Consider the following 141,920-nt stretch of genomic DNA (forward strand, 5'->3'; position numbering starts at 1 on the left):
TGGGAAAAGAGAGTTATACGAAGAGAGAAGTAACAGAGCATTTGTACGTGAAGAGCAACCTATAAATGATATGGAAATCGCAGAAATTCTTGGTGAACCTTGTGACTGGTAGTGAATGTACTGATATGATCCTGAGAGAGAACAGAGCATTGGCAGCTACACCGAAGTAGTTAATTTTTCTGATGATAATAGACTTCAATCGGATGAAAAGCTCATGGAAGATTCTGAGCAAACAGAATTACCTAATTCTTCAGGATCTCACTCTGTTTGAGAAGGCGGAGATTGAGAAAGCTTGTGAGCAGAAGACTGCTGCCTGATGAAGATATGATACATTCCTTGGATTTGGAACATGATTCGGTCCTTGATATGGAGGCATTATGATGTTGCATAAGTAGAGATCCAAGCAATTACTATAACTGTCCAGAGGCTAGGGGCAATGAAGTCTTTGAAACATACATGAGAATAAAAAAGGTAACATTAAGTCAAGATAACCATACATGATGCATAGATTTGTCTCTTGATAAGGAGAAGCTCCGGCTGATAGTATCTGGTGGCAAGTGTGCTCCACTGCTTAAACCTTTCCTTAAGGTACGACCCAGATGGGTGCAGGCATATTCATCTGGTTATCAGTTCTGAAATATGGTTCAATAGTCTGATCAACCATTTTAAATGCACAAAGCTCATAAACCCCTTCTCTATGTTCTGTAGTGTAAGTATCACAGCTATCGTCAATGAAATAGATGTGATCACCTCTGTTCCTGTTAAAATGGCGAGCAGGAAGAGAGAATAAATTACTCTCACACAGGAAAACCATGGTATTTCCTAAGCTTCTCACTCTGATCCACCTACGGGAATTAAAGTCGAGCTTGTAAACCCTGAATCCTATTGTCTTACAAAGTAAGATGTCATTATCAGTAGAATCTTTGTTATTGGTGTTGGCATTGTTGTAGTGATCATCAGAGTCACCATCAGCAATGTCCATGGCATCATAACCCGAAAGCGCACAAGAGCATCTCCTACCAGCACCAGGGTCATCAGAATCAGAAAGCCATTTCACATCTCTTAAAATCATAATCAATTCACCAGCACAACTCATCAAATATTCCCATTGAGAACCACAGGAAATACTTGAGGGCGGCATAATTTCATACACTTTTGAAGCATAACCAATGTCGCAAGCTACAAGTCTCCTTTGTAAGTCCAAAGCACAGAGCCGTCCCTTGTGGAAGACAATATCTTCATAAGAGTCCCATGGTGTTTTTAAGGCTGTCCATCGATTGTCCCCGGGTCTGCAGAAGGCCAACTTTCTTCTCTCCCCATAGGTAGCCACAACTATACAATCTAAGGAGGAAGAAGAAGGGCTAGAGGACAGAGCGAACTTACCTATATAGGCATCACGCATCCACTTGAATCCATAGGCGGCTCTACAGCCCTTTGATGAGCGTAACACATAAATGAGATCTCCTTCATTTGAGTAGAAAGTATCCAGAACGGCTGGAAATGTACTCAGACTTGGAAGCTGTAATCTTACCCTACTGAAGGGATGTAACAGATGAATACCAGATTCTGGGTGCACTGTCACAAGCCAACCATGGGAAGATCCAAAGATTCTTGCTCCAGCTGCTTCTGGTAGTTGAAGTTTGTAAAATTGGCGATTGTAGAGGCTGAAGAAACCATAAGCACCGTTACCTTCTCGAGTGTCATAGGGAAGCATTAACCAGGGAAGCTTTCCATGACGAGCTGGAGCTGAAACCGATCTCCAAGATGAACAAACACAGCCAAACCGAATCATATCTGGTAGGGTCAACCGTTGCATGATCATAACTAACAACTCCTCTGGAATTTGGGACAGCCCAGATATTGCTGCTTTCTTAGGTGGGACCCTAGTCATCACTTAGCTGTTGCTGTTATGTAAGCGGAGGGGGCTGAGAATGAAACGGTGGGTGGATCCTTGAAAGAGACTAAGACTGAAGCCAGATTTGGAGAATGGAAGGCGTGAGGAGTTCAGAGGAAGGATTATTGGAAGCTCTGTTTGATCTGAATTCGTCTACAATTTGGTAAAAGGTGGGACAGTAGGGCGATCTTAAATAAAGGAGAATTGAGTGTAATGTTGCTGGTGACAGCTCTTACATATTTGAGAATATTCCATGATATATCCCATTGTAGATGGCTATAATTTAAGAAACTTAACTTTTTTTTTTTTTTTTTTTTTGTGTTTTACCAACTATAAAAGAAGACATCTATAAGTCTAAGGGAAAATTAAATTGTTATTTTTAAAATTTTTTTTTAGTATAACACATTTTTTTTTTTTACGAAGATAAACTATTGTCATTTTATATATGACCATATGTTAGGTTCAGCATTTTGACCCACACCTCATGGATGGTATGAGATCCACTCTTACGTTAAATGTCATTGGAGAGGATCTAGACTCAAAATTGGTGGGTGGGTCATTTGTGCTCATGTGGAAGTGATGTGTCAATTTTAGATAACTAAGAAATAGTTTAAATTGGCTCCATATCAATTTCCGGAATCAAATATAATCATTTATAAATAACATAAGCCCATCCTGCCTTCATAGAATCATAGTTAAAACTACTATAAGAGATTATGATGTTAAGATCAGAATTCTACCTGAAAACATTGTACATGATTTTATTTGGATTTGGATCCAGGGATTTGAAAATAAATTATTGTTGGCTATCCACAAAAAGTAAGTTGTAATAACAAAGATTGATATTATCCTTTCAAAAGCAAATTTATCAATGGAAGGATTAGATAGATTTAGTTTTTGAAACGAAGAAAACATGAAAAATAATAGACAACAGATAGAATGGTGGGGGAAATGAAATTTGCAACTTTCCTTCTGACTAATTCAGGATTTTTGGTAAACGATTTACACAAGAATCTTTTTATTATATTGGACTTATTGGGAGAAGTCCAGCCGAGAACAACTTTTTTTTGATGAAACAGCCGAGCACAACTTGCCTTCCAAGTTAGAGATTGATTCAATCTCTCCTTCCTTACCTTATCAAAATATAGTATTACACCCAGGCTATCCTTATCTCTTCTTATCTCTTCCTATTATTGTAATCATTTGTATCTCAGTCTCCTTAACCAAAGGAATTGACTCATCTCTCCACTTGAATTTAGCTCTCACATATGATAATGAAATTATTCATAATTTGACATTTCTATTTAAGCAAATGCTACAAATTGGTATTCTCTACTAATTAATTCACATTTCTTTTAAAACAAAGAGGATTCAAATTTGTGAGGTTCTATAGGTTATATTTAAACTGTTTTGTGCATGGATTACGATGGACATATATATTAGAGTATGAAATTTGACATACGACCAATTCAAACTATTTTCCACATATATATTGCCTTGAACTCCCTAAACTTTGTGTTTTGATTTTAGGATCTGTCAGAAAAGTAAATTGCATATCCTTTTGTCCATAGGAGCCCTCAGCATATATAATACACTTTTTCCAGTCAAGGAGGGTTATTGGATTCAAGGCTTTTGCATCATACATACTAAATAATTCTATTTAAGAAAATAACAACAGTCCACATCAAAATTATCTAACTTTAGATTTACACAATCAATAGTCATGGACAAATGGTAGTTCACCTTTCTTAAAATCCTAAGTTGTATTGATTCCAATATTGTGACAAATGGTTAGTTGGGTTGAAGTTGTGATCCTAGAAAACAACTTCATGAAGAGTTTTAGTGTAAGCCTATGAAAATACTTAGGCTGGTTATGAACCCATGAAGACATTTAAGGTTTTATTGGCACCATTGGAAGACCAATACAATTAGTGGAAATCCAAGTGTGGGAGTATACTTGATAGTGTATTTAGGTCAAGGTAACCAAACCACTCTAAAATATTATGTCTCCTTTGTGATGAATTGGTTGTGTTGTTTTCATCAACCCTTTTACTTCTTGAGTGTGTAAACAAAAAAGTGGGCAATGTCATCAGAATCCAATTCACCCCCTCTTAGATTACTACATATATGGTTCCAACATCAGCATATAAAGAGGCATTGTACTCTGAGTGGAAATAACCATTCTCATTGTGTTAGGAGATTTGGTGTCTCCACAAGGGAAATATCAAGAAGTGGTTGAAAGGTTGATTGCTACCTTCAGAGCAATTGTAAGGGTTTAATCACTATCAAAAAGTGATCGTGATATAGTGGAAAGTCCAAAGACGAGGTCTTTAGTAGTGGAGTGGTTGGAAGATTGATTGCTACAATATATGCTACGTTGAGAGCAATTGTAATGGTTTATTGATAACTAGGAAAGCAATTGTTTAATCACTATTAAAAAGTGATAGTGAGATGGTGGAAAATCCAAAGACTAGAAGGTCTTTAGTAGTGGGGATATAGCCTATAGGTATCGTGTTGGGCCAAACCACTCTAAATCATTATCATATTATATCTTTCGATCCTCTAGTTCAAGACGATTTCAACCTAACCCCCCCCCCCCCCCCTCCTCTTCTCTCTTGAATTGCCTTCGAACCTAAGATAACCCTTGCAAGAGGAATTGCTTTAAAGAATGACTTCTAACTTCTTTAAAATTAGAGTACACTGGAATCTTTTCATTTCCTTTCTACTTGGATTTTTTTTTAATCACATATAATGACATCTGCTTGTGCTTCTATCGCTTTTCAAATTCAAAAAATTATCCATTAATACCTGAAGACCTTCCACTACAAAGATCCATTAGGAGAATATACAATGGATATCCAACCAACCATTCACCTTTCTTAAAAGTATCAGTTTGTTGAACAAAGATATCAAGGGAAAGGTTTTCCCTTTTCTTGCAAAAATTCACAAACATAAAAATATGCATATAAAACCTAAATATGCAGCTCTCAAAAACATTTATTCCCTCCTTGGGTCCAGAGATATTGAAAAAACTCATTTAATTACACCATATGGTTCTTTGTCATTATTTTCCATAGACAAGTTATTTACCAGCTCATTCTGATAAATTGCATTCTGACTATACAAAAAAAATAAAAATAGGCTGACAATAAAAACACCAAGTAACTAGCCAAAAGGCCCAAAACTATATAGTCTGATCTCTTTTCTTCTGCCATCCTAAACATTTCTTATACCAGAATAGCAACTACAGAAAGTTCAAAGTTCAAACTGGCTCCAACAAATAGAAAGAGATAACAGATAACAGTTCAATTGTTACCCCAACTCAGAAAAGTTTAAGCCACAACCATACCTGATTATTCTCAACTCCTGCATAGATCCATCTGCCAGTAATCATTTGATTGAACACTCAAGGCACTTTTACTCAGTGACAATCTCTTTTAAGACTCTTGAACTAACTCCCAGAGACCCTTGTTTTCTACCACATTCGACCTTGCAACACTCAACAACCTCTCTCATTTCTGAATTTTTACAAGCATCTGCAACACTCGATGAACCTTCAGTTGCTGCATTGCATGTTGTATCCAAGTCACTGAGATTCTACTTACCCTTGATGAGACAATCACTGAAAGTTTCAGAAGTTGTGCTTGACTCCCTCCTTTGTGAGCCATCACAATTTCCATGTTCCATAACTTGACAACAATGTTCCAAAGAATCATAAACAGGTAGTTCCGGAAGTAATGGCAATCAAAGGGCTATCCTAACATCCCCTGTTTGCTTGCATGATTCTGAACAACTTGAAGGGTTGTTCAATCCACATGAAAGTACAGATGAACACATGGAAGAACTCACAGATGCCATATGTCCGTCACTATCCTCACAATTCACAGATGATGGTTCTGCAGTTGAGCAACACTTATCAAGAACAGTAGATGAAGAAAAACAGGGCACAGATAAATTGTTTGATCTCTCCATCCTCTGTGTGTGACCTTCACAACCACCATATGAGCTTTGTTTGGAACCCTCAGATGCAAATGGTGATGAACAGAAAACAGGAGCTGGACGGCAACATGAAGCAGGTAAATTATTTGATCTCTCCCCTCCATGTGTGACCTGCCCACAACTAACACTTGAACTTTGTTTATTAGATGTGCAGAATGAAATTATACTAGTGGTTCCTCTTAAAAGGAGCATGCTATTTAGTACAACGATTAAGCATGTACCAACATCTGCCAATACGGCTGCCCACAGAATTGGATGACCAGCAATTGCTAGTGAAATAACAGCAACCTTACTGATGATTGATAGTGAAACATTCTCAATTATTTTCCGACGAGTTTTTCTTGCTAGCCAAATAGCTTGGGGTATTTTTTGAATATTATTGGACATAAGTGTCACATGCCCTGTCTCTGTTGCAAGTGCTGAGCCAGAGATGCCCATTGAGATACCAATGTCAGCAGTGGCTAATGCTGGGGCATCATTTATGCCATCTCCGATCATTGCAGTTGGTTGTTCCTTCTTCAGGCTTTCAACAATCCTTGCCTTGTCTTCAGGGAGGAGTTCAGCATGAACTACCTGTATAGCATTGCTTAGCTGCACAAGTGAAAAGCATGGGTTGATCTCCCCTAACTTATAGAGCACAAATATCAGTTTTAAATAAATGAGAGAAACAGAGAGAGAGAGAGAATATTCTGTGGAACAACTCTAACAGCTTTTTAGAGAACATGGTGCATGGTGATAGCACAATCATCAAAACCTGGCTGTTGACATTCCAAGACAGTCCATGAAAATCATGATTTCAGAAGTGTGCACATGTTAAGTTACACTTAATCAGTAATAACCTAACAATTGGAACCCAATGACCCAACCTAGATCTAGACCACATCTATGGTACTCAAAATTTATAACAAGATATAACCAGACATGGCTGCATTCAATGCGTCAGCAGGTCAATGCACCCAATTAAAGTCCTACATTTAAGTATGTGAAGGATGCGCACCTGTGCTTGTGCATGAATGGCTGCTGCATGGCTATCTCCTGTAAGCATCACAGTTCTAATCCCCATTGATTTCAACTCTGAGATTGCATCTGCAACCCCTGATCTACAGGCATCAGCCAGGCTGAAGGTTCCTATCAAATTCATTCCTGAATATATGTATCCAATTGTTGCTCCTCCCTTAGCATCACTTTCTTCTGCTGAAACTGAAAAATCTCAAGGACTAAGCTTCTTAGAATTATACATGACAGAAGAGGATCAAAACCTCATGAAATCCATTTTAACCCTTAGCATCTCTTTTTGCTTATTCTAAAATACAAATAGGCCAGAATTCCAATCTTTAAAGTGGACTAAAAAGTAAAAAATAGTTATAAGAGCAATAAAATTATTATGGATAAATTTTGAAAATGTCAGTAAAATTATCAAAAAAAAAAATGTGCTATTTGAATCGCACGAAATGCAACTGGGAATTTTAGTAGTAAGGTTTAAAACTTAAGGAATAAGGATTGAAATTTTTTACCCGTTCTGCAACCTGCTCTCGTTGAAATTCTTCTATTTCCAACAAATATGTTTTCCCCATCAATTTGTCCAAAAATCCCTTCCCCAGGAAAATTTTGGAATTCTGTAACATTCTCCGGTTTTGGTTCAACAAAATTAGCCCGTGCAAAGTCAATAAGAGCAGATGCCATTGGATGACTCGACTTACTCTCAATGCTTGAAACCCTTCAAAAATACAAAAAAAAATATATCAGTAATGCACACTGGAGTTCATTTCCCTTTCTTCTTCTTCCCAATACTTATTCTTTTGAGATTGCAATTAAGGTGAGTTTTCAGCAAGAACTATTTTAACTGGGAGTGCCTAAGGTCTTGAGAAATAAGATACACAAATCTGGAAACCCAGTAAGTTGTCATGTCTCAAAAGGATTAAGACCTGCAGTTCCCCCAGTTCGTGATCAGTGAAATTCAAACATCTGATACAATAGGCTATGATCACTATATTCAGCAATTAATTCCATAGGAAATGCTCCAACAACAACAACAAAAAACACCAATATGTTTTCCTAAAGCCAAGCTAATATCAGAGGAGAAAAAAATGATAAAAATAACAAGGAGTACCACCAGGCACAGCCTTGGAAACTCCACAAATTAATTTTCGGCTGTTAAAATAGATAGAGAGGAAATGTCAACTGTTCAAAGCTGATTGTCTGGTTGATCTCCTTTACTCCCCTCCCGGGGCAGGGGTTGGAGGCCTCTGATAGTGTTGTCATAATTTTATTTTAATGAAATACATGGAACGTAATCACGCTTCACTTCCAAGAAACTGTCATTTAATTTTCCTCAAAGTATTATTTTCTTTATGTGATTAATAATGCTCTTGCAAAGAACTACAGCATTTCTCCTTGCTTAGCTCAAAGTATCATCCTACCCTTTTGACCAAAATGATAATTCCATTGTTTTGAAACCCAAATGCACCAACTAATTATCAGGATTATAAAGACTGGGCTGATCCTGACCTGGGTATACCTCTAAACTGGTTTAACCATTGCATTAGCTGGTCCAACCAATCCAAATAGTGAAAGTATCCTGTCCAAGCACTGAACTGAGTCAAAAATTAAATCTTTGAATTTGAGGATGGTAGTCATTAGTTCATTACTAGATTAGCCAGGTGAGCCTGCAAGTCGGACGGACAAGACTGCGCCACTCCCTGAGAGGATCAGTTTTCAGACATTAGTTTTGGACCAGTGTTCTCAAATCATAGAACTCAACTTGACACAAATGCAAAGAATCAAATAATCAACACTCCCAAAAAAAGACCGCAATGACTCGGCCAGATTGCTCGAGTTTACCCTAGTTTTGCCAAGCCACGTAGTTGGCTTGGCAAACCCCAGGCTACACATTACCTTGTGGAGTGTTTAAACTATGGTTTAGTTAAAACAGTTTTTGGACATTTTGGCGAGGACAATAAACAGGCTAACCAATGGGTGAGAGATATAAATGTAATCCAAGAGAGCACTTGAGATGATACAATATTTAGTAAAAGATGGCCCAGAATACATTATAATGTCGGCTAATAAATGGTTTTTTCAGAGTTTGATATATTTGATCAGAATTGGAATTTATTCATAGGAAAAACTCTCATGTAGGACTAGGAATTTACCAGTAGAGCAACATGTTCAGGCTAACATCATGACAAATAGATTGGAAATCTGTTACCACAAACTCTCCTCTTGTTATCGTTCCTGTCTTGTCAAAAGCCACGATCTTTATTTTAGCAAGACTTTCAAGATAATCACCTCCCTTGAATAGAAGTCCATTTGTTGTCGCCTCCGTCAGTGCGCTGAAAGTTGCGACCGGTGTCGAAAGGATAAGTGCACATGGGCAAGCACATACTAGAACAACCAGCGCTAAATGGAACCAGTGATCTAGGTTATGAAATCTTAATACAGCAGCAACCACTGGAATAATGATCGCTATTAACACAATGGCTGCAACATGAACCAAGGAAACAGACTTAACAAGGGCCTCTGGATCCTAAATTCACGTATATACTCAATAGGATGCAATTACCTGAATAATGATTGAGTAAATTACAGTCAGAACTGACTAACCTGGTGTGTAGTACTTGGCAAAATCATCTACGAGCCTCTCTGTTTTAGATTTGTTGCTTTGGGCCTCTTCTACTAGCTTTGCCATTTTAGATACAACACAATCTTCAGCTAATGCAGTGGTTCTCATAGTTATATAACCTAAGAAGGTTCAGAAATTTTGTAAGTTGATCACTCTCTTCATCTCTTAGTTTAAACTTGCTAAAAAACTTGCGGAACAAAAAACATATGAAATAAACTAAGAAAAGTATATATAAGATGTTACCATTTAGGTTTATGCTACCAGCCAAAACACTAGATTGTTTTTGCTTGGTAACAGGAAAGGATTCTCCTGTCAAAGTCTTTTCGTCCACTTCACACATCCCTTCAGCAACAATTCCATCAATTGGAATTACTTCCCCAGTCTTGACTGCAAGAATTGTATTCACCTTCACATCTTTGGCATCAACAACAAGTCCACTATCAGCTAGGACAGCTTTCTGTGGGGCCATGCTCAACAAAGAGGACATGGCTGCAGTAGCCTGTAAGACAAAATAAAATAAAAAATTTGATATTCAGGAAGGATTAGTTCTTCCTTTATTTTCAGTTACAGTTTTGTCTGCTTTCCTATTTTAATTAAATATGGCATAGAAATGCAGAAAACCAAATGAGAAGCTCTAAAAACTAATGGATATTTGGGAACAGTAAAAAAGGGCCACTACTCAGTGCTGGTCCCGCCTATGCGGGGTCCTAGGAGGGGTAAGTTTGGTTGAATCCTAACCTTTGGCATTTTTTTTTGCGCAAAGTGGCTGCTCTCAAGACTCGAACTCGGGCATATGCCCTGGCAACCTGAAATTTTTACCATTGATCTAGGCAATGGCCCCTTTGCGTAACAACCGATTTGAGTCACAACCAATTGCAAAAGAATCCTCCATGGGTGATGAACGACTTGGGTAATAGAAGTATTTGCATTTGGGTCATTTGCAATAGCTAATGCAAAGGTTTTCCCAGCTTCACAAATTCCAATGCAAGACTAATCTTTGTAAGAGGAATTTTGACCTTTAAAAAGAGTAACCACCCAAAAAAAAAGTAACATCCTTATAGGTTCTGCAAAGAATCCTTTGCTTGTTGAGTCCTAAAAGTTAAATACCCAACTCACTTACAGAAGAAAGGTCAAGTTGATCTCTAGCTTGACCATTAAGAAACATCATTAATATAAAAAAAAGAAGCACAGATAGACAGAGAGAGTAGACCTTATGACTAGCTATTGATTCAAGCCACTCTGCAATGGTGAATAGGAAGACAATGGTAGCTGCCTCCCAATAATCTCCTAAAGCGATTGATCCACCAGCTGCAAAACATCAAATCCAATAACAATTCAAAACCATATAACGAAGAATTGAACTACAAATAATTTATGTGAAATTTTTTTAATGAAACTGTATTAAGAGTAAATTGGTCTAAAAGCTATTTAATAGATGATATCTTCTCAATCCTACCTTGTGAGATACCAAATTACTCAAGTGAGTAGAATCATGGTCCCCATTCAATAACTTGTGTTTAAGGGGGCAAAGGGACAGGCACAAATGTGAATCCTACCTAGGAGATACTTGAACCCTTCATTCTACCAAAAGTTGCATGTCTGACACAACATTAGATGGATATAGGTTCAAGATATATGTTGGACCCTTATCCAATTCCCACTTCTTTCTCTCCTTTTTAATTCCATTTGGATGGTCCATGCCCATTATTTGGAGAAACATCAGACATGAACTATTGACTAGTAAAAACTTTTGCTTAACAGTAGGGACTGAAGACTGGTATTGCTACAAGTCTCTATGTCCTTTTAAGGTTAGACATTGCAGATCGAGTGAAAACTAACAGTTAAGTGATGAAATTTTTCCATTTTGATTTAATGAATCCAAAAGCCCCAAAACATCCTTCGTTGGAGTCAAGATTGAATGGACTATAAAATAAAAGTTTTAGATGAAGTATCTGAATTAAGATAATTAGTTTAGAATCATAAATTTTTTCTTTACAATATCTATAAAATCAGATAATGCTATATAAGCTCTAAATTTTATAGAATTCCCAAAACATTGTTGAAAATGGCAAAAAATGCTGTCCTTTTATAAAAAATTATGCTTTGAAAGAGTTAAATTACCTGCTATCCACATTAGAATGTTGACGTCAATAGTGAAGCTCCGTATTGCAGCAATGGCTTTCGATGCTACTGGAGGGAGACCCACTACAACGGCCACAAGGGCAACCCATTGAAGTGGCTGGAAAAGGAATTTAAAAGATGACACTAGGAGTAAACCACCACAGGCAACTGTATATGGGCTCGGCCATTTCATCTGGTACTTTTGTTGACCATATGCTCGAACATTTGCTTCTAGGCCCACTCGATTCAGCACAGTAACTGACAGATGATAGGAAACAAATAAGTAAATAAAAAATTATACACAAATTGAAGCAGTGGGTCCAATAGCAACTGACAAGGATATTTAATCTGCCACTGGAAAACTTATGTTTTGGTACTGTAGAACATCTCTGAGCGATAGTTATTGCATAAATTTCAAATTAATGAGGCAAGATTATTTTTGTCCATCAAAAAATAAAAAATTTTCAGAACTTCCCAATTCATGCTATAACAATATAGAAAGAAAACTACCACAGTAGGTGCCTTATTCGTGCCCTTCTGTAGGAAGAGTTAGGGTTTTAAACAGAGGAGTATTACAAATGCATATTGCATTCAACAGTTTCTCCCTATTGGTTCTAGAGGGATGCATTTTATGAACTACTAATTCTCTGCTTCCAAATGGGATATAACCTCCAAGCATCGGACTGTCTAATCATGCTTCTGGTTAAATTTTGATTTTTGGATATTATAATCACAGAAGAGTGTCCAATAGAGAACCGAGAAAAAGGATTTACCGATTTCAGTTTGAGAGATGATGAGGTTGTCATGGACAACAATGACTGTTTTTGTAGGAGCGATCACTGAGACCTCCTTGACTCCATAAAGTGGCTTCATAATGTTTTCAATCATAGGAACCTCAGATGAGCAGCAAAGACCCAGCACGTCAAAGTATGTTCTTTTAACATCCTCTTCTGGCTTAGCCTTGGCTAGCAGTGGTAGCAGTGATTCATCATTGCTCGGCATTTTAACCTGAAAATTTTCCCTGCAGTAATGGAAAAGAAAAAGAACTCTCTATTTATCCAATATCCAGATTAAAACAAAATGATCATTCTGCAACTACATCTAAGAATAAGCAATTTGAGCTCTCTCTCTCTCTCTCTCTCTCTCTCTCTCTCAGGAAACCTTCTTCAATAATCTAAATATTCAAAGCTGACTGCTGATCAGGAAACCTTCTTCCATAATCTGAATTTACAAAGCTGACTGCTGATCAGGAAACCTTCTTCCATGATCTGAATTTACAAAGCTGACTGCTGAAACTCTCTCTTATAATCTGAATACTCCCTCTAAAATAGAGCATATAGTGTTCCGAAACTCAGGAAACAGTACCTTGTTAGCCGATCTGATGGGAGAAAAATAAATCTGGTTCAGGTAGTGCTGACTGCTGAACTCCCTGTTGTTCAGAAGATGATCTTCAAGTTTAACTGATATGTCACAATGTTAAGGCTGTGACTCTGTTATCAAAACATACCATTCCAATCAAATAAGATTCCGAAGATTGAATTCAGATATCTTATCCGGTATTAGCTTTTACACTGAATACAAGAAAACCAATCACACGCTCACTTACAGAAACTTACAACCATAGGGATCTCCAAAGGGAACTTAAACAAAACTGAAAGGGAAAAGGACTTAGTATAGCCAGTGGAATCAATCTTGATACAATCTATACCCTGCCACTCTTTTTCCCTCGAGAGTGTGTGTACAGAGAAAGGAAGCAATTCACAGGTCAACGTTAACAACTTCATAGGATTTTTCATTAAAAAGAACCAGAAACGAAGAACCAGTAAAATTAGAGGCAAAAGTAAAGAATCCTCGAAGAAAAGAAGTTTATGAGCCATAAATCAGCAAAACAAGTATCATCTACACTACAGTTGGAAAGAAGTTTATGTCTAAAAGGAGATTTAACAACACAAAAGAAACCATCATCAAAAAAGAAAGCCTGAAAATTAAGTAAGCTAAAAGCCTAAAACCAAGAGTGAATGAGAAAGAGACAGTACCTTTAACAGAGCAGGAAATGGAGAGAGCTAGAGATGAGTATATGTTGGGAAGGTTTTTAATGGGGCGAAGACAATAGAGAGAATGGAAGGGAAAAGGCACAGCAGCATAAGACGAATCAGGATCTCTGTTAACGTCAGTCTCTTATCATTCAGTTCAGACACCCGAAAATACTTATTAAAAGGCGGGAGCGGATTTTTAAGTTGGTTCAACTAGGGACGAATATCTAGACAGGTAGATCTTACACAGTCTCCTTCTTCTTGCATGTCAAGTTTTAGCATGTTTTTCTACCCAAAAAAAACAAAAACAAAAAAAGTTTTAGCAACTTTACCATATGCCTATGGCTATATAGAAACCATATTAAAACTATAGCGTTGGAAATTGAAATTCCCGGCCCGCCCCGGCCCAGTTCCGTATTAGGGGGACGCAATGACCATCATACCCCTTGTCCTAACATTCTCCTCGGATGGGTTTCACCCCCCTTATTAGAGGGATTGCAGAACTAGGCTGGGCAAGAATTGGAGGAGATAATTTTCCAAACCCACAGGGGAAAAAAAAAGAAGGATGGGCATGCATGGAGGTAGGACTGTCAACCGGTCAAGCCTAATTGATTTTCACCAATTTAAGGAGGCATTGTTTCCACCCGTTTGGATAATCGGGCCTCGAACCGCTTGAACATGTTTCTATGCAGTTGGTCAGTTATTGATCCATAATCGATCTCAAGGTCATTGGGCTATTATCAGGTTAATTGACTAATTGGGTTATAAATGGTCCTTAAACAGGTCATAAATGGTCTATAATCGAACTTAATGGGCTTAAACAGGTAAATCAGGCTATAAAATATTGGGTTATAGTCAGTTGGTCCGATCAGGCGACCATTGGCCACTACCTTGCACCAAGAACATCCATTATTTTTCGATCAGTGCTTGAGCTTGACACATTTAATAATTGATTGGACTGATCTTAGACTTCAACCAGCAAAATAGATAGATAAATAGATCTTATTAATCAACATGATAAATTTAATGTTCTATCTCATGTTTATGTCATATGATGTAATATTCCACAATATGTGGGAGTTTACCTTTGTTTTCTCATCCGTTCCTATTCTTAAAATTAAGTGTCATATTGGGGCCTTGATTGTTTAATCAGACAAGAACCAACCAGAAAAATATAAACCAACCAAATTGATTACAAAAACATCTACATTTCATGTCATAACAAAGACAACATTGCCATTTAGAAAAAATTAAACTGCTAACATCACTACTTAATAATTAATAAAAGGTAAAGTTGATATTTGCATACTTTAGTGCAGTTATATTAAAATAATGACGTAACCCAGGGGTGGTGGTGATAATTTTCTATTAATATACAATATAAAAGGAAACGATATAGGACCGAGTTTCATTGCAACCATGGCTGACGTATTTGACAAATTATTATTATTATTTTTTTTTTTGGGTTTTTACAATTTATAATTGGGAATATCAACGCAACATTACCCTCTTAAATCATATTCCTAAAACAGCCCTTCTCTGCATCGTCCACTCTCTCTCTCTGTCCTGTTAGTTTCCTTGGGGTGAGTCTTAACAATGGGGAAAAAGTGGTTAGTTTTTGGTGTTTTGGTGTTGTGTGCTGTTGCAGTGGAATCCGCATATACACCGGCGTCGGCTGCCGACAGTTCTCAGTTTGGGGTTGCACTCAACACGACTAAGCCTCTCACTCTTCCTTCTGCATGTGGGGTTTCATCTCCTTCCGTTAGCCACTGTAGGTATGGTTCTCTCTCTCTCTCCTGCACGGCCTAGGTTGTTTCGGTGCCCCTAACATGTGGCACCAAGCATGTCTGAATGTCTATATCCCATAACAGCGATACTGTTAGGTTTGGATTTGGTTCAGTTGCGCAAGAAATTCTTGCAGTATGACTATTGTCTAGTACTTACTCTTAATAAATTTCATATTCCGTTAGGTTTCAGACTACTTCCTGTTGAAAACTAGATATACAAATAAAAGAAAGCTATCTCTTTTCTTATTTGATTAATTGAATCTGAATTATTTATAACATAGGGAGATGGCGAGCTCAACAGAGGGACTTTTCCTTTCTTCAGGTGCTGCAATGTTGCCACATCCTTCCAAGGTGACTCAACCATTAACCATATTCTTTTTTTTTTGTTTGTCACCTATTTTGATGAAATAGAATTACATGCTTATATTATTTAAAAAAAATTTTGAACCCTTTTGAGCTAAGTTTTTTTATAAGTTTTTCAGTGATTTGACCAAACTATGAAGAAGGTTCTGGATGGTTTTATTTACTGGCCCATGAATATTACTAAACATATGTTTACAACTTTGATCTCCATGGAGTTTATCGTATTCTTCATTATAATTATCACTTCTCTGTTGTTCCTGAGAGTTGTTCGACTTGCTTTTTCTGCATTAGTTGTATCTCCTGATAGTTTCAGATTGAAATCACTCGGAGAATTTTCATGGAATGCATCATACGTCTATTTTCCTATCCATTGAGGAAGATGTGTACTGAACTGAAAATCACTCCTTGCACTGGTTTATCCAGGGGAGAAAAAAAAGAGAGAGCTTCTCCTTGCAATGGTCTTTCTGGACTCTGGACGTCAGATCTAGTGTGATGGCAAATCTAACCATTGGATATCTAGGAAATGTATGGATTGACCATTTTTAAAGTTTCAAATTCAATTATATACCCTCCCCCATATTTGCTTATTTCCCTTGTATTTCCAGCTGTCTGTTCTTTTTTATTGCCCATTGGATTTTCAAAGCTTTATTCTGCCTCAATTAGGTGTGCGGTCAAAAGATTTCCTCTTGACTACGCAGTTAGAGACATTTTTTTTTCTTAGGTTTTTTAATGTTCTGATATCCTAGGTTGCTTCTGTTTGAACTTCACTCACTCAGATATTCTCTTTCCAATAATGCTAGTCTTGTGCTATAGATATATGGAAAAAAAAAAAAAAAGTCTTGTGCTATAGAAATTATGCCTTATTAATCCTAAAAACCTTATTGTTTTCATTCTTTAGCCTGAGGGTTGTTGACTTTAAATTTTGGTGCTTTAATTTTTTCTTAAAAGGTAGTGTAGATTTAGAAGTTTCAGCAAAGTGAGGACATGTTAGTTATTCAAATTCTAATTACATGTTAAGTCTGTTAATCTAGTATCGACGAATCACTTCACTATTATTATCCAATATGTAATTGACTTTTGAAATTTAGGTTTTAGCTAGTTCCTCTGCATAAATAAGACATTGAGATAAGTTTTTCATAGAATAATAATGGCAGGCATTGACAGGTGGAGAGGATGCTTTTTTTGTCACACATAATTGGTTAGGTGTAGCTGATGGAGTTGGTCAGTGGTCACTGAAAGGTACTACTTTTATAATGACATGTTATTTTTGCTGTGTATAGAGTACTAATAATTTGTTTTTTTTTTTTTTGTGATGTCTGTTCTATTTGTCAGCTCCATTGTGGTCAAGGAAAAGTTTAGGTGTTGCTTCGGTAATCAGGTGGTCAAGGGCTGGGCGACAGTTGCCTAACACCTGTTTCATAAAATTGTGCTAAAATATCTTACGTTAGGGTTTGGGAGCTCTTGGGGTCAACTTTGGTCTGTTAAGTAGCCGGGCTGGATACCAACCTACCACCCTGATTGCATAGGGTCCCTTTCACATTTTGACAACACTGATCAGGTTGTACTATATACTACCAATACTAGTTTAGTGCCATTTTTACAATGATACATCTATAAACCTTGAGTTTAGTGCTGATTAGTCATGCATGATACTCCACCATTGAAAGCCAAGGGGGTTCTGTCAATAGCAGCAAGCAGGAACTCCTTGGATGAAGAGCCAATTGCATGATAAAGGTACGAATATCAGAGGAAATTCGTGGTCAATCTTTCTTTTTGTCATCAAATTAATCTTTTTTTCCACAATCCCCAAGAGATAGCAGAAGAAATCAGGGGCCAACCATTCTTTGGGGTTGGGACAAAGCTTTGGCCATGGTGGTGGGTATATAGTTGTTAGTGCTGGGGGCTCTACGGAATAAAATCAGATGAACCCATATCATAGTAGTAGGATAATCAGACTTGAGAATTCAATCTTCATGTCTACAGTTCTTTGCAGAACTGATTTCTATGCCACCTGTGAACACATGTTAGGATTAAATCTTTTGTGGTTTGTCTTGTACTCTTAAGGTATTAATGCTGGACTTTATGCCCGTGAGCTAATGGAGGGTTGCGCAAAGATGGTTTCAGAATTTCAAGGAGCTCAACTAATGAAACCTGAAGAAATTCTTATTCAAAGTGCTGCAGAAGCACGTTCCTTTGGTTCGTCTACAGTTTTGGTTGCTTATTTTGATGGTCAGGTAAGATTTCATCCAAGAAATGGAACCTTTATGCATTGATAAGCAGATGCATATTGGGATAACTGTTAAACATCATGATAACCATCTGCAGAAGTCCGACTGCTTGATAAATTAAATTGCCAGACTTGCCATTGGATGCACAGATGGCTTCATTTTGAATGGCGTCAATCAGAGGACATATTTCAGGCCAAGTGCATCATTCAAAATGAAATCTTCGCTAGAATGATGATACAATTCAACAAATTTTGCTCTTGAAATTAAATAGTGACGTACATGGCAAATTTAATTATCATATTGCTTATGAGTTCTGACATGAAGATGCACTGAAGTTATTCACTCTGCCCATACCTATGATTGTTATGGTAAATTTGTAGAAGCTTTTCAATTAATTAGGTTACTCATCAATATAATTTCTTAGATACTCAATGGAATGCCTGTTTTCTGATACACTAATGAACTACTGAAGTTTTTGACTTGACCATTGGATGGTTGGACTCGGAACCCTATTTATCTTTTGGGCATTGGTGTTATTTTAGGTACTCATAGTCTTTCTTTTTTTTTTTCCCCCTTAAAGGTGATCTAGGTAGTCACGATATCAGTATGAAGACATGGCCATTTAATACTGGCAGCGTCTGATCTGATGGATTGTCAGTAGTTCATCAAACTACTAGGACCTGGATTTAGGAGGATGGCTGATTAAAGGTTCTGGCCATATACTGGCTTTGATCTTAAAGGTGATCTAGGTAGTCACGATATCAGTATGAAGACATGGCCATTTAATACTGGCAGCGTCTGATCTGATTGATTGTCAGTAGTTCATCAAACTACTAGGACCTGGATTTAGGTGGATGGCTGATTAAAGGTTCTGGCCATATACTGGCTTTGCCCCTTGGTAAGATCACTAACTTCGAGGTGTCAATTCTATCAAGTGCGTGCATCTCCTTGGAAATTGATTCTCTCCACTTTGAATGAGTGAGAATCTAAATATGTGGTGCTAAAACAGGAGACAAGGAGGTGGCAGTGTTATGGAATAAAGGATAAGAAAGAAATATATGAAACATGTTTAGCTAGCTGGGGCTTTGGTCTCTCCCTTCAGCTGGTTTAGTGAAACTAAATTTTGATGGGCCATCCTTGGGTAACCCGAGCCGGCGAGCCCATGTGGTGTTGTGTGTGTATTGGGGGCCACCGGGGGGGGGTTGGGCTACTATATTTCAAGCGTTATTCTCAGACAGGGGGGGTCGTTGGAGTTCTGCACATGTTCTTGGGCATGTAAGGTTTCGTTCAAACTTCAAAGGTAACTGCTCGTTCCTATGGAAACCAAAGACAGCCAACAATAACATGGCAGACCTCCTGTCTAGACATGTGCTTAGAGGGAACTCTTTTACGTTGCTGGACTGATTCTTACGTAATGGGAACTCTTTTACAGTGCTGGACTGATTCTTATGTAATTGTTTTTATATATATATTGTTAAGATTTGTACCACAGGGGTATTATTGTCCTGTGGTACGATGTTTAGTTGTGAGTTGGCCATGAATGGGGAGTGTCCTTGTGGTGTATGTTGAGTCATAGAGTTAGAGTTTGTTTTGTCTTTTATCATTTTTTGTAATTAGACATTTACTCTTGGTAGGTTTCCTACTAAGAGTCAATTTGCTGGTGTTACAAGTAAAAGAGGAGGACCACGATAGAGGTATTCTGATTCTATCGTGGTTCAGGTTTTCTCTTCTTCTTCCCTTCCATTAATTATTTTTTTCTTCTTCAAGCTTTGTGTGTGGACTGGTTATTTGTTTCTCTTTTGCTACATGGTAGCAGAGCAATTATAATCGGTCTTCACCTTCAACTCTGGTTTGATAGGTCTCTCAAAGGATTGTTCTTGTGGTTGCAGCAACCTATGTCACATTGTCACCTACATTCTAAGGCCCTAGTTGATGTTGATATGAAGATAAATTAGGGCCTCCTTGCATCTACTACCTTCATCTTGCTTTCTAAGGAGATATCCACATATGAGAATCAAGTTTTATGCATATAAAGACTGGCTGCATTATGTTCTGGATTATTTTTGGGAAGCATAGAGATCTGAAATTACTTTGCATCCAGCCAGCTGATCCCTCTTTTATTTCAGGACCTTACTCACCCTATTGGCAAGCCCATTCGATACCAATTTGAAGCTGATCAGAGCCCCTGATTTTTTGAAATCAGAAATCTCTCCATGGCCATGCGGTACTCTGTTATATGAAGAATTTTCCAGAATCAATTATTGAAATTGCTGTGGATCTGACCATCAGATCCCTATTAGATTTTAGGGCATTGTCGCCCTTTACAAGAAGGTTATTCGTTCCTACTTTGTGTCCATTAGACACCAGTTTTTTGCTGCAATTAAAAATACCCAAATCTGGGTTTTTCAAAGTACTGATTTGTTTGTGCTTGCTGCTGATCTGTTGGTTCTCATTAAATCAATGTTGCGTTGTGGGTTGTGTACCTTCTACTACTATGTCCAGATTTGGAGATTTCTTAGAAGTTACATATACCTCTTTTGTTAAAATAGTATTCTTGTTGCCTAGAAGTATTGATACGTCTCTTTGTTGTGTCTATTGTGCATGATAGCTGATCTCAGATCTATCTCAGACATTGTTAATGTCCAGACCACTACTATCAAACTCAATGGAGTTTCTAATTATCTGTTATGGGTCCAGGCAGTTAAGGTTTACATTCATGCTAAAGGGAAGCTGAAGTATTTCACATGTGAATTGTCTTCTGCTGATTCCAAACAACTTTTTGATGTCAAAGTTTATGAGGAGTGGATGCATGAGACTGATACTCTTCTAATAGGGTTATGGAACAATATGGATCTTGCTGTTGCAGCAAATGTCATGATCCACAACACTGCAAAATGGGTTTGAGATGACTTAAAGGAAAGCTTCTCCTAAGAAAAGAATGTCCTGTATGTATGATTTATATGATAAAAATTTTAAATTCAAACAGAGGGATAAGTTTTTGAATGCGCACTTCATTGCATTTAAGTTCACATCAATAAAGAGAATTGCCAGTATTCGTCGATAGTTACAACAACGAAGATGTTATTAGGTAACCGCTTCACTTAGTTCAGAACTAAGTGGTTCTTGATGCGTCTTGACTCGTTGCATGTTTTACTACGAGATTTAGGCCCTTCATTCAATAAAAGTCAAATATACCCTTATTCAAACTAAAATATCCCTAACAACCGATGCTCTTGCATCAAAAAGTGTGGGCATATGCCCAAAGACGATGTCTTTGAGATTTTTCAACATTTTCATGCTAAAGTTGTTGTCGGCTTGCCAGAATCCTTGCAAACTGCTTGGGCATTAAAGCAAAGGCTGGCAAATGACAGTACCTTGGAAGTATGTGTGAAGAGCTTAATATTCATCAATCTCTCACTACTAATCTGGAATGGAATAGTTAGAAATTCAGCGAGCTGAATTTCAACTTGCTAAGTTTATGATCAGATTAAATTTTGATTATCAATCTTGTTTAGAACAGTTGCTTGCTAGAGAGAAGGTGCCTTCACTAAATGAGACATTTTCCCATTTTCAGCATATTGTTACTAATTCTAGAGCCAACACCTCACCCTCTCCTAGGAAGATTCTACATTTGTTGTTGGCCATGGTTGAGGTTCTACCTTTTCTAAGAGAGGGCATGGCTCATGGGGAGGACGTAGTCATAGTGGTTATAGTACAGGTGGACAATAGATTGAGTGATCCTCCAGACAATGTTCCTTTTGTGGCAAGCCCAACCATACAGTTGAGACATGTTGGGCTAAACATGGTAGATAAGAGTGGGTTCAACAATTAGATAATATCGTGTGTCTAATGGGAATATTGAAAAGTCTTTTGGCGACACCACCATTGCATCTTCATTTGGAGCTTATTTCACCAGGTTCTGTCTCTAGAAGACTATAATTAACTACTTAAAACGTCTCTAAAATATTGAGTCATCAGCCATTACTTTCTGGTCTACACGGGTACATCACCATCCCTTATTACCACAACTTCCACTTCATGGATAATTGATTCTGGTGCTTCTAACCATTTGACTGGTAAGTTAGAATTGTTCTCTTGTCAAAAGTTCATAACCTTTGCTTATATTTCTTGCAAGAGGGATAGAAGGTGACAAAACAATTAGGTGATTTAGAACTTGATGAAGAAGCTCTAGATGAAGATGCAATGTTTAGCCCAACATGTTTCAATTGTATGATTGGATTTGCCACAAAAGGAACACTATCTGGAGGATCGGTCAATCTGTTGCCCACCTGTACTATGACCACCATGGCCACGACCTTTCCCAGAAAAGGTAGAACCTTGGCCATGACTAGCAACAAATGCAGAACCTTCTTTAGGAGAGGGTGAGGTATCAGCTTTGGAAGGAGTAGTAATATGCTAAAGACAGACGAAGACAGGTAAAGGTCTCAATTAGTGTAGGCACCTTTTCCCCAGAAAGCAACTGACTCTTAATAGATTAATAAACAGAATTTAATCCGGCCATAAACTTAGCTACTTGAAATTTGGGTTGAATTTTCAACTATTCCAGATCACTAGTGAGAGGTTAATGAATATTGAGCTTCTTATACATACCCTTAAACACATTAAAGTACTATTCAAAGACTAGTCGTCTCGTTTGAAGTTCAATTTTTTATCATATAGATCACAAATATATTGGGCGAGTCTTAGCGCAATTGTTAAGTTGCACTATTGCAACCAGGGTTCAAAACTTGGAAACAACCTCTCTTGCGAAGCAGGGGGTAAGGCTGCAAATATTTGCCCCTCCCAGACCCTGCAGTAGCGGGAGCCTTGTGCACTGGGTTGCTCTTCTTTTTTTTTCCAGATCATAAATACGAGACATATTCTTCTCTTGGGAGAAGCTTTCGTTCCAGTCATCCCAAATCCCTTTTTGCAGTGTTGTGGAACATGACATTTGTTGCAATAGTTGGATCCATATTGTTCCACAATCATATGAGAAGAGTGGCATTTTCACACATCCACTCCTCATAGGCTTTGACATAGGAAGGTTCTTTGGAATCAACAGAAGGCCGATTAGATATGAGATATTTCATCTTCCCTTTAGCATGAATGTGAACCTTAATTTCGTGGGCCCATAACAGAAGATTAGAAACTCTGTTGAGTTTGATAGTAGTGATCTGGACATTAACATTGTCCGAGGCAGATTTTGGATTAGCCATCATGCACAATTGACACAACACAGAGATGTGTTAATACCATTTCTGGGCAGCAAGGATACTTTTTCAACCAAAGAGGTGTATGCAACTTATGAGAAGTCTCCAAGCTTGAAGATATGTAGTAAAGTACTAGGGGGTACACAACTCACAATTCAACACTGATTTGATGAGAACTATCAGAAACCCAAATTTGGGTGATTTTTAATTGCAACAAAAATTGGTGTCAAATGGACACGAAAGTAGGATCGAAGGACCTACTAGTAGAGGGCAACATTGCCCTAAAATCTTAAAGGGATCGATGGTCAGATCTGTAGGATTGTATAGGCAACGCAAGAGAATGCAGAATATCCCAATTTCAAAATTCTTTTCGAGTTTTCTCAAAACTCCCATCAAATGTTAGTGAGCAAAACACAATTCAAACAGATGGAGGAGATGGAGAAATAGAGAGTGTACACACACAAGCTTTATAGTGGTTCGACATTACCTCAATACCGTCCTACGTCTACCCTTCAAACTATCAATGTGATTGATGGCTAAGGTTGTTGGTGGGTCGTTGATTGCCTCAAGCACTACTAAAAAGACTTTGTTGCAAATATGTTAGGATATACAAGATAAAACTCAATTGATCCCCTTTGCTCCAAGGCTTCTTTTCAATAGCTCATATGATTTTCCAATTTAAGCTCAAAAGGTTGTGGAATATTCAAGTTTTAGGCCAACAGAGTTTTCCCATAGATTTGCTAAAAAATGATGCAGATCTGAAGGTCTATTGCAGGAGATTCGAAAGAGGGCAGCCAAGCGCGGCCTACTGTATTTAGTCTTTTCATTTCCGTCTTAAGTTAGTTCTATTTTGTTTAAGTGTTTAAGTTGGCCTAAATAGGCATATTTAGTGGAAATAAGATTTGGATTGGGATATATATGTGTTGGGCCTTTGGTGCCATGGGTTTTCATTGTAATAGGCCTATAGTATGGGTATAGGTTAGGCATACGGGATTTGTTAGTTAAGTGTCTTTATTTCTTTGTTATTTTAGTTTCCTAGTCAGTTTAGGTTACCTTAGTAGTTAAGGATTGAGTTAATTCTTTCCTTTTTAGTGTAGGAGTTTGTTTTTGAGTCTTCTATATAAGTTTGTAAGGTGGTCCTGCATTGTACTAGAATTTCAATAAATTATAAACTTTTGCTAATCTTCTTCTCAATTGAAGACCTCTTGTGTTTGATCAAGGAACCCCTTGTGTGTAATCAAGGTAGATTGGTGTCTGATCTAATTGTAACACCTTGCGGTGTGAAGCCCGGGTGGATTGTTCTATTGCTCATATTCTGAAACTACAGTTCTAATACTGGATTTGCTGGTTATTTCATCTCTTGTTCTACCATTAACAAGTTCGTTCAAGTTCTGAATTTTCCTATACTTCCTACTCTATCATTGATTCTTATGCAAGGCTTTTTTTGCATGAATTCTGTGTTGAACAATCTGACCGTTAGAATCATACCATCTTTTGACCTAATGTTCTTCAGCCAATAAAAGAACTCAATTCAATTTTTTGAAAGGATTCTGATCTGTCGATCTAGAAATGTTTACTTATTTACATGACCACTATTCGTTATCAGGATAATGATTCATAGGTGCCTGGAAATAAGAAAACTTAGTGTCCTAGACACCCCATTGGGATTCCTTGTTCTTCTGGACCAAATATATTACTCAAACTGAGCAAATTACGTGCTACTTTCCCAAAAACTCTCCCTTTGTTTAATGCTGTGTGTTTTACTCACCTTACTGATATTGGAATTTTCAACAGGCTCTCAATGTGGCAAATATTGGGGACTCTGGTTTCATCATAATAAGAAATGGCTCTGTTTTTAGAAGGTCCTCTCCAATGGTTTATGGATTCAATTTTCCATTGCAGATTGGAAGAGGGGATGATCCATCAGAGCTTATAGAGGTTGGCTGTTTTAAAGACTTCATTTCCCCTAACCTTTTAGAGGGTCATAGTGATTTTGTGGAGCTCTACTTGTTCATCATCTTTATCAGAATTTGGTATAGGATGTATTTGTAGAGGAAACACATGTAATTCATTGTATTGTTTCCTTGTTTCAGGGATACAAAATTGATTTGGATGAGGGCGACATAGTCATCACTGCAACAGATGGGCTTTTTGACAATCTTTATGAACAAGAAATAAAAACGATTGTATCAAAATCATTGGAAGCAAGTCTGAAACCTAAGGTCTGGTGAATGGGTAAAAAGTACATACATTCACAAATGTAGAAGTGTGCTTGGTTGGACACTCGGATAATATGTGGCCCAAATGAGTAGTAGTAGTAGGGGGTTTACCTAATTACCCACCATTTGATGGGTCCTATGAAAATCTTCCCTTGGTTTAAGGATCTATCTGATTAAAAATTGCAAGGGACCAATCTTTTGTCTTTGTCTGGCATGTTTATCATTCAAAAGAGCTTAATATCCATTCAGCTTGATCCTTGAACTGAGGGGATCTCCTTGTCTCTTAGTAGATTCTCTCTCTCTCTCTCTCTCTCTCTCTCCCCCCCCCCCTCCCCCGGAGGGAAGTAAATATCACTCAATTGCCACCTTTTGTTTATCAGGAAATAGCAGCATTCTTAGCTTCAAGAGCACAAGAAGTGGGGAAGTCGGCATCAGTAATGAGTCCTTTTGCAGATGCTGCCCGGGCAGCTGGGTACACAAGAGATACTGGTGGAAAGCTTGATGATGTTACTGTTATTGTTTCTTTTGTACAACAGAATTCCAACTTTTACCCCGAGTGATACAATCTTCATTTTATTCTTTAATTTGATGCTGTCAATACAAATAAGATTTGCAGTTTTCCCTATTGTTGCTGCATCACACCAGGCTAATTATCAAGGTATGAATTCTCTCTCTCTCTCTCTCTCTTACCCTGAAGTAAATATCACTTGATTGCTATCTTTTGTTTATCAGGAAATAGCAAAATTCTTAGCTTCAAGAGCACAAGAAATGGGGAAGTCGGCATCAGTAATGGGTCCTTTTGCAGATCCTGCCCGGTAGCGGGGTATACAGGAGATGTACTGGTGGAAAGCTCAAAACAAATAAGATTTGCAGTTTTTCCCCACTATTGCTGCATTGCACCAGGGTAATTATCGAATGGTTATAGTAATGAAGGTAGACTTGAGAAGTTGTTATGGAACATCTATGCTTCCAGTTGGAAAGGTACCAGTAAGGACTTGTTTTTCGATTGTCCAGTGCATTACTTCCATGTCAAGATAGACATGCATGAATCATAGATACCATTAATCTCTCTTGATAGGGGAAGTTCTGGCTGATTGAATATGGTGGTTCATAATCAAGATTGCTTGACACTCACCAAGAAGAAAGTACAGCAAAGAAAGTGTGCTCCACTTCTTAAACTTTTCCTTACTGTGTAAGGCTTTCAATAGTCTGCTCAACCATTTTAAATGCAAAGAATTCATAAACCCCTTTTCTATGTTCTCTGGTATAAGTATCACAGCCATCATCGATGAAATAGATGATGTGGTCACCTCTGCTTCTGTCAAAATGGCAAGCACGAATTGATTGTATCATCAGTTCACCACACAGGAAAAACATGGTATTTCCCAAGCCTTGGTTATTCCTTACTAATTCACCATTCGTTTAGAAAAAAGAGGACTCACATTTGCAAGATTCCAAAAGTTGTGTATATGCATGGGTCTAAGAAAATTTTTGCCTGACTATCATATAAAAGTGTAAATTTCCTTTTGATTGTTTGGTGGACGTTTTCACTTGATATAACTACTCTTTATAATTAAATGATAAGATTTCCTTGTATCGAATGAAAGAATTACTCTTTATAATCAAATTTCTGGGCAAATGTTCTGTCTGGGAGCAGAGGGTGGGCTAGCACCTCCCACTCCCTCTCTTGCAACGTCTTTTTTCACAAGACCAAGAAGAGTAGAGAAGTTTGAATTTTCATGAAAGAGGAATAAATTGTAAAGGGAAAAAAACTAATATTGAAATTAATGGGGTTGTAACAAAATCATTGTTACAATGAATTATATTATTATTTAGGGAAAATAATTTGGACACTCCCTATACTCTGGTCATTTAGCTTACGATCACCAATGTTTCAAATAATTATTTGATATCTCCTGAAACTTGACCGTATTAGTCCGCTGTTAGTGTTTCAATAGAAATGTCTAATTTACCCTTATAACTATATCTATTGAAACTTGTTAAGTGTAAATTACACACTTGCCCTTTACATTGAAAAACCCTAAAAAACCCAAATAGGGGAGGTTGCAGTCGCCGGAGAAAAAGCTTGGCAGGTGGTGGGTTGACGGAGGCGCACCGGCACCGGCTCCGTCTAGCCACGTCTCCTCAGTTTGTTTCACACGCGGCACTCTTCTTGCGTTCACAATCCATGCCCTTCCCCATGTTAGTCTAATTACTGCCAGCAAGAAACGGTTCTTCCTATTCTGTTCTTATGCATTCGTGTTCTCCGATCCAATCGACGGAACAGTAGTTCTTAATTTCGGCTTTAATTGAGGGGAAGCAGTGAGAAATTGAGGAAGCGATTGATCCACTGACAGAGCGATGCTCGGGTGGAAAGTGAGGTGAAATGGAAGCAGTAACACCGTCACTGGCGAAGAATGGGTTATCTGGGTGTCGATTTTAGGAAATCAGAGGGAAATGGACTTTTGGGAGTGATGAATAGAATGGGTTTTGGGTGAGTAGAATCCAGAGAAGAGGGACGATGGTTTCAGAGGCCTAAATGAAAGAAACAGAAGTAGGAGGTCACGGCTACTGGTTTCAAAATGAAGAGAATCAAAAGAGAAGGAGATTCAGAGAGAAAGAAAGAAGATGGAGATGTAAGATGGGCAATGCGCCTGCTACTTCTTCTTCTCCCGGCTCAGGGAAGCTCCGACATCATCGTCTCAGAACTATTTTCAATTTTTCAAAAAAACATAGAACCTTCCATTCTTTCTTGCTTTCTTTTCTCCCTTTTCCCTTTTTTTTTTCTCTCCTTTTCCCTCTCTTTTCCTAGAAATTCCGGTTGTGTTTCAAGGCGGTGTAGGCTCCATTTCGGGTGACGGTTCCAATGGTTTTCTCAACGAAGCTTTGCATCGGCCTTTCTGGCTCGACAGTGAAGAGGAGACGCAGGTCAACGAAGCGCCAATTTGACCTTTCGGGCTTAATCTTCTTCCTATTCTGCTGGGTTTTTTTTTTTTTCTTTTTTATTTTTATTTTTGGGGTTGCAGGAAGAAGAAGAAAAAGGAGGAAAAGAGGTGTAAATCTGTCATTTCACTACACTTTAAGGGTAGTTTAGGTATTTAAAAAATATTTAACTCATTGTAACGGTGATTGACTAACGGACATGGCTATTTTAAAGAAATGATAAACTGTAAGGAGTGTTTAAGTAATTATTTGAAAAGTGAAGGTGAATAAGTAAAATGGCCAAAGTACAGGAGTGTCTAAATAATTTTTCCTATTATTTATCATTAATTGTAAGGGAAAAACTGCAAATCTTATTACGGATCAATTTCCTTATTCATAATCTCATACTCATCTAAGGGTGTCAATACCCAACCCGAACCAGTGAAACCGGCCCGAACGAACCCGGACCACACCGGATCGAACTCTTAATGGTTTGGTTCAGTTTGTGGATCCATAAAGACAAACGGTTTGGTTTGGTTTGGACTAGCCCGAACCGTTAGGCCCGAACCGACCTAACCTGATAAATGAGTAAATCACTAAATGCCTAATGCCCCATTGCCCCCTAAATGTGTTGTGATAGTTTCTCATTTTATCTCATATCCTTTGTTAGTGATTACCCAACCAATTGTATCCATAGGCCATAGGACATAGGATACAAAGATGCTTTGTATTTGAAATATTTTATGTACTTAAAAGAGAAAGAGAAGAAAAATTAGCACTAACCGGACCTTACTAGTTATATAAAACCGGTACCAAACCGAATCCAAACCGATATCAATCCGTTATCATAAATCGAAATCGACACGAAACCAAACTGCACCGAAACCGCACCGAAACCTAATATTTCTTAATGGTTTGGTTTCGGTTTCTATAAAAGTCACACCGAACTGAAATTGGCCTGAACCGGCCCGTTGACACCCCTATACTCATCGATTTGTAACAATTCCCCTTTATAAGTAGAAAGTTTCTCACTAATATTGAAATTAATGGATAATCAATTCGTCTATTTATAATTTTATACTCAATGATTTTTTATCGGTTTCATTCAGTTTGGTGTGATTCGATTTTCAGTCGATCACGTCATACGTCGATCCACACTTCTGCAGATCTTTATCCTCTCAAGTTCTCTGCCTAGTACAGTTTTCTAGTGTCTCTAATAAAAGGGGAGTGGACCCCACCCGGATAGTGTAACTATACCAGAAAGAGAATCTGAGAGGATAATTTTCCATACTTCACGCATGGAAGATGGAACCGAGCAAATAGATCATACATACTACGCATATCTATTATCTAGTCGGCCGGCAATGACGGTAAAAAGAATTCATAAATTCTAGTCAAATATTCATTTTCGGATCAACTGAAAGTCTTTTAATTGTGGGAAGTTACTAAATCACTCTCTTTAATATGGGTTCAATTCAACAGAAGTCGTTTCAGGTCAAAATCTACATTAAATGGAATAAAGGTTTTTTTTTTTGGTAACAAGACGGTTATGAAATTGACTCCTCCCTCAAAGTTCATTCCCTTTCAAACTCATTCATTGAAAAAAAAAAATGGCATTCAAATTTCAAAGGTTCAAACCCAGCTCTCTACCTCATTGGAATATTGTAAAATATTCAGATTTAATTTTTTCTATTTTTTTTTGATAAAAAAAGGAAGATAAATATTTCATTTAATATGCCAAAAACATTTACTTTTATAAATATCAGAGTCTAATTCAATCAAATACCTTCTCTCATGTACCCAATTTTGAACAGAAACAAAAAAAAAATATAATTTAAAAAAAATTAAGAAAATGAACGGCTCAGATTGATCTAATTCAAAAATATCATATATATAAATGGACCGAGTTTTCCTTCAGCCAAACGAATGAGAATCCATTCACCAAGATATCAGAGTGTATTTGGGAAAACATACTAAAACCTAGGAAGAATTTGTGAACCGTAGGATGGTGGCTTTCCATTTATAGAAACTTAGTCATATATGAAATGAGGAAAGACTTCTCCAATTGGAGTAAGCCAGGCTGGCTTGGTGTGAGCCCAAGATTAAGATCTTTGATTTGTGATCAAGTTGCCTATCAATTAGCTGGTGAATGGTGGTGATTAATGAGCTTTCCTTTTTTTTTTTAATAAAAAAAATGGATGAGTTTTCTTGTATTTTTGGGTAAGAGATGAGCTTTCTTTTTAGGTCTTGTAGTTTGTCTACAATTAAAATGTGATTTTGCTTTACAAACAAACAATAGAATCAGAAGAGTTATAATGTGATATATCAGTGTACATACTCTTCTAAATCTCAATCTCTTCACCATTGGATTGGCATTTCTAGATTCTAAATATGTACATTAAAGAAGACCTGAAAGAAATCAACACGCGTAAGTCATCTGGAGGAAGCTGAAAGCACTGGATGCGCAAAATGACGAACCACTCTAGTGTTCAGTTAAAGTTGGACTCTGTCCATTCCTTAAATCCAGAAAACTCCATAAACTCGATCAAATCGAATAACCAACTTTTCTATTTCTTAAGAATAAGATTCTTTGCTCTAATCCCAATCTTTGTTTTATATATATGTAGCGGAAGTAACGCCAATCCCATTCTCATACTCTCTCTTTCTCTGTTGCAGTTGCGTGTTCATCACCTTTGTGAACTCTCTCTGTTCTGGTACTTTCTTTGGGGTGTCTCTCTAACAATGGGGAAAGTGAGGTTGGTTTTTGCTGTATTGGTGATCTGTGCTATTGCCGGAGTAGAATCCGCAAATACACCAGCGCCGGCCGTCGACTGTACGACCGTTGTACTGAATATGGCAGATTGTCTCTCATATGTGAGTAATGGAAGCACAGAAACGAAGCCGCAGGGAACTTGTTGTTCTGGGTTGAAGACGGTTTTGAAGATTAATGCCGAGTGTCTCTGTGAAGCTTTCAAGAACAGTGCTCAATTTGGAATTGCACTCAACATGACTAAAGCTCTCAATCTTCCTTCTGCTTGTGGGGTTTCTACTCCTCCCATCAGCAAATGTGGAGGTAGGTTGCCTTGATCTCTTTGCCCTCTCTTTTGTAATCCCCTGTTTTTTGTTTTTTTTTTTTCGAGTCTTAAAGAATGCTGTTTCACTGTTTGATGTTGACTGATGATTTGGGCTTTTCTGTTCTTGTAGGATTAACTGGTGCCCCTGGCCCTGCTCCTGGTATGCTTTGACTCTGTTCTCCATTGGGGGGTTGGGTTTACTGTTTAGAAATGTTTTTATGATTCCTTTTCTTTTATACTGGCTCTGTTATCACCATAATTTTTTTTTTACTGCTCTTGGTAGATTATTGTGAATGGTTTGGCATTTGGATATCTAATATTCTAATTTCTCAATCCTGAAACGATTAAAAAGGAAAGAGCAAAAGATGTGATTTTGCATTATTTCAGAACAATTATGAAAATTTTCCAATGGGGTTATTTCTTTTTCTGTCCATTATTTTTCTTTTTATTTATTTTTTTCCATTTATCAAACTTCTTTTGGCTGAATCTCTTAGCCAATTTAGGGGGGGGGGGGGGAAACATTCAATAAAATATAAAATCTTAATATTTTTTTTAATTGATTTGGTTTCGCAGCTCAATCGCCATCTCTGTCTCCCAAGTCTGCAAATTCACCTGCTGCAACTCCATCAGCTGCTGCTCCCTCACCTGCGGCCTCAGGAGGAATCACAGCCCAAGCTCCAGCTCCAGGGTCTTCTAGTGCTTCCTCTGTCTCGATTCCATTTGGGCTTCTTTTTGGTGTAGTTTTTGCTTCATTCTCTTTTTAATGAGCTTAGGGTCTTCTGTTACTTGCCATTGATTAGGGAGGGGGGGGTTATTCGGTGATCTTGGTATATATGGGATTGCTATTTGGTTCTATACACTCTATGCTCTTAGCTTATGAATAACCAACCCAATTAAACATAGTAAGTAATGCTTTGATGGTTCTGTTTATACAGTAGATTATTACTTGCTTGACATGTGTTTTGGGCCACTATTTTGTTCAAGTTAATACGCTGTGCTTTTGATTATGAATTCTCTGGTCATCGATATGCCGGCAAGGTAAAATGAGATGTATTGTTCAACAACAACAATCATAACCTTATCCCAACTAAATGGGATCGACTACATGGTTCCGAAGAGGCCCTTGCACTGTGTATGGTTGTGTGGGTAGTTTTTATGATCAGGTCAAGTGTAATCTTTATTAGGCTTTAGGAGAGTTGTAGAATAAAACATGGTAAACCACTTGGAATATCTGATATAGTGGTGGTTGATCCTACCCAAGGGAGGAGAAGGCCTGGTACAAGTATGGGAACAACAAGTTGACTTGGTTCTTTCATAGAAATGTTTGTGGATGAATTATACTACTTGGTCCCTTACCCAATAGGATTGGATAATCAGAAGAAAAAGATCCTTAAGCAGTTTTAATATGGCTATGGTTTATCTATTTGACGATGACCCATCTGCCATCAATTATTATGAAGAAAGAGATATTACCATTACTTATTTTTTAGGAGTTTCGCTTCAGAGATAATCTCCTTTTCACTGGTGATGTGACCATGTGATTGGATTCATATGATATCATTAATTCTCACCTCTTATTCTACATGATCGAAAATACCCTTCCCCATGTTAATCAAAGGATTCAATTCTCCTCACCATGGGTGAAGAGAAACTCAATCCTAAAACTTAAATAGAAAGAATATTCTGTGGCGCCCTATTTCTACTACCCATATCCCAAATATTTGCCATGTGGCCACAAATTTGGTAGGCTCCAATGTACCCTATCTACATGTTAATCAAAGGATTCAATTCTCCTCACCATGGGTGAAGAGAAACTCAATCCTAAAACTTAAATAGAAAGAATATTCTGTGGCGCCCTATTTCTACTACCCATATCCCAAATATTTGCCATGTGGCCACAAATTTGGTAGGCTCCAATGTACCCTATCTACATGTCAAGTTTTAGCCTAAATGGATACCACCAAGTGTCAAAATAAAGTTTTAAAATCTATGGACCATGTGGGAGGGTGCATGGGTGTGCGTGCACACATGGTCGAAAAGTAGAGTTCGGTTCCTCTGCTCGTACCAACAGGTGAACTACATGTGATGAACTACATGTGAGAACTAATCACCTGTCTTATTTTTTGCGATTACAAGGAAACAAGGGGTTTTTATGGAAACAAAATAATAAATGTGATTAGCTCTGAAATGTATGTTCCAGATGATCCATTCTCTGAAAAGTACAAGTATTTTTGCCAATGCATGGGAGATAATTAGGTTAGGAAAGTAACTTTGGCCACATGATCAGTCCCCAAACTGAAAATGGAAACAAACATGAGGTCCCTCACTCCCCTGTGAACTCACTACTCTCCATGGGCCCTGGACCCCACCCATTCATAGGCGATGACCCATCCACCCACCTCTGCTGCACTGATAATCTGAATATGATCCCAAAACCGCAAACAAACAAAAAAAAAAAGAAGGAAAGAACCCTTTCACTTATGAACCCACTACTCTCCATGGGCCTGGGTCATACGGGTGGTAGTGGTCTTGTTTCCCAAACAATGGCAAAGTTGAAAATTAAGGACAAAGGTATGTCTGTTATTTTTTTTTGGGTAAAAGTACTTTATTTAGATAATGTGAAAGCACATGGTTGTAGGGTACATAAATCCAATAACTATGGATCGAAAATAGACAACACCATGGTGCAAAAAGGTATGTCAAAATTAATGTTTCTTGTATTCCAAATCAGAATTGATGCCCTTCGTGTTGGATTTATGTGCATAAAATCTAAATTGAAGTATTTAAATTAAATTAACTTGCATTAGTTCATTATGTGGTAAGTACCATGTACCCCTAGGCGCTTAGACCCTTTATTAAGCAAAAAAAAATAGTGGGGTGGTCCACCGGTGATGTGCAGGGAGAAAGTAACAGTCCCGCCTAGTATACGGTTTTGCAGCCCTAATGGGAAAATAATCCTCTCTAATTCCCTAAAGCTGTGCAGTGTGGTGGTGCTAGGTGGAGATTATATCGAGCTCGAATCGTTGGATGTCCGAGCTACCAGATTTTGACATCTCCACCTAGCACTGCCGAACTGAATGACTTTAGGAATTGGAGAGGATTAAAATCCGCCCTAATGGGCCTGAGGAGACCTTGTAACACTGCCCACCTTTGACCAGTGTCCCACCAAGCCGACCCCGCAACTTCTAAGAATTGGAAATGGGATTGCCGATTCCGGTCAATTCGGAGTTGGATTCAATCCCGAATTGTGCTTCAACTATTGGATTGGGTAGAGAACCAACTGAATTGGTAATCAGTCGATGCCGAACTCATTTTGCTCATATGCATGTTGGACTGCTGGCATTTCTAATAATTGAGAAAAAATAAACGTGAACGCGAACCTTCCGTGAGAAGCAAGTGTTCATTTTTAGTGTGTAGAAAAAGTTTGGTGGATTATGATCCTAACAAATAAGGATTTTTAATTGGTGAAGATGTAAAAAGTAGGTTCAAACATTTACAATAGGATTTAAACCGAATATAAAATCAAATTAAAATCCACTAAGAGACCGAATACAAAACCGAATCGAAAAGATTCGATTTTGATTTTGAAAATGTGTTCCTATTCTTGATTCGATTCAAATTTGGTTTCTACATTTGTATCTTGAACCGAATCGAATGACATCCTTACTTCCAACCATTGTGATCCAACATTCCAACGTAGTAAACCCATTTCTATCTCTAACATCTCATTTTTCAATGAGTGATTGCAACGATTGGTGTACAAGGTATGAATAAGCATCTAATCATTGCTTTAGTTTTTGTTTTTTTTTTAATCTTTAAGGGTTCAATTTTGGGCCAGAATTGATCCATTCAATAGTTTATTGGTCGGGTTATGGATCTATCAATAAGTTATTGGTCTGATTTCGAATCTACCAATTAAGTTATTGGTCTCCCAACAGTTCTAGAATCGATAGATCAATTAGGAACCGTAGAAAACAGGAACAAATTCACATCCTAACCCTATATATTATATAATTCTTAGGACCTAAGGTCATGAGAATTAAGATCAAACCTTTTACTTTTTAAGTCTTTCATTTTGACTAGTATCACTTGTCTCACATGTTATTTTACCAAAGATTTAACTTTTAATATAACGATCCATTTGGGAATACTAACTTAAAAACATACCTTAAAATAACCATAATTTATGAGGTCGATGGTATTCCTATTTATTAATTGAATACAAAACAAGACATAATATGAACTAGTTTCATGATTTAAGGGGGGAAAGTGATAGTGGATTGCATTTCTCATGGGAATGAAATTAATATATTATTGTATAGCTTGTGTTAGAGAGTGTTTTTTTTGGACTGCTTGGAAACGTTTAGAAATCTAAATCGGTCAACCCATTAGTTAATGGTCCTAAATCTCAAATTTAGAATTGATTAATTTATTAGTCCGATTCTGATCCTAATCTCTTATGATCGAAATTGTTAAAAAATCGAATCAATTGACACCCTTGATTCAAACCTTGTAGAGGTAGAGTTTTCTCTTTATTTCCCCTATCGGGCTATATATGTATGATTGTATGAAGATGAGGATAGAACTTGGGATTATTCATGACCTTTGGTGTATAACCACTTGTGTTGGAACCATTTTAGTTGTTGATATATGATTGAGTAGGTTTCTTTTGGACTTTACCCAAAAAAAATAAAAATAGTAGGTAGCTTTTGCCTTTTGGATGATAGAGTAATGATGTCACCTTTACATGTTTTGGGTGAAGTTCATGCATAACATTTGGTTGTGAATGGTAGCCGAGGAGCACTTAGTTGGGCATGAGAGCCTATGAGGTGTGGCTTATAGTTTTCAGACTAGGTTGTAGGCCCGTTGAGTCCTTTGTACCTATTGGGAATAGGTGTAGGGATTTTATTTCGTACATGGCAATTTGTTTATGAATTTCAGGATAAAATTGTGCTTAAGGATCAGATGGGTTTTGACAATCTAGGCATTGTGGAGCCAACAGTAAGTTCATTAATTCTTATTGAATCGAACACATGGCTTAAATGTTAAAATCCTAATTTTAATGATGGATTTATTGATCGGTCTCAAATCTCATTGGAAGGAGTCCAATCAGTCCATTCTGTCTTCCATATTTGTATTTTTTTTCATCTTTTATCACATGTGATATAGAATCTTTCCTTCTTCATATGAAGACCCTGATAATTTGTTCTACCAGTCGTAAGGTGTTTTTATTGTGTTCATGGCAGATGGCAAAAGTGGTAAAAGGATTCTTGCCTATTTACTTTTTGTGTATCACCTAACCTTTCCATTTGCAATCTCAACCCAATGACGCTCAGGTAACAGGTACTCCAGGCTTATTAGGGTGGGAAATATGGATTCTTGGACTATTCGTTTTAGAGTTTCCCTTCTGTGTATGTTCATTAGATGCACAGTTGAAGCTTAGCTTGAAGGATTAAAGTGTAATGAGAACCAGTTGCCGTGGGAAGAAAAAGAGTGAAGACTGCTGGAGTTAATTAATTAGCAATACCTATTATTATATAGCTTTAGATTTCACTTTTTCATCATTTATGATTCAATATTACGGAATATTACAGTTACCTCTGAACCAAATTGCCCCAAAGCAACACCAACAAATACATTTTCATTCATTGTTAACTAAAAACAGAAAAGCCTGCACAACACCGACGAGTTCTTGTTCTTCTCCCTTCTCCCTTCACGACAATGGAATGGCACTTACTACTGTAGGGGTGAAACAAAATATATAACGAGAAGATGAAGGAAATCAAAGACCAAACAGGAAACACCCATCTTCCTCATACATTGAATTTTCTACTTAACATTTCTTTAAGCTGAAAATGAACAAAAAAAAGAAAAGAAGAGTGAAACAGACAAAACAAGGGGGGGCGGGCTTTTGAGTTCTGATGGTCTTCAATGGTCTTCTCACTTCACTTGTATTCCAAGATCATGTTGTTCTCTGGAGCCAAACCAATACAAGCCTTCAATATGTTCTCAAGCATTGCCCTCTGCTTCGACAGTGCATTCACCACTGGAGTACCAGGGGGCACCTGTTTCAGAGACACCCATCAAACCATTTTTCATTTATAAGGTTAAAATGAAACTTGCCCTCAATAAGCTTGCTTGCTTACCAGTGGAGCCTTTGTGAGGTAGCTCAGAATAGTGGCCACAGGGTGGAAAGAGTGGAACTTGCCCTGCAAATACCATTAGAAACAGATAATGAGCCCAAATTGACCAATTTCCAGTTTCAATTTTGAACCTTGAAGTGATTAGAGTAAGTGGAAATACCTCTCCCTCTGCTTTGAGTAGGATCCGAGAACTGAGCTCGGCCAGGAGGACCAAGTCCAAGATGATAGGAGCAGCCAACAAGGAGTCTTCACACGTGTTATGGAGAACGATGGTGCTCTTCCCTCCCATGAATATCTCCGATGTGTACTCGTCCATCGCCCTCTTGCTGTCTCCAACGTATGGCACATACTGCAATTCCCCAAAAGAAAAATCAAGTAAATGATCCTCTACAGTCGCCTGTGTTTGTTTTTATCAGTTTTGAACTTTTGACTTGTTCAGATTAGATTACCTTGATCACGATAACGTGATCAGGGTGCTCGTTTGGCTCATAGAGAATGCCATTACTGGACACCATATCATCCACTACATTGCTCTTTGAGATCTCCTTCGATCTGAAGGTCTGTGGTGCCGAGAGATTCATGCCGTCGTTGTTGCCCAGATGGTTGTAACTCACTATTGACGTTGGCTGAAATTATAACATTTTTATAATCATCAAATTTTGCAAAATTTAGAAAACACAGGAAAGGAAATTTTATATTCTCTCCCTGTCTTTTATACTAGCCCAAGTTGCAGAGTGAGAGAGTGAGACACAGTTACCTTGATTCCAGCTCCCACAAGAAAATCGACCAGGACAGATTTCATCTTGGTTTGGCCACTCTTGAAGTCGTCTCCACCGATGAAACTGTTTCTCCTTATGGCCAAATCAATCAACCCTGGAACGAAGGTGTTCTGTGGACTTCCATTGATGAAAGGAATGTTCTCAAGGACACATGCCATTGCATACAAGGTGGATGGAGACATCTCCTCCTCGTTCTTCTCTAACGCAGATAGCAAGTTCTCCATGGTATCATTTAACCCCACAACTACATTGCTGTATCTCTCTGTGTTCGCAGTCCAAAGAACCACCACCTTCTCCACCTTATTAGCTTCCTTAAAGTCCCTGATATCAACCCATATCGAACCAAGACAACAATTAAACAAAAGTTACCTGTTTTCAGGACAAAACTTGTGAATCTGATAAGAAAAATGCAAGAAAATATACCTGATATCCTTCATGATTTGTTGAACCTGCTCTTTCTTGGTACCCTTGACAACATTGTTGGCACGGGAGCCTTGATTGGCAGCTATGAAATCAGGGTCATAAATTCCGGGAAGTGGGACCATGGATTCCATGTAAGGCCTCAATTGCCTCTGCAGATCGATGTCAAACACCTTAGCCCTGGCCATCGCATCCCCCAGGTTCATGTCGCTTATGTCCCAACCCCCAAAAACAATATCATCAGGGTTCACCTGTGCATCAAATCAAAATGAGTAATTGATGGCTTAGAACAAAAACTTAAAAAATGTCAGTGAATCACAGTACCATGGGAAGCAAGCTCTTGAAAGGAGCATAAATCTCTTCCCCGTTAAAAGATCCAACTCGAATGGTTGAAGCTTGGGTGAGTGAGCCGAAGTAGTTGGATTGCTGTACTTTGTCTTTGGTAGCCCACGAGATTCCTCTGAGAACAACGAATACCCACGCAGTTATAAATTTTTTTATGAAGAAACAGGAACAACCCACACAAAATCTTACCAACCCACGAACATTAAACAAATAAAAAAAAATCAAAAGACAGAAGAAGCAGGAAGAGGAACATGAATCAAGAAACTCACTCCCGATTAGCAATGGCAGCACCAGTAAGAGTTGAACCATTGTTTCCTCCCCAACCCACAAGCATTACCCTATCAAAATTCACAGAAACAGAACAGAATGAGTTCAGATTTAATTGATTCTTAAGCAGAGAAAGAGAGGTTCGTTTTTGGGGGTGGCTAAAGCTAACCCTAGCTTAGGAACACGAGTATCAGTTTTGAAATCGTATTGAACGGTCTTAGGCTTGACGATCCATTGATAGGTACCGTTCCTGTTCTCGTGAACGAGCTCAGTAGTCTCATAGCTGTACACAGAATGGATCTCATTCTCGGTGTACTTAACGTTAGGGCTGTCAACCTTGAAGCTTTCAATGAACATCTTCGATGGGACTATGAACTCGAACACTGATCAGAAGAAACCCTTTTAGAAGCCCTCTCCTCTCCTCTCACCCGCTCTTAACTCTATTCTAGCTAGTCTTCACAGAGTAAAGAGCTTGATGATCCTTCCTCGAAGTCCAGCGACCAAAGCAGCATTATATAGAGAAAATGCAGAGACGGGGGGGGCACGTGACGTAAGGTGATTGGTTAGTGGCCTTAAGAGGGGAAGAGTATTAAAGCAAAACTACAAGGACGGACTCCAAGGCCAAGAGGGGCCATGCAGAAGGAAAAGCTTTGGGGTGGGATTGTGGGACCCTTTAACTCAAACCTTTTGGAGGGTAATGGAACTACTCGTACGGGGCGACACACGAGAGTCGAGAGCGACATGTGGGACGAGACGTTGGCTTCCGCATTACTCGTGGCAAGCTAATATTTTGCCAGATTTGAACTTTGCTTCGGAAGTGGGGCCCACTTGAAAGGACAATAAGAGGATAATAAGGTCCTGGAAAGGAAAGTAAAATTTTTTTTTTTGGTAATACATGTATCAAGTTGAATTGAGGGATTCATTCTCCCCTCAAAAAAAAAAGAAAAGTTGATTGAGGTATCGGTATTGGCATCAGTCTCCGCAGATATTGATCCCTGATATCGATTTGGATCGGTCTATATTGGGTTTGGAATGATTAAAATTAGAAAAGTACCAAATTAGGGATCGGTCTCATATCGGGTTCGATCGATTAAAAAAAGGGAAAATTTCTTAGATCTACTGGATAAAAAAATTAATTACAATATAAGTAAATTTAAAATTTGTTTTATAATTCGTAGTTTTGATTTTGAAAATATTTACTTAATCCCCATATTTAGTTATTTCTTATGGTTCTAGCAAAAATAAAATTTAAACTTCCTAAAATACCCTAGTATCTCATCTTCTTTTCATTTTTATTTTCATTTTAAATTATATTTTGTGGGACTCACCACCTTCTCCTTCTTCTTTCTCCTCAAAGCCACACCGTCCTCGCGGCTGCAACCCTGCAATTCAACCCCAACTTGTAACTCCCCTCCCTCTCCCTCTCCCTCTCCCTCAGTCCCGGCCTCTCCCTCTCCCTCTCCCACTCTTACTCTCCCATACCTTACAACCCTACCCCACCGTGTTCTCATCATCTCTCTCCATTTTTTAATCATATTTTGTAGTACGGTTTGATGGAATTCAAATTTGGATCTGAGCCAGATATAGAATTGGGTGGTTGAACATCACAATTTGGGTGAATTCTGCCAATGATTTTGGAATTTCTTGGTTTCTCGAGCAGATTCACGAGGGTGATTAGTAAGTCATAGAGTATGTGGTTTTGTGCAGATTCTCAGAGATAAGGAAACGGTATTCTATGATTTCTTCAGAATTCCAAAATCCATCCAAACGTGATAAAAAATATTTGAATTGGAATGATTAAAAGACAAAATCACAAAGAAACTAAATCTTTGACTGTATAAAGAAATGTAAGTGTCTCTGTACATTTTTATATAACGCATGGAATATGATTTAAGATTATCAAATTTCATCTTGTCATGAGAGCACAATGGGGGGGTTGCAGGGGAGGGGAGAGTGAGAGCAGGAGAGGGAGAGGGAGCTAGGGGATGTTGCAGGATTGCAACGGCGGGGATGGTGCGGCCTTCTGAGGAGAAAGAAGGAGGTTGTGGTGGGTCCCATAAAATGTGATTAAAAATAAAAAAAAAATTGAATAAAAGTGTAAAGAAGAAAAAAAAAAAAAAAAACCCGGAGAGAGAACATGAGATATTAGGGTATTTTAAGAAGTTTAATCTTGTTTGTTTTTTGAAATCATAAACAATAACTGACTATGGGGATTAAGTAAATATTTTTTAAATCAAAACTACTAAAGATAAAACAATTTTTAAACCTACTTATCTTGTAATTAATTTTTTTATCTAAGTAGATCTAAGCAATTTTCCCTTAAAAAAAATAACAAAATCTTGAAATTTTTAAGAAATCATAAAAATGGGGAAAATGTGAAAAATAGCTAATTTTGGCAAAATAATGGACAAACTTACAACAAAAATGAAAAAAACCTTTCTGGAAAGTTTTTCCTCCATGGACAATGTAAGAATGGATCTACACACTACAAACAATGATGGGTTAGAAAATGATATCATTCCTATTGCGTCCACAAGGTAAAAAAAAAAGAGAGAAATGTTAATGTGGGCCCACTATTTATTATGTGAAAAGTAGGGGTGTAAGTTTGGCACTGTCAGCCCGAACCGCCCCGAGCCCAAACAGGGCTTGGGCTGGTTTTTGCAACTTTGATGCGAGTTAAGGTTGAAATTTTCAGACCCGAGGTCAGCGTCGGACTGGGCCAGGGTTGAGGCCTCGAGCTAAGCCCATCTCGGCCCCCCCTGTGTTAGATTATGCTTTACAATTTATTAATTACATTTTATAACTATTGTTTAGTATTTAATTATCTATTGGTTTTTCAGAAACATTAAAAAAAAAAAAAAAAAAAGGGTTAATTATCCATGGAACCAAAGTATTTAAAAATTTAAGAATGGGTTAAGTTTTTAAACCTAAAGAAAAGTCAAATAGGCAATTGAGTATAAAACAAATCAATACCCAATCACATGCTACTGGCTAATCAAGCCCTAGCAAAAATCAGGGTCAATCAGGGCCAACCCGGCCCAATCAGGGTCGGGCTGGGCTGAGCCCGCCAGGATTGGGCCTGGACTGAGATATTTTAATCCGAATTAAGGTCGGGATGAGCTAAGAGGACCTAGGGTTGGGCTAGGGTTATAAAAAACCCGGTCTAATCTGACCCTGTTTCAACCCTAGTGAAAAGAATAGAAGAATTTGTATAAGGGCAATGTACCAATCTTTTTCTCAAATCTTAAAAATAGGTTACAAAACAGTTTTTTTGGGTGGATTTTTTTAGTGAAAAGACACACCAAAAACAATAGTACTTGTGATATAGATCAGGTTGGGTCGGTCGTTTCAAATCTGATGCCGATCAATGGCCAATATAAATTTCCGTCCCAAGATCGGCCAAGGATAGGTATTGGCCTTGGTTGATATTGTGTGGATCCGATACAGATACGTCAATCTATTACTATCAACCGGCCTCAAATTCATAAGACTCAGGAGATCATAGTTTACTCTCCATTTTTTATTGGTAATAATAATGAACCGCTTATGGCTCTCACAGGTTTCTTTGGTAATCGATAATGATAAAAGAGATTAGGGTTAAATACGCATACCCCTTAAAATGCACCTAATATTTCTCATGCCCCCTAAGGTTCTGACAAGTCCACGTACCACCCCTGAAAATTCACGTATCACCCCTACTTTATCCCTTTAAAGCCATTTAAGTCCACACCAGTCGTTATATGCTAAAAAATGATCAAACTATCCCTTCTCATATATTTGGGAAAGATGATGGCATTTTGATCTTTTCAAATTTTAGCAAATAGATCAGGGCAATTAGGTCTTTTTAAATTTTAGAAAACATATAAGAAAAGGTAATTTGATAATTTTTTAAGGGGTATGCGGTATTTTTTTTTTTTTGGTTGGTAATCAGGGGTATGCGGTATGCGTATTTAACCCAAGGGACAAAGACTTGGAGGACACTGGAAACAGACTGCGACAAGCAAAATGGACCCCGGTGACAGTGACTCTGTAACGGTGAACGTCTTTAACTCCTCGTTATTCTCGCCTTGTTATAGTTTTTTCACCTAAGCCGGACCACCACAACTAGGGAGACGGGAGGAATTCACTCTCTTCAAACGCCTGTGTTTAAGGATGCGCATTTCATTTCCACACACAGAAGTTCTCTCGTGAGTCACAGATGGGCCTCCGTTGGTTCTGGTTCGTTCGATTTCAATCGATTCTGAGCGAATCAGAACCAAAACCAGAACCAATGGAGCCCATCCGATACCGATTTCGCTTCCTCAACAATGAATCAGGCTATTTTTATAATCAAGAATCAGAAAGCATTGAGAGAATCGTATTCCGAATCTGCAAAATTTACTTGAGAGACTCACTCCAAGGATTATTTCAATTGGTAAGTACTAACACTGCATAATTAATAGATCGTGAGTTTTTTTTTTTGGTAACAGTAGATCATGAGTTTGTCTCTTTTTAGAAATCAGAATTGAAATTAGATCGCTAATTGCAGCCAAATTGAATCAGAATTAGTCGATTCTTATTCTGTTAAATTTGAATAGATCGACTCGTACTTTATTTTTAGGGTTCAAGCTAATTTCAATTGAATCGGATTCAGAACCTGGACATTTCCAAAACCAAAGATTTCTACAACTTTCAAATGATGGTTATTCCTTTTTCCTCGGGAGGAAAGACGTGTAAGCTTCTCAAGATTCTTAGAATATAAACTATAGGACAGAAGAAACTAATAACTGCAAAGAAAGTTTGAAGCTCCTATACAAGTTTGCTTTTAAAAATGGGGGTTTATACCCCCCCCCTCCCAATTGTGTTTCACAAAGAAAAAAACATTTTGTTGTGAACTTGGTTACGGTCATAGGTTATTCAACATCAATATTTAATTTTATCTTTAAGATTTTGTCTATATTTTCATGGATCGATTTTTTCTTCACCTATGTTCTCTTCAGGTTTTTTATTTTATTTTTATTTTTTATGTTGTATGATTGAATGAGATTCTTGAAATAGTGAAAAGGGTATTTCGTATCTTCATCAATATGGATGGAAATAATGATGAGATCATAGTCATGGTTTTTTCACTTAGATTCAGAGGGTGGGTCTTGGCATAATGGTAAGGTTGCTCCATTGCGATTTAATGATCACGGGTTCAAGTTGAAAAATAACCTCTCTGCATAAAGCTGTGTACATTATGACCCTCTTCAGATCCCACTGTGACCAGAGCCTCGTGCATTGGATATGTCTTTTTTAATGAGATTATTGGAGTAGAGAAAATGGTATTTCAGCCATTCATCATAAGAGTGGAAATATTGATGAGATCACAGTGGAAAAGGTATTTCGGACCTTCATCAATAAGGATGGAAACAATGACGATATAATGGGTGAAGAGACTTTGTGGGTGAAGGAAAATTTTTTCTTTCACACTTTGACAACTTTTAAGCTTTGGGATTAATGTTTTTTTTAGGGTAAGTTTTCATCTCACGATGGAGTAAGAATCTCTTCATCCACTCCTCTCTCCATCCATCATGATATGATCCTACGATTGAACTCTTGCGTTGGTGAGTTTCATTATTAACTCTTATTCCTTATTGTTTGACATCCAATACATACTTCCCAAGTTCAATCCAAAGATCAGATATTGTTTAAGATGTTATCTCTTCACCGTAAGTGAAAGAGAGCTCGATCCATATGATAAACTTTTGAACTCAAACGCAATTATTTGATGCGAAAGAAGGAATAGCTTTCCACCAAATTGGAGAGATGTGGACTCACTTTCTGGACCCCGACCATCTTTCCGAAGACCTTGGTGGTGTCAATAATTTCTTATACTTATTGATGAGTCTATGTGGTCCAATTTTCAAATCAATAACATTATTCAATAGGTCTGGGCTCTGGACAGAAGTGTTACAATTATTGTCTCCACATTGCATAGCCATAACTAGCTAGTACTTTTAGCAATTTTGTGTTAGTTTTTTGATAATGTAACATACGAGGTGCCATGTGTCTTGACAAAACACCCAAGTAGTTAGATGTGCCTTTCTAATTGACCCATTGATGTGGACAAATAGGGAAATAATAATAAATAGTAAAAAATAAAAATGAATTATTATTATTATTAAGGTCTATTATTTTTTCAAATAGCATAAAGGTATTTATTCTGTTATATGGATAAATTATATGTCCATTTCAACTAGAGGAGAGAGAGGACATAATTTGGATTAGACACGTGTCAAGTTTCGAAGTCTAAAATTGCTCCTATCTTACTTAATTCCCAAAGTTTGTTAGGACCCATGCCACACAAAAAAAAAATAAAAGTAAACTTTCAAAATTGCCTCAACCTTATTTATCAAAAGTACAAAACAGTTATTGAATAATAATAATAATAATAAGGGCAAGAGATCTCGACTTTGCCGCATGGTCTCTACATAAACGTTTGGGCCAATAGGTGAGTACGCCTGGGTGTCTATCTAGGGGGCAGAGGCGCCATCTCACGGTGCCCTATGAGAGGGCATAAGAAACACCACCAAGTAGAGATCTTTTTCCCTAATAATAATAATAGGGAAAAAGAACACACTAACCAGTGTTGTGTCTCGGCATGTACCTGCGCCCAGGCACAGTCGTGTGCGAAATGACCAGTGCACTCTTGGTTCTTTCCACCTTTCCAAGGGGTACACCAGTCATTTTGCGTGCAACTGTGTGCCTGTTCCTAGGCATAGGTACACACCGAGGCGCATCACCAATTAGCGTTCTTTCTCCCATAATAATAATTATAATAACTCATCTTCTTCTTTTACTTCTTAGAGTCGTGTAATTATTATTATTATTATTATTTTTTTGGTAAAATTATTATTATCTTGGGGTGCGGATAATTTTTATTGAATAATCGTCAACACTAACCTCTAGATCTATTGAAATAAAAGTTATATGTTCATCATGCTAGCTTTTTGTGCGGACAATAATTGTAGGGTTTGAGCTACGGAGCAACTGCATGGGCTGGTCCATGAGAAAATCCGTCTTAAACATGAACGTATCAAGCTGGGCTGGGCACCTCATTAGTTGCCAGAGCCAGTCCATCCAGAGTTGCATGTATTTTCTGGTTTGGAGCGGGCAGAGGTGAGGGCAATCCAACATTATCAAGTCAAGGCCCAGATAGTCTTAGCCCAATGCTCCAACCTCTATATCCCCCATAACCAAATATCATAAGGAGGCCCAAGCCCGATTGTTTCATCATCCGATGGTTTATGAATACTACTAATAATAATCAGACTCGATGAGTTTCACATGATTTGAGCAAAAACATCAAATCAATAAAAATTTGGATTGATTCAGACTTGGTCTAGTCATTTCTTAAACCTAGGCAAGTCTTCATGACTCATGACCAGATTTCATGTTTTTGACACAACTCGCACCCAAGTCAAAACCTGAATTTTCTACTATAACACCAGATCATGTCCTTGTACAAGTACTTTCCAAAACCCTCCAAGTCCATTTACATGGAATCCACTCCTCCTATGGGTCACAATAGATTCCATTTAACTGGCCCTGGAGGACCTTGGACGATAATTATACAAGGACATGATCTGCGGGCTCATTATTTTGCCAGGTTCTATCATTTTTCCTACTTTTTATCAAGTAGGATTTATTAGTTTCCAGCTAGAAACCATATAAATCGGTAAAAAAGAAGAAGAAATCTTCTAACAAAATCTTAATTTTTCTCTCTGTTGGTTTTCCCTGCAATTATTATTTCTTTGAAAATGATTCTCTATCTGAATAGAAGAGGAGAGAGATATACACATTATGACATTAATATAATTTGTCATGAAGGAGAGTTTTAATTCCATTTTTATGGTCGAGACTCGAGAGCACCAAACCACGTTGTCCCATGATCTTTGGTCTTATCGATTATAAAAACTTCTCTCTTATCTATTTTACAAGCTTTTACCTGAAAGTAGGGATGTAAATGGATAACCGAAATCCGAATCCGAATTCGCATCCGTATTCGTTTAGGGACATCCGTATTCGTTTAGAGATATTCGGAAAATAATCCGAATACTCCGATTAAAATCCGTCCGAAAAAAAATCCGAATACTTAATAATAAAAAATTAAGTAAATAATGATTTTTAGGGTTTTTGAAGATTAAACAAGTTCTAGAATATGATGAAAAGAGAATCATGATCTAAGAGATATGGATTGAGAGAGAATTGTATCCGCTAGGGGGAGGAAGGTCCGGGTTACACAAGGCAGATATGTAAACGGATGGTCGAAAATCCGAATCCGATCCGCATCCGAATCCGTTTAGAGGTATCCGTATTCGGCCAGGGAATATCCGGCTCCGATCACATCCGATCCGTATCCGATCCGAATCCGATCCGTTTACATCCCTACCCGAAAGTAAATGCAGTGCATTGTTCAAGGAAGTGGAATCAACAATTGAATCGGCCTCCATTGACCTTGATTTCGACTTTGTTAGAATTTGACCTAAACCCTTGAAAAAACTTTTTTTTTTTTTTTGAAATGGGAATCAGATCTGGCCGATTCCTATCTTGAGAAACCAATGATCTCAAAACAAGTTGCATTTAAGAGTTGGTTACATATAAAAAAAACACGAAAACATAGCCAATATTTTTTGAAGTAGAAGAAAGAATGCCTTTTTTGCCATTTTTTTTTGGGGGGGGGGGGGGGGTGGAAGTGGGAAAATTATTCTCTCCAATTCCCTATAGTTTGGCAGTGCGGTAGTGCTAGTGTGGATGTCCGACACGTGGTAGCTTGGACATCCAACGGTTCGAGCTCATTGACTATGTTGAGCTCAGATCGTTGGATGTTCGAGCTGCCACATGTCGAACATCCACACTAGCACTATCGCACTGCTACGTTATAGGGAATTGGAGAGGATAATAATCCAATGGAAGTGACCGCTCTGCTTCCCATGAATGATGGAAATGACTGTCCATCTAATGCTTCTATGTGTGCTCCCAATCCCATGGGTCCTTGTATGCGCATAGGAGCCACACTCCCCCCACAAGAAACACTTCTCTAATAAATAAATAAAATGGAAAAAAAAAAAGAAAAAGAAGGTGATTGATCATGTGGCCCGTGTGGTTCCTGTGCCTAGACATATAAGTATTCAAAAATACTCGTTATTTCTATGGAAATGTGGAAATCCCGTCCAAGACGATACTTGTGGCACACGCTTCCATTGGTCAGTATGTGCGTGCAGGCTCTATAGAGACTCATGCAGCAATATTTTTTCCATAAATAAATAATAGATGGGCTGTTCTTAAGGCTCTAAGTGAGGATTTTGACCATCACATCCATCCTAACTCCAAAGTCTAAAGCCATAGTCAATGTAAATATCATGATGGATCATGGAGGGAAGGCTTATAGTCATGAGTGGACTTGGTTTTTCTTCGTTGTGGAAGAAAGGAAACTCAAGATAAGACCTCATTATTACTCTTTCTATTGGTTGAAGGTTGAAAATACCCTTCTAACATTTATGATGCATATTCAATCTTCATTAATGCCCAAGGTGAAGATTCCTTCATGACCAAAAATACCCTCCTTAGTCATGGATGTATGTTTTTAAAAAAGGGTAGTACTACATTTGCCCAATCCTGTATTAGTGGAATGGTTCTAAGTAGGATAGATTTGTCTAAAAAATATTTTTTTTAATCAAAATTAAAGGTAAAATCGTCTGATTCGATCTGATACAACCGATCCATAATAGTATTGACCGATTTCAATATTACTTTTTAAAACCATTGTTGAATGAAGGAAAACTGCCCTCTTGTTTTAATGATAAATGCAAGACTCACACAAAGGTTAATCTCTCATTTATGGAGGAGAATGTAGATGTTAGCGTGAGGGATGTGTTGTAGGAGCTGTTTGGTGAAATTTGAACATTTACTTATTTCTATAGACAACGATTAATTTGACTGTGATTTTACTGTGCGTTACGTATGTAAACTAGATCAATCAAGGGCCATATCGATCTTTAAACAATACTTGGACTTAACAAGTATGTTCGATAGCTAAGTATAAAAAATGGTCTAGGGTTTTTGGCACAGTCAGTTAGTGTGGAAGGAATCTCTTGTGCCACACCAATCTAGGTGTGAAAAATTATTTCATCAATAGAAGGCCCAACATAGTCAAGAAGGAAAGAGAGTGTTAGGGAGAGGGAAAAAAAAAAAGAAAAATGCTTTTGTCAATGGAATGCCACATGGTAAAGAAGAAGAAAGAGTATGAAAATGGAAAAATGGTATGGAAAACTATAAGTAAATTAGGGAGATGATTTTCTAAGCATAAAGGAGGGCACTAGTGAAGTGATATGTAACAGTTTCATACATAAGGGGGGCAGTGAGATGATTTCATATGCATGGTTTTAGGTTTTGAGATCAGATGGGCTGTATCGATATCGGTCATAATTGATATATAATTGATACAATATCGGTTGTTCCGAAACAGAGGAGGGTAAAATGTTCCAAAAAAAAACCTTACATTGGTATGTAGAAGGGCAAAAAGCTTTCCAAACCAGTCCGATTCGGTTCAACAGTATCGATATCGGAGGCGACAGATATTAATAGTGAGAAAAGAAAGAGGTATCGGCATGTATCAATTTTTCTAAAATAATAAAACGATTGGAAATGAAAAATCACATGTTTATTCTTGGTATGATTCAAAGCCACTAAATTTGACTTTTCAATTGAATCTTGTTAGTCGCCACTTTGGAGTCTCCGCAGGTCTACCATTTCGTTTCGTCCAATTATAATTCACAAAATAATATTTTTTTTGAAAGCAATTCACAATTTGTTTAATCTCTCTATCTCTCCATCTAATATGTAAATATATTTTATGGGAAAGATAACGCCACTTGGCCGTGTGCAATGCAGTCCCTGCACTTAGACATAGGGGCATGCAAAATGATCATCACGTCCTAAAAAATTTCATTTTTTCATGGGGCACAATGGTTATTCTGCACCTCTATTTTATTTAATACCACATATCACTTTACTATCTTACTATATGAGTCTAAGTGTCTAATGGTTTACCCATCTAGGACCCGATTGTTTAGAAGGGTTTAGTTTTATTTTTTGTTTGGTAGAAGATTTAGAGGGATTTATGGGGGTGGGAGAGTTGTGGGATTAGTGAAGAATGGGTCCCATGTATTTGGAAAAGTAAAGAGTTGATGGATTATTCTAGCATTCCATGGAAAAGTTGCAGAATCTCACGTATTTGGTGAGACTTTGTAAAACTAATGGATGGAAAAATTATGGGATTTATAATGCCATGTTAGCAAACAATGGTAATGTTTCTTCCATTATCTCAACATTCTCACCTCCTTACAAACAAACAGTCTGAGATGGGATTGTTGCAATGCGATATCAGAATGTTACCATAATTTTTCCACCCCTTGCAAACTATTCCGCTAAATAATCAGGGCCTTAGTAATTTTCAAGTACTAAGCCATGTTAATCAGTTAGTAGTAATGTATGCTCCCAATCTGAGTAGTTCACATTTCACATAAAAATTTTGCTGATCCTCGAAATAATAATAATAAGAAGACCTAAGGCGATAAGCTGATGAGATCATGGTTTAAGGAATAAGGAATCGAGAGCCCATCGATTGATGATTTGAATGGGAATTGGTCGAGACCAATCACAATTCAAGATGATTTAGAAATTAGAACCACATATTCTAATTCTGAGGCACTTTCTAGGGTTTAAGCAAACGGATTCCGGTTGATATTAACTGGATCAAAATCAAAATCAAAATGGATAGACAACTATCATATTGCCAATTCTATTTACTTGAATTGTGAATGAGATGAGATGTTATGTTTAACACTCCATTTCTAACAATAGATAACCCAAAACCTTGATAGAAAGAAAGAGGGTGAGGAAGGCATGGATACACACACGGTACACCTAACTCTCAACCATAACCAAACTCCCCAAGTATCATTAAATTACTAATCAACAAAGTTATTCACACACTATAGATGAGAAAAATGAAACCTTATACTCTAAATTTATTTATTTATTTTTGGTAAATGGGGAAATTATTGGAGGGGGGAGGGGGACCTTATACTCTAAATTACTCCTCTATCCATCACACACTGCAATGTACCCCTTGGACCCCATCAATTTAGTGGGTACTTATTCTAAGTACTAGTCTCCCATGTTCATGACATATTCGCCAAGAAAGTATTTCATTCCTATTGACGAAAGTCTGAAATACCCTTTTCTTAATTGGAAGATCAAATTCTGTAGTTGAAGGGATTCTCTCTCTTCACCATGAGGTGAAGAAAAGATCAAAATACAGATATTTTCACATGAACAAGATAATGACTTGGACCCTACGAAGAAGAAAAAAATGAAAAATGAAAGGAAAGAGCCAAAAGGGAAAGGATATGTCTCTATATTTTATAATAAGACAATCAAATTATGAAAAGTCATACTTTATATCTGAACCCAAAAAAATTAATAAAAGAAGAAGAAAGTTTTACGCATTCAATGTTCAAACTCCGTTATCTCTTCCCCTTGGTTGGCACTCCTGGCCTCATTGGTCTCTCTCTCTCTCTCTTCCCATCTTCTTCTTCTTCTTAATTCTAAAAGGGTTGGGTTGGTCGAACAAGACACCCAACTCACAGTCAAAACAAGCCAGCCATACCAAAAATTTTAAAAAAGAAAAAATGGTGTCTGAATAAATTGTGGAGTTTTATGGGCCATGAGATCTGCCTTTCGAGACTTGAGAAGTTTAGATATACAGAGGTAGAGACGGAGCGAATTTTGGGGTGTTTTTAGACTTCTGATTTGGATTTTAGAGTATATAGCGAGAAGATATATATTGAGAGAGTGAGAGAGAAGGAGGGGTAGTTCCCAACTACTTCAAAGGAAAGAGAAAAACAGGTGGGCAGGTGACACGTGAAGCCCTCATTAAAGCCCTTTCACTCTCTGGTTCTCTAATACATTCCTTGGCTAAGCTTTACACGTTTGATTCCTGAAACACATAATTCTTGACTGAATGCTTCTCATGAACTTGAAGGCGGTATTGGAAATCTAATTTCTGGGTCTTTGAGATTTGTTGTTACGCTTGCTCTTGTTAGAGGTTAGCGTTGACCTGATTCTTCATTTGGTTGCTCTTTCTACTACTGAGCTGTAATGGTTGGTTTCCTGTTTTTTCTTTTTTTCCTTTTCATGTTCTTAGTTTCTCGTTGACTTGAGGAAAATTATATTTGTTCTTAACACCACCAAAGTGTATTGACGCCTTGATGGGTTGTTTGCATTCTCTGTACAAGTCATGGTTTTGTATTTGGAGATCTGAGCTGCTATTAAGGATGTATTTGCTCCCTTCCATGACTATTTAGATTCTATCTTTTTTCGATGATTTAACCTTTTTTCATTCTGATCACCCTATAAAAGAGTCCAATTTTCATGTTCGTTCTTTTTCTATGCTTCATATGGCTTCTCTTTATAAGCCCAGATTCCATTCTTCTCCTGGGGAGAATCCTTATCCTGTCTTTTCAATTTTTTGTTTTCTTTAGTTATTATGACCTCTGTTTCGAAGCTCTGCTATTTTTCGCTGATCTTGGTGAGACTATGCTAGCCGAAGTTAAATTAACTTCACCCGTTGCAAAGCCTCACTTTAGCATCAAATTTAGAACTTAATAAACTTTTGACTAAGATGGTCGCACAAAATTGTAATGGGTATAAATTGTTCAAAATTGTAATGGGAATAAAGTAAACTAGTATTAAGTTTAATAATGAATTCCTACCTTGGAATTGGATTTGTTAACTATTTTCTGTTCTTGCAGCAAGTCTGAATCCTAAAAGGGTCCTCCAATGGCTGGAATTTTGCGTGGGAATGGGGTAACAAATGGAACAGTTCCGATCAGGCATCCATCTACATCAACATCAACCGAGGTTGATGAGTTCTGCTATACCCTTGGTGGGAAGAATCCAATCCACAGTATCTTAATCGCTAACAATGGAATGGCAGCAGTGAAGTTTATGCGTAGTGTCAGGACATGGTCCTATGAGACTTTTGGAACGGAGAAAGCAATCCTTTTGGTTGCCATGGCTACCCCAGAGGACATGAGAATCAACGCTGAACATATCAGGATTGCTGATCAGTTTGTGGAAGTTCCTGGTGGGACCAACAATAACAACTATGCTAATGTGCGGCTTATTGTGGAGGTTAGGAGTCATACTGCATTTTATTTATTTATTATTTTTATTGATAATATCATTACTAAATTATATTGAAAAGAAATTGGGAGTCCATCAAAATTGCTCAAGTGATGAATGCCTGATTGACAGATAAAATGTAAGATGCCTTATTTGGCAAATTATGATAATATTTACTTATTGTAATTTTGACTTTCAGCAGTTAGGAATTATAATAATGATTTCCAAACTAAAAAAAGTGCTTGCAGTCCATTTCCATGCAAGCAGAATATTGCAAGATTAACTATTTATGATTTTCCACGAGTTCTGATTATTGTTAACTGTGGTTCTTGCTAGTACTGAGTACCATTTGCTCGTCTGAGAGTATAATTGGTTAAGTAAAATCTGAACTTCTGTGAACCAGCTTTTATATTTTAATATGCTCACTTTGAGCATGTGGTGATCTTCAGATGGCAGAGAGAACACATGTTGATGCCGTTTGGCCTGGTTGGGGTCATGCATCAGAGATTCCTGAGCTGCCAGATGCACTGAATGCTAAGGGCATAATATTCCTTGGTCCACCTGCTGCATCTATGGCAGCATTGGGAGATAAGATTGGCTCGTCCCTAATAGCTCAAGCAGCAGGAGTACCAACACTTTCATGGAGTGGATCACATGTAAGTCTTGTTCTAATTCTTCATCTGTGGGAGGTATTTCAGAGTCCAATGGTCTAATATTTCCTCTTGCAGGTGAAAATTCCTTCAGATAGTTGCTTGGATTCCATCCCAGATGATATCTACCGGGAAGCATGTGTATATACAACAGAGGAGGCTGTGGCTAGTTGTCAGGTGGTGGGTTACCCTGCAATGATCAAGGCATCATGGGGTGGTGGTGGTAAAGGCATAAGAAAGGTTTGCCTCTTACTGTCTTACATATATAGCGACTGTCCATGTTAGATGAATCTACTTCATATCTTGCTCTAGCATCATATATTAGAATATAAGCATGTTAATCTAGTCCGCTTTGAACTCAAACACTTTCCTATTCACTTGTTAACTATTCAGGTTCATAATGATGATGAGGTCAAGGCATTGTTCAAGCAAGTTCAGGGTGAGGTTCCTGGCTCTCCAATATTTACAATGAAGGTCGCTTCCCAGGTGAGACCATCTTCCATTCCCATCTGTTCAATGAAATTATTCTTTTCTCCTATAATTTGAAATTGGTTAAAATTTTAACCTGATGATGCTTTTGGTTTCCTCAGAACCGGCATTTAGAAGTCCAGCTACTTTGTGATCAGTATGGCAATGTTGCAGCTTTGCATAGCCGTGATTGTAGTGTTCAGAGGCGGCACCAAAAGGTTAGTTCTTCCCTAGATGCTTTCCTTGTATCTAACTTTCCTTTTTATTCATTGGTACAAGCATACTCCCATAAGAATTTGGGCTTTCATTTTATTTAATTCCCCCCTCCCCTTTGAGCATGGATCCCAAGCATCATTATGAGTAATACTGTCATTGCAATGTCTTGATACAACCATTTATGAAAAATAGATTATTGAGGAGGGTCCGATTACAGTAGCACCACCAGAAACAGTGAAGGAGCTGGAGCAGGCAGCTAGAAGGCTAGCTAAGTGCGTGAATTATGTTGGTGCTGCTACCGTTGAGTATCTATACAGTATGGACACTGGCGATTACTATTTCTTAGAACTTAACCCAAGATTACAGGTTAGTGGTTCTTTATGTATTGTTTTCAAGAGAAACTAGTTCACCTTCTGTGCTACGTATCCTAGAAATCAATGGGAGCAGATTACATTGTGATATTGGAACTTGGAGGGTAATTACTATCTACTAGTGTTAGGAGGGTTGTCATGTACTGCACACCTGATGGATATGATTCGATTGATTCATATAGGCTTGTTTTTATTGACCAGGTTTTGTTAAGTTCTGATTGAAATTTCTTGTAAAACACTGTGCAATTTCCTCTTAAAATTTGTAAACATATTCAATTTCAGGTAGAGCATCCTGTCACTGAGTGGATTGCTGAAATAAATCTTCCTGCGGCTCAAGTTGCTGTTGGAATGGGCATTCCTCTCTGGCAGATACCTGGTAAGGTCATACTTATCTACAGTGTATTGGTTTAGCTCATCTCCTCAATGGTGGACTTTACATTGATAAAATTTGTGTTTCTATTCTTCTCCTAATCAGAGATAAGGCGATTTTATGGAAAGGAACATGGTGGAGGTTATGATGCTTGGAAGAGAACATCAATCGTGGCCACTTCATTTGATTTTGACAAGGCAGAGTCCGTCAAGCCAAAAGGTCATTGTGTAGCTGTGCGTGTAACAAGTGAAGACCCAGATGATGGTTTCAAGCCTACTAGTGGGAAAGTACAGGTTAGAATTTGATGATAGCAAGAAATTCTCCATCTTTTCTCAATTTGATTTTTATGATTAGTGTAATTGGAATTGTTTTACTTTCTGCAGGAACTGAGTTTTAAAAGCAAGCCAAATGTGTGGGCATACTTTTCTGTTAAGGTATGCCTTCAGATAATATACATGAATGGTTTCACTTTCCTACTTAGTTTGAAATTAGTAGACTGATGTAACATCATTATGATTTGCAGTCTGGTGGTGGCATTCATGAATTCTCAGATTCACAATTTGGTGAGCAATTGTTGCTTTGCACAGTACACAAACTCAAGTGGCCCGTCTTATAGCAAAAGAATCTTATGTGATTGATTTATTGTGCTCAAGACCTTGAGTGAAAGAACCCATGTTGGATGACTTAATAGGATCTGCATGAATTTAAGTGGGAAAAAGGGGAGACAATTAAGCTCAAATATAGATCTGAATTATTGCAGAGCTTTTAATGCCAGTCAAAAGTCTCTAGAGCATGTTCATTCTTTAATATTTTTAATTAGATGCAGTAATTTGTACAAAAATCATGTATGTTTGATGAATTTCATCTAGTTGACTTTAGGCACACCCACCTTCGTGTAAGATTGTGCTATTTTTTGCTTTCTAACAACGTATACTAACAATCTAGCATGTATGAATACGGATATGGATATTAAAGCATGGTTCCAACTTTCATTTCTCAAATTCATGGATATGGACCACATTCCTTCTGACATGCTTCAAATTTTAGTTTTTGTAAGCTATTATCATTTTCATTACATACATCCTACAAGATTCAGTGGAGTGAGTGAGCGACTGATATGATTGAACTTCATTTTATTAAGACTGTCATAATAAACTCCTGTATTTTCATTGACAATGTACTAGGAACTCATTGTGAGTTAGCAATAACGAATTTGAATCAGGGGAAGCACATATCCTAGAAAGGCCATGCACTATAAGTTTGTTTGTGTTAGTATTCTGTAGTCTTGATAACTTGATATCGTTGTACTAAGCATGCTAAAGTATAAGGCTATCGTAGATGATCTGTCTTTAACTGGAAATTTTGATTTCAGGACATGTTTTTGCTTTTGGAGAGTCAAGAGCTCTGGCCATTGCAAATATGGTTCTTGGGCTAAAGGAAATCCAAATTCGAGGCGAAATTCGAACAAATGTTGATTACACTATTGATCTTTTACATGTAAAACTCTTACGCTTTGAGGATACCATTCTTTGACCATTGTAATTTTAACCATCTATGAAAAAGAAACCAGTTCAAATAAAAAGTTTTAATGCAGGCATCCGAGTACAGAGACAACAAAATCCACACAGGCTGGCTGGACAGCAGAATTGCCATGAGGGTTAGAGCGGAGAGGCCTCCCTGGTACCTCTCAGTTGTTGGAGGGGCTCTTCATAAAGCATTAACCAGCAGTACAGCTTTGGTTTCTGATTATGTTGGTTATCTTGAAAAGGGACAAATTCCACCCAAGGTGACGTGATATCCCATACCCTGTTTAGATACACTTTCCTTGGCATTTTGTAGGCTATTATTATTACTAATTCCAGCTTTTCTTAATTGCAGCATATATCACTAGTCAACTCTCAAGTTTCTTTGAACATTGAAGGGAGCAAATACACAGTAAGTGTGTGAATAATACCTGTGGCCATTAAGTGCCATCTCTTTTTTCAAAGCATGTTGAAGTTAGTTCGTCGAAGTATTTAGTATACTTCACTAAGTTTGTGAAATGCTGTTCTCTAGATTGAAATGGTAAGAGGAGGGCCAGGAAATTATAGTTTGAGGATGAACCAGTCAGAGATAGAAACGGAGATACATACTTTGCGTGATGGAGGTTTACTGATGCAGGCAAGCATTTTATTCTATTTGTCATGTTACAATAAGCTCTTTCTGTATAATGGTACTCATTTTGTGTTATTGGATGTCATCCACAGTATTTTGATATTCAATAACTTCCAATGGGGCTGTGACTGCCTGTGTGAAGACACAGGTTCGGGTTTGACAGAAGCCACTTTGTGAGGGACAAAAAAGGCCAAGGGTTATGGTTGAGGCCAGCCTACCCTGCCCGGGACCCTGCAAAAGCAGGATTTGTTCGGGTTAAGCCCTTTTAATAACCTCCATTTTTTTTTTGTAAAATTGTAGGAACCTACTCTCCTCCACAGTGCATAGTTTAATGTCTAATGTGTAGTAGTTTATAAAGATACTTAGAGATTGTATGTGGATAAAAACTATTATAATTTCCTTTAGGATTTTCTTTCTTAAGTAGTCAGCCATATAAATTCAGTGAAATAACAGAAATTGAAAGGATACTAATAGTTTAGATAATATTCTGTAAGATACTTCCAAGATATTCACTAGAAGCTCTATAAAGCTTTATCAAGTAGATGATTCAGATACTACTTATTAGACATTCTCAAAACCAGTAACCTCTTACATTTTACGCAAAAGCATTTTTGCCACCAAAATAAAGTTTTTAGATTGCTACCATAATTATCCTTTTTAAAGTCCGATGTAACATGCTGAATCATCCTTAGAGAGTTAGAGTTGATTTGGTATGTGAATGAACAGCTTTTTAATGATAATACTTGACTAAAGTTCTTAAACTGATACTTAACCTAGATAAAATTTTATAAAAAACTAGTTAATACTTACAGCAAGAAATTATATAAAATAAAAAAGTTTCCATGTAAATGTATGGGGCTGTGGCTGCATTTGTTTTAGACACTTAACATGTTGATATTTTCAAAATATACACACCTCCATTTTTTTTAATATATTTTCATATATATTTCAGTTTTTTTCTTGGAAAAAGGCCTAGTTGAGCTGAGCTGAGCAGAGTACTTCAGATTTTTCAAAAAATGAGAAAAGAAAAATGAATTTTCGTTAAATATTCCTAGGTACCGGAACTGTCTTAACTCATCTCACCAAGTCTTATCCAAATTATTTGGTGTAGGCTACTCAAGTCTTGTGTCATTCTACTTTATTAAGTTAATATCTATTGGTACTCATAAACACTTGTTTCTTTGCTGACCACTCCAACCAGGTCCTTTTGGCCTCCCACTTTATCCTTTTATGCCCTCTAATTTGCACCATGTGGGTTTGTTTTTTATGTTGAATTCAGTGGTCTTGTTGCACATACCTGAAGCATTTCTAATGACTATCTTGCAACTTCTCCTGTGCCTAATACCCTATAGTTTCCTCCTATGTTTTCTAATTCTGTCCTTCCTAGGTTTGCCCTCTATCCATCCCAACATTTCTCATTTCAGCTACCATTGAATTGTTTCCTTATTGCCCAACATTCAGCCCAGACCACATTTCTGGTCTTATAGCGCTCGTGGATTTTGCCTTTTTAGTTTTAATAGTATCCATTACTCATGCAACACTCTTTTGGGATTTGGCTTTTAGATGCAGAGCCATTTGTGAATTGAAAAGCATAGAGCTCCTTTCTTACAGAATTTTTCAGTTTGTAGTACCATGTGAGTAATTGTGTAAGAAATGATGATGTAAATTGAACCAGCACTCTGATGAGTAACTGCATTTGCCACAGTTGGATGGAAACAGTCATGTGATATATGCAGAGGAAGAGGCAGCTGGTACTCGCCTTCTCATTGATGGAAGAACTTGCTTGTTGCAGGTACTGCTAATTGTTCTTTTATCTTACTGTACCTTTTATATTTAGATTGGCTATTCATATGAGATCAATATCTTTGTTTTCTCCAGAATGATCATGATCCATCTAAGTTAGTCGCAGAGACACCATGCAAGCTGCTTCGTTTCTTAGTTCAGGATGGTAGCCATGTTGAAGCTGACACACCATATGCAGAAGTTGAGGTTATGAAGATGTGCATGCCACTTCTACTACCGGCTTCTGGAGTTATCCATTTCAAGATGTCAGAAGGCCAGGCCATGCAGGTAAACTCCTTTTCCATCTGAGCGGGTGGACTATAGTTTTGAATTTTTTTTATTTGTTTTTAATTTTGACTTAGAATTTACTTCCCTGAAGGCTGGTGACCTTATAGCAAGGCTTGATCTGGATGACCCATCAGCTGTGAGGAAGGCTGAACCTTTCACTGGGAGCTTTCCAGTGCTGGGGCCTCCTACTGCAGTCTCTGGAAAGGTTCATCAGAGATGTGCTGCAAGTTTAAATGCTGCTCGTATGATTCTTGCAGGCTATGAGCATAACATTGACGAAGTAAGTACCCGGTTCCCTTGCACAGTAGCATCTGTGGACAAGTATTTTTAATGGTATTTGGGAACCTTTGGATTAATCTTCAGATTTGATTTCTTAGCTACGATTGGAAAGCCATCCATGTTCTTATTGGTTGAAATGTTGAATGCATAGCCCATTTTTGTTTTCCGGTAATCATTGAGTTTCTTGTCTTTCAGGTTGTGCAAGATTTGCTCAACTGCTTGGATAGTCCAGAGCTGCCTTTCCTTCAGTGGCAAGAATGCATGGCTGTTCTGGCAACCCGCCTTCCAAAAGATCTAAAAAATGAGGTCAATACTTCATCTTATGATTTCCTCCCTCCCCCACCACCCCCCCCCAAAAAAAAATAAAAAATAAAAAAATTAATGATCTTAAGCTTGGTTGTTCACATTGGTTGAAAGTTTTGAACTGAATTAATTTGCTTTTGGTTCTATGAGAAACGCAGTTGGATGCTACGTATAAGGAGTATGAAGGGATTTCAGACTCCCAGAAGAATGCTGACTTCCCAGCCAAATTATTGCGGGGTGTTCTTGAGGTCACTATCCTGTTTCACATTTTTCTTTGAAAGGAAATGTAAATTTTGGGTATTGATAGATATGCTTTTTTCCAGGCACATCTCCTGTCCTGCCCTGATAAAGAAAAAGCAACCCAGGAGAGGCTTGTGGAACCTCTGATGAATCTTGTGAAATCTTACGAGGGTGGAAGAGAGAGTCATGCTCGTGTTATTGTTCAATCTCTTTTTGAGGAATATCTCTCTATTGAAGAATTATTTAGTGACAATATTCAGGTAGTTGTTCCGACATATACAATGGCATCCTTCGATCATTTTTTCCCGAGTTGATGTGGCTTTGAAAGTTAAGGGACTCAAAGTTGCATGAAGTCTTTTTTTTTTTTCCTGAAATGAAAATGGAAAGCAAAATCGAAGGGCATAAGAAGTTGCTTGACCATGGTGAAACGAAATAAATGAAACTTTAGGATCTGAAATAGAATGGACATGAGTATTGTATACTTCAGCGCTCCAAATATTTGATTCATCTTTCCACTGTTTGAAAGGCATTTAGCACTAATTGTGCCTGATGGTTCTCCTTGGGGTGAGGGCCGTGAGGCTTCAGGAAAACACCTTGATGTTCGACCTTAGAGGCTTATGTCTTGAAGTGTTAGTTGCACGTTACATGCACACAAAATCCCTTGATACTCACCTCATGTTGGGGCTTCTTCACCATACATAAATAACTCGTACGGAGTCACACACTTGAGCAGTGCAGGAGAGATTGGGGAATGGGTCGAGTAAACTCCCCTGGGGTTGGAAAAATCATGCACTAGCTGCTCTATGACCACCCTGCGGTTGAGCTGCTCTATGACCACCTTTGCTTGCTTGTTCTGGTGATCACCCCAAACGAGTTTTTTGTTTTCTTTGTGCCCTGATTTACAATCAGCTTGATCGTAGACCACCGTGCGGTGGAGCTGATTTACGTCTGTAGATCTCTGATTTCACCCCTACACACAAAATTCCACTCTCCTCTCTGTCTCACTCAAGTGAATTGGTTTTGAGAACATTCCGCCAGTTTTTGCTTATTTAGCCTGTTAACTTGTATTTAAACCCAAAGTTTAAAAAAGATACCTATTGAGAGACTTGGTGGGGGCACTGAGAAAATACAAACTGCATTCTTCTGGTTTTGATGGTCCTAAATTCCGGTGTTTTTATTTCTCCAGGCTGATGTAATTGAACGTCTCCGACTTCAATATAAGAAAGAACATCTGAAGGTGGTGGACATTGTGCTCTCTCATCAGGTATTTTCAATGATTTTGTATTTAGTCATTGATTCTTACTAGGTAGCTACATATCATTTACTTGCTTCCTTTCTCTGACTCATTTATTGATATTTCTGTGGATACTTCTCTTTAATGTTGTACTACATGTTGCTTTGCAGGGTATTCGGAGAAAAAATAAGCTGATATTACGACTCATGGAAGCATTGGTTTACCCTAACCCTGCTGCATACAGGGATAAGCTGATACGTTTTTCTGCTCTGAACCACACCAGTTATTCTGAGGTCTGGAACTCAACTCAGTTATTGAATCTATAACTTTTTATGCTGCTACCTTTTATATAAGGGGAATCCCAATTCAAGCTTAATGATACCATTTCTTAAGTGAGAAAGGATATGTTGTTGGGGATGCAGATGATTTTCCCTTTTTCTTCTTAATTTTTGTTACTCCCTTTCGTAATAAAACATTGTGCATTACCTTACAACGTAACGGAAAACAAAAAAAATTTCTAAAGTCCAATGGCCTATTTTTATCCTTTTGCAGTTGGCATTGAAGGCAAGCCAGCTGCTTGAACAAACCAAGCTGAGTGAACTTCGTTCAAGCATTGCTAGAAGCCTCTCTGAGCTAGAAATGTTTACAGAAGAAGGCGAAAATATGGATACTCCTCGGAGAAAGAGTGCCATTAATGAAAGGATGGAGGATCTGGTGAGTGCTCCTTTGGCAGTGGAAGATGCACTAGTGGGTCTGTTCGATCACAGTGACCACACTCTTCAAAGGCGGGTTGTGGAGACTTATGTCCGTAGGCTGTACCAGGTACTATAGTTTTCTCCCTCTTTTTTTCTTACTCCAGTTTAATCTTCATTTAATTGACTAACTACTTTGTCCATTCTCAGCCCTACCTTGTAAAGGGGAGTGTCAGAATGCAGTGGCATAGATCTGGTCTTATTGCATCATGGGAATTCTCTGAAGAACATATTGAGAAAAAATATGGGTTAGAAGATCAAAATTCTGATAAACCAGCGGTTCAGAAACACAGTGAGAGGAATTGGGGAGCCATGGTTATCATCAAATCTCTTCAGTTTCTACCAATGGCTATTAGTGCTGCACTAAAGGAAACTAATCATAGCCCTCGTGATATGACACCAAATGGAAACTTGGAACTAGATAGCCACGGTAATATGCTGCATGTATCATTGGTGGGCATCAACAACCAGATGAGTTTACTGCAGGATAGGTATGTGCTGCCTTCCCTTGTTCCTTGGTTATATGATGTTTTAACTTCTTTAAAAATGTGAAATCTGAAATGGATTTCAATCCTTTTTTTTTTTGTGTGTGCACACATTTCTGAAGTGGAAAACTCCTCTTGTGGTGAAATCATTCTCCTCTTTCTTGACATTTTAAAAACGTTTAAATTCAGTCAGACAGATTTAATTACTCCTAGATGTTGAGGCTTTTGATTTTTGAGTTGAAATAGGAAGCACAATTCTTTCACTTTGTACACAGTTCAGAGGCTGTAGCTTTTGATTGAAAAGATGTTGGTTTTCTTTCCTTCCCCTGAAACATGTCTCATAGATTTGTGTAGCTATTGTAATTGTTAATTTAGTAAGTAGCATGTAGGGCCTTCAGTAATCATGATTCCTTCTTTACTTTGCAGCGGTGATGAAGATCAGGCTCAGGAAAGAATTAACAAATTGGCCAAAATACTTAAAGAGAAAGAAGTAGGATCAGGTCTCCGTGCTGCAGGTGTTGGGGTTATTAGTTGCATCATACAGAGGGATGAAGGGCGGGCTCCTATGAGACACTCCTTTCACTGGTCACCTGAGAAGCTCTATTATGAAGAAGAGCCTCTACTGCGTCACTTAGAACCTCCGTTGTCCATGTTTCTTGAACTGGTTTGTGTTTCTACTGCTCCTGATTCAACCCTTTTTTTTCTATTCTTCTTTCCTCTTTTGTCCTCCTTTGCCTTTTTTTCCCTTTTGAGAGAGGGGGTGCATGTTTTGTTTATTTTTTCACCTCTTGGCTGGTTTTATCTTCACTTGTCTAACTCAGGACAAGCTCAAAGGATATGAGAACATAAAGTACACACCATCCAGAGATCGGCAGTGGCACTTGTACTCTGTTGTGGACAAGCCACAACCTATCCAAAGGATGTTTCTTCGTACCCTTGTTCGACAACCCAACACAAATGAAGGCTTCTCAATGTATCAAGGGTTAAATGTTAGAACTGGCAATGCACAGGTGGCTACATCTTATACTTCAAGGAGCATTTTGAGGTCCTTAATAGGTGCACTGGAGGAACTGGAACTACTTGTACACAATGATATTATCAAAACTGACCATGTCCATATGTATCTGTGTATTCTACGGGAGCAACAAGTAGATGATCTTGTCTCTTACTCCAGGTACTGATCTCTGTATGCTTATCTTATATGATAGTTTCTTCATGAGATGGTTATGAATTTCATATGACCTTACTTTTATGACATCATTGCCAGGAGAGTCGATATAGATGCTGGCAAAGAAGAAGCAGTAATTGGGATAATCTTGGAAGAGCTGGCACACGAGATCCATCTTTCTGTTGGTGTAAGGATGCATCGGCTTGGTGTTTGTGAATGGGAACTGAAACTCTGGTTGGCATCTGCTAGCCTTGCTAGTGGTGCTTGGAGGGTTGTGGTTACAAATGTGACGGGTCATACTTGCGATGTTCATGTGAGTTTTCATACATTTTATGATGATTTATTACAATCTCTTATGTCATGCATCAGGGAAGTTAGTGAGTTGAGAATTAAAGATTACACAATTAGCCAATATGTGCATCAAAACTGGGCTAATTATAGAGTGGGCACTTCTCGAAGGACTAACCCATTAGTTATGCTGTGGCGATCATAACTGTGGCATGAAAAAAACTTAAATGGAATAAAAAGTTGTGGTTAACCATCAGAGAAAACTTGAATGAATAAAGAGAGTTCGCCCCCAGTCTGAATGGTTCAGATTGACCAATTTGAGGGCTGTTTACTGCAGTGCCATGGACTGCCATAGCTTTCAGATTGACCAATTTCAGGGCTGCTTATTGCAGTGCCATGGACTGCCATAGCAAGCTCTCTCTCTCTCTCTCTCTCACACACACACATGCGCATGCATTCTGAAGAAAAAATAAAACAAGAAGATGCAGGAAATGCGGATGTAATAAAATAAAAAAAATGAGATGAAAAATGTAAACTAGTTCATTTAGTTTATGTACAGGCAAGGCAGAGTTACCTAGTTCCTTTTCTGTTGACGCCAATAGAAAACTTAATTCTAGGTTGTACCTGTATATGTTCCTCACTGCTTACTATGCATGCACATTGCAGATATACCGAGAAGTGGAGGATTCCAGCAAACATGAAGTGGTCTACCATTCAGTTTTATCTGTTTTGGGTCCTTTGCATGGTATGCCAGTGGCTGCATGCTATCAGCCTTTGGGAGTCCTTGACCGGAAACGTCTTCTGGCAAAGAAAAGCAACACCACATACTGCTATGATTTCCCACTGGTGAAACCTTCAATCCTATTGTATTCATTGCATAATAGGGTAAATGCTGTGGAATTCATAATGGTAGAGCTTTAAATCTCATTCTAAGGATCTTCTTTGCAGGCATTTGAGACGGCCTTGAAACAGGCTTGGACATCCCATTTACAGGGGTCTAACAAACCCATGGATAAGAGTATTGTCAAAGTAGCAGAGCTTATGTTTGCTGACAAACAAGGTGCCTGGGACACTCCACTTGTTTCTGTCGTGCGCCCACCTGGGTTTAATGATGTGGGCATGGTAGCCTGGTGTATTGAGATGTCTACTCCTGAGTTCCCTAATGGAAGGACCATTCTGATTGTAGCAAATGATGTGACTTTCAAAGCAGGATCCTTTGGCCCAAGAGAGGATGCTTTCTTCCTTGCTGTAACTAATCTAGCTTGTGATAAGAAGTTACCTTTGATTTATCTGGCAGCAAACTCTGGAGCCCGTATTGGAATGGCTGAGGAAGTAAAAGCTTGCTTTAGAGTTGGATGGTCTGATGAATCTAGTCCTGAACATGGGTTTCAGTATGTGTATTTAACCCCTGAAGACTATGCACGTATTGGATCTTCTGTGATAGCCCATGAGTTGAAGATGGAAACTGGAGAAACCAGATGGGTCATAGACACCATTGTTGGGAAAGAAGATGGGTTGGGGGTTGAGAACTTAACCGGTAGTGGAGCCATTGCGGGTGCTTATTCAAGGGCATACAAGGAAACCTTTACATTAACCTATGTGACAGGCCGAACTGTTGGAATAGGTGCTTACCTTGCTCGGCTTGGTATGCGGTGCATCCAGAGGCTTGATCAGCCTATAATTCTGACAGGATTCCCTACACTGAACAAACTTCTGGGACGGGAGGTATACAGCTCCCACATGCAACTTGGTGGGCCTAAAATCATGGCAACAAATGGTGTTGTTCATCTGACAGTCTCAGATGATCTTGAAGGTGTTTCAGCTATTTTGAAGTGGCTCAGCTATGTGCCTTCTCATATAGGTGGGCCCCTCCCTATTTTGAAGCCCTTGGACCCTCCAGAGAGGCCTGTTGAGTACTTCCCTGAGAACTCTTGTGATCCTCGTGCAGAAATCTGTGGTGTTGTGGATGGTAATGGGAAGTGGCTTGGGGGTATGTTTGACAAGGATAGCTTCGTGGAGACTCTGGAAGGTTGGGCCAGGACAGTGGTAACTGGAAGGGCTAAGCTTGGGGGGATCCCTGTAGGAATTGTTGCTGTTGAAACACAGACAGTGATGCAAATTATCCCTGCAGACCCTGGTCAACTTGATTCCCATGAGAGGGTTGTTCCTCAAGCCGGGCAAGTATGGTTTCCTGATTCTGCAAGCAAGACGTCTCAGGCACTGCTAGATTTCAACAGAGAAGAACTTCCACTTTTCATTCTTGCCAACTGGAGAGGCTTCTCAGGTGGGCAAAGAGACCTCTTTGAAGGGATCCTTCAGGCTGGATCAACCATCGTTGAGAATCTTCGAACATACAATCAGCCTGTCTTTGTGTATATTCCCATGATGGGTGAGCTCCGTGGTGGGGCATGGGTTGTTGTGGACAGTAAGATTAATCCGGATCACATTGAAATGTATGCTGAAAGGACAGCCAAAGGCAATGTTCTTGAACCGGAAGGAATGATTGAGATCAAGTTCCGGGTAAAAGAACTGGTGGATTGCATGGGTAGGCTTGATCAACAGCTAATCAATCTGAAGGCAAGACTTCAGGAAGCCCAAAGCAGTGGGGCCCCTGGGGCAGCAGAAGCTCTACAACAGCAGATAAAATCCCGTGAGAAGCAGCTACTTCCAATATACATTCAGATTGCCACTCGTTTTGCTGAGTTGCATGATACCTCCCTTCGGATGGCTGCAAAGGGGGTAGTCAAACAAGTTGTGGACTCGGGTAATTCCAGGTCATTCTTTTACAAGAGGTTATACCGCAGAGTTGCTGAGGATTCATTGATCAGAACAGTGAGGGATGCAGCTGGTGATCAGTTGTCTCATAAAGTAGCAATGGATTTGATCAAGAGGTGGTTCCTGGCTTCCAAACCCATGGAAGTTGGAAAAGATGCATGGGTAGATGATGAGGCTTTCTTAACATGGAAAGATGATCCAAGGAACTACGAGGAACATCTGCAGGAGTTGCGGGTGCAGAAGGTAGTGCATCAACTATCAAATCTTGGTGAATCTGTATCGGATTTAAGAGCTTTGCCGCAAGGTCTTGCTGCTCTCTTGTCCAAGGTAAGCTTTCAGATGGTTTTTACCTACTTTGTGGCTTAGATTCATCCTCTTTTCCTTTTCTGTTTACATGTGAAATATCTTGAAGGATTTTTGAAGTTACTGTGCAAATCCAATGCAGGTGGAGCCAAATAGCCGGATGCAGTTGATTGATGAGATTCAAAAGATTATCCGTTAATAAAAGATTAGTTCCCCGCCTTCTAGTGCGATCTGTACATTATCACTTATTATGTAGTAGAATGCAGTAGATATGCTTCCCAATCCAATAATGTTCTTGCCAGCAGAATGGTAATGCACTGGCATGAGTGAAGATGTTAGGAGGGGATATATTTCCTGAAACCATGAAATGTAAATTGTGGTAGGTGGCCATGCAATTTAGTAAGTTTTTAGTTGGTCTCCAATATTTAGGAGTGATCATCTAGCATTGGCCGGTTCTTGTTCATGACCTGTCAGTGCAGCCGAGTGATCCATCGCTTATTTTCCAAGATTTTTGAAATGTCTGTAATTGATTATTACTAATTGTTCTTCTCATGACTAAAAATGATGAGGTTTCTTAATTGCTTATCTGCTTTTCAATGCCTTCCAGAGAGCAACAAATCGGTGCTACCACAATTATTAGTACTAAACAAACTGCCTTAATTTTCAGGACAACGATTCCATGCTACAACTCTTAGTCCTTCTGATTAAAATAAATAAATAAATATAAAAAACAAAAGCCTTGGGTTGATTATGATGCACCGTCTGTCCCATACATGGTTTGTAATCTCGGATTGGATCGGTATCAACCAAGACTGATCCCAAGACCGATTCAATACTCTTGTACGACAAGGGTAAAAAGGTTTAAAAAACGGCCTTTTTTTTTTAAAACAAAAAAAGGGGGGCAAATATGTCATAATTGGCCCAATTATGGGCGATACGAATCCAATCTGATCCCAATACCGAGATCACGAACTATAGTCCCATATGTTCCATTTTGATACATTGATTTTGTATTCCTTCATGTAGAGGCCTCACAGTAGGGTTGCAACAAGGTCAGGTTGGACCAGGCTTTTTAAAACCCCAGCCCAACCCAGAGTCCCCTTAGCTGGGCCCAGGCCTGGTCCGACCCTGACGCAAGGCCTAAAAAATCCAACCCTAATCCGCTCTCAAGGTCGGGCCGAACTGACCATGATTGGGCCTTGATCATGGAGTGGGGGAAGGAAGAGATGCATGGACTGGACTGAATTGGACTAGGTCAAGGAAGAAAATTATCAATTTTACATAAAGTAACACTATATAAAATATATAATCACTTATTATATTCATATATAATATATAATATAACAAAAACTGTGACATTTAAAATTTATGATATATATAATATATCAATATATATTTTATAATATAACTTAAAATAGGGCCGGGCTCAGCCCGAGACCTCAACCCTGGCCTGACCCGACACTGACTCAAGGCCAGAAATTTCCAGCCTTGAACCCGCCCTCTCGGCCAGATATCTCAGCCCAGGCCCTATTCTGGCCTAGGGTGGGCCAGGGCAGGTTCGGCCCGACAGTGCCAAACTTGCACCCCTCACAGAGGCCCCACAACATGATATTTTCTTTCTTAATTTCTCTTTTAAGGTTGTCCATATCTAAATTCAACAAGGAGGAAATCAGTTCCACTTGGGTAGTCTGTTCAGAAGAGCATATCTCTCAGAGGGTTGCAGAGAGCATATTAATGAAACAACACCTTCAATTCTTATCATTAAAAAGTCAGCATGTTACAAAGATGAGTAACAAAGAATATCTTCAAATTTACATAATGTACATGCTTGGGTCATTCACAATCTATTTACCAATACAAAACTTGGCAAAGATGTTGGACAGGACTTCTTCAGAAATTCCTTCTCCACTTATCTGCCCGAGGGCCAGTGCAGCTTCTCTCAAATCAATTGTCCAAAAATCCGTGGGCAATTCCTCTGCGATTGATGATTTCAGCCTAAGCAGAGCTTCCTTAGTTCTCATAAGCTGCTCACATTGTCTCTGTGACCAACCAATGCAATACACAGATAAGAAATTAGAACCTCCAACAACAATTTGAATCTTTTAATTGGTGGTAATCATCAGTAGCAGGTCTAATTAATAATACACACCATAAGACTACCAGCATAGGGAATCCACTTTAACAGATCCCTAACCATGCCTATATTTATGCATCAGAGGTGCCACATTAAGAAAAAAAAGGGCATGACCAGTGCACGAGGCTCTCGCCACTGCGGTGTCTGGAAAAGGTCATAATGTACGCAGCTTTACCCCCGCTTTGCCGAGGGGAGGGTAAGCTAATGCTCTCTCTCTTCTCATATGAAATGACCTTCTCTGCTCTCCTATGTGTGAAACCATTTTGTCGCACTTTATTGGTGCGCTCCTCTATGCCACTTGCTCAGAGAACCCTCTCCCTACATGTGGAGCGTGTAACAAGCACCACAAAACATATAGGGACTACCCATCAATCGAGGGAGCTAACTTGGTAGGCATATCTCTTAATTGGTCACATTTTAGATCTAAAATGGACCATCTGTTTCTGAATTTTTTTTTTTTTTCCGGGGGTGGAGGGGGTGTAGAAACTGAAACCAGATTGCCTCAGAAGAAACAACGCCCTAGAGTCAGATCAGATCTCAACAATCTGTACAGTTTTCTAGAGAAGTCATTCAGAGTCAGATCAACGATGCACAAAATCATGGATGGCAGCACAAGAAAACCATCCCCTCCCTAAGCACCACCTGAAGAAAAGGATGGAGGATCTCTATGGGCCACGGTTTTATACCATGTTGAAGCTGATTTAGCTATTTAGGAAAATTACTATTTGGAATTGTCATGTGTCAAGTTTCAAGATCCATCTCAATCATATGACCCACCATGTATTAGATCATTCTCATTTCAACAATAAAATTCTTTTCTAAAAAGGTTTGACTATATGTGGTAAAATTCAGTTGAACTGACATGCAACACATGAGGATCACGTGGACAGAATATCCATGAAGTCTGCATCTGAGGAGAAAGGAATGCAAAATTGTTCATAAGTGGGTTCTCTTCTCTCTTGGCTGTTATCAGGGAGGTCACACAACTAGAGTGGATCATTGGGCAGCAGCTAACAATTGTTCAAGGATATCCCATGTATTTGTAGTTACAATTCTGGGATTGGTCAGTGGTAATTAGCTCAAGGAATATCCTAGACAAGAACATGCAGGGGGATTCCTCCCCCAGTTGGCAGGGTTAAATTGAATTTTTTGATGGCTGCATATTGGGCAATCCTGGTCCTAAAGGAATAGGTGGTGTGATTAGAGACACTTCAGGGGATACTCTCCATGTCTACTCTGGTCCTATTGGTAAAGGTGCTTCTATTAGGGCATAATTACTACAGCTTCACACAGGTTTGAAGATGGCAATTAGAGAAAACCAAAATAATATTGTGGTCGAGGGAATTTGGCTATTGTTATCGGTTGGTTCAGCAATGATGGTAAACATCCGTGGAGATTCTTTAATATTGTTCGCCAGATTCAGCACTTGATGTCTTCCTTTGTTGTTTCATTCCATTGGAGACCCAGATCAGCAAACTCCTTAGCTGATGTCCTTGCTAGATAAGGTGTTGTGGGGCCTCAGATTGCTGTGGGGAGTGATTCCTCTTTGATGCCTGTCACATTAATCTTTGTCTGCTTTTTATGTTCTTTGTATTTGGTCTTGGTCCAAGGGGATTTTGTCCCTTCTTGCAGTTGTACTCCACATTATAATTTTTCAATAAAATTTGTTAATTATAAGAAATGTTACAAAGTTTGACTTCCAACTGAGATGCATGTGACATAAAACCAAGGGCAGTGGGACCATATCAACGGCCTTTGGGGAGAACTTCTCCCAAAAAGAAAGCAAATAACAAGGAGTGGCTCAATATGAATCCATCACCTCTGTATATTCCATGTTTAAAAGCATCATGAGATTTTACCAACCAAAGGTAAAGTCCTATAACTAGATCATTCTGCTGCAGGAGAGCCCATAGTTATTCTGAATTCAGTGTGATGACTCAAGACTTTTGAAACATCAGATTTAAGGAGGAACAAGAAAATGATCAGGAAGAAATGGCTAACCTGGTTTACAGCCCATCGACGCCCCCCTGCAAAGATTTCGTCAAGGCCAACAATCTCTAGTATTGCTGACTCCAACTCTGGTATTCCTTGGCCAGTTACTGCACATGTCAAAATGTGCTTACAGAAAGGATTGCCATCTACCTTGAACACTTCCATAGAAATTAATGGTGCACAATCTATTTTATTAATAACAAGAACCACTGGTGCAGAAGAACCTGTTGATTTCTGCATTTCCAAAAAGAGAGAGGCCAGCATCAGAATTAAAATGATGCACTACAAAAGGGGGGGGGGGGTAAGTAATGCCTGTTACATGCTTCAGTGGAGAAGAAACATTCTCATGTGCTTCTAATATGCTTTGCAGATGGTGAATTGGTCAATCATCTCTTCATCCGTTTCTTCCTGTCTCTTATTTGACAATTGAACATTGATATCTAAGACTCTTAAGGTGAAATTAATGTGGATGATATGTGGAGCATATCTCCAATGGTAGGGTATTATGAAATGCAATGAGGTCCATTCAGGAGTTCATCGACATGATTATTGTCAGAGTAGCAAACAAGCCTGCATACTAGACAAATGAACAGCACTCCAACTAATTCAATCATCAGAGATAGGTTCAGATTATCATCACAGCATTGCTCTTCTCTCCTGAAGTGGTTAATTTGAAGCCAATGATGGAATTTCACCAATCTCTAGGTGGATGCACAATAGGGAATCCAAGGTCTTCTAGTGCAGGGATTGTGTTCAAACATGATGGGAACATGATTAATTCAGGTCCTGTAGACAATGGACGCTCAGTCCCAACAAAATAAAACACCTTTTTTGGGTCTAAGATTGGCTACTTAGCCTACTTCAACTGGGTTGTAAGGGTTGAATATAAAGGCACATACAGTTAAAGTCATACGTAAGTTTCTCCACAGCCAGTAGGGGCACTTGGAGACTCTTCACCTTCCTAAGAAGGAAGGCTCTTAGGCTTGTCTTTGAACATCATGTTCCCATAGAGGTCAACACTGAGCATCTTCATCGAGAGCAATTTAGCAAGGTGACCAAGCGGTGGTCATCAAGCAGTAATGCAGGCCCGGTTTAAGGCTTGGTTTAAATTTAGGCTAAGTTTTAGTATAGGTTTGGGTTGGGCTTTAGTTTTTGGTATTTATTGCTGTAATGGGCTGAAATATAAAGCCCAAAATGGAGTTTTTAGGGAGTGTACGAAAATTCTTATTTTATCAGTGGGTCACATGTTGTAGGGATTTATCTTATCCTAAATTATTAGTCGAGTTAGTTTAGGAAAGTTAAGAGTCCTAATTATCTGTTTAGTTAGGAAAGTCTTAGTAATTGAGTCAATCTAGGATATTTTATTTCAGCTTCCATAAATAAGGAATGTAATCAACAAACCCCCCACCACCACCACCACAATTGAAATGGAATGAATTGATTTGGTTTGTTGTCAGCGATGGCTAAAGCTTTTCTCTCTCCCCTTATTTCTTCTCTCTTCTCTCTCCGTTCGAGTCAGGAACAGCCTCCCCACGATAAGAGATCTCCTTCATTTTCTTCTTATCTTTCTTCTCTCCTTCCCCATGGTTTACCTATTTCTTCTTCTTTAAAAAGGGCATACCCAGTGCATGAGGCTCCCGCCATTGCGGGGTCTTGGGAAGGTCATAATGTATGCAGCCTCACCCCTGCTTTGCAGAGAGTCGTTCCCGACTCGAACCCGCGACCACTAGGTTGCAATGGAGCAACCTTACCATTGTGCCAAGGTCCGCCCTCACCTATTTCTTCTTTTTCTCTCCCTTCATTAATTTGTTCAGGTTTAGATCCTAATTTTAAGGAGGATTTTATCTTCTTCACTCCAATCACAACTATCTTCTTTTCCTCCTTTATATGACAGCACGGCACATTTACTCACCTCATCCCTCTTTCCATCATAAGCTGGTTTCAGATCCGAAATTTTAGGGTCTAACCTCTCTAACTTCTCTCCTCTCAATTGCTCCACATTAATCTCCATTATTTGAGCTAATTAAAGTTGATTTTATTTCTGAAAATTATACTTGAAATCTGGTAGTTATTCGGTGGAAAATTTGCCCGTTAATTTTGAGATCAGATCTGGCCCACATCTAGCAGCCAGATTGAGATCTCTTCTATTCCATCATTGGGCCCATTACTTGCAGGCCAATAAGAGCCATCAGATCTGATCAATCCTGCATCAAGTGGTTGAAGTCCAATGCAGGCGGCTGTCAGAGACATTTGCATCTTATTTAAAGAACCAGGTCCAATAATATGTCCGGTAACTTCTCTTTCTCTTGGAGGATGATGTCCACTCATTCTTTGGCTAATAAGTTAGCCAATGTGGGTTTGACTAGAGAGTAACTGTATTTGGGAATTATCCTATTATGAAATTTGCTCTTCGTGATGGCAGTCTTTGGCCTTACTCTTGTTGTTGTACCTCCCCTTCTTCTCTTCTAATGAATTTGTTATTTATCCGGGGGGAAAAAAAAACTAGGGATTTGGGAGGAAGTCTACGGACCTTTATACTATATTTCTGTTGCTTCCTACTGTTCATATTCTTTGAATGTTCAGGTCTTTGGGTTTGTTCTTTTAACCTAATTCCTTTTTTCTCCCTGATAAAATAATTATCTCATTGAAAAGGAAAAAGTGACTACAGATAAGACATACTTCAGACAGACGACAAAAGACAATGCAAAAAAAAGAGGGGAAGGGGAAGGGGAAGGGGGAGGGAGGGGGGGGGGGGGAAGAAGAAGAAGAAGAAAAGAAAAAATAATAAGGGGAAAGTTTTCATACACGGCTGTGTAAGCCATGTATGTGAGTGGGTGGGAGTTTCAAGGCATTAATTAATGGGTGGGGATTTATGACTTTTCCAACTCTTTGTGAGAGGGGACACGATCGTGCATGCTTACACGGCCGTGTATGAAAACTTCCCCCAAATAAAAATGAGAGAGAAATAGAAACAATCAAAAGAAGAAATCATGTACAAACCTTGTTGATTTGAATCCATTCAAGGAGTTTGGTATCATCAGATGTCATTCCATCAAAAGCACTTACAGTCATAATAATCACATCAGCACCCATTGCAACTGCTTCGGATCTCTCTACACCTAATAAGATAGGTAATAAAGTGGAAGAATAACTGAGATGTGTAAGAATCGCCTACAATGAAACTGATAATGAGAAAAGGATTGAAGCGAACCACAAATAAGCTACATAGGCTGCAACACTTCATGTATCTACAGAGGCTGAAGCTAGATTAATTGGCTGCAATTAGAAGGTTAATTACTTGATGACCAGCTTGTTGCTTGAAAGGCCCAGGTCATTTTATGCCCTACCAAATCAAGTTGTTACCTAAATTAACCATTGTATGAATTGTTAATTTGCAAGATTTTGCCAAGCAACTTCATGATTTACTGTGCTGTCTGTGCACACCTGAGCTGCGCCACTTTTAATGGAAGGGAATACAATTCTGTTTATTATGGAGAATGACAAATCAAGTTGGAGGGCATTCTGTTGGGATTGAATTCTAATAATCACCACCAAGCTGTGGTTGACATTTCACCACAAAAGTGGAGAGGAAGAAGGTCTTCTGGCCGGATTCAAAAATTGCCATAATAATTATGTGTAAACATAGAAAGAGAATGAGAGTTTCAGAGCTCAAAAGGCTTTGCATTAGGTCAAAAAACTAAAATAACCTTTGTGCCTATTAATAATTCAACCGAGTTACTACTGCAGGGGGCATCTTGTCTTTAATTCACTTATGTGCGGTGTTATGCATCTTACTCAAGTAGTTGGGGTATTGTTGCAATTCTATTCTTTTATCTTTAGTTATAAATATATCTCCTTACCGACTGGAGATTAACTCAATCTCTTCAATCGGTAGCACTGTTGCTACTTCCTTTCTTTCTCTCTTCTCCTCATCTTCTTCTCTTCTTCTTATTATTATTATCACTGGTGCTTGTTTTTAGAAATAAACTGCTACATGGTATTGGAGCAATAAACAACAAGCAGTTGAAATCCGTTTTTCCCTTGCTTTGAGAGTCCCATTAGGGCCTTCTTTTATTGTGGTTTGCAGCAATCTATACTGTTCTGGTTTTTGTGAAACCCTAGTTGATAGAATATGAAAATATAGGGTTTCTTATGATGATAAAGACTTGGCTTTACATGGAGTCCATTTGATCTACCTTGAGGCTGGTGTTTACATCAAGTTTCTCACTCACTCCAAGCATGCTTTTGGCTCTCCTAGTTCCCCATCCCCCCACCTTTTTCTTGTTTTTTTTGAAAAAAAAAAATTGGGACATATCTAATATTTATACATCTAACCGTTGGTTGCTTGAGATGTTTTGGGGTTTGTCTCCTTCATTGATCAAAATTTGGTGCTGATCAGATAAATGGTTTGGTGTTTCCTGGTAGTTTTTATTTTCAGGTTTGTTACTGTAGCTACCTATCAAACCGTTGGATAACCCCAAATTTTTGGGCTTTGATCACTCTACATATATTATATACCTTATGTTCGACATAATTGGCCTGATCTGAAGAAATGATTTCCTGGAAATCATTTTCTACTATTGCTGTTTTCTTCCTCTACCTGCAATTTTGCACTTTTGCTCATTGGAGTTGTTTATCACTTGTCATTGAATTTATGACTCATTGGAGTTATTTATCACTTGTGGCTGAATTTATGACTTCAACACTAGTCACCAATTTATTCTATTATCTTATTGTCGTTGTTTATCCACTTGTTGTCAATTGTGCTATTGTCATCTATTCAATGGGTGACTCAAAACAATCTGTAGACTCTGTGAATGTCCAAATCACTGCATTAAGATGAATGGTGCATCCAACTATCTTCTATGGGCACAGTGATGCAGATTTATCACCAAACTGGGCTTCTTTTATTAGGAATAAGTCTAGGATTGGGTTACATATATGTTGGGCCTTTGATCCCATGGGTTTCTAATGTAATAGGCCACTTTTATGGGCCTAAAATATGGGTAAATAGGTTGCATACGGGATTAGCTCCCATACTTGGTTTTATTTTCATACTAGCTTTTTATTTGGTGTTTTAAATTAAACCGGTTCAACCAATGGTTCAATTTAAGTGATTTTATTAGTTTTTGTTTTAGTTGTTTAGTTGGGCTGGATTAGGACTCTATTTTGAGTCTATTTCAGTTTCCTAGTCAGTTTAAGTTAGCTAATAGGTTAAGGATTGGGTTAGGCCATTCCATTTTAGTGTCTAAGTCTATTTTTGAGTCTTCTATATAAGTTTGTAAGGGAGGCCAGTATTGAATACGAATTTGATTAATAAAAATTAGCTTTATGCTTGCTGCCTTTGTTGCTGCCTTTGCTCCATCGTGAGTGTGCCTTGTGAGTAATATCAAGGTTGAAGGGATTGGTGGATCTCCAATCGACTCCTTGCATCGTGAAGATTAGGAGGGCTGCTACTTATCTCCTTGCATCGTAAAGATCGGGAGACCCCATTGTTCATCTTCAAAGCTGCTACCATTGAAGACCTGCAACAAGTAAGAAATTCTGCAACCATTCTTCTTCCTTCTAGAAGGTCACATACAAGGTGATTTTTGAGATCTACCAAACCAGCCATCCGATTGAACTCAGATTTTCACCATACCTCTATTAACCCTAATTTGGGAAGTGATTCAAATTTGACCTAATTCCTGTGGCCTGATTTGAATATATTCTCATATTTCCCATTCTGCCCCTACCTCCATTAAAACACAGTTTCAGACCTTCAACCATACTCGATTCTGATTTCATGCTCAGAATAAGTAGTTGATTTCATGACATGATAATTCTGAAATTAGTAACCAAATCATATCTCTAAACCCTAGAATCCCCTTCTCCTACCTCCATTAGGAATTGTCTCAAATAACCTTATCTTGCTGCCCAACTCACCTAACTTACTTCCATTCACTCAAACATCATAAAACCTATACCATTAGACTTCCCTACACCTGCCCATCATTACTATATAAGACAACTCTAACCTAAACCTAACTTTAACTCTAATTTTGACCTAAAACTCAAGTTTCACCCATTCGGATGACCTGTTCAGATTAGATCCTGGTTGAACTGGCTCCTAGTAGGTCTCCTACCTATCTAGGACTACATTACACAGGCTGTAAAGGTTTATATCAATGCAAAAGGGAAATTAAAATACTTAATGGCATAACCTCTCGTTATTGACCCTAAAGATTATGAGGAGCATAGTTCGAGAACTCGCGAGATCTCGCCGAGTTTCTCGGTTTTTCGAAATCCCGAGACCAGACTGCCTACGAGTCTCAAAATGTCAATATCTCACCGAGATCTCGGTTTGACAAAGGAAAATGCTTATATAGGTCCTTTATATGAGTGCCAGATCTCGAGATCTTACTGGAAATTCTTGGTATACAGACACCTATCTATGCCAAGAACCAAGACAGACACTTATTTATGCCTAATATCATTTACTTAAGATATTATTCATAAATAAGCAAATACCCCCCTATTTGAATCCAATAAAAATAGTTAAAAAATAAAATTCCAAAAGGAAAAAAAGTCAACCCCCCCGACTCGACTCGGTTTTTCAAGGGTCCGAGTTGGCACCGAGACACAAGTTTTCGAACCTTGATGAGGAGTGGATGCGTGAAATGATACACTTCTTGTGTGGCTATGGAGTAGCATGGAACCATCAATGGCTAATAATGTGTCATGTTCCACAGTACTGCTAAAGAAGTCTTGAGGGAGAGTTACTCGCAAGACAAGAATTTGTCATGAGTTTAGACTTGTATGAGAATACATTTTGTTTCAAGCACAATGGTAAATCAATAGGTGAATATTATAATGCCCTTAAGGTTATGTGGGAAAAATTCAATGTCTCTCTCAACCCTTCTTTACTGATCTTAAAATGTTGAAATCTCAGCGTGTAGAGCTCAAAGTTGCCAAATTTCTCTCTGGTTTAAACCCTAAGATTCAACCTGTGAAAAGTCAATTGCTTACAAAAGAAAAGGTACCTTCAATGAATGAAGCTTTCTGTTGCATTCAACAGCTTGTCTCTCCTTCCCTTGCCAAATCTGAATCCTCTTCTTCAGCCAAGGATAGCTCTGCATTTGCTACTGGTAGCAGTAGTAGACTAGTAGTGGGTGTGGCCCAAGTTTTCCTGGTGGAGGTCGAGGTTCAGGGGGAGGGAGAGGACGTGGTGTTGGTGGCCATGAAAGAAGCGAGTTCAACAGAGCCTGTAGGGCAAAATCTAATTAAAATCATCAGCAATGTTTACTTCTCCGTCTTTGTCTTCTCTGTTCTTTTATTTACTGTAATTGCCATCACATACCAACCTTCGGATCCCTGGTTTGAATCCTCCAAAACCCTCACTAAGGTTTTCACCCAAGTAGAGAACAACACTTTCAAAACCGATTCTTCGATAATCCAGACTGGTGAGGATATGGTCACCCACACCCCTGCTGTCTCTCCTGCTGCTGCCGTGGTTCCCATCACCATAAACACCATCGAGAAATCTGAGGAGAAGACTGGCTTCGGGTGGTGTTTCCCTTTTTTATTGGCATTATTGGTTAGGGCATTTGTTGTGTCCAAGCTTCAACAAACACTTCCTATGTGAAGCTTGTGAGCTTGGTAAACATCACCATACTTTGTGGATCATTCACGCTTGACTTGGTTGTATTAATTGAAAGATCATTCAGAGTTTTTTGTTTGTCTTTAAATCTTTTTATAGTAGAATAAAAAACATAACTTGGTGTTTCTCATTAAATTTTTTCGCACGGATAATGTATTAGAATATACTCCACGTGGAAATTCTTTTTTTTTTCTTTACGCATGGTATTTTACATCAAACTAGTTGCTCTTATGCCCCTCAGTAGAATAGTGTAGTTGAACGGAAGAATAGACACTTATTAGAGATTGCTCGTCTTTATATGAATGTTCCTAGGATTCTTTGGTTTGGATGTTGTTTTAACCGCTTGTTATGTGAATAATCATAGGCCTTCCTTTGTTCTTAACAATAAATCTGTTATGCGTATTGTTTTTCCTCATCCTCCCTTATTTTCTTTGCCACCTCGTGTGTTTGGTTGCACCTGTTATGTTAATGTTTAGATCCAGCTATTGATAAATTATCTTCCTGAGCAATCAAATATGTTTTTCTTGGATATTCGCACACTCAAAAGGGTTACCATTGTTATGCCCCTATTACCCATCAACAGTTTGTAAGTGCCGATGTTACCTTCTTCGAGAGTACACCAAATTTTTTTTTTGCTGAGGGTCGTGACTTGACAACTAACATTGTCCCATCTCCTCCTGTTCCTATTTTAGTTCCTTTTTCAGTTTCTCCGACTACTTCAAGGCCAACAGCACTGCAAGTTTATCAATGATGCCCTAAACCATCTCCAACTATGGCTGCATTTCCTTCTCCATTGCTCTCTGCTTAGTCTAATTTTTTGGTTGGAGATCCTTTATCTACACCAACTAACTTGCCGGTTGCTCTACGCAAAAGTACTCGTTCAGATGAAAGATTTGGGTACCCTTAAGATTTTCTGAGAATTGAGGTTATTAGTAGTCTCTCTCAAAAGAAATATGTGCTCGATCTTCAGTCTGAGACTGGGATGTTAGCGTTCAAACCTGTTGGTACACCTATGGATCCACATCAAAAGTTTGGGACTAATGATGGTGAGGAGCTTACATATAAGAATCCGTACAGGAGGCTGGTTGGTAAACTTAGTAGGAGTCAATTTTGGAGAATCCCCAAATGGGCTCATTGGGAGGCAGCTTGTCAAATTTTGCGGTATCTTAAAGGCTCCAGGAAAGGGTCTATACAGACCTAATAGAAATGTTGATCTTGTTGGATACTCTGATGCTGACAGTGCTAGTGATGAAGATGATAGGAGATTTATTACTAGCTATTATACTTTAGTTAATAGAAATCTCGTTACTTGGAAGAAATAGACCACAGTGGTGAGGTCTAGTGCAACATCTAAGTATAGAACTATGGCTCAAACTACAACTGAAGTCTCTTCTTCAGGAGTTTTGTTTTCCTATTCCCAAGCTTATTGATATGTATTGTGATAATCAGGCAACCATCTACATTGCCAGTAAACCTGCTTTCCATGAGAGGACTAAGCACATTGTAGTTGATTGCCCTTTTTGTGCGGGATGCAGTGATGATGAAGAAGATTTCTACCCATTTTGTTAGTTCTATAGAGGTCAGCTCAGTGACATGTTGACCAAAGTCTTGTTTCAGCCCACTTTTCTTGAAGGATTTTCCAAGCTGGGCAAGGATGATATTTATGCACCTGCTTGAGGGGGAGCGATAAAAGGTTACTACTGCAAGGGGTATTCTTGTCTTATTTTCATTTATGTGGGCTGTTATGTGTCTTAAGTAGTGCGAGTATTATTGTAATTCTTTTCTTTTATCATTAGTTATAAACATATCTCTTTACTACCGACTGGAGATTAACTCAACGTCTCCAATCGGTAGCACTGTTGCTACTTCCTTCCTTTCTTCTTCTCCTTATTATCACTGTTGGTTGTATCAGAACTGCTACAGGTATTATCAATAAGAATTTCAGAAAATGCTAGTCCTTCTTTATTGCACGTATCACAACTCTATATGTATTATAACAATATGCCAAAAATGAGCCACTCCCATTTTTCAAGGCTTACAATGCATTTTCATGATAATAATGCCCCTTAGCAATTTAGATATTGTCAATAAATTTTCTTCCATAGTTGTCATGACATCTAGGCGACCAAGGCATTGGAAGGGGCCTGGCTGCAAGGCGACCAAAGTACCTGGACACCTAGGCAATGCCTTGACAACTATGTTTTTGCCTCTTTTGTTTCTTTTGAATTCACAAACCTGTTTAGGGAAATGAGTATACATTAAGAAATATACGCATCTAGTCATACCAGAACATTAACTTACTTAAATAGAAAAAGAGGTCTTGCTATAAAAAAATAAATACTATTTACATTTCTAGGTAAAAAAAAAATAGTAATATAGCGATATTCAAATACTAAATCAATTAGAAAAAAAAAAAAAAAAGCATAGTATAGACTTATTAATTGTTATTATTTAAGAATTTGGGATCTATTGAAGTAAAAAAAATTTGAAGGAAAGAAATACAGGAACATTTACGATTCCTCAACATTGTACAAGAGATGATCAACTTACCAATCTTCTCCACAATATCATCAGTTTCCCTTATTCCTGCAGTATCAAGAAGGGTGACAGGAATGCCATGAACTGTTACACTGGCTTCAACCACATCCCTTGTGGTTCCAGAAATTGCTGTAACAATCGCTCTCTCACTCTGCATGCTAAAACGGAAAGACACCCTTCCATAAGAGTTGTGGTGCAGTTGATTATGCAGCATGGATGCTTAAACTAAATGCACCCTCATTGAAATGTCTACTGCTGTCCAGGTACCTTAGCCCCAGACAAGCTTCTATATAGGTCCCACCCAAGAGATGCACAGGGCTAAAGGCAGCATGTGTGGATGATTTCATCTATGTGATCAGCAGTTTATCTTGCTGCAGCATTTTCTTAATATCTAAACTAATGCAATCATATATTTATATCATTATCATCTAAAGGATATTTTGGGCCTAGACAATCTCTTATATGGGACCTAATCAGTGGTGGGTCCAATCCTTCAAATATACAGTTAATACCATATGAAGAGACTTTGCAATAATGTATCCTTTCATTACATTTATTAATATTCCTCCAGGGTAGTCAGGTTTGCAAAGCTGATGCAAACATGCAGTCTTCTCTGACAATTATATGTAGAGAAAAAAGTAGCTAGCTCAGTAAGCTTAGTTGAAAATAATAATAATGAGGGGAAGTCAGATATTAGAAGTAGAATATATGAAAACAGGCCAAACCATACCATGCAGGTTCATTTCATTAGAATTCTTTATCACCAATCAAAATGAATACAATATTAACAGAATTATGCAGCATCGAGAACAAATAGTGAAACCTACTTTGCTCCAAGCATTAAGGAGGCTTGACTTCCCAACATTAGGCCGACCAACAATTGCAATCTGTAAGATTTTAAATGAATATAAGTTCAGATCAGAATGGGAACATGTAAACCATGCTTTATAACTATCCCTTTGTTCACAGACACATTTAAAAGAAACAGAGAAAGTAGGATTAGCTTACACTTTTAAGATGGGGGAAACTATCCCCCTAGATAACCATGGAGCTCAAAGTGCTCCGACTCTGAGAAACACTAAAGCATATAGTTTTCTGCAAATAATGATACTTTCCTGTATAAGGAAAGGGTGTACCCAGTGCACAAGGCTCCCGCCATTGTGGGGTCTGGGGAGGGTCATAATGATACTTTCCTGTATACTAATACAAATTCCAATTCAATCAATAAAAGAAGGAAGAACTTGACAAAGTCCCAGAAATTGTTAGTGCAGGGTGCACCACAAGCACACTGAGTTTCATGTGAATTGGACAAAAGCAGGAGCAGAGATACTGAGTTGCATGTAGTAGATGGTCATGATATAGTTAAAGGCCCACATTTAGGGGGATTTAGTCCAGGGGACAAAATAGACACAAGGGATATAGGGAGAAAGATTGTAAATAAGGACTGTAAATAGTGTTTCCCTATGATGTACTATATTTTCTTCTATTTTCATTTGAAGAATAACTGAAGGAAGCTTTCCTCTTCAAAAGACCAGTACAGAAAACAAGTATACTGGTTCTACCAAGTACTTACTTTCTTTTTTAATTTTCTCTGTCCTTCTCTTTCCAGGCTTATTCAGGCAAGAAATAAACCATTGTTCTACAAGGTGCTTTCATTCTTTTTATTTTTTTATTTTTTTTAGTTTTTAACTTGGTGTTGAAAATCCGGTTTCTCTTACTGATTCTTTTCCTCGGCCAGCTTCCTAGTCTCAGAGGGAGACAGGGACGACTGATGGCTCTACAAGATAGGACCCAACGAACAGAGCGAATGATGCGAGCGAGAAGGCAGAGCTAACTCCAGTGACGTGACAAAGCCAACCAAGACAAGGGTTCATTCCGTCTAGCGCAAGAAGCACCAGCTGCAGATCAATCTGATAGCATATCTATACCTAGGAGCAGCACTGGCTAAGGATCCGCACCTGTAAGCGGAGCCAAGCAGGGCTGGGCCCCTACTAGTAAAGGGAAAACGGAAGTCATTCAGTTTACTGAAAAGAGAAGTCTCTCATAATCTCTTATTTTATACTAATCACAGTGGCTATTTGCTTCGAAGTATATTCCCCACCAACGCTTACTCTATAAGGGCGAATACACTTTAAAGGTTTTCCTCTTTCCCTTTCAACTTTAGCATGAAAATGTTGAAAAATCTCAAAGACCATCATCTTTGGGCATATGCCCACACTTTTTGATGTAGGAGCATCGGTTGTTAGGGATATTTAAGTTTGAATAGGGGTATATTTGTCTTTTATTGAATGAAGGGCCTAGATCTCGTAGCAAAACATGCACTTTAGATGGGACAATGTGCATCACCAAAATTGTTATACAAGGATATTACACTAAAATGAATTCATAATTGTCATGAAAGCATACCCGAATGATTGATGCCTAGTGCAAACCCTCATAAGGCCACGCTAGTGATGATTAGAATTTATAGTAACCTGATTTACAAGGGCTTTTTTACCTAAGACATCCTAGGTTGGACCTATCAAATGGTTACCTCACTGCATGAGTTTCATGTGTGCAGGAAGCAAGCAAGACAGCTTCTAAAAATTCAATACTAAATCAAAGTCTTCAAATAATGCAGTAATACCTGCAACCCAGATTGTAGAATCTTATCATAATTGGCTGTCCCCAATGCCTGCTCCACATCTTTTTGTATGGTGTGTATCTTGTCTATCAAAATGGCCGTGTCTAGTGGTGGCATCTCATCTTCAAAATCTAAACGAGCTTCAATATCAGTTAGCAACTCAATGCACTGGGCTCTCAGTGATTTGACCAAAGTAGAGAACCCTCCCTGTCATAGAGAATATGCTATTCACGACCGCTCATATACATAGCTAAAATAAGCAACCAATGCCCATTTCTCACCAAGTGCTATGTCCCAAAAGAATAAGTACTTCTAATCAAGAAGATTAAACATACCTGAATTCCTGCCAGTGCTGCATCTGCAGCAGCCACAGACTTGGATGAAATTAGTTTTTCAATATTTTCAGCCTGGGAGAGGTCTAACCGCCCATTTAAGAAAGCACGTAGGGTGAACTCTCCTGAAAAAGAAAAGAAAATAGCAAAATTAATAGAACTTATTATTACATTTCCAAAGGGACTGGCATTATGAAAGCCATGCTGGTGGGCCTTCATGCCATACACTGTGACATGTCTGAACAGGCAGACTCAAAAAACATGGACCACCAAACAGAATTTGTCCAAATTAAAAAAGAAGAACTAAAGTATGAAATAGAGTCTCGACTCAATATTGTCGATGTCAATTTTTACAGGGTCTGGATATTGATACCAGAGTTGCTTTATAAAATAAAATAAAAAAAGAAGTGGAATAAAATATGGTTTGTCGTAGTCCTCTACACAGCAATTGCAGTCATTAATTTGGTAATTGGTTTTTCTGATCATATCCATATCAAAAACTTGGATTCAAGTATATCTCTAGAGTAACTCATATAGAAAAGGACAAATAAAGGGACAACTGGTCAGAAAAGGAAAAATGCAAGGATGGATAAAAGATGGATCTGGACCCCAAGTATTATCAGCCTGTGTGAATTCATATGAGAATCTACAGGGATCTAATTCATTTCATTCCCAAGGCTGGATGAGGCTAAGCAATGAATCTGGCTAGTCATTAAGGTGTACCAAGAGACTTTGGTATTGAAATTTTCAAGAATTTACAAATTTGACTCATTTTACTTTTTTATTACATAGAAATATCATTAACAAAACAAACTGGTGAATTTTAGGCTTTAGCTATTACATATTTTTAGAAACCAAAATCCATTCTACAGTACAACATCAACTAAATATAATAAATTCTTTTTCATTTCCTTTTGTGGGTGGAAATGAGCATCAGTATTTGACTTTCGGGAAGGTTCTTGATTACAGTTCCAGGGTACAGTCCCCCTAAACTTTCCTTAATCAGTGCTTATATATAACCATCTTATCTCACCTAGCAATATGGATTGCTGGTTTGATAAAGGCATACAGCCTACATCGTCTGGTGGTGGCTTGCTCTATGAAGCTATCTAGTCACCTAGGGGTATCAAGTTTGTCCATGCTTTTATCAACACAGACTCACCAATTCGATGGAGAATAACATGAAAATGGAGTTCCTCTAACTTCCCTCTGCATGAATTAGTCCAACCATTACCCTGTATTTCTTCAACAATCCAAGTTTTTCTATAGACTTTTTTTTCCTTCCCTTTTTCGTTAAGGATTAAGGTTTTCAGGATGGGATGCCATCTAAGGATGTTTGATTCAGCAAATGTGTAACAGAGCAATTCAGGAGGGCATGCATATTATAAGCATTAATACACATAAAACATGAAGAATGAAGAGGAATCAATTGACTTTAGTTTGTATGAACCAATCTCAACTGAGAAGACTTGCGGGTTTGCACTTTGTAACCCATAAGAAAATTTTTACTATCATTACTCTATCAAATTATTCAATGAAATATTGTCCAGATGCCTAGGCAACCCTGGGTGATGAGATGGCCTGTAACCTAGGCAGTTACCCTGCTTCTTTAACCAGCAAAATTTTGACGTAATGTTCCCAGTCCCTTTCCTAACATCCTAAAAATAAAAAATAAAAAAAAATAAAAAAAAGGCCTAGGAAGTAACTTTCCTAACATACTATAAAGTTAATTAAAGAAAAAAGTGAAAGAAATCTAAAAATGTCACAATGTAACAAATAATAAGAATTATAGCACAACAATAGAAAACATGAGAGGAAATAATATACATGTTCTCTTGATTTAGTAGATCACTAATCTCGGCACACAAATAAATTCCTAGGAGACCAGGCAAGCACCTCGTTGGACCTTGCATAGGGGTTTGCCATATAGGCCCTTCTAAGCTGCCTTTGTTGTAGAGGCATTCCAAACAGAAGGAAGAACATCTGGGGGTGCTAGGGGTCAAAAGTATGCCAAGGCAGCAACACTGATCCAATCAAATAGACGGGGGATATGACCAAAAAGATAATGCTGATCTTCATTCTATTACATTAACAGAGGACGTCTAGTTTGATTTTATATAATCTAAGCGATAACTTTCCCTCAGAAAGTACTGATGATACTGTCTTCAAAGAAATACAGAAGCTTATTATAGCTTCACATGACCTAACCTATAATTTCTAGATAAAACTCGACAGTCTCTCAAATGTAACTTATGATAACTTGATAGAATCAATCTTATCACAGCTTGATATAGTTGGGACTTCTGAAGGACCCAACTACAGTTGCTCTATCACTCCCGGGTCCAATGTTAATTGAATGTAACTCCTGAAACAGCTGTGAAAGTGAGACATGTAGGTTGATCAACTCATCAAGTTCTCATCAGCATAGGATCTACACAAAGAAAAGAACTTGCCATTCATTAGTCACCAGGGGTATCCAAAAACCTATGGGTCAAAAATTAACTTTGGAGTTATGTTTGTGAATTAGTTGTGCTGCCAAAGTGATGAGCGATGTCATATACAAAAAGGAAGAGAATCATAGAATGACAGAAGCATTGAACAACCCACATCTTTTTTTTAGATCTGAATTCCACATAAACACCCATACATTCTCACCTTGTACAGTATCGATATTCTAAATTCTGGTTATTTTTTTTAATAGAAAAAGAATGGATTTCTGAGGTACTATTGTGTATCAATTCTAAATGAAAAAATATATATATTAAAAGCCAACCTGGTTCTGCAAGCCTCGCCCCAGCTTCTAAACAAGCTCTCAACACTCGATGCAGACATACATCACTCCCATGGCACTGGAGCTCCACCACATCCTCTCGAGTGTAGGATCTCGGTGCCAACATGGGCAATGCTAGAACCTAGAGAAGGAAGCGGAAACACAATTACACAAGTACCTAGTTATGCAAGTAACTCAGGAAAAAACTTAGTTTAGTGCTTAGCTCATTGTGAAAGAGAAACCATTGGTAATGTCCTTGTTCAACAATCAAGAACCTTAAAAGTAAGGAGCTTGTCGGTATATTAGAATGAAATTAGCAACATTCAATTTACTTAACTGCAAATATGGTGTCAAAGTAAATACTTTCATATGCTTGAAGTTGTCTGAAATGAAATAACTACCACTCCAACAAGGCAGCATGACACTGACACTTACTCTCGACTCCATACGCCACTAACACAATGACCCAACACTAAAATCCAGATAGATAGTGTGGAGAATCGCCTAATTTTGACCCAAGAAAGAGCTAGAGTCCTTACTGAATTGCATAGAAGAAGTTACCTCGTCAACAACATTGCCTTGAGAATCTGAAACCACACCGTACTCCACAAAGTGGCTTCTGGGCTTCCATGAATACTCACCAGAACCTTGCTTCTTCCTTTTCTTCTTTGTCACAGGCCTAAAGACACGGGAAGCTACAGAAACAGCCGAAGGGCCCGATAACCGAACAACCCCCACAGCACCGGGCCGACCACCCAAGGAAGTGACAATGGCGGCAATTGTGCTTGAACTCTGAACCGGCTCGGTAGCAACAGAGCTCGAGCCCAACCTCTCATCTTTGGTGAGCACTAGGGTTTTTTCTGCAAGCAAGAACATAAATATCTAAGCACATAATTTGATTGAGCGTCGGAATTTTCAGTCCCACATTGGGTATGCGAGTGCTAACCTCTCGCTGCGAGAAGAGCTTTCAGAGTATGGAATTGGTATTTGGATTTAAATTCTAGTTGCGATGTTGGAGAAGATAATAAAAGAAGAGAGAAGTTGTTGCTGGTGGGGATTGAAATGCTTGGGAGGATTAATGTCTTTGAGGGGTTGCGGATGCAGCCAAGGAGATGGCGGAACGTAGGAAGAAGAGCCATTTCAGTAATACTATGACCGTATTAGGTTAGAGGATAGAATAAGTGTAAAGTAGGACATGGTCGACTAGGGACAGGGTTTCAGAACCCGGAATCCGTAATCGAATCGGCCAGTGTCGAATCCGATTCAAATCAGCTGGAAACTAATTGACCGATTTGATTCCGATTTTTTAAACCATGACTAGGAATGAAAAACGGATTGAATATAACACTATTTGCATTAGCTTTTGAAAGGGTTGGGATAATTCCGAAAAACACTTTTTTAAATATTGATTCCCCAAAGGATACGAACACAATCGATTATGAATTTTTGACCATTTACTTCTTAGTGGAAACCGAAGAGCAGAGTTGAGAGTTTGAAGAGAGCAACACTGCAATCTCCTATATGTATTGATCAGCGAAAATTCAAAAAGGCAAGAAGCTAAAGTGTTGACTATTGACTGAATTCACTACCCCACTAGGAGTGATATTAAATTTCATATATGAAATTACATAGAGGTCCTCATGATTTTTTTATTTATATTTTTTGTTTAATTATTGTAATATATTATGAATTGAAAAGGATGTTTTGGAATTATAAAATATTATTTGGGAGAAAGAATGCTAATCGGTGGCGTGGCTAATACCTTCCCCCAAATACAGTTCAGCGCGAAAAGATCAGCACTCCCCTTGGAAAGGCAGAAGGACCAAGAGTGCGTTGGGCTCTGCTTGGGCACAGGTAAAAATGCCACGCCCAGCGACCGGTTAGTGTTCTTTCTCCTATATTATTTATTCATTTTTTAATCAGATCTCAACAGATGGGATAATATCCGTGTCCGCATCCAAATAGCCAAATAGCTTTAAAATGGATTTAGATAGTTTTTGGAAACCAATCATTTCTGGGTTTGAGCTGGAATTTGGAGCCCGTGGGCAAGATTATTGTTAAGAACTTCTAGCCTAAACTGCCTGAGTTGTGTCTAGATGACGAAAAGTAGAAAGGAACGCAATTTACGGGCAAAAATATCACCTCAATTTGCCTGTCCGTCAATTTCCTCAATTCTCTCTAATAAAGTGAGGTGGGCCCCACCCCGGGCAGGGGATAGGGTGGTCATTTCGGCCCTCCTATTCGATGGAATTGAGAAAATTGAGGGGCAGACAAATTGAGGGGATAAAGATCCAGACAGCCATCATTAGGTTTGGATGGGTGTCCGGGACAGGGAATAGTGAAGGGTATTTCGGACATTTAATATATAGAGGGATTAACGATGACCTTAGATGAGTTGTATTCTAAATCATGGTGAAAGCTAGGAAGTTCAAATTGATTTGCTTGTCAGTTAGTCAAATCACAGGACACAAGGACTCCAAAACTTATATTGGAATTAGATTAGATTCAGAAGTTTCCATTATCAAGCATCGAACAATTCGATCCCTAACAAGCCGTAACTTAGTTGTCCATCCCAAGACTTAACATTGGATAAATTATCCAGCAATATACCTAGGCCCAAATAAAGGAAACTTGTATGGGCTGGATAACTGGACTTGGGCTAAGCCCAATCAAGTATACGCATCCGTTCAGATTGGAAGGATCCTCTATATTTATTAGAGGAGTCCAGTACTACAATAACAGAAGAGGAATTAGAGGAGTGGAAGGGTAATCTCTCTCTCTCTCTCCCACAGGTTGAGGAGTTAGTGAGCTCTTAGGAGTGGATCCTGCAGATGTGGATATCATAATGGAAAATTTTACAAAATCATTTGGGTCATATGGTGGTTATAATATTTCTTGATCTTATATTTGGTTGAACAATGTTTGCTATGAACTTAGGTTGTGCATTCTGTATATAAGCCATTTCTTGTCATTTATGGGAGCTTTATATCCAATATCTGAAATACACTTACACTACCTTTAGTTTCCATGTGTACGTATGGGTTCAGAACCTTGGACGTGTTGGAAATGTATCCATCAAATTCATATTGACATGAAATATATAAATTAATTTATATGATTTAATAACGAACTTTAGTAGTCCTTAATTAGGTTTTAATTTAGCTGTTCACGACTAGGGATGCGACTAGACACCATATTCATATGGTTGACGTACTATGTGCACTTAGGAATAGAGATTTTGAGGCACATGTGTGACTGTTGTGACTGTACATACAGTGTATACATTGAATTAGATCATACTAGAATTTCACATGTGGGTTACTGTCAATTAATTAAATTAAAACGAAATTTTCATCAGTAGTGTACGGTTGGTCCCTTAACCTAAGGGGTCCTTATTGATGTAGTTACGTTTTGTGAATTTTGACGCATTCACTATTGATGTGTATTTGACTAAATATCAAAATACTAAGTTTTTTATTGTATTTCAAAGAGACGCCTAACATGGAATCCACTACCCTAATTAGGAGAATATCAAATAGAGAGAATGCTTGTATATCATTGGATGCAAATCTGGATCCATTAGTATTTTGGTAATTATTTACAAAATTTTCAAAATTAATATTACTTTTAGAAGATAATAAAGAAAATCATGTGCCTTGCTCTCTTTTTCTTTTTTTTTTTTTTTTTTTTTCTCTATTTCTAATCATTTCCTTTTATTTTTCTGTAGTAGTGAAAGGATGGAATGGGGTTTTTGAAATATCAAATAGGTTCTGCACGAAACTGTCAAGGTAGGAAGACTCGAGGTCTGGCCTTAACAACACGTCCTTCCACCTAGCGTGGTTGGCTCTCACTTCACTTCCAATCGTGTTGTTGTCGTCCATCACGAGCTTCACCGCCTTACACACATCCTCCTTGGTGAACCATCCATCCTCTTCCCTTCTCTCCACCTCCACCGCCACCTTCATATCTACGGTCAACAACCTCGCATTAAAAAACTGATCCGCTATTTGAGGTAACACCACCACTTGACAATCATTCATCAACGATTCCCAAGTAGAAGATCCCCCACAATGTGTTACAAAACACCCCACCGATGGGTGCCCTAATATCAGCGTCTGTTGCACCCAACCCCCATGAACCACTCCTCTTCCTCCTACCCTTTCTTTGAACCCTTCAGGCAATGCTTCTTCCACCGTCTCACACCCAAACGGAGGTTTCAGTGCAGCTAAGAAAGGCAATCCAGTGGACTCTAAACCCATCACCAGCTCTTGTAATTCCTCGTTCTTGAGAACCCACTCGCTCCCCAGTGCGCAATACACTACAGATCCCCTCTCGAACCCTCCCAGCCACTTCACCCACTTCTCTTCTAACTTGGAAGTGGGCGGGTCGGGTAACGAAGGTCCGGCAACCAAGACCCGCTTCCCATGCTGGCTCTTCAAATAGTCGCAGTAAGGACCCTCAACCTCTCTACAAGTCCTAAAGGAGATGGCATCACAATCCCTCATGGAGGCCATGATGATGTCGTAGAATGTCAATTCATCGATGTAATACCGAGTCATGATTTCCATAATTGGGCGAGCCTCGTATGTGTGTAGCTGCAAAGATGAAGAAGGGAAACCAGGCAAAAGACGCATCAGCTCGGTATAATGTTGACCCTTTTTTATATTACGTGCAGGGACCAAATGGTGAGCCACAGACGAGGCTCCGACGATGCAGTGGTGGATCGAGGCGATGCCGAAGCGGCGAGCCAAGGGTGGAATCCAGTGAGCCATATCGAAGAAGATTAAATTGGGTTGGATTGAGTTGAGAGTAGCTTCGACCTGGGCTTGCATTCGAGACATGGCAGTGACAAGTAGAGGACCCATGGAAATGGGGATATCGGATGTGGTTGCGGCCCCAGGTGGAAGACCAGGGACGTGAGGGACGACGAGAGGTACGAAGGTGATGAGATGAGGGTGGTGGTTTAATTGCCCTAATTGGGGTTGGACTTTGGATGGGATCAAGAAGGAGATGCGGTGGCCTCTCTGGGCAAGCTTGTCTGCAAGGTGGAGGAAAGGGTGAAAGTGGCCAAATGCAAACCAAGGGAACATGGCTATGCTTAATGAGGAATTTGTCTTTGTATTAGTCGTCATCTCTGAATTCGATCACAAGTTCATGAAAAGTTAAAATGTGAAGCTGCAACAATGGGCGATAGAGCTACTATGCCTGCATGGCCTCCCTCTTCCAATCCTTGATATGAGTAATATTGGAGATGTTTGTTATAAGAAAACCATCGAGAGCTTCAACTTTGAGAATCACAGGAAAAAAAATCTTGTGCCAGCGGAGGGCTACCCGATGACATATCATTATGGACAGAGTTTCCTCTTCACCGTCAATCTCTATAACAACCCTCGACTCTCCTTACCATTCATTTTAGATTTGGGGCTTGGGGACAGGTAAGGGTGTCAAAACTAAATTGAAGCTGTTTAGAAACTGAATCGAACCGTTTAAATCGAAATCGGCAGATCGTTTAGTTAAATTGTCCGGTTATGGTTTTAGAAATGACACCGTTTGTTTAATCGATTGAGTTCCGTTTAGGTCAATTAATCCAACGGTTTCAAACCATGTAATCCAATTAAAACCAATTATAACTAAACCATCTAACCGTTTAAAACTTAACATATTTTTTTTTTAATAAACAAAAAGTCAAAACCTAGCAAATAGCAACTACTAAGCAATCATGTTTCTTTATTAATGATTTCCTTTTTTCAAAAAAAAAAATAATAACTAATAACTTAATAAGTAATAAGTAATAACTAGTATTAATAAATAGAATAGAAAATGTGTATAGAACCGTCTAACCAAAACTGTGTAAAACCGTATAAAATCATTTAATTGAAACCATTTAAAAACCGTTTATCAAATGGTCCAGGTTTGATTATGAGACCGTTTAGTTAAACGGTTTGGTTACGGTTTCTACCCTCAAGCAGTCAAAATCGAACTGAATCGAACCGTTTAACAGAAATCGGACCATTTAATACCCTTAGGGACAGGTATGTCAAACGATCGGTTCGGCCCGATTGGGTCAAGCTGAATCAATTTCAGTCTCAGAAGGAGTGAGACCAAAACTAAATCATTAAAAAACTTTGATTTTCGGTTGGTTTCAATTTCGATCCGATGTGGTTTTGGTTTGTTTTGATTTTTCAATATCGGGTTGATACTGGTTGTTTTTCGAGTTTGAACACAATGAAGTCTTACATTCATAACTTAGTGATGAAAGATTCCATTAAATCACATGAATTCACCTTTCCCAAGTCAAACAAGTAAACAACCATGGGACGAAATTTGTTGCTACACTTGTACCAAGGCTGGCACCAAAGGGAAAGTGAATTATTCCATTTCTTTGGCTCCCAGCCATGTACAAGTGTAGCAGCAAAAAAATTTTCACAACCATGAATGGGTCTTACCCCAAAAAAAAAAAAAAAAAAAAAAAAACCCCATTAATAGGAATATTGATTTGATATGTTCATGTTGTAATATGAGCAAAGATGAATAAATTGAAAGGAAAAGATAACTAATATTGAAATCAATGGATAAATAGGGTTTGTAGCGAGATAAAGTGTTACAAATCAAATCATTGTTTATCATTAATTGTAAGGAAAGATGACTAATATTGAAATCCCAAAATGAACCCTATTATCAAATTATTTATTTAACTATCCAACTAATTTTGTACAATGAACAAGGAGATCAACGAAAGCATTGTTACAAGTAAATTTTCTTATTTATAACCTCATACAAATTGATTTGTAACAATTTCTCTTACAATTAGAAATTTTCTCACTAATATTGAAATCAATGGATAATCAATTCACCTATTCTTTACCAAAATAAATAAATAAATAAATCAGGATCAGATCAGTTTGAAATCATTGAGTATAAGGATATTGGTTAATGATAATCAATTCACCTATTATTTATTTAAGGTGAACTAACCAACATCCTTATACTCAATGATTTTTTTATCAGTTTCATTAGGTTAGGTTTTCGGTTTGGATATTGGTCAGTTCGGTGCAATCCAATTTTCAGCCGGTCTCATCATACCCAAGTCCAAAACCAATCTTATCGGATTGGTTTGAAAAATAATGAAAAGAACTATATTATGCCACCATGCTGCATCACCTAGGAAGGAGAAAAAAACATTTATTTGATAGGAATTTTACAAAAATAATAACAATATGATAAATGCCACTATATTCCTATGAAAAGAAACACAAGAAGAATAAAAAGAAGAGCAAATATCATTAGCCATAAGTTTCGAACATAATTAACTATTGGGGAGACTGCCCACATGTATTAGCATCTCCTATAAGGAGGCCCATATGGTCAAGGAAAAAGATAATCTCAGAGAGTGTCTGGAAGGGAAAAGTGTGAGAGATTGTTTACTACGAACAATGTGTAAATAATTTTTTGGTAATTGTTTAGCCAATTGAGAATTGTTTATATATGTAGTCACACCTATAAAAATATTGATAGTCAATGTATATATATGTATAGTTTGATGATTTTCATAAACATTAATAAATTTAGTATTACATTTATTTATACAGAAAATTAAACCCATCACTGAACGAAAAAAAAATAGGGTTCTGACAAATACCCATTTATCCAAATGCCCTCCTACAACTTTTCTAATTGTAAATTCTTCCCTATTTTCATTAAATTGTAGCATTTTGGTCCAGTCTATTAATTTGGGACGATAGACGTTAGTTTTAGGAAATGTAATGACCAAAATACCCTTGTGACAAAAACCAACAAAAATTAAAGAGTTAAGTGACCAAATTGTCCTCATCTTCCCCAAATGGTTTAGGATTTGAAACTGAAAATCACACCTTAAACCATTTGGGGAAGATGAGGGCAATTTGGTCACTTGACTCTTTAATTTTTGTTGATTTTTTGTCACATGGGCATTTTGGTCATTATATTCCCTAAAACTAATGTCTAACGTCCCAACTTAACAGATTGGACCAAAATGCTACAATTTGTTGAAAATAGGAAAGAATTTACAATTAAAAAAATTGTAGGGGAGCATTTGAACAAATGGGTATTTTTAGGGGGACAGTTAAGTTAAAATATTAACTTTGTAGTTTGTACCCAAATTGTAAACTAAAACACAAAAATAAAAAATGTGTCCAATGAATAGAAAATAGATAATTAGGGTTAAAAAGAAAAGAATAATAACCTTTGCATGGTATTGAGAACATTTTTCTCTGGTGACACATTTTCTTACAACCATTTCTTTTTAACTAATTTTTTTTCCCTTCGCTTGGGGGGGTTGGAGTGTCTCCTTTGTATAGGGTTTTTTTTTTTTATTCAATCTCCTTTGTATAGTTGGATAACTAAATACTTGATCTATCTTACTTTTAGCTTTGACTCTTTCGTTCCAAGTTTAATTAATATATTTGTTTTATTTTTTCCAAAAAAATAAAGAAAGAAAGAAAGAAACATTGATCTACAAACACAAAAATATAATAAAAAACTTACAACGAAAATAGAAAGACCTCAGCACAGGAGAATATACCGGCTTCCTCAGTCCTCACCATCTTTCAGAAAATGAATGTTATAGAAAAACTTAAACAATGTGATAAACTGACCCAATTATATTCACCTATGATAAAAAGAAAATATCTTAGCTATGGAGATCTAAACATTTTGATTAGCATAATGAAGAATATTCTCGTGCTAAATTGGCTTAAACAGACTATAAAAGGTTTAGTTATTGGTCAATTATAGTATTTGGTCTCAATCCCGATCGAGTGATCATCGGGTTACTATGTACTTTGCACCATGAATGCCTAATTAGTAATCGGTTGGTGCTCGAACCCGACACATTTATTAATCAGTTAGGCTGCTCTTAAGCTTCAACTGGTTTATTCAAGTCAGACCTACGGGTGCAGGCCAACTTTTGACACCATTAGTCCTATTATTCCTATACATCCGTTTAATGTTGAAATCTTCAATTCCTCACCACTTGCCTAGGGGTGTTGAAATTTGCACCAAACTGACCAACCTGAACCGCTAAGGCCCGGCCGAGCCCTTATAGGACAGGTTTCGAATTTAGCATTTTAAAACCCCTCAGTTTAGGCGAGGTTCGGGCTACACCAATAGTCCCCCGATAAGCATGAACCGACAAGACCAAACCAAAACTGAGTCACCCCAAAACAGAAACCCGACCCGGTACAAACTGATAGAAACGTCACCCTCCCATGCCATTGCACTCTTCAAACTTGTTTGACTAAAAAACGGAGCCAGCCCATTTCAAAAGGTCAAAAGTCAAAAAAGGAGCCCAATCTATTTGGTATATAGCCCATTTGTTTGGATTAAAAAATGGATCAAGCCCATCTGAAAAGTTAAAAACTTAAAAATGGTGCCCAGCCAATTTGATAAGGCCCATAAGACAAACAGTTTTGGTCTAAAATCGGGCTTGAAACGGTTTGATACCGGTTTGAAAACTGGTCCAAACCGTTTCAAATCTTTTAACATAAACCGAATCAGAATTGAGACCACCCCAAACCAAAACCGGCCCGAACCAACTGTTTGACACCCTTCACCTGCCCTTCGGATAAAATTGTTAATGTCCAGGGTAGACACCCTTGGTTTTGTTGTAAAATCTCTAACTATTGATAGCACAGGGTTTGAAGAATCAGGATTGGATCGGTCAATTTTGATCGAAATCAACCACAGTTGATCCCGGTTTGTATGGAATAAGATTTTAGGGTCAATTGTGGCCGAATTTAAGATTTTTCTTTACCAATTCAACCCGATTTTGGCTGAATAATATAACAGATCAGAACCTGCAACGATTCCTAATTCTTGAAACCTGTGATAATAGGCTTTGTCCCCTACAATTCCTTACCTGTCTATTTCCTCTAATAGGGGGTGGACATAGGGATGTAAACGGATCGGATTCGGATCGGATACGGATCGGATGTGATCGGAGTCGGATATTCCCTGACCGAATTCGGATACCTCTAAACGGATTCGGATGCGGATCGGATTCGGATTTTTGACCATCCGTTTACATCTCTGCCTTGTGTAACCCGGACCTTCCTCCCCCTAGTGGATACAATTCACTCTCAATCCATATCTCTTAGATCATGATTCTCTTTTCATCATATTCTAGAACCTATTGAATCTTCAAAAACCGTCAAAATCATTATTTATTTAATTTTTTATTATTAAGTATTCGGATTTTTTTTCGGACGGATTTTAATCGGAGTATTCGGATTATTTCCCAGATATCTCTAAACGAATACGGATGCCCCTAAACGGACACGGATGCAGATTCGGATTCGGATTTCGGTTATCCATTTACATCCCTAGGTGGACAGTAGACCCCACTTGGGCAGTGTGTTCAGGCAAAGGGTAGGGTGGTCATTTCCTCCCCTTATTAGAGGAAATTGAGGAAATGAACCGAGCAGGAAATTTGAGGAGATAATTTTTCGTGATAATAGTGAAGCCTCCCAACCCCCATCAAGATGGTTGATAGTTAGGTTGGATTGTTGGAATATTAGTCTGATGGGGAGTAATAGTGGGGTAGCGTGTTGACCATCAGATAGGGTCGTTGGGATCTTAATCACTATTCCCCTCTACGGCACTATTACCAAACAAAAAATCTCTAACCCCCACCTTCTCTCAGATTAAGTTGAGAAAGTAATTTGTCGTAGCACTACCGTCATGGCTTGGTTATCAACGAAAGGTCTTACCAAAAACACCCAAAAAAAAAGTTATCAACGAAAGCAACTTGTTGTAACAGTACTGCCATGACATGGGCCGGTTTGTTCATAAGGGAAGGTGGGGGTGGAAATATTGAGATAAAATTATTTTTTTATGAATAATTATCTAAGTCCATTTGGGGGACTTTGGCTAGATTAGTTTGGGATTTTGAAGTGTCATATCAGCAGATAAAATATTTAATGATGTTTTTTGAGCTTTTGTAAGTTCGCCATCTTAGAATAATAAAAGAAAATATTTCTTTGCAGTGTGCCGCTCTGGTAGTGCACCATGGTACGACCTTGTGAGCTCGACACGTGGATGATGCGACATCAAATGGTGTAAGCTCGATTGCATTTTTTTAATTTTATTCTTAAACTTGGTACCATTAATTGTCGCATCATCCACATGTCGAGCTCGTACGGCCACACCACAATGCACCTCTAGATCGATGCACTGCAGAGGATTTTAGTTTGATAACCAAACAAGGTAGGGGTGGGATTTTATAATGTCACATCAGTATATTCCCGCCACCACCTAAATACTCTTTAAACAAACGGGCCTTGTAGATTTGGTTGTGTACTACTAGGCTTTTGGTGGTTGTTCAAGTCTTCATGATCCTTCATATTCAAGAAAGTAGAAGAATGAAGTCCCGTAGCATCTTTGAAGTAAGAAAGACCTTTTCATTACAGATCGGGTCTTTGAACATCGGAATAATTTATGGTTAAATCGGTCTGGAACCGGGTATTCAGTCGTTCCAGGTAGTATTAGAGTGATCCAGAGTTCCAGACCAAGTTTCACCATAGTTCTGAAATTTGGTACTCATACGAACCGGTATAGTTCCAGTTCGGTTCCGGTTCCAATTTAGTTTTGAAAATCAGTTCTAATTCTTGTACTTGGTTTATACTTTATACCATTGTTGGAAAACCAGGTTTTTTGACTCGACTCATCCGATAAAAAACCTGGTGAGTCAACCTGGTCATACCTGGTCAAGCTGAGTCTTTTTTTTTTCCTGATTTTTATACATATTTAAATACAATATAAAACATTCAAATGCATACAATCATTTGGATTGAGAACTTGAAAGATTTATCGTGTGAGAGGTTAATTGGTTGAAAGCTTGAGAGATTATCATCGTAATAGGAAACTCCAATCGTCAAAGAGAAAAGGAAGAATAGAATATAATAGGGTTCTCACCTTTTAATTCTAACTTCCAACGAGTGTTGACGGAAAAAAAAAAAAAAGAATGTCAGCATTTATTTTTTTTAAAAGCTTTTGGATTTTACCAGTCTTGGTAAATTTTTAAAGACTAGGCAAAAAAAAGTAAACGAATCAATGTAGACTCGGCGACCCGAGTCTTATTAATTTTTTTTAAAACACAGAACGAGTCTTCATAACTCTTAACCAGGAATCCCATTTTTTGACCAAACTTGAGCGAGTCAACCAAGTTAAAACATAGTTTTCCAACAATGGTTTATACTATATAAAAAATATATATATATATATATATATTGTATTATATTACATTTATTTCTACAAAAAATCAAACCCACCACTTAACGAAAAAAAAAAAAGTGAATTGAAAATATTAATTTCCTAGCAAAATTGTGAATTAAAACACAAAAATAAAAAAATTATCCAATGAACAAAACATAGATAATTAAGATTAAAAGGAAAAGAATAATAACCTTTGCACGGTATCAGAACATTTTTCTCCAGTGACACATCTACTTACAATCATTCCTTTTTAACTAATTTCTTTCCTTTTTCGCATTTTTCATGGGGTGGGTGAGTGGGTGGGGGAACTGGGGGTTGGAGAGAGCAGCTGCTAGCCTTTTTCGTCTGGTTTGTATAATTGGACAACTAAATAGTTCTACCTATTTTAGTTTTAGCTTTGAGTGTTTCTTTCTAAGTTTGATTAATATATTTGTTCTTATTTTTCAAAAAAGTTAAAAAAGAAAAAAAAAAGACCCAGAAACATTGATCTACAAATACAAAAATAGAATAAAAAACTTAAAATGAACATAGAAAAATGGCAGCACAAGAGGATATACTGGCTTCCTCACCATCCTTCAGAAAATGAATGTTATAGAAAAACTTAAACAACGTGATAATCATATCCAATTATATTCAACTATGGTGACAAGAAAAATCTCTTTGCCATGAAGATCTAAACCCTTTGATTAGTATAGGGAAGAACATAATTTTTTTATTTTATTTTTGATAACCATTTGAAATGATACTTGTAGTATCATGCAAGATTGCTTCTTAGTATCAATTAAATATTTTTAAATAGTACACGCTAGATTATTTTTAACAAGAAAGATAAGAGAACTTATTAAATAAAACAGGATAAAAAACGGTAATCGATCATTTTGTGCGTAACTGTATCTGATACTTGCCTTGTTGCGCGACTGATCGTTCCTTCTCCCAGATAAAAATTATCATAGATTCTGCAATAGGAAAAAGAAGTACGCAATGCCAAAGTGTAGATTCTAGTATGACACAATGATTTTAGTTTCATTCTGACTCATGTGGGTCTCATGTGGATGATAATATTTTATCTACTGCCATTAGTGTTAGTATTAGTATTGGATGGGATCGGTATTGGTTGAGGTGGAGGATATCGATACTTGACCGATCTTAGGGAGGGCATTGGTATCGGAATTGGATCAAAGGTAGAATCGTAAAAAAAAACTTGATTTTTAATTTAAATTATTATTATTTTTTGGTAAAAAAAAATTTCATTGATTGAAAGAACCAATACAACTAATGGCTTAGCTTCACACAGACTTAAAAACCAAGGAAAAATAAGACGTCAAATTTTTGAAGATTCAATCAAAAGGGCCGATCTAACCAAGGAATCAGCGATAAAATTGATAGACCTTGGAACAAAGGAGAAAAAACAATTATCAATAGATTTTTGTAAAAACACAATATCATGAAAGATGCTGCGAATAGCAATATACGGACTAGAAGAAGCGATCTGGTTGATTAAACAGAAACAGTCAGATTCTACTAAAATCTTCTTGTAACCGGCTCTGATAACAAGCAAGAGACCCATGTCCACAACAGACGACAGTTATTTTAGATTCCCGAGTGAAAGATTTAGTTTCAATAAATGACGGTCACAATCGTCCAAAGAATTATGTCGCACCGACAAGTCCAAACTATTATTAATACAGATACTATTTTATTTTCAATTGTCGTACGGACACTATTTTTTCTGAAAGGTTGCTCGACCCATAAGGTCTCATAAATGACATTTGTTCTTTACGTGGTGCTGTCATGCTGGATCAGCTGGGCATATCCACCCTATAAGACTACAACCGTCCAAAATCTGTCCTTTCAACTAAGTGGACACGTATCTCCTCTATTTTGAAAAAAATGGAGAGGACCCTCCACCTCTCGCCACGGTCGGAGGAGAGCCAGATCCATTTTGGAGGCCCTATGTTTGCCAACATGCGCCATCTCTAAATGTTCAACGTTTCAGAGAGAAAGGGTAATAAGAGGAAAGTGGGTCGGTATTTGTTGCGTCAACATCAATCTCTTTGGGTCGGTCATGCACAAGAGTGATCGGGCTCAACCGGCCTTGGACACTCCGATGCCTAATTGTTGGCGTTGATTTGGAATCCAACTAGTATATAGAGGGACAAAAATTGGCTGCTGCCCCAATTGTTGGCGCTGATTTGGAATCCAGAAGGGTATTATGAAAAATACTAAAACCTAAGAGGGTATTTGTGAACCCAATAGAGAAAGGGCGCCTACGATTGAAGCAAGCACATGCCTGCCCTATCTTCGTTCTCAGTCTCTTTTGTTCGTGGTGCTATCATGCTAGACCACTGCCCACCGACAACCTCTCCTTAAGTTTGCTTTTTTTTAATGGGAAGCAGTTTTCTGTACGGGAGTGTGGCCTACGCCAGCACTCCCATGTGTCTATCTCTCTCCTCCTTAAAACAAGGGGGTAGAGGTGTCTTTTCACATGGGGAGGAGAGAGATAGACTCATGGGAGTGCTGGCGTAGGCCACACTACCAGACAGAAAACTTTTTCCCTTTTTTAATATACCACCAGAAAACTAGGGACAATTCTACCCTCAGACCTGGAAAAAATTTGGCTACAAACATGTTGTTGTTGCCCCTCAATAGGTGGCACTAACTTGGAATAATTTCCTTCCCCTTGTTCATAAATACCCCTTTTAAGTTTTAATATTTTCCAAAATATCGTTCAAGATTCCAAGTCCTCGCCTAGGATGGGGGCAGCAGGAACATGGCTTGTAACCCGGCAGCAACCAAGTTTTGTCCCTCAGACCTCACCCTCCGCCCCATCCCAACTGTCGACGGAGCCCCTCTCGCTTGCCCCCACTCGTTCAAAGAGAAGTGGTGTTCCTACCATAGTTAGCAAAAAAGGGAACGGTAATAAAACAGAGTTTTACGGTACGGGTTTTAAATCGTAAAAAATTGCAAACGGACAGTCAAATAAAACGGTCAAAAAAACGGAAAACAGACGGTATGAGTTTTAAACGTTTATATTTCAAAAAAAGGAAACCAAAAAAACATTACTATTCTCATATAAATTGAGGAATTTTTATTTGAAATACATGCTTCTATTTCCGGTATCCATGCATTGACTTTGAGTTGAAGGTGATATCACGAAAAATGTAGCCCTTCGAGTCATCTTTACGTCGGTGAAAGAATCAAGCTGATCAGAGTTCGGGATAGAGAGATATGATCAGTTAAGTCCAAAGTCTTAAAAAAGACAAAAAAAAAAGGGAACGTGTTTTAAACACGTTTAAAACGAGAATGCTTGTCGTTTGCTGTTTTTCAAACATACGACAAAACGTGTTTAAAACGATAAAAAACGGGAAGGTGTTTAAAACGGACGCGTTTTTGTTAACAGTGGTTCTTACTCCTCTAAAACCTCCCCTGCCAATCCGAGACCCCAGGTCGTGGTGGTAGCAGCAGTTCCCATGATTGCTCTGTTTGTCACAAAACCTTTCCCCACCGGGGAGGCGTTACGTGGTCACAACCGGTTCCACTATAGTGGCGGTAACTGTGGTTTCCCCGAGAAGAAGTCTCGCCTCTTCGTTACGGATGACGTCCCTCCTCCTTCAAGATCTTTTTTTGATAAGTCTCCTTCAAGCTAGATCAAAAGAATTAGAATTAATACTTCAACAGCTGTAAATTTTTTTTTACGGGGTTCAATTATTGCTTCTGTACAGTGTATCTTCCATACATTCTTTGTGAAATTGAAATTTGAATTCGATTAACTTCTAATTTAATTTTCCATTTGAATTGAGTTTGTATTCTCGAGTGCATCTGCTCTTCCACTGATAATATATATATGGTCTCTTCCCAGGCACGGAATGCCCTTTCCTGGCCATTTCATACGGATCATGGCCTACCAAGGGGAGAGTGTTACTTTACGGAGCCAAGGGTGGGGTAGAGGTTAAGACTTAAGACTCAATCATTTGAACTTGAGAGGATTTTTATCCGTTTTTAATTTTTTTTTATGAAAATAGAAAAACATATATTAATAAGATGATGACAAATTAGTAGAGTGTTTCGATGACACAGGGTACGTACATTGAACTTGCGTGGCTACTGGCTACCCTTTTAAACGTGACATCCGTGCAAAAAATAACGTGACATAAATGTCTTATTAATTCCGTATGGTGACCAGAATGGAACATGGGTGAATGTACATTTAGAGCCAATCACATGTTTATTTTATTTTCATAACTTTCTTCTTCCCCTTATAAATGACATAAATATAACTGCTTGGACTTAATTTTGAAGCTCTCCCTCGGTTTTCTTATAAATATCAACTCCCCCCCCCCCTTCCCACTAATAATATAACTCGTATCAAGAGGAGGAGTAGCAGAGGGAGGGAGAGCATTAGTAGTAGAAGTAGTAGCTCACCGTTGTTAGTGCATTAGCTTCACTTTGAAGTTAATTTGAACTTAATATCGAATTAGAAGATGCCGACTACTACTGCTACTACAAAGAGAGAATCCGACTCCTTAAGCATAGCCATGTTCCCTTTATTTTCTTTCGGCCACTTCAACTCATTCATCCACTTTGCAAACAAGCTAGCCCAGCGAGGTCACTGCATCTCTTTCTTGCTCCCAACCAAAGTCCAAACCAAATTGGAGAAACTCAACCAACACCCTCACCTTATCACCTTCGTACCTCTCCTCGTCCCTAACGTTCCTGGCCTCCCACCTGGGACCGCATGCATGTCTGAAATTCCCTTTGCCATGAGTCCTCTAATTGTTGTTGCCATGTCTCTCATGCAAGACCAGGTTGAAGCTGCTCTTAATTCAATCCGTCCCAACTTAATCATCTTCGACGTCGCTCACTGGATCCCACCCTTGGCCCGTCGCTTAGGGATCACCTCCATCCAGCACTCCAGCGTCGGACCTTCCTCCGTGGCTCACAACTTGGTCCCTGCACGCAATCTAAGCAAGGGTCAACACTACACCGAACTCATGCGTCCCTTGCCCGGCTTCCCTTCTTCATCTATTCAACTACAAGTATTTGAAGCTCGCTCTATAATGGAATTCTGGACTCGGGACTTCATCGGTGGGATGACATTCCACGACATTCTCTTGGCCTCCCTGAGGGATTGTGATGCAATCTCCATGAGGACTTGTAGGGAGGTTGGAGGTCCCTACTGCGACTACGTTGAGATCCAACATGGGAAGCCGGTCTTGCTGTCTGGACCCTCGCTGCCTGATCCACCCACCACCAAACTAGAGGAGCGGTGGGTAAAGTGGCTTGGAGGGTTCGAGAGGGGATCCGTGGTGTATTGCGCACTGGGGAGCGTGTGTCATCTCAAGAAGGAGGAATTACATGAGCTGGTGCTGGGTCTTGAATCCACTGGGTTGCCTTTCTTAGCTGCACTGAAACCTCCGTCTGGGTGTGCCACTATGGAAGAAGTATTGCCCCAAGGTTTCCAAGAAAGGGTGAAAGGAAGAGGGGTGGTTCATGGGGGTTGGGTGCAACAGACCCTAATATTGGAGCACCCATCGGTGGGGTGTTTCATAACACACTGTGGGGGATCTTCTACCTGGGAATCCTTAATGAATGATTGTCAAGTGGTGGTGTTACCACAAATGGACGACCAGTTTTTTAATGCCAGGTTGTTGACTGAAGATCTGAAGGTGGCCGTGGAGGTGAAGAGAAGGGACGAGGATGGATGGTTCACAAAGGAGGACGTGTGCATGGCGGTGAAAAAGGTAATGGACGACAACAGCAAGGTTGGTAATGAATTGAGAGCCAATCACACCCGTTGGAAGCAGGTGTTGTTAAGGCCAGACCTCGAGTCTTCCTATCTCGACGGTTTCTTGCAGAAGCTATTCGAAATTACCAAAATCCCACCACCATGCCATGCTTAAAAAGTTTAAATTAATTCTCATCATCAATTACGTGGGTAATTGAGTTCATGCATCTTCCTTCTTAACGCCAGACCCCAGAGTCTTTGTATTTTATTTTATTTCATGTAATTTCTCTGTTGTTCCAAGGGAGTAAAACAGCTTTCCTGACTCCCGTGCAATAAAGGTACTATTGGTGACGTGTACAACAGTTTGGTCAGATTCCGATCATGGATTATGAAGTTATGCTCATATCCATCTATATGTAATTTACATTAATTTCAATAAAATTTATCTCTTTCTACAACAAACAAACAAAAAAACAAAAAAAAACCAATAATATCACATTTATGGGGTGTAATCTTTTTTAATAGGAATTATGGGGTGTAATTCAGTTATTCAGAGAGAGTATTACGAGTGTGTTTTGGTCCCAAATAGTTGATTTTGGTCTTTTCCAATTTCTAAAATTGAAAAAAATCAAAACCAATACTAAACCAATAAGGGTTTGCCTGATTGGTTTTAATCAGTTCAACTGATGTGTCTCATTTTTGACACCCCTAGAACTATGCATTCACAAATATATCTAAAGGGTTTATACACAAGAACATATTTGTTAAATTAGACTTTCAATTTTTTCATATGCGACTAATACAAATCACGAGATTTTCATTTAATGATCAGGATAACCACATCATTTGTTCATCATAGGGAAAAAAATTTCCTACCAAAAATATATGCATGGAGGGGAACCATTTTAAAAATAAAAATAAAAATTTCCCCCCAATCAATGGATAATCATTTTTCTTTTGTTGGTGACATTATGCTTGATCTTACATTAAAAGTCATAAAAGATAAGAAGAAAAGTAAAGGAATCAAATTGCAACATGCAATGACAGCAAGCCCATTTTGTCGGATTTTAATATAGTAAGGAATCTGAGTGTCATTTCTTATATTCATCAATTCATGAAAGATATCATGTCTGTCGTATTACAAGCAAGTGGCTGATGATCTCATCATCAATAGCTCCAGTTATTGATGACATCCTCTATCTCACGGTTTCCCCTATAGAAGCCCATTTCTCCCACGTTCCTAGGGTGGTTGTTAACGGCATTCCCCACCCACACCTTAGTCAAGAGAGGCCTGTACGATGGGTGCAACCCAGTTTGGTCTCTTTCATTCCTTGGGTCAGTTTCGGTTGGGTCTAATCGGGTTTTTTCATTTTAGGGCCTTGTATCGTTGCATCGTGATTGGCCTGTTTAAGTAATCTGGCCTCATATGCTAGACATGATCCGATTTATAAATGATCAATCAGATACTGCTTTGATCGGACAACTAATAATTGGATTAAACAGACATCGGACGGGCCTTAAACGGGCTAAGCTATTCTATTACATATAGCTTTTCACTATATACCTATTGAGTTGAGGCCTTCAAGTTATCCCTTATCCACAAAACTTTAAACTCTGCACTATTGAAATGTCACATTATGGTTTTGGTCTTTGTTTGCCGATTCTTACTTGCTAACTCCTCCTGCATTGCTATAAAAAAAATCCCCCCCTTCCCCCTCCTGGAGGGGGTTTTGGGGATTTTTGCACAAAAAAAAAAAAAATGCTCTGCAAAAGGGTTGCAATGTCAATGCTATTTTATTTTCTTGATTGGATTGATCCCTAGACTCTAGTTATAAAACTGGGTCTTAACTCTTAAACCCAACTCACCTATTGATCATGTTAATTTATGTTTAGTGTAAGATGTGAGCTGCTGAGGGGATCAGAGCTATCCATATGCAGTATACATTCAAGATTTTCAATGGATAGGGTCAGATTACAAGCTTAAGCAATTATTTTAAAGCCCTTCCAAATGGGGTTTAAATATGTCAGTCTAGGTCAGACTATAAATTGATCGATCTCAGTCTAGTGACAATCGGGATAGACCCTTGTATTGAGAACGACCGATTACAATTCGGTCTGGACTCAAGCTTGGCACGTTAATAAACATGCCAGACTAGTCTCGATGCGGGCCTAGAGCTGACACCCCTAGTTATAATCAAACCACCTTTTAATTTGCTCCCTGCAATAAATAATCAATCGTATATTAGGTCGGGCTTAGATCCTATCTAGGGTGTCAGGTGGTCCGGCCAATTCAATTTTGGTTTTGTTTAATCGGTTTCTGTTTGTCTAAGTAATCGAGTCTCATAAGACAATAGTACGGATACGTTTATATTTGATCGGTTGTTTATCAATCTACAATCGGACTCTAGTAATCAGGCTTTGAACGGATTAATTGAGTAATTGGGTCATAAATGGGTTACTGGTGCTAAATTGGCTTAAACGGGCCATAATCGGTTGTTTATCAATCTACAATCGGACTCTAGTAATCAGGCTTTGAACGGATTAATTGAGTAATTGGGTCATAAATGGGTTACTGGTGCTAAATTGGCTTAAACGGGCCATAAAAGATTGATTATTGGTCAATCATAGTATTTGGTCTCACTCTCGAGTGAGTGATTATACATCCGTGAATGTCTAGTTATTAATCAATCAGCGCTCGAATCCGACACATTTAATAATCAATCAAATAGGCTACTCTTGACTCTTGAGCTTCAATCAGTCGATTCAAGACGGGCCTACTGGTGCAGTCCAGCTTTTGACACCATCAGTCTTATACATCCGTTTAATGTTGACATCCTCAATTCCCTACCACCTGCCCTTCAAATAAAATTGTTGATGTCCGCAGTAGACAGCCTTGGTTTGGTTGTAAAATCTCTTAACTGTTGATAGCTTAGGGTTTGAGGAATCAGGATTGGTTCGGTCAATTGTGGTCGATTTTAAGATTTTCTTTATCAATTCAACTCGATTTTGGCTGATAAAAAAAAGAATCGGATCAGAACCGGCAGCGATTCCTAATTCTTGAACCCTGTGATAATGGCGAAGCCTCCCATTATCTAAGGATGGTTGATAGTTTGATGGGGATCAACATGAATTTTTCTCTTCTCAGGTTCTCTGTCCGGTCAGGTTCGTAGGTTCCTCTCATAGGGAGGGTGGAAATGACGATCTCATCCCACCCGGGTAGTGTGTTCGGGCAGGGGGTGAGGTCATCATTTTCGATCCCCTATGAGATGAACCTACGAACCTGACCGGATAGGGAATCTGAGAGGAGTTAAGTCCAACTAACATTGGGGACGTGTGTTCACCATAGATGATCAGAGTGATAAGACTATAAATAGTTGTTTCTTAAAGATTAAAGAGTGGCTTCTTTATGATCTTCATCTCTATTCCCTACTTTCTCTCAAATTTATTCATGGTTTTAGTGCACGGTATCAGAACGAGTATCGACAACATGTAAAATCGATACGATACTGATATGGTATCGGCCTGGATCAATTGTATCGAACAAAAGTACTTCTGAATTTCTTTACAAATGAGTTTTTTAACCATTTTACCCCTTATCTGTACAGTGCTATCAATATAATATCGATACGATATCGATATCAGTGACTAGCAAAATCGGTATGTATCGTCGGATATAATACCGCTGCTTAAAACCATGAATTTTTTCCATTATTATCAACGACAACAGCTTGTCGTACTAGGCTTTTGGTGGATGTTCAAATCTTCAAGATCCTTCAGAATCAAGAACGTACAAAATTGAAGAGATCCTCACCATATCCTCACCTTATCCTCAGGCTTCTCCTAGCATCTTTGAAATAAAAAAATAATATATTCCTCCACAACAGTTATACGAAGAACTGTCTTGAATCGACAAGTCCAAACTCTGAACGCACGCCATTTTTCTGTTGGAGATTGAAAAGGAAATTCACGGTGAAAGGAAACTCGGCCCATCAAGTCTCACACATGAGATTATAGATATCGGTCGGGGAGTTGGGTAGCTCTAGCATAGTGGATCTAGATCTTGTACGGTGCGGGCCGCAGCCTGTTCTGCCGTGCTGTGCAAACACAAGGTGATGCGCATTGATCATCTTACCCTTGCCGGAGCACCTTGCCTGAGCAGGGGTAAGGTGGTCATTATGTGCATCCCTGTGTATGCGCATCATAGGCAAGACAGGGCAGTGCGCCATAGAAGATCTGTGTCGTACCATAGTCCTCATTCGTCTGGAGTTGTAATGCATGAGTCTGGGGTGTAATTTGGTTATGGGTCTTAGGTGTAATTCAGTTATTCTGGGAGAGTATTATGTAATGTGTTTTGTTCGCAAATGGTTGATTTTGGTCTTTTCCAGTTTCTAAAAAACAAAACGAATATTGAACCAATAAGGGTTCGCTTGATTGGTTTTCATTGATTCAACTGATGCGTCTCATTTTTGACACCCTTAATATGCATACACAAATATAAGTAAAGGTTAATACACGAAGATATTTGTTAATTAGACTTTGAATTTTTTAATATGCAATTAATACAAATCATAAAATTTTCATCCAATGATCAGAATAACCACATCATTTGTTCATCATAGAGAAAAAAAATCCAACCAAAAATGCAAGTTGGGGATTTTTTTTTGATTTTTTTTCCCCAGTGAATATCGTTCTTCTTTTCTTGGTGACATTATGCTGGATCTTACACGATTCGATTCCAATTCGTATACTTGTTTTATACTATATATATTTGTATTATAGTGTATTAATATACTTTAATATTTTAGTATTGTACTATATTACATTTACTTTTACAATAAATTAAACCCACCGCTTAACGAAAAAAAAAAAAAAGTAAAGTTAAAATATTAACTTTGTAGCAAAATTGTAAATTAAAACACAAAAATAAAATTGTTCAATGAACAGAAAATAGATAATTAAGGTTAAAAAGAAAAAAATAATATAACCTTTGCATGATCTCAGAACATTTTGTGTTGGGGTGGCTGTGGCGGGGTTGGAGAGAGAGAGATTGCTAGCCTTTTTCGTCTGCTTTGTGTGGTTGGACAATTAAATAATTCTGTTTATTTTAGTTTCAGCTTTAATTGTTTCTTTCCAAGTTTAATCAATATATTTGTTCTTAATTTTCAAAGAAGTAATTAAAAAAAACAAAACAAAAACATTGATCTACAAATACAAAAATAAAATAAAAAACTTCAATCGAACATAGAAAAACCTTAGCATAAGAGGATATATTGTCTTCTTGGATCTTTATCACCTCCAGTTGGCTGCCCGGCCCAGTTCCCCAGTTCCTCTAACAAAGGAGGATTGAAATGACTTCTCTACCCATGCCCAAACACTCTGCCCGGATAGGGTCCACCATCCCCCTATTAGAGGAACTGGGAAACTGGGCCGATCAGCAAACTGGAGGAGATAATTTTCCTGTCTTCTTCCTCAACATCCTTCAGAAAATGATGTCATAGAAAAACTTAAACAACGTGATAAATAGGGGTATCAATGGGCTGGACTGGGCCGGGCTTGCCCTAAACCCTAACCCAATCTTAAGAGTCTTACGCTAAACCCAAGCTCAGCCTGACCCTGCAAGGGCCTAACAAACCCTCAACCCGACCCGGCCTTAGTAGGGTTTACAAGAACCCGGCCCGACCCTGATTGACCCTGATATGACATCCCTACTCCTTTCCCAAAATCTCAAGCCCATTACCAGAACGGCACCAACCCAAAAAATTGATTTCCAAAGTCTTAAATGGACCTCATCCATTCGATCCAAGGGGAGACCAGGGCAAATCTCAGCCCTCTATTCTAGGGCATCATTGTATTGGAGCTTTGCCCTAGGGTTGCAGGTAGAACTGCTTCCCAGCTCCCATGGTGAAATCACAGAACCAAAGAAAGGGCCGTTGCTGAACAATAAAGACGACCAAAGCATGAACTCCGACAATCAATCCGGCGGTGAGAGGCAGTCGCCTTGAGCATAGCAATTAACAAGAATCAAAACAAGGGGTCTGGACTGATCCCTCTACAGCTAAAGACTCATCAAAGCTCTCTCTCTCTCTCTCTCTCTCTCTCTCTGTATGTATGTTTCTGTGTTTCACGATCTTTCAAGGAACAAATGCAGAGTTGGACAATTTCTTCAACATTGAAATTCACATTTTGCATTTAGGCAAACAAATACCTAAAGAACTTGTGGGAGACAATCAACCATTCAACATTTAAGAGCAACTCAGAATCAAAAGTGAGAGATAGAAGGAGAACGAAGGGGATGATAATAGGGAGCAGCGAGGGTTTGGTAGAGAAAACAAATGGTTAATTTAATGAAATAGGTTACTGAATAATAAAAAACAAAAAATATAATACAGAAAGGACACCGAAGAATAGAAAAATATAAAAAAACAATTGGGGCCGGGTCAGGCTTAGCCCAAGGGCTTAACCCAGGCCCGGCCCGGCCCGGCTCTGTCAGGGCCAAGCAAACGTCAAACCCAACCCGACCCTTTCTTATCCTCAGGCCTAGCCCAGCCCTGTCTGGGATCAGGGCAGGTTAGGGTCGGGTCAGGATGGCCTGATTTTTTTGACACCACTAGGACTGATAATCAGACCCAATTATATTCACCTATGATGAAAAGAAAATCGCTTTGTCATAGAGATCTAAACCCTTTGAGAAGTATTGGGAAGAATATAATATTTTCGTCCCTGCAAAATAGAGTAGGAGCCAAAGTGTAGACTTTAAAGTGATCTCATGTGGATGATAATATTCTATCTATTAGTATCAGTAGTGATATCGGATCGCATCGGTATTAGTTGAGATCGATATCAATACTTGACCGATCTTGAATAAGGAATTGGTATTGGTTTCGGATCAAAAGTAAAATCGTAAAAAAAAAATTTGATTTTTAATAAAAAAAAAGAGTTTTTTACAATTATCATCCCAAAATCTTTCATATTTATTATTACCTCCTCAAAAACTTTGAAACAACTGATACCCTCCTTTATTGCATACTAATAACTAAATGGCCTCCACCGTTACAGAACTGTAACGGAAGGGGTTAGTCGTGAGAATGTGCTGTTGTCACGGATTTTCTAGGATCAAAATGCCCTTTTGGGATTGTAATTGTAAAAAACTCCCACCCCATTACCGTCCTCCTTCTTCTCCTTCTTCTTGCTCACATTAACCTTGGAACATACTCATGTTCAATTTTTTTGGGCGAGACCTGCAGCAAATGCTACAGCATGCTGTTCTGCGATCCCAACATCGAAGCATGGATCTGGAAATTTCTTTTCAAAAAAATTAAGGCCAGTTCCACCACCCATAGCAGCATGAACAGCCACAATCTTGTCATCTACCTCTGCTTCTTTTATTAGGGAGTCTACAAATTAAGTAGTGAGTGTAGGAAAGTGTAGCGGGGCTTGGACTTGAATTGCTTCCCAGATTCGGGGTCAAATTTAACCCCTGAACGCTGCCCTGCGGTCATGGCTCCATCTCCAATCACAGAGATAACATGGTTATTCTTCCATAGAAGATCTCTGGCAACCGCCATTCCTAACAAATACAGAAATTTACAGAGACCCAGATTAGTTGTTGAGATTTGAGAGACCAAAAATTAGAAAATCCAACTAAGAAATGAGAATCTAATCTATGATCCATTCAAATTTAAGAGAGAATATGAATTAGTTGGGAATTAGAATTGTGTACCAAGACCAGCAGAGACACTTGTGGAGCTATGCCCTGCACCAAAAGCATCATAAATGCTCTCATCCCTTTTAGGAAAACCTGCAAGCCCCAATGTCTGCCTTATTGTATGCATTCTTGACCTTCTCCCCGTCAAAGTCTTATGCACATGCGCCTGAAAATTTATTGCTCACAGCTCAGCAACCAGTTCTCAAAACACAAACAAAATAAATTTTCAGCTTTCTTATTTTTTTTTTCTTTTCAAAAAGTAAAAAATTGGAAGAAATCAAACTATTTTCTTCAAACATTACTTTTGAAATTATAAATGAAAATCAAAGTTCTTCACCTGATGGCCAACATCCCAAATGATTTTATCGTCTGGAGTGTCAAAAACATGGTGAAGTGCAACAGTCAACTCCACCACTCCTAAACTTGCACTCAAATGCCCACCCGTCTTTGAAACATTATAAACTGTTTCAGCTCTAAACTCTGCAGCGAGCTGTTCAAGATCCTGAAAGAAACGGTAAAATTCCATTAACCCCTGAAACAGAGGAGAAACCCCATGAACTAAAAACACAAGATCATAAACGCAGTTACCCGTATTGAAAGATTCTTCAAATGAACAGGGAAATTGATTGTATCAAGTAATTGTGTTGCCTGTTTCTGTTTCTGTTCTAAGCATCCAGGTTCTTCCAGGTGATTCAGATCCTCCAAGCGTATTGAGAAATTCAGAAGGATCAAGCTTGGAGGTTCGTACGGTTAATGTGAGCAGGAGGAAGAAGAAGAAGAAGAAGGAGGAGGGATGGTGTTGGGGTGAGAGTTTTTTACAATTACCACCTCAAAAGGACATTTTGATCTTAAAAAATTCGTGACAACAGCATACTCTCACAATTATTCCCCTCCGTTAGTGTTTTGTTTTAAAGGATAATAGTAAATATTAAAGATTTTGGGGTGATAATTATAAAAAACCCTACAAGAAAATAAGGATAAAATTGAACGATCCGATACCAATGTCTCAATCCCTATTAGTGTGGCATGTAGGTATATTCCTCCCAAGCAAACAACAGTGGCAGAGTCCCATTTGAGTGATAAACCAAGTTTTAGGAATTTGATTTAGTTTTCATTTAATGAAGGTCCCAAATCCCAATGGGAACTACAAGTCCAAACTCAAAAAGTCTTTAAGACACTGTTGAGTTTTTGGTTTTTTGGGGTGGAGATTGAAAAGCAGATTCACGGTGAAAAGAAAGTCGACCCATCAATCAATTGGTCCGAATCTCTGATAAATGAGATTTTTATATTTTTTTCCTAGATATCTCTCTCGTTCGTACATGGAGCTTTCCGCTTATGGTAGTTAACCAACAATCGGTCAACTTCTACCAAGAAAGGAAAAAAAAAAAAACCAAACGGTCAAAACCACCGACAATCTCTTTTTAATTTACTTATTTTTTTTAAAATACAAGAAATTTGGGACCCACATCATCTTCCTCACCTCCATCCCATTCTCTCCTCAGACCGCACCCACTTCCCTGTAATCCGACCCAACCCCTGTTGCCGGCGGAACCCCTCTCCCCCGCCGACACTCATTCGATTAACTTCTAATTTTCTTTTGCATTTAATTTGAGTTTTTATTCTCCAGTGCATATGCTGTTCCACTGATAATGGTCTCTTACTCTCTTCTCAGACACGGAATAGCCTTCCCTGGCCATTTCATACGGATCATGGCCTGCCAAGGGGAGAGGGTTTCTTCCGGAACCGCCCACAGTATATCTTCCATCCAGTCATACTATGCATTTCCCACCGGGGAGAAGGGGGCTGGGGGCGGTTGTGCAAAAGGTTGGGTTGGGAAGAACAGGTTAGACTCGATACGCATCGTTATTAAAGATTTGTTTAATCTCTAACAAAGTTCATGCTTCATGAATGCAAAAGGCTTCCAGTTCAATATAGATTAACAAATAGGTTATATCTCACCTGGGGGCGGTAGTCTTGAGGATGGGAATGGGGCTGCGTTGGGAGGAAGAACAGGGGTGGGGCGGTGGGTTGGCATAAGGAGGGAGGAGGGGTAGATGGGTGGCGCCGCCATCAAGGGTGGGGACGGGGTTACAGGGAAGTGGGTGTGGACTGAATGAGTAGGGAATCAATGGGACGGAGACTGGAGAGAGGGAGAGTACAGTTCCTCTGGAGGTGAGGAAGGAGTTGGGTTCACATTTTCGTACGTGAACTACGAGAATGAATTCCTACCATCTAGATTGCATCCATATGGTGGGATCTACACAGTGAATGTCATCTAGATAATTGGAAAAGATGATGTGGGTCTCACGGTTTTTTAATATTTCCTTCCAAAAATAAAAATATATAGGGAGAATGTTTTCAGTAACAGCGTCTCATATTATTTTCTAATAAAAATATTTTAATAAATATTAAATAAAAATAATTGCGAGGCTGTCGGTGTTGATTAACTCGTCATAAATGGAGTGACATATACGTTGTATTAACTCTGAGTCTTACCACATTTCTCCCATTTTTGTCAGGGGGAGAGGTATTATAGAAATAAAATAAACATATGATTGGCTCTGAGATTACGTGGACTTTACGTTAAGCTGATCCATTTCCCTTCCACAAACACTCCTCCCACCCAATAATATGTAGTAGTAGTAGTAGTAGTAGTAGGAGGAGGTCACCATTGTTGGTGCACTAGCTAGCTTCACTTTGAACTTGTTATCGAAATCGAAGATGACGACAACTACTACTACTACTACAAAGACAGAATCCTTAAGCATAGCCATGTTCCCTTTATTTGCCTTCGGCCATTTTAACTCTTTCCTCCACTTTGCAAACAAGCTAGCCCAACGAGGTCACTCCATCTCCTTCTTGATCCCATCCAAAGTCCAAACCCAATTGAAGCAACTCAACCACCACCCTCACCTTATCACCTTCGTACCTCTCGTCGTCCCTCACGTCCCTGGCCTCCCACCTGGGACCTCAACCATGTCCGATATCCCCTTTTCCATGAGTCCTCTACTATTCGTTGCCATGTCTCTCATGCAAGACCAGGTTGAAGCTTCTCTTAACTCAATCCGTCCCAACTTAATCTTCTTCGACGTCGCTCACTGGATCCCACCCTTGGCCCGCCGCTTGGGCATCAACTCCATCCACCACTGCATCGTCGGGGCTTCTTCAGTGGCTCACAACTTGGTCCCTGAACGCATTCTAACCAAGGGTCAACACTACACCGAAGTGATGCGTCCCTTGGATGGCTTCCCTTCCTCATCTATTCAACTACAAGTATTTGAAGCTCGCTCAATAATGGAATTCTGGACTAGAGACTTCATCGGTGGGATGACATTCCACGACATTCTCATGGTCTCCCTGAGGGATTGTGATGCCATTTCCATGAGGACTTGCAGGGAGGTTGGTGGTCCCTACTGCGACTACTTGGAGATCCAACATGGTAAGCGGGTCTTGCTATCCGGACCCTCTCTGCCAGATCCACCCACTTCCAAGCTAGAAGAGCGTTGGGTAAAGTGGCTTGGAGGGTTCGAGAGGGGATCCGTGGTGTATTGCGCATTGGGGACCGGGTGGGCTCTCAAGAAAGAGGAATTACATGAGCTGGTGCTGGGTCTTGAATCCACCGGGTTGCCTTTCTTAGCTGCACTGAAACCTCCGTTTGGGTGTGCGACCATGGAAGAAGCATTGCCCCAAGGATTCCAAGAAAGGGTGGAAGGAAGAGGGGTGGTTCATGGGGATTTTGTGCAGCAGACGCTAATATTGGAGCACCCATCGGTGGGGTGTTTCATAACACACTGTGGGGGATCTTCTACCTGGGAATCCTTAATGAATAATTGTCAAGTGGTGGTGTTACCTCAAATGGACGACCAGTTTTTTAATGCCAGGTTGTTGACTGAAGATCTGAAGGTGGCCGTGGAGGTGAAGAGAAGGGACGAGGATGGATGGTTCACCAAGGAGGACGTGTGCCTGGCGGTGAAACTGGTGATGGACGACAACAGCAAGGTTGGTAATGAATTGAGAGGCAACCACTCCCGGTGGAAGCAGGTGTTGTTAAGGCCAGATCTCGAGTCTTCTTATCTCGACAGTTTCGTCCAGAAGCTATTAGATATAACAAAAACCCGCCACCATGCTTAACAAGTACTGTTACGGTTATGGGGTGGTGTAATTCAGTTCAGTTATTCAAGGGAGAGTATTATGTGGGGTTAAGGATTTATGTACTGGAGAGATGTTATTAGTAGTTGTCCATCTCTGAATTGTATTATTTAAATAGTTTTATGCATGATGAATGGAGGTGTCTTGAAATAAATGACAAAATTTTCTCTAGAGGGTATCTCGAGAGAAAAAATAAAAGATCAGACTACCTCCTAACAAGTCAAACATTCGATTCTCGTCATGGGGGATGATGATGAGGATGGAGAGGTGGAGGTCGTCTCCCTCTAATCATTGTTGCTATTATTGTGTAGAGTGACACCAAAAATGGCTGCGATGACACTCAACAACACCACGATGGAGATGACAACGATGAACATATGCTTGCGGGTTTTACGTCGGACCCCCGATCTTCGATCTCGTCTACCTAACCATAGCCCTTGAAGGGTTTGATGGAATCCATCCTTTGAGTTGTACTTTGTTGTCTTCACAATTCAACTTCTCTGGTTTTTTTTTTTTTGTTCTTTTGCCTTTTTAATTTTGACTCCAAACATGTGGCCGGTTGGAGTCTGAATCCTCTCCAATGACATTTAACTGGCTGAACTAATTTCCCACCATTCATGGGGGTGTGGGGACCCGTATGGCATTGGATACAGTGAGAGAGGGATTAGATCCTTTGGAGCGCCAGGCAAGGGAGGTGTTCCATAGGATCGTGCATAGCCAAACGGAAACCTGAATTCTGGTCCACCTTCAGTGTGCATCGAATTGTACAATTTTGCAACATACGTTTGGGTGATTTTTGGTTTTCTGGGTATGCAACTCAGTTGCAGTGGAGTAGGAGGAGGAGAGAGAGGACGAGCAGAAGAATGATATTACATGTCCCATCAACGATTAGAACCTTCTTTTTCCCCTTTCTTTTTTATACATTCTGTAAAGAAAATCCTTGTATTGGATCGTCCCTGTTTATTCGGTTTGTGTCCTATCAATTTTCTCCCGTTAGCTTCATCTTCATGTCGTAGAGGTTTATGCGATTCTTCTTTTAAATTGTGAGTATTTCTCTCGCAAGGCAACCTTGACCCCCCCCCCCCCCCCCCCCCCCCCCCCCCCCCCCCCCCCCCCCCCCCCCCCCCCCCCCCCCCCCCCCCACCCACACTGGGCGCCAGGTAAGGGAGGTGTTCCATAGGATCGTGCATAGCCGAACTGAAGGTCTGGACTGAATTCTGAATGATCCTGAAACTGAAGTCTGGTCCACCTTCAGTGTGCATCGAATTGTACAATTTTGCAACATACGTTTGGGTGATTTTTGGTTTTCTGGGTATGCAACTTCAGTTGCAGTGGAGTAGGAGGAGGAGAGAGAGGACGAGCAGAAGAATGCTATTAGATGTCCCATCAATGATAAGAACCTTTTTCCCCCCTTTCTTTTTTATACATTCTGTAAAGAAAATCCTTGGATTGGATCGTCCCGTTCAATGGAGCTGTTTATTTGGTTTGGGTCCTATCAATTTTCTTCGGTTAGCTTCATCTTCATGTCGTAGAGGTTTATGCGATTCTTCTTTTAAATTGTGAGTATTTGGATACTTACAACTCATCTTCCCCAATCGACTTGGGGAAGATGAGTTGCAGGTTTTTTTTTTTGTGGTTTCTTGCAAGGGCAATTTCAACAATTCACATCGTATTTTTTAAAGTGTTAGTCATAAACTGACGTAATGGGCTTGTTTGTTACCGTTTGCAAACCTCAGGGGGGTTTGCAGAATTTTCCAAAACTGGGGGGTAAAATTATCCTTTCATCAAACCTCAGCGGTGGTATGTGTAAATTACCCTTGTTTTTTTTCCCCTAAATTTATGGGATCAGGATCGTCTCTAGGCAGCATGGAATGCCCAGGGCCTAATTGTCAGCCGTTGAGGCTGTGTCGCATACATCCCTAGGCATGCATCGAAATATATGCGACACAGCTCAACCGTTGGATGCCTCCTGGGCGCGGGTCCCTGGAAACGAGCTAAATTCAAATTTATGTGGTGTCCAAAGGGAACATAAGGTATCGGCTGCTTTTCCATAGTGTTATATATATATATAATTTATTTATTTATTTTTTATATGAATATATATAATTTATTTAAGACCTCAAAAATGTTAAAGGGTCTAGCTAGATCAGGTTGGAATCGATCAATCCAATTGGGTATTCAACGGGCTAGAGCCCCACAATTACTAAACATGCCAAGCCATGTCGGGTTTAGCCCTGCGGGCTCGATCCGGTCTGTTGGGCCGGCTTTGGAATTAACACCCCTAGTTGCAGTAGCAGGGATGGGAGGTGGGGCTGGTGGGGGTGAGGGAGGGACATGGATAAGTGGCGGGGGTGGGGAGTTGCAGAGGGCGGAGATGGGAGGTGAGACTGGCAACAGAAGTGGGCCGTAGTTGCAAGAAAAGGAGGAGTAAGAAGAAGAAGATGAAGAAGAAAGAAAGTAAGGGTATTTTGGGCATTAAATGAATTAGCCCTTACTAACGTCACAACTTAACGGAGACATACTAATGGATTGGGGCTATTTGTAACACATGATAAATTGTAGGGGAGGGTAGGGGAGGTTCGTGTAATTGTTGAACACAAGGGAGGAAGTGTAATTAGAGCAAAATTTAGGAGAGTGAATGTAATTTTCCCTATTGTTGACTTTAAGATACAGTGCCCTTCACGCAAGTGTTAATTAGACCACATTTCTTGGTACCAAAAATAAAAAAATAAAAAAATTTAGACCACACTTCTTATCTGTCTACACAAAATAAATATTGAATAAATCAAGGGAAAAAGATCTTTTCATGAGTTTATCTCTCTTTTCTTGCATATGAAAAAATAACTTTGCCCCTTTGTTTTAAGGAGGAGAGAGATAGACACATGGGAGTGCTGGCGTAGGTCACACTCCCGTACAACTGCTTCCCATAAAACAATTACTAAAACAAAATAGAACTCAGAAATTTTCTAACACAACAAACGGCTTACAAAAAATATTAGGGAGAGATGAAAAATGAAGATCACTCTTAAAGAGAGGGAGAGAGATGATATTTCCGAGATTATAAGGGGTGGTAATTATAGCTATTAATTAAGATGCTTTATTGAGAAGAAAAAGAAATAGAATATCCAGGAGATCTAACTCCACAAACTAATGGAGGACCCCTCAAAAAAGATCTGCTCAAAGAATTAACACAAGAGAAGGACCAATGGATACTCTAGAGCATAGCATCCACGATCCTGTTCGAACAATCACACTAACATTTCTTGCCTTTGAAATAGATTGAACGACATCTATCAACCACATCAACTTTGATATCCATTATAATAGCTGTCTTCTTCTTGTTTTATTATGAAAAAAATCTACCGTTCAAGTCCTTCTAAATATGATAGATTGAAGTCAAAATGTCAATTTCCCAATGCCTTTTTATATCTTGAAAAGACCTAACTTTATATCTTGATAGACACCTCTAAATAAAAACACATTTTTAAAAAATATAATCAAAACCGTCCATCATACATCATTTTTGGACAGATTTTGATATCCAATATCTGATCAATGATTTAAGGGTCAGATTTAAATCTATAGTAATTCTAATCAAATGATCCAAATATGTCCCTTCAATAGATATGTATGCCTTTGATAAAGCAATTTTAAAATAAACATTCTTGTTAAAAATTCTATATATCTAAATTCACATGAATGATGGGTAAACACTAAACACATCCATTAAATATATTCTCATTTTACTAAACATTTGATTTGATGCGAGACGATCCTAATCCTTATCAACGACAGCAACTGTCATAGTAGTTCTGCCATGACTATATTATAGATTCTATATTAAAGGAAAATCGTTTTGGTCGAAAAAGAACGAAAAGAACTATATCATGCCCGAAAAAAAAATGCTTTGCGTTGCATTGATCTAGCGGTGCACTGCAGTGTAGGCTCGAGATTTTAACATGTGGATTGGTACGACATTCAATAGCGTCGAATTAAAGAACAAAGAAAGAAGAAAAAAATATTGATCAATTGATCTCGCACCGTTGGATGAAGCATCATCCATATGTCAAACTCTCAAGCTCGACCGCCCTATAGTACGCCACCAAATCAGTGCGCTACAAAGGATTTTCACTGGGTGATGCTGCATCACCCAGTGAGGGAAAGAAAAAAAACACATTTATTTGGTAGGAATTTTGCAAAAAAAACAACAATATGTTAAGAACAATTATATTCCTATGAGAGAGTAGAAAAAGATAAGCTAGAGTGTCAGAAAGAAAAGAGTCTGAGACGGTGATTACACATGCATTCAAGAAAGTAGAAAAGGATCTGGTTTCTCCCATAATCTATTCCAAAATGTATTCCAAACACGGCAAGAACCATATATAGGTCTTCCTGTGATTCCTTGCTGATTCCAATTTGACTGTTGATGATTCCTATAATTTCAAATAAGTAGTCCTTATCTGTGAAAAGATGAAGACGAAACTATTTACTGATTCATCTTACCAAAAAAAAAAAACTATTTACTGATTCATCTTCTTTTCGGAAGCAAATCGGAAGAAAGCATACAGACAGAGAGAGAGGGCACAGGCCTGGAAGCTCTTCCATAACTTCGATCTCTTCCCTGAGCAGTTCCTTATACTGTTTTATCTTTTCAAAGGTAAAAGAGATCCCCAAAACTAGCCCTTTTCGCACTCATTTCACATATAAACACTTTATGGCTCCTCTTAATTCTGTACGAATGCTCTTGGTTGCAGAACTAGCTCTAGATGCATTGGCTAAACTGAACAGAAGAGTGAAGGCGAGGTTAGTAGGCATCAATGGTCAAAATTTTCTCATCAAGCTTCTTCATCCATCTTTGGAGCGCATGTCATGACGGCGTCTGCGACTGTGAGGAAGATACGGTTATCGCCGATCAACTCTGTAAATTTTGATGCGTGAAGCTTGTCTATCACCACCGGCCCTGGATTTGCTATGACAAGCTGATAATAACAACGTGAGATCAACCAGGTACTTTCTAATTTCAGTTTTACCAACCAAATTATTAAAAATTATGGTTCCATCTACTGGTATTTCTCCCAAAATTTTATTGAGAAATTTCCCCCTTTTCAATGCGAAGTTAAATTTCATTGAAGGACTTCCAGCTTTGATTATGGTGCTAGCTTCTACTATTTTCCTATTTATTATGAGAACACATTTTAAATTTTTTTTTTTTCTTCTCAATTTGATCCATGTTTGGATGATAAACGAACCAATGTTTAGGGAAACAAAAACACCAAACAAATAGAGCCTGATGAAGAGATTTAGGTTTGAAACATGTATGTATCAGGATCCTTTACTTAATGGTATTGAATGAGGTGTTTATATAGGAAGGTTATTTGTATGGCTTACTTGAACACCTCTCTTCTGGAGACTCCTGAACAACTCTTCCAAGGCATGGATGCCACTAGTGTCAATGTCGGTAACAGCTGCAACATAAACACCATTGTAATAAGATGAGTTATCAACATATGCTTCATAACAGAAAAGAGAGAGCATAAGAGATCAAGTTGTGATCGCTTACGTGACATCTCGATTACCAAGAAATGGATTCTTGGTAGATCATTTGCTTTCAATAGTTCCTCCTCATCTATTAGCCACCGCAAGGTCCTGCAAGAAAGGGAGTCTGAGTGAGCTCCTTTGTCCTTTCATGTTTTCTCTGGGAAATTGGACTATATAAAGAAGCATTTACTAAGACTGCACAAGGTTGATACTTTTGAATAAGCTAGGGAGGACCACCTTTTGTAATGAAGATAGAAGTAATACTCTGAAGTGTGTACTCCTGGATGATAACATCAAGACATATATATAATTAACTAACTTACCAAAAGTCTCCCCCCCTCCCCCAAAACGAAAAAAAGAAGCAAGACATCTAATTAACTTCTGATCAGCCTACGCATAGGGATGTAAACGGATCGAATTTGAATCGAAATAACAGCCGTATCCGCATCTGATTAGCTTTGAAACGGATTCACATAGTTTCCGGGGACTGATTTTCGAATACGGAGTCCGCTAGACGGATACAAACACGAATCAAATACATATTTTTAAATATCCATTTACACCCCTACCTATGCAAAAGTTGATTGGATAATCCCTAACCATCCTATCTTTTTAGACTCTTAAATTTTGGATTGTCTATAGGAAACTCATACAAAGTACATAGAGCACATCTTCAGGATTTTCCAATCTGATTAACCTTTCCTTCCAAGAACAGCCATTGAGAGGGCCTAGAAAACATTGGGTCTTGGCCTTTCTATAGGATCACTGCATGTGTAGCCAGAAGTAGTAAGGATAGTAGTGGATGCATGGATGCTTGTCTCTAATTACTCCTCTACTTTATAATTATTTTGTAGTGCATAAAGCAGTAAATTACAAATACTAGCTGAAACAAGACATGCGGCAATTTGTAAGAAAATTCAGAGAGACGAGTAAAGTGCATCAAGATGGAGAATGGCTTTAAAGATCATCATTACCTCTCCCTAACATAGTTGGAGTTGGAAAAATATATTGCTGAATCGACTCTCACAATCAGTATTCCGGGAACCTTGGTTGCCTCTGGATATTGTTGGACATTCCTGTAGACTTTTGTTCTGGGGATATTTCCAAGTATTGTGGTCCGTGGCCTTGTCACTTGTAGGAGTATTTTAGCAAAGGATATGGAGACCTGTCATAATTAACAGAGACACCTTTCAGTTGATGCAAATAGACAGATAATCTCAAAGTTTGAAAGTTTTCGAAATTGATTCCTTACTGCAATTAAGAGTCCAATCTCAACAGAAAAAAAAACTACACCAATGAAGGCTCCCATGCAAGCAACAAAGTCAAATTTATCGATCTTCCATATGAGCAAAGCTGCCTCAATGTCAATGAGGCCAATCACAGCAGAGATAATTATAGAAGCAAGAATGGCGTTTGGGGTATACTTAAAGAGAGGTGTGATTAGTTCTAAGGTTAGTAAAACGACACAGGACATCACAATGTTGGAGACAGCAGTTTGGCAGCCGGCCATGTAGTTCACAGCCGAGCGAGAGAAAGAACCTGCAAGCGAAGAAAAGCTCATTAGTCATTAGTCCACGAGTAGAAACTCTACATGTAGTCTTTTACAAACTGGTGTGCCATCTAATATTTTTACATCCAGCTTTTCTAATGGTATTTCTACTATGCAAAATTTTGACTCTCTACTCTGTAGATCATCATAGCCATCCTGCTGGGAGACTTTTAGGTACCATTCCTTTTCTTTCCTGACATCTGATGAATTGTGATAAATTGATGGTTACAGTCCAGTAATCTGATTGAGTCTACTTTTAGTATGGATCTTCTAGGCCCAACTCCTTTTCCATAAGTGACATGTATAGAACATTGCTTACCAGATATCTACCATATCCCAGACATTGCCCATTAAATCTATTCATATATTATTATTATGGAAATAGGTCCTCGCATTTATGGTAGAGCAATTTAATGGCAAGAGTTTTCTTTCTTAGATTCTTTTCATACCTGTAGCCACATAGCAAGAAGTCATTGAACCAACAACATTCATCAGTCCCAGTGCCACCATTTCTTTGTTTCCATCGATTTGATAGTCCTTCATGGATGCAAATGTTCTCCCAATTGCTATAGCTTCCTGATATGTCCATAGGGTTTATCTTTAGATGCAGGAAATTCTAATCACTTGAAATTTTTCTGGACAAACCTGAGAGATGGGCAGCAAAGTTGGCTTACCGTCAACGCTATAAATCCGGCCACAACACCGATCTTAATACCTATCCCCATGTACTTTCCGGTGAAATATATTTTATTCACCGATGATGGATTGATACCTTTTTCTATATTTTTCACCTTCATAAATTACCAGAAATATTAGTCTACAATAATTTTTGTTGTTTTTGAATTGAAAATTCCAAAAGAAAAAAAAAAGAACCTGATACTTACAATTTGGACACCCTTCTTATCTGCACGGGTAATATACACACAAAATGTGGATACGACGACAGAGATCAATGGAGCAATTGCCGGTACCCAGAAAAATTTCTTATTCGTCTTTCCCTGTTTTCCATCAAACCATGTAAGAGTTATACACAATGACTTTCAACCCTATAAAATCCAGGTAAATAGAGGTACATGAATTGAGACTCACAATGTATTTGGCTAACAGAAGGAAAGCCAAGAAGGATGCCCCTATGAGTATTGTCTGCCAGTTCCACTGAAAAATGCTGTAAAGTTTAGTCACTTTGATTTGAAAGTATGGACCAATTCGATAATGCACAAGGTCAAATTAGATGCTTGCACCCACTAATCCAGCTAATCCACTAAAGAATGAAAGAGTGAGAGATTGCTTACCCCATGATGTACTGAGCCCCATACTGAGTACATAACTGAAACAATATCACTTTTTTTGGTGAAGTCCTTTATGCCAAGAAAACCTTTAAGCTGTTGAAGTGCAATTGTAATGGCAGCCCCTCCCATAAACCCAACAATTGCAGCATGAGATAGGAAGTCAATCAAGAAACCCAATCTAAACACAGAACAAAAGAATCATTTTAGTCTTGTTAATACTTTTAACTGTTAAACATCAGGTACAAGATGCAATCAAAGGAGTTTAAAAAAACAAAAAAAAAAAAAACCCTTATCTCAATACTAATTTATAACCTGAGAAACCCAAGTGCTGCTTGAGTGATTCCAGCAAAAAAAGTAGCTGTGAATGCCAGCCTACGATAGTCAGCCGCATTTTTAATGGGATCAATCTCATCCTGGAGCATAGTTCCCAGCAAGAGAGACACCACAGCAACTGGTCCAATGGCAATATCTCTTGAGCTCCCCATGACGGCATAAATTAGTGGTGGAACAAAGCTGGAGTCTGCAACAATCCACAAACAGAAACAAATAGAAAAAGCAATAATAAGAGCATGTAAATCCATAACAGGTATATGAGCCAATGTAAGGTGTTGACCAACAATGTAGAAACTTACAGAGCCCATATTGAGGAGCAAGATTTGCGAGCTTTGAATATCCAATGTCCTGTTTCAAAAGGTTAAAGAAGAGTTACATTTTTATGTGGATGTGAAGTTCGGTTCTTATCTTTGTAAACATTTTGGAACATTTCATTTACCTGAGGAATACAAAGGCTTGCAATGGTGAGTCCAGCAATGAGATCTCCTCTGAATTTAGTCAAATTGTAGTCTCTCCCCCATTGTAAAATTGGGAAAACAGATTGGAGGCCGAGGATGATCTTTCTTGATCGAGATTGATCCTTGAAATCGCGTAGAGGGTCATCTGAGAAGAACGTTTCCTTCATCATATTTGTGAATTCCTCAAAGAATTTCTGCCTTGGGGCCATACCCACCTTGTGAACATGTGGTGAGTTATCTGGATGAATGCGTGATGATGGCAGTCTTGCAATCTCCTCCTTCTTTTCAAACCCTTCCTCGGAGAGGTATGCCATTGGAAACAGAAGCTATTGATGAAGATCAATTGCTGATATATTTCACCTGTAAAGCAGCAAAAAACCAGAAAACCATGGATAGAAAATGATTCAACTTCTTTGCCGTGACAATAAATAACATATCACAAAATACTAGTCTAAATGAGAAGGTTGACATCATCTTCAAGGAGCATAGTATGGCTTGGTTAGCCATTACATTTTTAGCTAAAAAGTCGAAGAACCCATAGTGCCATTTGAGGCTATGGACCTAGGTTTTTCCTTCAACTGAAATAACATCTAAAGCAAAACTACAAATATCACCAAAAAAAAAAAAAAAGAGGAGTAAAGAAAGCACCCGAGTTTAACTGATAGAAATTGTTCCACAACTGTCACAAATCCAAACAAAGTGTCAAAGTGAACAGATGCTGACACTTTGTTAGATGCTACAGACATGAACAGCCCAGTATAAAGTACATGCTTATATATATATATATTCCAAGTAACTTCCAACTGACCTTTCAGGTCAAACTTCTCAAACTGAAGAAAAGCCACATCAATGGCTATTAATAATATCCTAGATCTCTTACATGCCACATACAAGGCATGCAACCAAATTATGGATGGATTATAATTTAAAACTATAATTTTAAGCTGAATTTTCGCATTGTACAAAATCAAGTGAGTGACTTAGGAGTAGATATTTGTATATTGAAATTAATACATTTGTAGCTATGTTAATTACTCTAGCGAGGTGTTGACTTGTGAGATCTGATACAACTTTTTTGTTCATGTTAGAGATTATTCTGTTGCATCAGTTGAATAGCTTGGTTAAGAGATTGGGTTTGAGAACCCAAAAGCAAATTACAAAATTTCAACCACAAGACAAAGTCAGATGGGCAACATCCATTATATGTGTTTAGTTTCAATTATTGTGAAAATCAAAACATTGCATGAACATTTTAACTTTTTTGGAGGACAAAAAGATTGACCATTGTTGCTGAGGTTTGTTTAGACTTTGAGCTCAAATACAACTTCTAAATTCCTTAAAATAGAAGATTAGATTAGAATATAACCAAGATGAAGAAATCACAGCCGAAATATCATAAGTCCTGTTCAGGCCAACTTGGCTCATTCAATCAAACACATAATTTTATATTAAACAAATTACTAAACCAAAAGAATTCAGATTTTCTGCATATGGGTTTGATATTCTTTGCATGTTTGCATGTCACATAAGAGAGGGAATAGAGAAAAGAAAAAGCAATACCAGGGAATTCTAGTTTGAGCTACTAGGGGAAAAAATGAGAGCTTTTCATGAAAACCACTGATAGTGGCAAGTAAGGGTAATGCCTTTGACAACGATACTCTAGGATCACAGTTGGAAATCCAGGAAAAAGGCAGACACCAATAGCAACAGAAGTACAAAGAAAGTTAAGAAACAGTTCTTTTTCTTCCGCTTTCTCTTTAAGCTGATAACTGATAAAGAAGAACAGAACATAAAGAACAGAATCAAGAGATCTAAATTCACCGTCTCACCTTTTCTGTCGGCCACTCTCGATGGTTCTTCTCTTCCTGGAATGATTACAGAAACACAATCTTGAAAAGAAAAAAAAAAATAAAAAGGAGAAGTCCACCGAACAAAACCCAAAATCTGTCCAGGTTCAATGAATCTACAACATTTATGTTTCACTTAACTTGTTTTCCTTGACTCCAAACCAATGGGCATTGAACACCAGGAAGATGGAAAGAGAAACAGATCGCAACGAAGAAGAAGATGATGATGTAACATACTAAATAGCCATTACTAATGCTTAACACCTAGAACACTCTGGTCTCTCTAGTTTTGGAAAAACCTGAATATTCTGGTAAGTTGCAGAGATGGTGTAGGTGTAATCTTTCGATGGTTAGTGAAAAAAAAACCTATGAATTCAAATTCGAACAACGATGATCATCTTCAGTGCCTTGTGTGCGAGAAATTAATGGACATGCCAATAATGTAGTTAAGACTTGAGAATTGACTCTCTAATAAGTGTGTTGAAAAGTCAAAAAAAAAAGAGGAGGTAAAACGGCCTTCTAGGCTTCTAAACTTTGCCAATGGTCGTTGTGATTCTATTTTTGGCTTTCCTTCCTGGGTCGTATCTGGGTTTAGATGACTCTTTACTTGGCCATAATCACGGCCATGTTCGTCGTGACTGCGTGGTTGGAATTGGAATTTTGGCCGGTGAGATAAGGGAAGGGGACTTCTTTGTCGGCCGCCGGCATAGTATATAGTGTGGTACAGTGCTGTGCCGGCCCAAAGTAGGGAGGCTTTATTATCCGATGAAAGCGGGGCCGGTACTTTTGTTCCTTGAGTGGGGGATTAGGAATTCCTGCACTAGGAATTAGGAACCCATCTAGAAACTGGCCTTAATTAGAAGTTAGTTCAGGATTTTGAACAAGGTTTCAAAAAATGGAATCGAAAATTGAATCGGTCAATGTTGATTTCGATTTGAATTAAGTGAAATCGATTGAAAACGGAGTGATATCGGTGAGAATTTGCTGAAATCGGATGAATCGATCACTGCCGAATCTGATTTAATTCACGATTTACGAACCTTTTTTATTTTTATTTTGGGGGAGGGGGGGTTGGTGTTGGTGTTCAGGAATTAGGAGCCCATCTAGAAACTGGGCTGGGAAGTTAGTTCAGGATTGTGAATTTCTTAAATTTTTTTTTTTTTTTTTTTTTTAATTTTAGAAAAAATTTGCATATCAGTCTCTTACATTTCCATTTTTTACTTTGTAAGTCAAGTTCCATGTTCAACAATTGGAAAATATGATTTGAAAGTCAAAAGTATGACATATTTCCCCTTTATAGATGAGAAAAAGCAAAAGGGAATGTTTACAATAGACAACCCCCCTTCTACAGTCTACATGTGTGAGAGCTTTTTCTTTTCATCAAAAGTAAAAAGGTCTTTCTTCTTCGTCCTTTGTTACAAATTTTTATGCCTTTATTGTAGTGGCAAAAGATTATTTACACGTCATGTACGTACATGGTCGTACCAGTAATCATTGAACAGGGAGAGAGAGAGGAATATGTTATTAAACTTCTGCCTCACCTCCGTCTAAAAGTTAACAGGCACCGTTGAAATATTAGAAACCAGTTTTGTTTGTCTAATTAGAACAAAAATCCTAAATGTGTAGAAATTCTCTAGAACATGAGTTTTGGGTTTTAGGATTTTAGGGATGTTTAATTACTCATGCTTCATCCTTGGAGGCAGATATGGTAGTATTGTTGGTTAAACTCACTTTTTAGGAGAAGAATAACAGACCTACAAGAAATTTTTATTATATCATATTAGCTCTGAAAAAGTGGGCAAATGTTTTCTGTGTAGAAGTATGGCCTACGCCAACAAGCACTCTCTCTCTTTTCCATCAAATAAAGGCAAATATGTCATTTCATAAGAGGATAAAGATAGACACAAGGGAGTATTGGCAATTTGGCATAAGCCACATCTAAGACAAAAAATCTCCCCCCTCATCCCTCATTGTATCATGTTTGAAAGCTATTGGAGTCTTCTTTTAATTTTCCTATCGTTCTTAGTCTAGAAGAGTGGTCTACACCAACATTCTCTCTCTCCTAGTCTCCTCCTTATCAAATAAAGGCAAATATGTCATTTCAAAAAAGGATAGAGATAGGCACAAGTATTGATCTTTTGCCCATAAATAAAATAAACATTGACCATGATATTAGTTAAAAAAATATAGCAAAAATAGTTTGATTTTTCAATTCATTCGATAACATTTTATGTATGGGTTTTTTTGTTGTTTTTTTCCCTAATCCAATGAAACTAATTGATAAGAAAATTGTCATAAAAAAGAAAACTAGAAAACACAAATGTAAATAAAAATAAAAAAAAGAATTGAGCACAGCAGAGGAAAGTACAATGGTCGTTCAACCCCATGCCGTAGAAGATCCAAATCTCTAAAAATGATGGTGGTCCTTAAAAAAAGAGTATCCATGCTCTAGTGGGAAACCTACATTACACAAAAATAGAAAGTTGTCTATTTTGCATATGATTCTTCCCGCAGAAGTTTTATGAACATAAAAGGGTAAAATGTGGAAAATAATCCTCTCCAACAGTTCGGGGTGGAGATGTCAACCCGTTAGATTTATTATATCAAATCTTAACCGTTCATTCATTTTACCCTAAACTGAATCGTCTTTTCCAATGACGGCCGCCACTGGAACCCATTTTCTCTGTGCGAGCTTCCGCCTCCTTCCTGCGTCCCCCTCTTTTCATCTCTCTCCACTCTGCAATAATCAACGGAATCTAAAGAGAGACAGGTTCTGGAAAGAAGTCCCAAAACCAAAAAGGCATGAATCTCACCGATGATGGTGTGAATACTGCAAGTGGTCCAGAGTAGAGAAGATACTTTTGGAGTTTGGAATTGGATTTGCCATGACAATTTCGTTCGATTTCAATCTCTCTTCGTTTTCTTATGCCCATTTGCAAAGTCTCTCAACTGGTTAATCTTAATCTAATTAATAAGGGTAGACGAACATAGACATGAAGAAATCAAATCACAAAGCTATCTGCTCCCTCTCTCTTATTTGATTACCGGTGGGGTCTGTCCCCAAACATCAATAATTCCGCTGGTCATATAGGAGTAAGATCTGTCGTCGGAAAGAACAAGGTAATTTTGAAGTTTGGAAGAGAACAACATCCATGTCTATCGTACTGGTGCGCAGTATGGGAATCACTTCTCTCATCCTTAATGGCGTCCATGATCAAACTCAATGGAAGTCTCGTCTCATTCAAGGTCTCTGTTTACTCCCCCTCACCAGTCCGTGCACAGACACGCTCTTCATTTTTCTTTTCTTTCCCAAACAAAAAGGAGGAGTGACACCCCTTCGTAGGCGGAGACGCCGCCAAACGGGAGAGAGAAATTCATCTCGTCGAGATGAAGGAATCGTTGAAGAGAATCCAGGAAAGAATATCGATGGTTGGCCTGTGATGTTTCCTTCTTCGATCATCATCGTTTTTTGGATTCCGACTGCTCTGACTGGGTTTAAAGGGGAAGAGGGTGGGATTTTAGGGGTTTCGGGCTCCGACCAGTGCCATTGCAGTGTTGCTCCAGTGGAGAGTGGGTAGTGAGGTCGGGAGTTTGCTTTGCAGCGCCGAAGATGGGAGAGACATAAGAGAATGAGACTATAAAGTTAAGGGAAATTATCAATGCCACCCCTTAATGTTTCCCAATATTTTAAAGCACACCCACTAATTACCATAATATCAGTGCCACCCTTTGCTTTACCAAACTAATACCGTTATTTAAGAACTGTTAAGTGGTGATGTCAGCTATATAATATTTTTCAAAAGATAATTCTACCATTCTTAGTGGGCAAAGTACCTAATTTACCCTTTCAATTAAAACACTCCCAAACCCTTCTTCCTCATACTCACCACAACCTCTCTGCGAAACACTATCATCGTCAAGATCAAATCGACTCCCATCTCCATGATCAACACAGCGTTATCTTTGAGAATTTGAAACAAAATGGCCATTCAATGCAATTTATCAATTTATATATGGCCGGACTAAAGGGGTTAGTTTTCTCGGTCCAACGTAATCCATAACGCCATTAGAGGACCTTATTCTTGTAGCAAACGATCTTGAAGCGCATTCCATGCTTTTTTAGTCGAACCACCGCCATGTTCGTCAAACTCTTCTGCCCTATGGGCTGCACCAATGACCTCGACATCTGTCTATCTCTCTCTCTCTCTCTCTCACACACACTCCAAGTCTTTGACGCAAGGAAAAACTATTACAAGTGCTATTCAGAAGTTCCAAAACCTTCAATCGATTTCTGATGGTTTGATTTCTTCTATAGTTGGTGAGTTTGGATTGAGCAACAGTAATACTAAGGGCAATTATTTGGCATCAAAAGCAAAACCTGAGAAGATTGAGGGGCGTTGGTTGGGCTTTGATGATCCCCAAATTGATTTAGGGTCATAGTTTGGTGTTGCTGGTGGCTTTGAAGATAGAGCTGATGGGACAATGGAAATTAAATTGCCTGAAGAGGACAGCTTGATCACAGTAGCTGATTTGATGAACCCCCAAAACACTACATTTATGCCTGCTTTCAATGCAACTAAAGACAATTTGTTAACCCAGCATGGTAGTGGGTTCGATTGTAGCAGGGGGTAGGGGTGGGTGGATGGTTTGAAGAAGAAGAAGAAGAGGAGTAGGGGGCCGGTATGGTGGTTTGAGTTGCAGCAGGGTGCAAGGCTGGTGGGATGGTTTGGATGTGGTTGCAAGAAGAAAAAGAAGAAGAGAGAACGGTTTGGTTGCAACAAGAAGAAGAGAAGCTATTGCTAGTATTATCTCATTTCGTCTTTTTGTCTTTTAAGTGAAAGATAAGAAAGAGAGATTACCAGAACTGAGAAAAAAAAGAAAAGGATAAAGGGTATTTTGGTCAAAGGAATTTCAAAGGTTAACATCGTTAAAAAATGGGTAATGGTTGATATTATGGTAGTTAGCTTTATCAAAAAAAAAATATTATGATAATTAGTGGGTGTGCTTTAAAATATAGGCAAACGTCAAGGGGTGACGCTGATAATTTCCCTAAAGTTAACAATCGAGTAATAGTTTAATACATTATCAAAAACTAAAAGTAATAGTTTAATAAAAAAATTAAATTAATGAATGACTAGGATTTATTTAAAATATATCACCAGTTTATATTAGGGTGGTGGGTGTTTTTTTTGGGTAAAGTACACGTACTCTCTTATAATGCACCCAATATTCTTCGTACCTCCTAAGCGGCTCAATATTCCACGTACCATTCTTCAATATTCCACGTACTACCCCTGTTTTACACTCCAAATGCCAGATAGGTCCAATCCGTTAAATACCACCATTAGATGCCAAAATTTTGACCATTTTACCTTTTGCTCCATTTTCTTAAATTTGAAAAGACTTAATTACCCTCCCTTATTTGTTGTCCTAAATTAATTGAAAATGACAATTTTACCCTTTGTTTTCTTTTTATAAATGAAAAGACCTAATTGCCCTCATTTATGTATTACCCTAACCTAATTTGAAAAGACTATTTTACCCCTAAATACTTGTTCCTAAAAACCCCAAAATGCCCTCATCTTCCCCAAATCATCTCTTCTTTTACATACCCGCCACCGCCACCACCACCACTGCCACCCACCATTGGCTTTGGGTTCTAAGACAAATGAGAGAAACAGAGAGCAGCTGAGTGAGGGAGTAAAAGAAAAAAAGAGTACTGAGACGAGAAAGCTCGAAGCTTCCCTGAGCCGGGGTAGAAGACTGTCGTCCGACATCGTCTTCTTCTTCTCCACTTCTCCTTCTTTTATTTTGATTTCTTTTCTTACCATCTCCATCGCATTTCTGAGACCTACCAAATCCATTTGTTTTTTGTTTTCCCATATTTAAACCCCAATCTCCAATACCCTATTCTCCCTGCTCCATCTAAAAACCCATCTCCAAGAGATGAAATCCCTCTTCTAATCTCCACCGAACCCACTTCTTTATCTTCAATTCCTATTTTCTAGTTTTTATTCCATATCAAACCCCACCCATCTCTTTTCTCTTTCCACTCAACCAAACCCAAATCCAACACTGGAAACCTTTTTTATTTTCTCTTTGATTACCCCAATCCCATAACCAGAACTCCATCGTCCCATCTTCTCCATTCTCTCATATTCTTCACCCCTTTTTTTATTTTAAGTATTAATATGTCTGCAATAATCCTCAGTCGCTATTACTTGAAATTTCTGCAATCAAACGTGGGTCTCCATTCATCTTCTCAGCAAAGGTGTTCTTCGTATCAGTGATCGGTTGTTGCAAGTGTCGGATCGAGGAGAAGCAAGCTTGCAGGGTTCTAGATTTTATTCAAAAAAGGGTTCCCTTCAGTTCACGACGGCAGCGGCGGCGTAGGCAGCGGCGATTATCGATTGTCGATTGTCGAGTTGGGTGGCAGTGGTGGTGGTGGGTATGTAAAAGAAGATGATGATTTGGGGAAGATGAGGGCATTTTGGGGTTTTTAGGAACAAGTATTTAGGGGTAAAATAGTCTTTTCAAATTAGGTTAGGGTAATACATAAATGAGGGCAATTAGGTCTTTTCATTTATAAAAATAAAACAAAGGGTAAAATGGTCATTTTCAATTAGTTTAGGGCAACAAATAAGTAAGGGTAATTAAGTCTTTTCAGATTTAAGAAAATGGAGCAAAGGGTAAAATGGTCAAAATTTTGGCATCTAACGGTGGTATTTAACGATTTGGACCTATCTGGCATTTGGGGTGTAAGGCAGGGGTGGTACGTGGATTATTGAAGGGTGGTGTGGAATATTGAAGGGTGGTACGTGAAATATTGAAGGGTGGTACGAGAAATATTGGGTGCATTATAGGAGGGTACGTGTACTTTACCCCTTTTTTTTGGGTAGAAATTAGGGTGGTTCAAACCACCTTGGGGCTTATCCCCATCCCCTACTATTCCCCCCTCCCTATTAAAGCTCTCTAATTTTAAAAAATAAATAAAAATTAGGGCTCAAGGTGTCTTACCTACATGTAAAGTTTCATTAGCTTTTCAACCAAAATAATAGGGAAGCAGTTTCTTGTATGGGAGTGTGGCCTATGCCAGCACTCCCATGTGTCTATCTCTCTCTTCCTTAAAACAAGGGGGCAGAGGTGTCTTTTCATATGGGGAGGAGAGAGATAGACTCATGGGAGTGTTGGCGTAGGCCACACTCCCGGACAGAGAACTTTTTCCCAAAATAATATTAGCTTTTCACCAAAAAAAAAAAAAAAAGTTTCATTGCTTAAAAAGCCGGTCAAGTGAGAATGAAGTTTTAATCAATCCAAGGACATGTGAGGGTAGGGGTGTCAATCCGGGAAATTTATCCTCTCCAATTAGGGGTGTAAATGAATAGCCGAAATTTGCTTCTGTATCCGTGTCCGTATCCATTTAGCACTATCTGAATCTGTTCGAAAGCTAAATGGATGCGGATACAGATAGTCTCTAGCTATCCGAAAAGCTATATTTACATGTAAACGGATAAAATATCTGATTCGTATTCGTGTCCATATCCGTTTAGCACTATCCGAATCCGTCCGATAACTAATTGGATGCAGATGCGGATATAGTACTATCCAAGTCGAATCCGATCCGTTTACAGCCCTATCTCCAATTCCCTATAGTTATAGGAATTGGAGAGGATAATAATCCCTCAATTGGTCGGTTCGATCAGTCTTAGTCGGGCCTAATCGGGCTTAATCAAGCTCAAGCCCTACACCTTGATCGGACCAAGTCTAAATGGGTTTAATTGAACCTGATCGATCACAAGCTATAATCAAGTATTAACCTAGTTGTGATCATGTTTAACTCTAAACGGGCCTTAACCGGGCTCTAAACGGTGCAGCCTGGTTATAAAAGAAGAGAAACCTAGGTAACATTATAAAACTCAAGAAGACAAATACAAGATGACGATCATACACAATCGTTCCTGCAAAAAGATTACAAATCCCATGGTTTTTTTAAGGTTATTGGAGAGCTTTTTCACGAGTAGATGTTTCATGTTTCTTTTATCTTTTTAACCGCGCTTTCACACAGGCCAACGTATAGACTTATTTTTCATACAAAAAAAAAAAAAAACATATAGACTTATTTTATTTATTTAATTTGAATTAGTGAGAGAGGCTGAGTGGTTATTAATTCTTCCTGCAAAAGCATAAATCAAATGGTAGTTATAGACTACAGTAGAGTGCAACTTTAGAACCAGGTCGGGCTAGGTTGGGCCTGGGATCAATCGGTCCGATCGGGTGTACAATAGGCTAGGACCCCACCTGGACCGCCCGATTATTAAACATGTCGAGCTTAAGTTCAACATGTTTGATATTCGGGCTGGGCCGAGACGGATCGGGTTTTAACAGGGCAGGGCTCGATCGGGCCTAGAATTGATACCCTTATGGGAGGGTGCATATCAATACATAGATTGTTGAAAAATCTAGAGATGCATGGGAATTGAAGGTAGGATATATGATTGAATTTGAGTATAGAATTTGACATGAGTCCAAACTAAAACATATTTAGGTAACTAGTGAATGATGCAAGCACTTGCCTAGTCTGGAAAGTGTGCCTTCAGTGTCATTTCCAGGGCCAACGACTTCGTCTCCCTTGTTTTTGAGTCCCCTCTTGCACATTGCGCCCTCATCCTGCCCCACCCCCTTGCAGAAAAAATTTTGTTGCTACAATTGTAGAAGGAATGTTCCTACTGCAAGGCTGCTAGCCAAAAAAAATAAAATAATTCCCCACTTCCCTTTGGGTTCATAAATACCTCCTAGGTATTACGTGTCCTATGTATATTATTCTATGTAGCAATGTTCAAGTATGGTTCAACTGCATAACGCACTTGGTAGGTAGTGGTACGTAAAGGCCCTCCCTACCTATCAAAAAAAAAAAAAAAAAAAATGTTCATATATGGTGTTAGTTATTAATGTAATAGTTATTGTACAAATAGGAGAGATGTAGCTATTTCATTTAGTTGGCACAATGAAAGCAATGAAGTATGATGAAAAGTTCCTACAAATTCTTTATTAGAAAAGGAGGGGATAAAGATCCCCCTCTTATCTTCTCCAATCATCCTCCTCTTTCACCGCTCACGTAATAAAAACATCTCCACAAAAAATAAAAAAATTAATTAGTGAATGATATAAAATGTTCGAAAAGGACATAAAAAAGTTTGCCGGACAAAACTGAAATCTATGTTAGTGACCGTAATGATAAAAAATGTTTGAAAAGGACAAAAAAATAAAATTTACCCGACAAAACTGAAATCTATGTAAATAGACTTCCACTAAAGATGATGATAGATCCCATCGCAAATTAAAATTTTTATCAAAACCTATCAAAAGATTCTGGGACTTATTGTAGAAGGGGATTAAAGAAAAAGGGTAAATTACACGCCATCCATTGGTTTTCTAATGAAGCTCCGATCGTCCTTTGATTTTTAAAAAAAATTTAAATCACCTCGTGGTTTAGATCCCAATGTGACAAAATTTTATGCTATTAAGTCATGATGTTAGTTAGTTAAATAAATTTAAATTCTTAAACTATTTTTGACTAATATTGAAGATGAAGGAAAGGTAATATTGTAAATTTAATTCTAATGTTTTAGTACAAAGGTAAAATAGTCATTTTACACCAATAACTAACAACAGCCTAACACCATTACTGTAGAGGAACTGATTTGAGTTTTTAAAAAAGCTACAGGGGCATGATCTGAGTTTCGTTTGAAAACCAAGGGGTGATGTGTAATTTAAAATGAAAAAGTAGAGAGCAAGTGGTTTTGTTGAACTAGTTATAGTGCTCTACATATGTATATGTCACCTATGGGACAGCGAGATAATCAATGCATGTTTAGCCAAACCCTAACGTCCCACTCTTTTTAAGCTACAATTGTGCCTTCGTAATTATTGGTTTGACTTTTGGTTTTCTTTTAATTGAGTCTCTCACTTGGCACACAGATCTTCTACGGCGTCATACTCTGTCCTGTTTGTGCTGCGCAGACACAGGACCACACGCAATGACTATCTTACTTTCGTTCGAAGAAGGTGCTTGGGTAGGGGTAAGGCAGTCAATGTGTGTCACCTTGTGTCTGTGTAGTACGGCAAGACAGGCAACCCAAGCTGTAGAAAGATTACATTTTATGTGTGTGATATATAGTGTGATTTACACTTTCTTTCTTGCATGGATTTTTTATTTAAAATCATTCTTTTTTTTATATAATTCTTTTCTTTCTATATATCTGAAGCTGATGAGTATGATCACCTGAGTAGGAGGTGTTGTGCAACCATTAACTTGTTGAATTAATTGCTTATGATCATTGAATGAAAATAGGAAGAAATTAAGTAATTGCATTGCAATTGGTGAATTTCTAACCAAACAATCAGATCAAAAGCAGACCCAAGATCATGATGAGTACGTAGTTAGAAAGAAATTGGGAACGAACTGCCGTGGACGTACGTACATGAATCCGATTAAGTGCTAGCCAGCTATTCCTGCATTTGGTGTTGGTGGAAGCCGACAGAATTTTTATCCTCTCTTGTGCGGTGGCTGCAGAGGTCATGTGGGATCCGCTGTATCACATGGCCTCTACAACATCGCACAATGCAGTACAACACCGTGCTGTAAGAGGAGAAGATAACGATTCAAGGCGATACATACTACTCCACTAACGACACTGCATCCATAAAGTCATAAACTCTGGATCCGTCTGGAGGGAACTCATATAATCTGGTAGAAGGCTCACCTCCAAGTCCACACTTCCCCCACCTTGGCGACCTGGGTTTGAAATCACTCTCCCATCACACTTGTTAATCCCACTTCGAACACCCTCTGCCTTTACCCACCCAAAGTCGCACCCATACATGTCGAATCAGGGTGAGATCCCTTTATTACCCTTGACCATTAATCTGCATATCTCGGCCCATGAATTTAAGAAATGCCACAAAGAACTGCCATCAACGACGGAATGGTTGGAGGAGCATGCGATGAAGATTCCATCCACTAACTCTGTCACCTGCACGACCCAGTTCCCCAATGCCTCTAATAGGGGGATCCAACTGGGCAGATTGTTCGGGTAGGGGTAGGATGGTCATTGCGCCCCCTTGTTAGGTGCACTGGGGAACTGGACTGGACAAGGAACTAGAGGGGATAAAGATCTGTGTAGCATATGCTAGTGCATCCTTGTGTTTATATTTCTCCTCCCTTCTATAAAATGACATATTTACCCTTCTCGGGTTGCTTTTTCATATGTGTGCATGCACTGGGTCAAGATGAGGTGTGATGTGGCAGACCAGCCCATATTATCTTTTTTGTTCATTGTTGGACCGGTTTTGGGCTTGGTATATCATTCCTATATGTATAAACACATACCTATACATATAGATACGTTCCAAGTACTCGGATTGTAATCTTCTAATCTAATCTGTAGAAACCAAGTTTCACACTTACTCAATGTGGTACCTTCAAAAGACATTGATTTTCTAGCACTTGAATTGAAATCTTTTAATCCAATCCGTACAATCCATGGACAAATCCATTCCATGGGGTGCCTTGAAGGGATGTATCAACCTCTATATATAAATAGAGGAAGCACAAATTCCTGCTATACTCTCTTTCTCTCTCATTCTGCTATGTTGCCCATTAATTGAAGAATCCTTACAATGCTTTTTTTTTTTTAATTTTTTTAATTTTTCAATTGTGTTACATACCTTTTTTTTTTTTGATAAGAAATTGCGTTACATACTTGTGTAGCCTGAATACTATTCTAAAGTTTTTGAAGGAGTTTGTAGTAGCAGGGTGTACTGTTAGAAGCCAACAAGGTTGTTGTATTTTGGAGACCTACTCGCATACACCTGATTGCACCAGTAGGGGGCGATTAAGGTTTTAATTAGGAGCACGCCTATTGGTACACCTCAGCCTACTCTGTCATTTTGTTGAATAACACTTCAAATAATTCTCACTCTCGATCCATTCTCCTAAAAGATAAGGTACATCTATCATAAATTGCCATAGTTACATTACTAATTGATGTTATAATTGGTTATACATGATCATTGAATGAAAATAAGACGAGAAGAAACCAGATCAAAAGCCAGAAGGACATGAAACTGCTAGTTAGTCCCATTATTACATTACATTACATTTGGTGTTACTGGGAAGGTGACACCGCATCCATAAACTCCGGGTCGGATTCTAGGGCACTCATAGACTCTGGCAAAAGGGTTACTTCGAAGTCCACACTTCCTCCTCCTTGTCGCCCTGGGTATGAAAATACTTTCCCATCGCGTTTGTTGTCAATCCCGCTTCGAATAGCTTCTGCCTTTCCCCATCCAAAGTCGCATCCATACATGTCGAATCTGGGTGAGCACCCAATGATGATACCGCAAGGATCGAAAATATTGCCAATCAGGTTAATGGAAGGACTCTTCATCCACACCTCCACCGACTCTCGCACTTTACTGTCAGTATGACCATTCACAGCTTCGTGCAATAGCCATCCTCCCCACCCAATCCCATGGCTGAGCAGTTCTCCAACAGTCGTGTTTGCGATCACAGCCTGAACGCAGCTTCCAAAGTAGTCCGGAGATAATGGTGGGTTCAGTCTTGATCTATTATTGGTGCTAAACCTGCAACTCGTTTTTTGGTGGTTGGGTAGATGACGGCAGCGTACCCTTGTCATACACCGCCAGACAAATGCAGATACGGCCTGGAAGGAGGATATGGTGGTGCTGCTAGTAGTGTTGCACTCGGCGTTGGCCTTAGCTTTGAGCCTCGCAATGGATTGTGGTGAGAAATGGAAGAATCTGTCTTGTAGCAGCGTCATAGCAGGTGACAGGCTTTTTCTAAAAATGAACTCATCCTGGTGAGAGAAAGGTAAATTGATAACGGGGCCGTGGGTCCCATCAAGGACCCAGCTTCGTGTGAGTACTGGTGACCGTGAGATTTGATCTTGATTAAATCTGCATATCTCGGCCCATGAATTTAAGAAATGCCATAAAGAACTGCCATCAACGACCGCATGGTTGAAAGAGCATGCGATGAAGATTCCATCCACTAACTCTGTCACCTGTACGGCCAGCAAAGGCAAAGTGTGACCATCATGGTTGATAGCTTCTCGTTGCAGAAAGAATGATCGAACAATGGGGGGTACGTGAATGGGGGAGAGGATATCTGCCATGGTCACATGATCTGCAACAGCGTGGACAAAATCCACTCCTCCTCTCAGCTGGTTGTTCTTACAATCGATAGAAATTGAGTAAGAAGGTGGG

The 141,920-nt window shown here is 38.6% G+C and overlaps 13 protein-coding genes across 18 annotated transcripts in view; 5 read left to right on the plus strand and 8 right to left on the minus strand.

The window, feature by feature from the left end:
* Positions 1-583: 583 nt before the first annotated feature.
* Positions 584-1,891, minus strand: LOC122648568 (F-box protein At2g17690-like). The gene has a single exon (XM_043841779.1). The coding sequence runs from the start codon at positions 1,889-1,891 to the stop codon at positions 584-586; it is 1,308 nt and encodes a 435-aa protein (XP_043697714.1).
* A 3,415-nt stretch (positions 1,892-5,306) lies between these two features.
* On the minus strand, positions 5,307-13,791 carry LOC122641840 (putative inactive cadmium/zinc-transporting ATPase HMA3). 4 transcript variants are annotated; one of them, XM_043835155.1, is made up of 10 exons: positions 13,673-13,791; positions 12,410-12,657; positions 11,637-11,894; positions 10,726-10,823; positions 9,759-10,014; positions 9,497-9,634; positions 9,046-9,373; positions 7,408-7,610; positions 6,891-7,093; positions 5,307-6,484 (listed from the first exon to the last, which is right to left on the minus strand). In XM_043835155.1, the coding sequence occupies exons 2-10, from the start codon at positions 12,636-12,638 to the stop codon at positions 5,639-5,641; spliced, it is 2,559 nt and encodes an 852-aa protein (XP_043691090.1). In that variant the 5' UTR covers positions 12,639-12,657; positions 13,673-13,791; the 3' UTR covers positions 5,307-5,638. The 4 variants fall into 4 exon arrangements, with proteins under 4 accessions (XP_043691090.1, XP_043691107.1, XP_043691100.1 ...); XM_043835172.1 differs by lacking the exon at positions 13,673-13,791 and adding an exon at positions 13,002-13,207 and having other exon boundaries at positions 6,891-7,084; XM_043835165.1 differs by lacking the exon at positions 13,673-13,791 and adding an exon at positions 13,002-13,207 and having other exon boundaries at positions 6,891-7,087.
* Positions 13,792-15,265: 1,474 nt separating this feature from the next.
* On the plus strand, positions 15,266-26,099 carry LOC122648577 (probable protein phosphatase 2C BIPP2C1). The gene is made up of 7 exons (XM_043841792.1): positions 15,266-15,444; positions 15,738-15,807; positions 16,974-17,058; positions 17,884-18,053; positions 25,052-25,195; positions 25,351-25,479; positions 25,857-26,099. The coding sequence occupies exons 1-7, from the start codon at positions 15,266-15,268 to the stop codon at positions 26,034-26,036; spliced, it is 957 nt and encodes a 318-aa protein (XP_043697727.1). The 3' UTR covers positions 26,037-26,099.
* Positions 26,100-31,095: 4,996 nt separating this feature from the next.
* LOC122642185 (non-specific lipid transfer protein GPI-anchored 31-like) lies at positions 31,096-31,486 on the plus strand. The gene has a single exon (XM_043835617.1). It carries the CDS (start codon positions 31,141-31,143, stop codon positions 31,483-31,485), a length of 345 nt encoding a protein of 114 aa, XP_043691552.1. The 5' UTR covers positions 31,096-31,140; the 3' UTR covers position 31,486.
* Positions 31,487-37,281: 5,795 nt separating this feature from the next.
* LOC122665510 (inositol-3-phosphate synthase-like) lies at positions 37,282-39,870 on the minus strand. Its single transcript, XM_043861663.1, has 9 exons — positions 39,596-39,870; positions 39,429-39,497; positions 39,139-39,274; positions 38,818-39,065; positions 38,373-38,715; positions 38,065-38,241; positions 37,776-37,964; positions 37,619-37,681; positions 37,282-37,537 (listed from the first exon to the last, which is right to left on the minus strand). Exons 1-9 carry the CDS (start codon positions 39,781-39,783, stop codon positions 37,418-37,420), a joined length of 1,533 nt encoding a protein of 510 aa, XP_043717598.1. The 5' UTR covers positions 39,784-39,870; the 3' UTR covers positions 37,282-37,417.
* Positions 39,871-52,229: 12,359 nt separating this feature from the next.
* On the plus strand, positions 52,230-68,315 carry LOC122649138 (acetyl-CoA carboxylase 1-like). 2 transcript variants are annotated; one of them, XM_043842511.1, is made up of 31 exons: positions 52,230-52,558; positions 53,265-53,646; positions 54,087-54,293; positions 54,366-54,527; positions 54,681-54,773; positions 54,878-54,973; positions 55,164-55,337; positions 55,625-55,718; positions 55,818-56,005; positions 56,096-56,146; positions 56,236-56,275; positions 57,085-57,209; positions 57,307-57,498; positions 57,591-57,647; positions 57,768-57,872; positions 59,572-59,658; positions 59,745-59,936; positions 60,028-60,220; positions 60,415-60,521; positions 60,677-60,766; positions 60,842-61,018; positions 61,945-62,022; positions 62,163-62,285; positions 62,545-62,814; positions 62,895-63,235; positions 63,656-63,893; positions 64,051-64,403; positions 64,497-64,710; positions 65,352-65,531; positions 65,634-67,787; positions 67,906-68,315. In XM_043842511.1, exons 2-31 carry the CDS (start codon positions 53,293-53,295, stop codon positions 67,960-67,962), a joined length of 6,792 nt encoding a protein of 2,263 aa, XP_043698446.1. In that variant the 5' UTR covers positions 52,230-52,558; positions 53,265-53,292; the 3' UTR covers positions 67,963-68,315. The 2 variants fall into 2 exon arrangements, with proteins under 2 accessions (XP_043698446.1, XP_043698445.1); XM_043842510.1 differs by having other exon boundaries at positions 60,028-60,216; positions 60,411-60,521.
* A 1,179-nt stretch (positions 68,316-69,494) lies between these two features.
* Positions 69,495-88,951, minus strand: LOC122649139 (tRNA modification GTPase MnmE). Of its 2 annotated transcripts, XM_043842512.1 has the most exons (10): positions 88,738-88,951; positions 88,353-88,651; positions 87,795-87,933; positions 85,025-85,146; positions 84,693-84,896; positions 82,894-82,953; positions 82,079-82,217; positions 74,890-75,008; positions 71,899-72,123; positions 69,495-69,802 (listed from the first exon to the last, which is right to left on the minus strand). In XM_043842512.1, the coding sequence occupies exons 1-10, from the start codon at positions 88,928-88,930 to the stop codon at positions 69,608-69,610; spliced, it is 1,695 nt and encodes a 564-aa protein (XP_043698447.1). In that variant the 5' UTR covers positions 88,931-88,951; the 3' UTR covers positions 69,495-69,607. The 2 variants fall into 2 exon arrangements, with proteins under 2 accessions (XP_043698447.1, XP_043698448.1); XM_043842513.1 differs by lacking the exon at positions 71,899-72,123.
* Positions 88,952-91,504: 2,553 nt separating this feature from the next.
* On the minus strand, positions 91,505-92,920 carry LOC122648586 (cyanidin 3-O-galactoside 2''-O-xylosyltransferase FGGT1-like). The gene has a single exon (XM_043841802.1). The coding sequence runs from the start codon at positions 92,879-92,881 to the stop codon at positions 91,505-91,507; it is 1,377 nt and encodes a 458-aa protein (XP_043697737.1). The 5' UTR covers positions 92,882-92,920.
* Positions 92,921-104,779: 11,859 nt separating this feature from the next.
* LOC122648588 (cyanidin 3-O-galactoside 2''-O-xylosyltransferase FGGT1-like) lies at positions 104,780-105,940 on the plus strand. The gene has a single exon (XM_043841803.1). The coding sequence runs from the start codon at positions 104,780-104,782 to the stop codon at positions 105,938-105,940; it is 1,161 nt and encodes a 386-aa protein (XP_043697738.1).
* A 7,219-nt stretch (positions 105,941-113,159) lies between these two features.
* On the minus strand, positions 113,160-116,244 carry LOC122648599 (probable 1-deoxy-D-xylulose-5-phosphate synthase 2, chloroplastic). Its single transcript, XM_043841813.1, has 5 exons — positions 116,053-116,244; positions 114,059-114,169; positions 113,808-113,972; positions 113,486-113,636; positions 113,160-113,332 (listed from the first exon to the last, which is right to left on the minus strand). The coding sequence occupies exons 1-5, from the start codon at positions 116,242-116,244 to the stop codon at positions 113,160-113,162; spliced, it is 792 nt and encodes a 263-aa protein (XP_043697748.1).
* A 247-nt stretch (positions 116,245-116,491) lies between these two features.
* LOC122648602 (cyanidin 3-O-galactoside 2''-O-xylosyltransferase FGGT1-like) lies at positions 116,492-117,601 on the plus strand. The gene has a single exon (XM_043841816.1). The coding sequence runs from the start codon at positions 116,492-116,494 to the stop codon at positions 117,599-117,601; it is 1,110 nt and encodes a 369-aa protein (XP_043697751.1).
* A 4,703-nt stretch (positions 117,602-122,304) lies between these two features.
* Positions 122,305-127,160, minus strand: LOC122649119 (sulfate transporter 1.3-like). Its single transcript, XM_043842485.1, has 13 exons — positions 126,768-127,160; positions 126,628-126,676; positions 126,308-126,515; positions 125,999-126,173; positions 125,796-125,861; positions 125,591-125,704; positions 125,381-125,497; positions 125,156-125,282; positions 124,410-124,696; positions 124,132-124,322; positions 123,180-123,265; positions 123,008-123,084; positions 122,305-122,598 (listed from the first exon to the last, which is right to left on the minus strand). Exons 1-13 carry the CDS (start codon positions 127,098-127,100, stop codon positions 122,455-122,457), a joined length of 1,974 nt encoding a protein of 657 aa, XP_043698420.1. The 5' UTR covers positions 127,101-127,160; the 3' UTR covers positions 122,305-122,454.
* A 13,637-nt stretch (positions 127,161-140,797) lies between these two features.
* LOC122642543 (uncharacterized acetyltransferase At3g50280-like) overlaps positions 140,798-141,920 on the minus strand; it is a 1,398-nt gene continuing 275 nt past the window's right edge. The window contains exon 1 of the mRNA XM_043836053.1: positions 140,798-141,920. This exon is cut by the window's right edge and continues 275 nt beyond it. Within this exon, the coding sequence (XP_043691988.1) occupies positions 140,801-141,920 (1,120 nt within the window). The 3' untranslated portion in view covers positions 140,798-140,800.

The sequence above is a fragment of the Telopea speciosissima genome, chromosome 1 (genome assembly GCF_018873765.1).
Source record: "Telopea speciosissima isolate NSW1024214 ecotype Mountain lineage chromosome 1, Tspe_v1, whole genome shotgun sequence".
NCBI classification, from domain to species: domain Eukaryota; kingdom Viridiplantae; phylum Streptophyta; class Magnoliopsida; order Proteales; family Proteaceae; genus Telopea; species Telopea speciosissima.

Excerpts from the sequence above, each read along its gene's own strand:
- LOC122648586 (XM_043841802.1), bottom strand. The coding sequence starts at position 92,881 with ATGTTCCCTTGGTTTGCATTTGGCCACTTTCACCCTTTCCTCCACCTT.
- LOC122648577 (XM_043841792.1), top strand. The coding sequence starts at position 15,266 with ATGGGGAAAAAGTGGTTAGTTTTTGGTGTTTTGGTGTTGTGTGCTGTT. Across the intron at positions 15,445-15,737 it reads CCTTCCGTTAGCCACTGTAG|GGAGATGGCGAGCTCAACAG; the intron begins GTATGGTTCTCT and ends TTTATAACATAG. Across the intron at positions 15,808-16,973 it reads TGTTGCCACATCCTTCCAAG|GCATTGACAGGTGGAGAGGA; the intron begins GTGACTCAACCA and ends TAATAATGGCAG.
- LOC122641840 (XM_043835155.1), bottom strand. The coding sequence starts at position 12,638 with ATGCCGAGCAATGATGAATCACTGCTACCACTGCTAGCCAAGGCTAAG. Across the intron at positions 10,015-10,725 it reads AATCAATAGCTAGTCATAAG|GCTACTGCAGCCATGTCCTC; the intron begins GTCTACTCTCTC and ends TTTGTCTTACAG. Across the intron at positions 6,485-6,890 it reads CCATTCATGCACAAGCACAG|CTAAGCAATGCTATACAGGT; the intron begins GTGCGCATCCTT and ends TCACTTGTGCAG.
- LOC122649119 (XM_043842485.1), bottom strand. The coding sequence starts at position 127,100 with ATGGCATACCTCTCCGAGGAAGGGTTTGAAAAGAAGGAGGAGATTGCA. Across the intron at positions 126,174-126,307 it reads GCAGCACTTGGGTTTCTCAG|ATTGGGTTTCTTGATTGACT; the intron begins GTTATAAATTAG and ends TTCTGTGTTTAG. Across the intron at positions 125,283-125,380 it reads CCGGATTTATAGCGTTGACG|GAAGCTATAGCAATTGGGAG; the intron begins GTAAGCCAACTT and ends TGGACATATCAG.
- LOC122648568 (XM_043841779.1), bottom strand. The coding sequence starts at position 1,891 with ATGACTAGGGTCCCACCTAAGAAAGCAGCAATATCTGGGCTGTCCCAA.
- LOC122649138 (XM_043842511.1), top strand. The coding sequence starts at position 53,293 with ATGGCTGGAATTTTGCGTGGGAATGGGGTAACAAATGGAACAGTTCCG. Across the intron at positions 53,647-54,086 it reads ATGTGCGGCTTATTGTGGAG|ATGGCAGAGAGAACACATGT; the intron begins GTTAGGAGTCAT and ends GGTGATCTTCAG. Across the intron at positions 54,294-54,365 it reads TTTCATGGAGTGGATCACAT|GTGAAAATTCCTTCAGATAG; the intron begins GTAAGTCTTGTT and ends TTCCTCTTGCAG.
- LOC122642185 (XM_043835617.1), top strand. The coding sequence starts at position 31,141 with ATGGGGAAAGTGAGGTTGGTTTTTGCTGTATTGGTGATCTGTGCTATT.
- LOC122648602 (XM_043841816.1), top strand. The coding sequence starts at position 116,492 with ATGTCTCTCATGCAAGACCAGGTTGAAGCTTCTCTTAACTCAATCCGT.
- LOC122648588 (XM_043841803.1), top strand. The coding sequence starts at position 104,780 with ATGTCTGAAATTCCCTTTGCCATGAGTCCTCTAATTGTTGTTGCCATG.
- LOC122648599 (XM_043841813.1), bottom strand. The coding sequence starts at position 116,244 with ATGGCTATGCTTAAGGATTCTGTCTTTGTAGTAGTAGTAGTAGTTGTC. Across the intron at positions 113,637-113,807 it reads TTTGGGATGTTGGCCATCAG|GCGCATGTGCATAAGACTTT; the intron begins GTGAAGAACTTT and ends ATAAATTTTCAG. Across the intron at positions 113,333-113,485 it reads AAGTGTCTCTGCTGGTCTTG|GAATGGCGGTTGCCAGAGAT; the intron begins GTACACAATTCT and ends TGTATTTGTTAG.
- LOC122649139 (XM_043842512.1), bottom strand. The coding sequence starts at position 88,930 with ATGGCTCTTCTTCCTACGTTCCGCCATCTCCTTGGCTGCATCCGCAAC. Across the intron at positions 87,934-88,352 it reads AAGGCAATGTTGTTGACGAG|GTTCTAGCATTGCCCATGTT; the intron begins GTAACTTCTTCT and ends TTCCTTCTCTAG. Across the intron at positions 84,897-85,024 it reads CAGCACTGGCAGGAATTCAG|GGAGGGTTCTCTACTTTGGT; the intron begins GTATGTTTAATC and ends TCTCTATGACAG.
- LOC122665510 (XM_043861663.1), bottom strand. The coding sequence starts at position 39,783 with ATGTTCATTGAAAGCTTCAAGGTTGACAGCCCTAACGTTAAGTACACC. Across the intron at positions 38,242-38,372 it reads TTGTGGGAGCTGGAATCAAG|CCAACGTCAATAGTGAGTTA; the intron begins GTAACTGTGTCT and ends TTATAATTTCAG. Across the intron at positions 37,682-37,775 it reads TACTCAAAGCAGAGGGAGAG|GGCAAGTTCCACTCTTTCCA; the intron begins GTATTTCCACTT and ends TGGTATTTGCAG.